We start from the raw sequence: 144,179 nt of genomic DNA on the forward strand, positions 1-144,179 counted from the left end.
CTTATCACCTACACTCTTGCCATCTTAGTCTAAACCACTATCATCTCCCACCTCAATTATTACAATAACCTCCCAGCTAATCTCCCTGATTCTTCCCTTGGTCTCCTGCAGCTTTTTCTCAAGACAGCAATCAGACTGATTGTGTTAAGACTATATTTAAGGATTTCTGTTTTTCGTTGAGGTATAAAATACTCCTCTGTTCAAAAACCCACTAATGGATTCCTATACTAGGATAAAAGCCAAATCCTTACAAGTGCCATGAGACCCTATACCACAAGGTCCACGTGCCCTCTCTCTCAGATCCATCTCCCACTACTCTCCCCTGTCACCCCCACCTCTACTGTAGCCTCATCAGTCTTATTGCCGTTCCTTGAGCCAGGCATGATCCTACTTTGGAGCCTTTTTTTTTCTTCCTCTCATCATTACGTCAGCTGTAGATTTCTATTTGGTTAGGTTAAGGAGGTTTCCTTCATATTCCTAGTTTGCTAAGGTTTTTTTTTGTCGAAAATTTACATACCATAAAATTAACCATCTTAAAGGGAACAATTCAGCGGCATTTAGTCCATTCACAATGTTGGGTAACCATCATCTCTATCTAGTTCCTAAACATTTTCATCACTTTGGAAAGAAAAGAAAACCCTGTACTCATTAAGCAGTCACTCCCCATTCCTCCCTCCCTCTAGCCCCTGGCAACCACCAAGCTGCTTTCTGTCTCTGTGGTTTTGCCTATTCTGGATATTACATATAAATGAAATTATACAATATGTGTCCTTTTATGACGTTTTTTCACTTAGCATCATGTTTTTGAGGTCCATCCACATTGTAGCATGTATCACTACTTCATTCCTTTTTATGGCTAAATAATATTCCTTTGAAAGAATATTCTCCAATCTATTTATCCCTTAATCTGTTGATGACATGTAGGCTGTTTCCATCTTTCGGCTGTTGTGAATAGTGCAGCTATAAAACATGCATGTACAGGTAGCCAAGTCCCTGCTTCCGACTCTTTTGGGTATATACCTATGAGTGGAATTGCTGGGTCATATGGTAATTCTATGTTTGACTTTTCGAGAAACCGCCAAACTGTTTTCCACAGTGGCTGCACCATTTTACATTCCCACTAGCAGTGTAGGAGGGTTCCATTTTCCCCTTCGGGGCTTTTGCATTTGCTATTCTCTCTCTCTGGGATGCTCTTCTGATAGATACCCAAGTGGCTCGCTTCCTCACCTCCTTCGAGTCTTTACTCAGTTGTGATCTTCTCATGGAGGCCTACCCTGACCATCAAATTTTTTTTTAACAATAGCTATGATTTATTAAATGATTACATCAGACATTGTACCACGTACTTTCAAGACATGATGTCTTAATCTCCAACAGCCTTGAAATGTGGCTGGTGTTATTCTCATGTATTTATTTATTTATTTTTTCCTTGTGTGTCCACCTGTAATTTTCTTTTTACAATTTTTTCATCGAGGTAACACTAGCTTATAACATCATATGGATTTTAGATGTACGTCATTATATTTTGATTTCTGTGTAGATTACATCACGTTCACCACCCAAAGACTAATTACCGTCCATCACTGTACACATGTGCCCTGTCACCCCATCCACCCTCCTCCCTCCCCACTTCCCTTCTGGTAACCACCAATCTAATCTCTGTATCTTTGTGTGTGTTTGTTGTTGTTTTTATCTTCTACTTATGAGTGAGATCACATGGTATGGTATTTGATTTTCTCCCTCTGACTTATGTCACTTAGTATAATACCCTCAAGGTCCATCTGTGTTGTCACAAATGGCCCTGACAACCAAATTTGAAATAGCAACCGTCCAACCCCCAACCCATACTCACCATCCTCCTTCCCTACTTTATTTTTCTCCATAGTATTATCACATGACATACTATATAATTTTCTTATTTTCAATTGTCTGTCTTCCACCACTGAAATGTAAGCCCTACGAGGGCAGAGATTTCAGTCTGTTTTTCCAGCACCTAGAATAGTGTCAGGCACATAGTAAGTGCTCAATAAATGTGTGCTAAGCAAATATATGAGGCCCAAAGAGGTGTTTGGCCAAAGTGTGACAAAATGAGCAAGAAACTAAGTCTCTGTAGTTCTTAATTTTTGTTTATTTTTGACAATGATTGGCCCTGACCTAACATCTGTTGCCAAGCCTCCTCTTTTTGCTGGAGGAAGATTGTCTCTGAGCTAACATCTGTGCCAATCACCCTCTATTTTGTACGTGAGATGCCACCACAGCATGGCTTGATAAGCTGTGTGTAGGTCTGCACCCAGGATCCGAACCCACGAACCCCAGGTCACTGAAGCAAAACATGTGAACTTAATCACTATGCCATCAGGCCAGGCTCAGTCTCTGTAGTTTAGAGGTTATTTTTCTAATAATAGTGATGGATTGAAACTGAGCCAATCACACCTTTTATTTAACTTTAACCAAAAAGCACACATGCGTGAGATGGCTATTTCTGAATCAGGTGAAAGAACTATTTAGAATAGCCTGAGGTAAAGGGATCAGACTGTCAAGCTAAAACTCATTAGCATCAAATAAAACTCAACTGTCTATAATAAGTAAGTTTAATACTGACACTGTGAAATGGTTTATTTAAACAAAATTTAAAAAATGATGCTACGGGACTCAGAACTTTAAGAGTATCATACTTTAAGAGAATGAACCTAGGTGGCCAGCCTGGGGTTGGCCAGTTCGGATCCCGGGTGCGGACATGACGCTGCTTGTCAAGCCAGGCTGTGGCAGGCATCCCACATATAAAGTAGAGGAAGATGGGCACGGATGTTAGCTCAGGGCCAGTCTTCCTCAGCAAAAAGAGGAGGATTGGCAGCAGATGTTAGCTCAGGGCTAATCTTCCTCAAAATAAATAGACAACATTGTCTAAAAAAAAAAATAGGGTCAGCCTCGTGGCCGAGTGGTTAAGTTTGCACGCTCTGCTTTGGTGGCCCAGGGTTTCACTGGTTCACATCCTGCACGCAGACATGGCACCGCTCATCAGGCCATGCCGAAGCGGCGTCCCACATGCCACAACTAGGACTCACAACTAAGAATATACAACTACATACCGGGAGGCTTTGGGGAGAAAAAGGAAAAATAAAATCTTTAAAAGCAAAAAAAAAGAAAGTGAACCTAATATATACTGTGAGAAATAGAACCTATGGAAGAACACAAAGCTGGACCCCTACCTAAAATATTGAAATAGCAAGAATGTGGTTTATCATATTTGTGAACTAAGATAGAGGCAAAGAAAATATCTGTATATAAAAGAGAACCTATGTTAAAACCACAAAGAAGCTATTTCTGGGCAAAAGTTTAAAACTTGGTGTAATTAATGCTGCTCAATTGTTCACTTGAAAATGGTTAAAATGGCAACTTTTATGTTATAAATTTTTGCCACATTTTTTGAAAAGTAAAAGAAAAATGGGCAGAAAGATGGTGGATGAAAAAACATCCTTGAGAAGCATATGGAAATAAAGACTAGAATATTGCTATGTCCACTACTAAGAAACAAGCCACTTTGGGAGATTCTGGCAAATCATTTACAGCAGAAATCATTCTGGAAAATTAAAACTAATGGATTCAACTCTTTTGACTATGAATTGCAAGGAGTATATTACATAACAAGTGGTCAATGAAACTGGCTTTCAATATGTTTCTGCTTTAGGCTAAATATTTGTGTCCCCTCCAAAATTCATATATTGAAACCAAATTCCCAAAGTGATAGTATCTGGAGGTGGGGCCTTTGGGAGGTGATTAGGTCATGAAGGTGGAGCCCTCATGAATGGGATTAGGGCCCTTATGAAAGAGACACCAGAGAACTCTCTCACCCCTTTTGCTGTGTTAGGACACAGCAAGAAGATGATCGTCTGTGAACCAGGAAGTGAGTCCTTACCAGACACTGAATCGGCCAGTGCTTTGATCATGGACTTCCTAGCCTTCAGAACTGTGAGAAATAGATTTCTATTTTTTTTTTTGTGAGGAAGATTGGCCCTGAGCTAAAATCTGTTGCCAATCTTCCTCTATTTTCTGTGGGATGCAGCCACAGTGTGGCTTGACGAGTGGTGCTAGGTCCGCACTCGAGATCCGATCCTGCGAACCCTGGACCGCCAAAGCAGAGTGCACAAACTTAACCACTACACCACTGGGCCAGCCCCAGATTTCTATTGTTTATAAGCTACCCAGTCTATGGTATTCTGTAGAGGCCCAGATGGACTAAAAGCAGTTTCAAAGTACAATTCAAGAAGTTCTGATGTTAAGCAGAAAAAAACACTCATTGTTGAGGCAAACAACTTCAGAGCCTGCCCACCTTCATGGTTATTAAGATCACAAAGGGACTCTTGCCAGCCTTTAAATTTCAAGAAATTAGTAAAGCATAAACAGTGAGCTTTTAACTGTGCCGGAGGAAAAACTGCAAGATGCACTCAGCAGATAAAGCTCTCAGTCAGCAGGCTAAGTAATCAGCTTTCATGTAAGAAGTGAAGCAATGCTCCCAGTTATACGATAAAATCTACAGCTTTGATACGAAGTTATTTATTAAAATAATTCCTGAGGCACTTTAACAATACAAATTTTATTAAAAAAATAAGTAATAACATCAAAACTGTTCAGCAAATCTATATTCAATGTAACCAAAATAAACAAACACCAAATTAAAAAAAATATACATCTATATATATATGGGCAAGAAACAAGTGCATTTTTTGGTCCCAATATTTTTTGAATATATTATCTTTATCCAAAGGAATTACATCAATGGCTAAGAAGATATGTATTAGATATACAGAAATGTAACTTTAAAACTTGTTTTAAGGTCTGTAGGAAGTGTTTTTTGCCAATTCTTTATGTCTTTGAACTCACAATCACTAAGATAACGATAGTCCCAAGATAGAGGATGTAATGACATCTAATAGTCTGAACAATTACCAAATTAAGAAGCTTCCAATAGGTAGCTACATGAAATCTGTAGAGAATTCTAAGGAATTTCTCGGAGGTCTTAAAAAAAACAACACAAAACAAAAGTTTTAAAGAGAAGAGATAAAAGTGGCCATAACAAAACAGACATCAATAAATTTGGTGAAGAATAACAGAAAACAAAGATAACAAAATTAAATTAAACTTTAAAAAATTAAAAAAAATTTGAATATTAGTATTGCTGAAAACTCCTAGGGTTAATACTGGATAAAACTTTAAATGACAGTACAAATAATTCTAACTTTGGAACTGTAATTTTAGGAACTTGTTTTCCAAGAACATGAAAGTAACCTTAGTTCCCTACACAACCAGCTTTTATATTTGTTGGACTGCATGCATGTTAGAGGAAGGTTAAACGGCAGCAGCCAAAATGCTTAAACTTCAACTTGAATGTTGAAGCACTGATTTCGATGGGCTTTTCTTGGTCATAATCGACCCATAATCTAAAGATCGAACCAAAGCCCCCAGTGGGAAGTTGTGCTCAATTTGGTGGGCCTTGAGGTCATCTCTGGTCAAATTAGCATCAGCCTTATGGGAGGCCAGTCATGAAGGAAGGGACTCTCCCCAAGATCTGATTTCTTAAGGCCACAACCTACAGGAGGTCTCACAGTCAAATAATTCACATTCGTTGGAAAGAGAGGACAGGCATCAGTTGTGTCCATCGAAGCGGGACACTGACCAGGAGTACCCTGGACATTTTTTGAAATTTCTGTGTTGAAATTCTGCATCTGAAAAATATGAAAAATAGAACAATGACAGACAAGGAATGAGGAGAAAGACAGCTATCTGACCTAAAAATGTAAGACTTATAAGAAATTAACTAAGAAACCAGACAAAACAGACAAAAAAGATGAACAGCCATATTGTTTGGAATGCATTATTCTGAAGGCAAGTACAGCAGAGAAAAACACAAATTATTTTAAGCAAAGCAAGAAGAGACCATAGCAACAAAAGTTATTTTTGGAGAGAGCCAACTGGAGAAAGAAAGCATATGTTAAGATATGTTAACCTGACACAAAGATAAGGTGGAATAAGAGTCTAGTGCCGTCTGGAAGCTGAAAAGAGCTGAATAATGAGAGCTAGTGTCCTGAACTTGGCTGTTTAACCGCCTTCATGTGAGAAAATACTTCAGAACTTTGAACTTAGGAAACTGCCTTTGTGTAAGAAAACACCTCAGAACTTTGAACTTAGGAAATTCCAACTTGTCTTGCACCAGGTTGCACGAGCTCCATAGAGCGGGAATCTATTTCAACAAGCGGCTTTAAAAACAAAAACAAAAACAAAATACTTTAATATTTTTCATTTCTATTAACGATACATTTAAAAAATGCAAGTGCTAAAATCTATCGAAGAAAAATGCACTGAATAAAAATTAACTTACTCAGAAAGGGGTTCAGAAGTTGAGGTACTTTCAGGAACTGAAATTAGAAGAAGAGTTTTACATTTAAAATGGCAAATATGATGAGTGAGATGATCAGTTTAATACATAAGAGCCCATATTGTGGCTGATCAAGAAATACTGGAATAAATATCAGAAATTCAAAGTAACGCAGTTAGAGATACGTACCATTCTCTATTATAACTTGGCAAGTATGAGTTTTACGTTGACTTAAGTGTTTAGCCATACGATCTAAACCAGAAGAATCAGTTAGGAAATCACATTTAAGGCACACCAGAGTAATGCCCCTAGGAAAAAAAGAAGACACAAAGAAAAGGTTTTTATCTTTTATGAAAACCCATATACAAGTTCAAGAATTATTTTTTCATCTAATAACTCTTGATTTGCTTCTTATGTGTCAGGACCATCATTTCCCAATTTTGTTATATAAGCCCAATATATCTGAAATGGTACTTGTTAACATTTAGTGTTTTATGAACTGTTCCCTCTCATACCAGTTACTAAAAGATGAGTCAAGGGACCTACAGCCCAGTCGTGTCTCCACTAGCAGCTTGTATAACTAGTGCAAGGCACGATCTCCCCGGCCTTTGGCCACTTGCAAAGTAAGGCTGTAATACTCATCCATTCAGTAAGCATTTGCTGAGGGCCTTCTTTATACCCTCTGTACTACTAGGTGTTACGGATACAAGAGTGAACAAAAAAGGGTGTGCTCTGTGGAGGCTACAATCTAACGTCTTATTTAAGTGATGATAAAATCAGAAAAGAAATGAGAAGCCTTTAAAAATAAATCATGTAATGTAATTATTGCCATTATCAGCTTATTAACAAAGCATAAATATACTTTTGCAGTTCATTTTAAATTTAAATACTTTACATTTAAGTATTTCACCTGTATAGGAATAGAGACCAGCTGCGTACCTTACACTGACTTCTCCCCTGCAGCTCTAGTCCCAACAGCCTGATGTGTATTTCCATCGAGCTGTCACAGTGGCACACCAAAAAATCTGCATAAAACTGAAGTCATGTGCTTCCCGTCCCACCCCCAAAAATCACTCCTCCAGAACAATGTGAAAAAAAATGATACTTAGTGTATTCTGAGCTAAGTGAGTGTGGTATAATCAAAGTTAATTTACAATGCCTTTAGAAATGTTCATCAACAATTCCTTCTGTAAAATAACAAGTTGTATACTTTTCTTCATTTCAAAAAGAAAAAAACCCTAAGAATTATGAAGGCTATATATTGATCAAAAACAAAGAAATGTTAGTCACTTTACTGGGTGTCGTAAACATCTTTTAAATATTGAAATATTGTTGGAGAGCCTTATTTTTTAAATTTTATAATGTAAATCCATGAAGCTTTCATCTTTTTTTCCTCCCCAAGTCCCCCCCAGTAGGTAGTTGTACACTTTCAGTTGTGGGTCCTTCTAGTTGTGGCATGTGGGATGCCGCCTCAACATGGCCTGACGAGCGGTGCCATGTCCGCGCCCAGGATCCAAACTGGCGAAACCCTGGGCCGCCAAAGTGTAGCATGCGAACTTAACCACTTGGCCATGGGGTCGGCCCCTGAAACTTTCATCTTAATGCCTAACACTACTGAAACAAAGTTTAGCCAGAGAATATAGGCTATCTTCTCTTTGATCTAAGGATATAATGACTAGAACGTCATTATGTCCAGTAGCAATCATTTCATTTTCCAAACTAGGTGCTCCAGCACCACGTTAGAAAAAGTTACTATAAGTTTTCAATAGAGAGAATGGAAAAAGATCAACTGGTTACCTGAGAGTTCCAGAATGCTTCTTAAAAATATAAAACCGTTTACTTGGATGGTTGCTATGAGAGCTGGAGAGACAAGAGACAAATGAGATTTTATTATGTCATATTAATGTTATGACCATATTTCAAGTCCATGCTTAGTTTCTTATTTTTAAATAAAAGATCCTTATCTAAATTATAAATTTCTATTAGTCATCTCTGTTTAATTCAAGATTTTTATCTTACATTTCATTTTACCTGTGCATTGTCTAACAACATATTTCCCTGAGAATATTCTTAAATAATCTGTACCTCGCCCTTATTTTAAAAAATCTCAAAGAGCAAAACTGCAAAGGGAATCAAATTAAATATTTTCAACTATTAAGAGTTGAAAACAATTTAAAAGGTATTTTCTAATAATGAATTTCGCTATAATATAAAGTGTTGTGAATAATAATTATCACTTTCTAATCTTAATATACTTAGCAAGGGGAGAGAATCTGCATGGTCCTTGAAGTAAATGCTACTTGGGCTAAATGGCATTACTTACCATCAGTAAAATGAAATATTTAAAGAATCTTTTGCAATTACTAGGAGAGTTTTAAGGAAAAGGAATTAAAGGCAGCAGAGCTCATGAGTTAAAACAATGCTTCCTCTGCACAGAACAGAAAACTACTAACCAAATTTTGCAACCAGTGGTGACAACTTTTACATCCCCTTCTAAAGTGATAAGGAAAGCTTTCCCACACACGAAAGTCAGGCAGGATTAGCCACGGTTAGCATAGCACAGTATTATTCAAAGTGTGGTCCACGGACCAGCAGCATCTGCATCACCTGGGAACTTAGAAATGTAAAGTCTCAGGTCCCACTCCAGACTTGCTGAATTAATCTCCGGCAGTGGAGGCCAGAAATCTGTTTCAACAAGCCTTTCAGGTGACTCTTACACAATCTAAAGTTTGAGAAGCACTAGCCCTCGCTTGCACCGACAGACGCAAACCAGCCAACACACCAGGTCAACGGTTACCCTTAGACACAAGGTATCTATCACGAGTATACCATGTATGCACAGAAAAAGAAAGATTCTGGCTAACTATAATCCCAAGGGAATACCCTCAGACTAGGTTGCATGGTGAACTGAAAGAACTGCTCTCTCAAGTAGATAAGACAGACACACAATATGAAGCAGAATGGCTGAATGGTACTGAATTCAAAGACAGGAATGATTCCTATGAGTGTCTGTGGTGATCAGGTCCTTCACAGAAGACGGTAAACTGAGAGGGAAGGAGAGGAGCATTCCAAGGAATAACAAAGAATAAGGAAAAGCCACTTTAGATACTGAATATGGGACAAACTATACACTGAGGAAGATTAAGTACTTTGGGGGACCTGACTTCTGGCACAGAGTTCGTATGAGCTGGGAGTAAAGGTACTCAACATCTGAGAAAATGAAGCTTCTGGACATATAGAGCTCAAACTTATGACAAAAGTCTACACTGGGTCAGAGTGAGGGTGTACCATTCAGGGGGAGGTACCTGAGGCAACAATGGAAGCAAGGTCCCACTAAAATAGAGGAAATGCAAAGAGACCCACAAAACCCTTAGAAGAGTAGAATTGGAAGCTTTTCAGTTCTATATGAGGCTAACAGCGAGTAAGCGCTCAGCGTGTGTGATGACGACGTGGAGCAGGGTTGGGGCTCACTGGAAATTAGGAAAACGTTATGAAAGAAGCCTGGGGCCCATTGGCAATATTTTGGGATAGAATGGGACTGGAGATCCTACAAGACAGTTGAAGGGCCTATGGAAAATGGGACAGGGGAGGCCAGAATGACCCATGGGTTTAAGAAATACCAAAGATATTCTCCAGTTTAATCTCCTATAAATTAGGGGCAGAATTAAAGCCCCATGGTGGGGAGCCATGTGTTTGGCACAGAATAAGAGACTAGCATTCTTCCCGGCGTTATACTGAGAGAAAGGTGGGTTGGGGCCTGGTTTAGAGCGACCAAAGTACAGAGGCAGAACCACAGCGGTAGTTAGGAAGCAGAGTGGAAAACTGCAGAAGGCGAACTCTCAGGAAGCCATGATGAATGGCAGCAGATCAAGAGAACTCCACAGGCTTCAGAAACTTAAAGTGTGTTATTTCTCTCTGATGCTCCACGTTTATGCAAATGACACCTTGAGATAGACTGAGCTTAAAGGGTATCAGGGTGATAGTAATTTGGATTCTAGACGGACAATAATGTTTAACTTATTTGTGTTCTTTATAGATGCCAGTGAGTCAAACGGGAAAATATCTATCAAATAGTTTGAGATGAAGAGTTGGATCTCTGGAAAACTCAGCACTGAAATTAGAGGATTTACAGTTAAGAGGTAAAAGATAAAACCCTGAGAGTGGTTAAGGTACCAGGAAAGGGAATGTAAAGAGGCAAGAAAGGTTGAAGAAAGAAAAGGTAATGAAATAGAGGAGTAGCCAAAAAGGAAGAACAAACGGTGATAAGAGTTTAAGAGAAGTTGAGGAGAAGAGTTTCAAAAGTGAGTGATCAAAATTATCAAATACTCTAAAGAAGTCACAGAGGAGTAGGAATGAAAAATAGTGAGTACATTTAGTGATTAGGACAGGACTGATAACCTTTAAAGGGGCAGCTCTAACTGGTAAGTGGGGGTGATACTCAAATTACAAAGGGTAAACAAATGACAAATAAGATAGTAAAGAATACTCCTTTACAAATGTTGACATAAAAGGAAGACAAGAAAATACGCAAAGTAAAGGCAAACCTCCCACATCCTAAGAAAAAATATCTAAAAATATTTGCAGGCAGAAGGAATGTGGTTGAGAGAAGAGATGAAAGGAAGGTGTAAAAGAACTGAATAGGGTTTTGGAGGAAATGGAGCAGAGGGACAGCACAAACTTTGAAAAAGTGGGACACGTCTTTTTCTGAGATTAATGTCTAGATAAAGGTAAAAAATACTTGAAGTAGAAAAAAGTTAACCTTGGAAAAAATGAAAAGGCTGACCTCTGAGTAATTAGTAGGCAAGGTTAACAACTGAGAGACTAGAATGAAATCTTGAGGGTACGGAAGAGGATTTAAACAGATGTTGTAGATAAAAACAAAGAGGTATTTTTTAAAACTCAGGACCAAATTAGAGTTAAAGGTCATGAATTCAGAGTTGATTGAATCAAACACAGTTCGGTAATCTAGAACTAAGCACAGAAAAAGATCAAAAAAGATAAGCGATTCAAGGATAGAAAGGTTAAGCATGACTGAAGATGTCAAGGATTCTAGAACAAGAACAAAGGAACATTCAAAACAGATGAGCTTGAGAGTGAGATTGACTATAAAGTTGGATTGTTGCTGCTGGACCGGAAAGAGAGGTGAAGACTCTGAAAGTCTAGGGTAATGAGAATTCAAAGTGAATGAATATTGTATATGAAGAGGTGGAATGGCATGGTGGTAAGGAAGGGGGTACAACATGTCAGAGGTGGATGTGAATGCTGGCATTAAAGAAGTCAAGGTACCATGAGCTCAGGCTGATCATCAAGGGGAAAAAAAACCTCTGTGAGACAAGTGCTGAAGCCCTCAAAAAAGTGGGCAAATCTTTGAAACTTGTAGTTGATTGTGACCAAAAAGTAACATAGGAGTCTTGTTAGGATCTGCAAGAAAACCACTTTTATTAGTTACACCTTATTTCTGACTGAAAATAAATGGAAATATCTTAATTTGAATAATCAACTTAGCATATTGATGTCTGAACAATTTTTGTCTATTTAAAAAAATCCATCCTGAAGGAAGAAAGTAAGCTCCTATAATGAGGTCCAAATGAAAGTAACGTGGGCTCTGAAGATTTTCTCTAGCATAGAGTACCTGGTAGGTTCAAATAATGTAAACTGAATTGATGTATGAAAAGAAATTCCAACAGTACCATCATGAGTGGAATATCCCTATAGTCTTTCATTTCACATTTCAATGAACAAATGCAAAGATGGATGGCTTGGAAGATGAATGCACAGACAGACAGAAGAGAGAGAGGGAGGATCGAAGGCAAGACAGAGAAAGAGAGAGTGAGAGCGCAGGCACACTTGAGCGCCAATCATGTTCTTAGCATCTTTGACAAACCTGGAGTCTCAAAGTGACTGATTTGAAGAGGATAACACTCATATGGTTGCATGTATTTATCGGATAAATATTTTGAAAACATTTACAATTTTGTTTGAAAATAACCACTTTTGTGTGTGTGTGAGGAAGATTGGCCCTGAGCTAACATCTGTGTCAATCTTTCTCTATTTTATGTGGGATGCCGCAACAGCATGGCTTGATGAGCAGTGCTAGGTCTGAACCCAGGATTGGCACCTGCGAACCCCAGGCCACTCAAGCGGAGCACGTGAACTTAACTGCTATGCCACTGGGCTGGCCCCAAAATGGTAGCCACTTTTTGAAAGACTTAGAAAAACAAATTTCCCTAACAAACCTATTCTAATATCATTAGTCTCACTGTTCTTAAAATTTTTTGTCCCACTAATTTCATGAGTTCTTTTGCTGGAAAATAGTACTGGGTAAGACTCTAGAAGTTCCCTACTGCTAGATCCTTTTAGCTCCTTGATGTGACAAACTGGCTTCTAATAAGACAAATTTGTTTTCAAAAAACCAACATCTTGAATGGCACTTTTGATTGGCAGTGTAACATCTTTAACTCACCTCACCATATGATTTATAAAGGCTTTGTTACAGTTAGTGTTGTATTTGCAAACATTACAGTGAATATATATTGAAAAGTGGCTTGCGAAATCTTTTATTTTGGAGTGACACTCAATGCACTTGTGAACTCCCCGACGACACCTTATGGAGACAGAAAAAATGATAAAAATATATTATAAAACAAAAATAATAAGATAAAGCCTTATTAACGTTTTATTAATTGAAGCCAAGCTGTTTAAAGTAACATCTTTAGAGATTTATAATTTGAAAGTTTGCTTTGAAATAACAAGCTAGAATAAGTGTAAAAAATCGAGCACTAGTTAATGTTTTCCTGGAATAAAAAGGATCATATTAACCAATTCAATTATCACAAGATATAAGCACAAAATGTAAGATCAATGTAAAAGGTGACATTTATACAATAAATCAGTAATTCAAGCTCTGCTCAGCAGTTGTAAAAAGTACCTTTTTATTATCTACTTGATCTTTATGCCTGATAAGTGATTATCATGGAAATGAGCAAGGAAGTTCTGTGATTTGGTAAACTATATTACAGTAAGCCTTCAATATTCAATATTAAATTAGTACTGTATATCAGGAATAAAAGACATTACCTTAAGTTCTTCAAAGCTATGCTGATTTTATTCTTTCTGTTGCGCTGTTTCTTTTGCTTGTAAGTGGTTTTTGCTTTGCGTTTAGATGTACGTCTGCGCTGCTTACGTACAATAGGTTTACTTGCAGTGGATGCAGTTGCATGAGGCTTACTTGTCTTAGATTTACTTGCATTAGATTTTGTGGGATTCTTAGCAGTTGTACTTTTCGACTTTGGAGGTGAGACCTGAAGAGAAGAAGTGCTTGGAGTACTACTGGAAGATGTAGTCGATGGTCTTGAATGAAGAGGTCCAATTGAAGCTCGAATAGTAACCTATAAAAATGAAGACAATATACATTTTTAGAAAATTAATCATCACATTAATATTAAAAAGATCACTGCAAGCCCTCACTGGGTCCATTGGTTTTTGACAAGGGTGCCAAAACAATTCAGTGAGGGAAACAATAGTCTTATCAACAAATGGTGCTGGGACAACTGGTTATCTACATGCAGCAGAATGACTTTGGAACCCTACCTCATACTAGATACAAAAATCAACTCAAAATGTATCAAAAGACCAAACTGTAAGAGCTAAAAGTCTTTGGAAAAAACATAGAAGTAAATCTTAGGTTAGGCAATGATTTCTGTTTTTCTTTTTTTGAGGAAGATTAGCCCTGAGCTCACTGCTGCCAATCCTCCTCTTTTTGCTGAGGAAGACTGGCCCTGAGCTAACATCCATGCCCATCTTCCTCTACTTTATACATGGGACGCCTACCACAGCATGGCCTGCCAAGCGGTGCCCTGTCCGCACCCGGGATCCGGACCTGTGAACCCTGGGCCGCCGAAACAGAACGTGCACACTTAATCGCTGTGCCACTGGGCCGGCCCAGGCACTGATTTCTTAAGTATGACACCAAAACCACAAAAAGCCAAAGAGAAAACAGATGAAGTGGACTTCAGAAAAATTTAAAACTTTTGTGCTTCAAAGGACACCATTAAGAAAGTGAAAAGGCAACCCACAGAATGAGAGAAAATATTTGCAAATCGTATCTCTAATAAGGGACTTGTATACAGAATACATAAAAGACTCTTACAACTCAATAAAAAGACAAATAACCCAATTTAAAAGTGAGCAAATAATCTGAATAGGCATTTCTTCGAAGAAGATACACAAATGGCCAATAAGCACATCAAAGGTGCTCAACATTAATAATCGTCAAGGAAACTGCAAATCAAAACTCCAATGAGATATCACTTCAGACCAACTAGAATGGATATAACAAAAAAGACAGATAATAACAAGTGTTGACAGGATATGGAGAAACTGCAATCCTCAGACATTGCTGGTGGGAATGTACAATGGTGTAGTAGCTTTGGAAAATGGTTTGGCATTTCCTCAAAATGTTAAACATAAGAGGCATCATATAACCCAGCAATTCCACTGCTAGGTGTTCTATGCCTAGCAGTTCCACCCAAGAGAAATGAAAAAGTATGTCCACACAAAAACTTATATGTGGGGGCCGGCCCGGTGGTGCAGTGGTTAAGTTTGTACGTTCTGCTTCGGTGCCCTGGGGTTCACCGGTTCAGATCCTGGTGCAGACATGGCACTGCTTGGCACGCCATGCTGTGATAGGCATCCCACATATGAAGTAGAGGAAGATGGGCATGGATGTTAGCTCAGGGCCAGTCTTCCTCAGCAAAAAGAGGAGGATTGGCAGCAGTTAGCTCAGGGCTGATCTTCCTCAAAAACAAAACAAAACAAAACTTATATGTGAATTTTCACAGAAGCATTGTTTATAATAGCCAAAGGTGGAAACAACCGAAATATCCACCAACTGATGAATGGACAAATAAAATATGGTATACTCATACAATAGAATAAATTATAGCCATAAAAAAGAAGTACTGATACAAGGTACAATATGGATGAATCTCAGAAAAATTATGCTATGTGAAAGAAACAAGTCATAAAAGACCACATATTCTATGATTCTATCTATGTGAAATGTCCAGAATAGGAAAAGTCCTGTTTATAGGGACAGAAAGTAGATTACTCAAGTTTGCTTGGGTCTGGTGGAGGGGAAATAGGGACTGACTGCTAACGGGTATGAGGTTTCTTTTGGTGGTGAATGAAAATGTTCTAAAATGGATTATAACGATATTTGCACAACTCTCTGAATTTACTAAAAATCATTGAACTGTATACTTTAAATGGGTGAATTGTATGGTGCATGACATATCTCAATAAAGCTGTTACAAAAAAAAATCACTGCAATACAAAAAGTTAGACACCATTATTTTGAAAATGGCAAGTATAAACTGCAATCAGTTAAGTCTCCCATTTATTCTAAATGGTCATACCAAACAAATGAATTTACCTGGATATTTATTTACTGTTGTAATATTACAGTTTTGTATTGATAGCATTTATACGTTAACACAGACATTAATGGTTAGAAGTTAGTGCGAATTATATAAAATCAAAAGAGCACATCCCATGGCTGTTCCATGCTCTGACATAACTAAATAGCTGTCACAAATATAGAGGTGAAAATTTAAATCTCAAAGCCCAAAATAATAACTCTGGAAAGGCCTGCATTACTTTTTGGTAACCATAAAACAGGTCTCCAGTAAATGTGACCTGCTTTCCCTGGGGGCTCATGGGGCAGGATTTATGGCTCCAAAGGCTATTGTGGAGATTACATCAATTCATCACACAGCATGGAGAGTTTAACAATATTCAGAATTTCCTTAAAGGGAGCTAACATAAAATTTGTCATCTAGGATTCATACAACGGAAATGTTCAATTATCCCATTGGTTAACAATGGAAAACACAGTCGCCTATTAACATTCTCTTCAATCATTTGACTATACTACTCCTGTGTACTTGAGGAGCAGCCAATAGGGAAGCCCTATGAAATACACGTGGTTTGAATATCATACAAAAACACTGAACCAGGAGTTAAAAGACCCAGGGAAAATCTCAGTACTACCTCTTCCTAGCCACGTGACCTTAAGTAAGTAACTTAACCTCTCTAAGCCTCATCTGTAATATGGGAATAATCCCTGCCTTGTCTACCTCATTGAATTGCTACATGGATTAAATAATAGAGTGTATGAAAAAGCACACCGAAAGCTTAATTCTAGAGTGCTACAAGACATTTAGAATTATTATTATAATATTCTAATATAACATACTAATTATTACTATCATTATTAAGAGAAGATATGTGAAAGGACTGCACTGTTTACAATGGTATTCTGCACGTCTAGTCCCAGCATGGAATGAGTGGATTCCAGGAAAGGGATAATAGGGAAGGACCCTGGACAGCTTCTCTCGCTCTAGACCTTCAGAGCATTGCTTTACGTTATTTGAGTTAATTCAAACAGCAGACATACTCACATTCAAAGATAAGTACTCAAAGCCAAATATAAATGGGAATTATTCCACTTTGGATTATGCATCCCTCCACTGGAGCAAACAGTCAAGAGCTGACTTTACATAAAGAAATCAGAGAAAACGAGATGTACATAAGGCCAACAGGGAAAAGGAAATTTGTAGTCAGATATGTGTTTGCTCACTTAAAGCAGCAACGCCATTCAGGAGTAGAACTTGCTTCTCTGAGAGTAGACTCAGCAATATCAATTTCAACAAACTATGGCATTCAAGGCACTATGATAGATTCCAGGGGCACAAAGATAAATTAAACATGATTCCTGACCTTACAGTCTAGCAGCTGAAGCAGACACATATGCTGCCAACTGGAATAGCTCGAAAACAGCCTATAGAATATTGACACAACCTGTTGACTCAGTCTACGGTTAATCTAGTTGTACTCACTACAAAGGAAAATGCTCCAATATAGCACACGTCAATCAACTTCAGAAACAATGGATATAAGTTTCTCATTCTAAGCATAAGAATGATAAAACCTAAAATTAAAGTCTTAATGACAATCAGAAGTCATTTTTGATACTATACTCAGTAGATAAAACCAGGCAGGAGTCTATTTCTACTATCATACAAAATGTTAAAATACAGCACATTTTAAAACTCACTTTTGTACCAGGAGGCAATCCTTCAAGCTCTTTAGGCTTTATAAATGTCCGATGCTGGGTCTTGTGATCCATTTTCTCCTTGCAGGTCAAAAATTGTAGTCTGCATTTTGTACAACGATGAACTCCTTTTTTCTGTTTACAAAAAATGTTAGAAATAATAATTTCTACCCTCATGAATCCTGAGACTGAAAGTTACTCTTAATTCTAATAGCTAAATAATCTCAAAACTAGTATTTTGCCATATCCCGTCACAAATAATATCAAACTATTTCATTTTTTAAAAGTGCTTCTTGCATTAATATTTGGGTTTCAAAAGTATTTGTTACCATATAAGCAATCAACATAAAAATTACGTCAATTAGGTTCCAATGGGACAAGTCCTATACCATTTGTAGTGTGAAAGCTTTTTTAATTATAAATTTGAAGTATAAACTATTCAAACATATGATACCGTAAAAATGAGCTATACTATATTTTTATCCTTGAAAAGAGCAAATTCTTTTTGATTTTTCTTATTTCCATTTGTTTCACAAGTTGGCAAAATGAACTGAAATTTCTAAAACCAAACAAATTTAACCAGACACTCCCCAAAAAGCTATGTTATAGAAATGGTTGTATAAATCAGTGCTGTCCAACAGAACTTTCCACGGAATGATAATGTTCTATAGCTTACTGTCCAATACGGTATCCACTAGCCAAATTTGGTTATTGGGCACTTGGAATGTGGTAAGTGCAACAGTGGAACTGATTTTTAAATTTTATTTAATTTTAATTAATTTAAATTTAAATTGACACATGTGGCTAGCGGTTGTGATATTGGAGAGCATGGGTATAGAAGCATCAATCAGAACAACTCATCCCAATCTACTGCTTGACTGTGTTCCTTCTCAAACCCAGTCCTGTTATTTTACTAATGGTAAATAGGACCCAAGAGAAATCTAAGTCATTTGCTCATAGCTACTCAGTGTTCTTTCTACTATATAGTATCAATTGCAATATTTATGTATATGCTCTTATTAACTTAAAAAATATATTTTATATTCATATGTAAATTTAGAACACAGAAATACAAAAGAATATTTTCCCTAAAGCTGGATCTCTACAGGCCCATCACTATTTCCATTTAAAAGACAAATAATCAGTCCGGTGGGTGCAGCAAAATGGCGGGGTGAGCTGACCCGGGATTCTCTCCCCTCCAAAATACAACAAAAGATTGGAAGAACTGAATTTCAGAGAATAAACATAATGCCAGCTTGTTAGAGACCTAGAATACCAAGAAGGCGGAGATCATAAACCTAGCTTTATACCTTCCGAAGCGCTGGAACCGTAGGAGAGGACATCGCTCCCTCCCCTAGAGTCTGCGATGGCTGCGGCGCGGGTCGGGAAGGAGCGGGGGAGGGGCCGCGCGACCGGAGGATCATCCGGGACTCCTGCCGCTGATTCGCTGATTCAGTGGAGACCCGCTGATGGGGGGGAAAGCTGACGGGGGGTGGGGGTGGGGGCAAGCTTCCGTCCGCGGGGACCCTATAAATCAAGGGCCTTGGGAGACCAGAGAACAGAACTGATCTGAACCCAGACCGGTGCGCGTGTGAGTAACAGCCCCTCCCCCCTAACAAAGCCAGTGGGCGCAGCCATCTTGCCCCGAAGGCGGAGAGCTAACACGCCGCTCTCGACCCCCATCTAGTGGCGACAGGCTGTAACTGCAACTGAATTCTACCACCATGAGAAAAAACCGCTCCTCTACCATCCAGCAATTTATAAAAGCCCCAGACCAGAAGGAAAACAATAAAAACACAGAATTAAGTCCTGAGGACTTGGAATTAGGTAAACTAAGTGGTAATGAATTCAGAGCAGCTATAATCAAAAAACTCAATGAGGTAGAGAGAAAGATAGAGAAACAAGCCGAGTTCTGGAGTTACTTCACAAAAGAGATTGAAATCATAAAGAAGAATCAAACAGAATTACTTGAGATGAAAAACACAATGGACCAGATAAAACAGAATACGGATTCCCTGAATGCCCGTGTAGACAATACAGAGGAGCAAATCAGCATAATCGAGGACAGACAGGCTGAATGGCGCCAGACAGAGGAAGAAAGAGCCCTAAGAATTAAAAAAAATGAGGAAAATCTCCGAGAGATAATGGATTCAATGAGGAGTAAGAACATAAGGATCACAGGAATTCCCGAGAATATGGAAAAGGAAAATGGAGCAGAAGGTGTGCCTAACGAAATTATTGAAGAGAACTTCCCAAATCTAGGGATCAACGGAGAAATGTGTGTAGAGGAGGGTTTTAGATCTCCTAGATTTGTCAATGTAAAAAGACCCACGGCAAGGCACATAATAGTAAAGTTGGCAAATAGGAATGATAAGGAAAGAATACTCAGGGAAGTAAGAAAAAAAAAGAGAATAACCTATAAAGGAGCCCCTATCAGACTGTCAGCGGGTTTCTCTACAGAAACCCTACAAGCTAGGAGAGAATGGAGTGATATATTCAAAGCTTTAAAGGATAAAAACCTTCAGCCAAGAATACTCTATCCAGCAAGAATTTCCTTCAGATATGAGGGAGAAATTAAATCTTTCCCAGACAAACAAAAGTTAAGGGAATTTGTAACTAAAAGCCCTCCATTACAAGAAATCCTCAAGAAGGCTCTCATACTTGAAAAAAGAAAAAAGGGAGAAAGGGGACACAAGCCACAGACTAGGGAGACCGATGGATAGAACCAGAACAGGATAGCAAATACTCAACTATAGCATTAGGGTAAAAATAAGGAAACTACCAAAACAAGGACGATCTTAGCACTCTAACTACAAATTAATAAGACGAGTTGGAATAAAAAATGAAAATAATTATTTAGGAGGGGAAGAGCAAAGGGTCTAAATCAGTATTGGTCGAGTAAGTAAGAGACCACCAGAGAATAGACTATATTATACACGAGATTCTAAATACAAACTTCAAGGTAGACACTAAAATAAAGTACAGAACAGAGTCACAAATCATAGATAAGGAAAAATCTAAGAAACCCAGCATAAGAAATTGCAGTATTAAATGGATAGTCTAAAGCACACAGGAAAAGAAACACAGGAAAACAAGATAATGAGCGACAGATTGACAGCATTAAGTCCACATGCATCTATAATCACTCTCAATGTGAACGGATTGAACGCTCCAATAAAAAGACACAGAGTGGCAAAATGGATTAAAGAACAAGATCCAACAATTTGTTGCCTCCAGGAAACACACCTCAGCCCCAAGGACAAACACAGACTCAGGGTGAAGGGGTGGAGGACAATACTTCAAGCAAATAGCAAGGAAAAAAAGGCAGGTGTTGCAATTCTCATATCAGACCAAGTGGATTTCAAAATAAGACAGGTAAAGAGAGACACAGAGGGACAATATATAATGATCAAAGGGACACTTCGTCAAGAAGAAATAACGCTTATAAATGTCTATGCACCCAACACAGGAGCACCAAGATTCATAAAGCAACTATTAACAGACCTAAAGGAAGATGTTAAAAACAACACAATAATAGTAGGGGACCCCAACACCCCACTCACATCAATGGACAGATCATCCAGACAGAAAATCAACAAGGAAATAGTGGAGCTGAATGAAAAACTAAAACAATTGGACTTAATAGACATATATAGATCACTCCACCCTGAAGGAGCTGAATACACATTCTTCTCAAGTGCACGTGGAACATTCTCTAGGATAGACCATATGCTGGGAAACAAGGCAAGCCTCTACAAATTTAAAAAAATCGAAATATTAACAAGCACCTTCTCAGATCATAGTGCTATAAGGCTAGAAATTAATTACAAGAAAAAAGTTGAGAAAGGCACAAAGATGTGGAGACTAAACAACACACTACTGAACAAGCAATGGATCACTGAAGAAATTAAAGAAGAAATAAAAAAATACCTGGAAACAAATGAAAATGATAGCATGCCAAACCAACTCATATGGGATACAGCAAAAGCTGCATTAAGAGGAAAATTCATCACAATACAGGCACATCTTAACAAACAAGAAAAATCCCAAATAAGCAACCTTAAAGCACAGCTAACTGAACCAGAGAAAAAAGAACAAATGAAGCCCAAAGTCAGCAGAAGGAGGGAAATAATAAAAATCAGAGCAGAAATAAATACTATTGAAACGAAAAAGGCAGTAGAAAGGATCAATGAGACAAAGAGCTGGTTTTTTGAGAAGATAAATAAAATTGACAAACCACTAGCCAGACTTACAAAGAAAAAAAGGGAGAAAGCTCAAAATAAACAAAATCAGAAATGAGCGAGGAGAAATAACAACAGACTCTGCAGAAATACAACAGATTACAAGAGAATACTACAAAAAGCTATATGCCAACAGAATGGATAACCTAGAGGAAATGGATAAATTCTTGGACTCCTACAATCTCCCAAAGCTCACTCAAGAAGAGGCAGACAATTTGAACAGACCAATCACAAGGAAAGAGATTGAAACAGCAATCAAAAACATCCCAAAGAATAAAACCCCAGGACCAGATGGCTTTCCTGGGGAATTCTACCAAACTTTCAGAGAGGCTTTAATACCCATCCTTTTCAAGCGATTCCAAAAAATTAGGGAAGATGGAACACTTCCTAACACATTCTATGAGGCCAACATCACGCTGATCCCAAAACCTGACAAGGACACCACGAAAAAAGAGAACTACAGGCCAATATCACTGATGAACATGGATGCAAAAATCCTAAACAAAATTTTGGCAACCAGAATTCAGCAATCCATCAAAAGAATCATACATCAGGATCAGGTGGGATTCATACCAGGGACACAGGGATGGTTCAACATCTGCAAATCAATCAACGTGATACACCACATCAACAAACTGAGGAATAAAAACCACATGGTCATCTCAATAGATGCAGAGAAGGCATTTGACAAGATCCAACAGCCATTTATGATAAAAACTCTGAACAAAATGGGCATAGAAGGAAACTACCTCAACATAATAAAGGCCATATACGACAAACCCATAGCCAACATCATACTCAGTGGGCAAAAACTGAACCCCATCCCCCTGAAAACAGGAACGAGACAAGGATGCCCTCTATCACCACTCTTATTTAACATAGTACTGGAGGTCCTGGCCAGAGCAATCAGGCAAGAAAAAGGAATAAAAGGAATCCAAATAGGGAGGGAAGAAGTGAAACTCTCGCTGTTTGCAGACGACATGATCTTATATATAGAAAACCCCAAAGAATCCATTGGAAAACTGTTAGAAGCAATCAACAACTACAGCAAAGTTGCAGGGTATAAAATCAATTTGCATAAATCAGTAGCATTTCTATACTCCAGTAATGAACCAACAGAAAAAGAACTCAAGAATACAATACCATTCACAATCGCAACAAAAAGAATAAAATACCTTGGGGTAAATTTAACTAAGGAAGTGAAGGACCTATATAATGAAAATTACAAGGCCTTTCTGAGAGAATTGGATGACGACATAAGGAGATGGAAAGACATTCCATGTACATGGATTGGAAGAATAAACATAGCTAAAATGTCCACTCCACCTAAAGCAATCTACAGATTGAACGCCATCCCAATCAGAATCCCAATGACATTCTTTACAGAATTAGAACAAAGAACCCTAAAATTCATATGGGGCAACAAAAGACCCCGAATTTCTAAAGCAATCCTGAGAAAAAAGAACAAAACGGGAGGCATCACAATCCCTGACTCCAAAACATACTACAAAGCTACAGTAATCAAAACAGCATGGTACTGGTACAAAAACAGGTGCACAGATCAATGCAACAGAATTGAAAGCCCAGAAATAAAGCCACACATCTATGGACAGCTTATCTTTGACAAAGGAGCTGAGGGCATACAATGGAGAAAAGAATGTCTTTTTCAACAAATGGTGCTGGGAAAACTGGAAAACCACATGTAAAAGAATGAAAATTGACCATTCTTTTTCACCATTCACCAAAATAAACTCAAAATGGATTAAAGACCTAAAGGTGAGACCTGAAACCATAAGGCTTCTGGAAGAAAACGTAGGCAGTACACTCTTTGACATCAGTATTAAAGGGATCTTTTCGGACACCGTGCCTTCTCAGAGAAGGGAAACAATAGAAAGAATAAACAAATGGGACCTCATCAGATTAAAGAGCTTCTTCAAGGCAAATAAAAACAGGATTGAAACAAAAAAACAACCCACTAACTGGGAAAAAATATTTGCAAGTCATATATCTGACAAAGGCTTAATTAATATCCTTAATATATAAAGAACTCTCGCAACTCAACCACAAAACATCAAACAACCCAATCAAAAAATGGGCTGGAGACATGAACAGACATTTCTCCAAAGAAGATATACTGATGGCCAATAGGCACATGAAAAGATGCTCATCATCGCTGATCATCAGGGAAATGCAAATCAAAACTACACTAAGATATCACCTTACACCCGTTAGAATGACAAAAATATCTAAAACTAATAGCAACGAATGTTGGAGAGGTTGCAGAGAAAAAGGAACCCTCATACACTGCTGGTGGGAATGCAAACTGGTGCAGCCACTATGGAAAACAGTATGGAGATTCCTCAAAAAACTAAAAATAGAACTACCATACGATCCAGCCATCCCACTACTGGGTATTTATCCAAAGAGCTTGAAGTCAGCAATCCCAAAAGTCCTGTGCACCCCAATGTTTATTGCAGCACTGTTTACAATAGCCAAGACGTGGAAGCAACCTAAGTGCCCATCAACAGACGAATGGATAAAGAAGATGTGGTACATATATACAATGGAATACTACTCAGCTGCAAAACAGAACAAAATCATTCCATTTGCAATAACATGGATGGACCTTGAGAGAATTATGTTAAGTGAAATAAGCCAGCGAGAGAAAGATAATCTGTGTATGAATCCACTCATACGAGGAATTTAAAACTATGGACCAAGAACAGTTTAGTGGATACCAGGGGAAAGGTAGGGTGGGGGGTGGGCACAAAGGGTGAAGTGGTGCACCTACAACATGACTGACAAACATTAATGTACAATTGAAATTTCACAAGATTGTAACCTATCAATAACTCAATAAAAAAAAAACTGAAAAAAAAAGAATAATAAAAAAAATTACGTCAATTAGGTTCCAATGGGACAAGTCCTATACCATTTGTAGTGTGAAAGCTTTTTTAATTATAAATTTGAAGTATAAACTATTCAAACATATGATACCGTAAAAATGAGCTATACTATATTTTTATCCTTGAAAAGAGCAAATTCTTTTTGATTTTTCTTATTTCCATTTGTTTCACAAGTTGGCAAAATGAACTGAAATTTCTAAAACCAAACAAATTTAACCAGACACTCCCCAAAAAGCTATGTTATAGAAATGGTTGTATAAATCAGTGCTGTCCAACAGAACTTTCCACGGAATGATAATGTTCTATAGCTTACTGTCCAATACGGTATCCACTAGCCAAATTTGGTTATTGGGCACTTGGAATGTGGTAAGTGCAACAGTGGAACTGATTTTTAAATTTTATTTAATTTTAATTAATTTAAATTTAAATTGACACATGTGGCTAGCGGTTGTGATATTGGAGAGCATGGGTATAGAAGCATCAATCAGAACAACTCATCCCAATCTACTGCTTGACTGTGTTCCTTCTCAAACCCAGTCCTGTTATTTTACTAATGGTAAATAGGACCCAAGAGAAATCTAAGTCATTTGCTCATAGCTACTCAGTGTTCTTTCTACTATATAGTATCAATTGCAATATTTATGTATATGCTCTTATTAACTTAAAAAATATATTTTATATTCATATGTAAATTTAGAACACAGAAATACAAAAGAATATTTTCCCTAAAGCTGGATCTCTACAGGCCCATCACTATTTCCATTTAAAAGACAAATAATCAGTCCGGTGGGTGCAGCAAAATGGCGGGGTGAGCTGACCCGGGATTCTCTCCCCTCCAAAATACAACAAAAGATTGGAAGAACTGAATTTCAGAGAATAAACATAATGCCAGCTTGTTAGAGACCTAGAATACCAAGAAGGCGGAGATCATAAACCTAGCTTTATACCTTCCGAAGCGCTGGAACCGTAGGAGAGGACATCGCTCCCTCCCCTAGAGTCTGCGATGGCTGCGGCGCGGGTCGGGAAGGAGCGGGGGAGGGGCCGCGCGACCGGAGGATCATCCGGGACTCCTGCCGCTGATTCGCTGATTCAGTGGAGACCCGCTGATGGGGGGGAAAGCTGACGGGGGGTGGGGGTGGGGGCAAGCTTCCGTCCGCGGGGACCCTATAAATCAAGGGCCTTGGGAGACCAGAGAACAGAACTGATCTGAACCCAGACCGGTGCGCGTGTGAGTAACAGCCCCTCCCCCCTAACAAAGCCAGTGGGCGCAGCCATCTTGCCCCGAAGGCGGAGAGCTAACACGCCGCTCTCGACCCCCATCTAGTGGCGACAGGCTGTAACTGCAACTGAATTCTACCACCATGAGAAAAAACCGCTCCTCTACCATCCAGCAATTTATAAAAGCCCCAGACCAGAAGGAAAACAATAAAAACACAGAATTAAGTCCTGAGGACTTGGAATTAGGTAAACTAAGTGGTAATGAATTCAGAGCAGCTATAATCAAAAAACTCAATGAGGTAGAGAGAAAGATAGAGAAACAAGCCGAGTTCTGGAGTTACTTCACAAAAGAGATTGAAATCATAAAGAAGAATCAAACAGAATTACTTGAGATGAAAAACACAATGGACCAGATAAAACAGAATACGGATTCCCTGAATGCCCGTGTAGACAATACAGAGGAGCAAATCAGCATAATCGAGGACAGACAGGCTGAATGGCGCCAGACAGAGGAAGAAAGAGCCCTAAGAATTAAAAAAAATGAGGAAAATCTCCGAGAGATAATGGATTCAATGAGGAGTAAGAACATAAGGATCACAGGAATTCCCGAGAATATGGAAAAGGAAAATGGAGCAGAAGGTGTGCCTAACGAAATTATTGAAGAGAACTTCCCAAATCTAGGGATCAACGGAGAAATGTGTGTAGAGGAGGGTTTTAGATCTCCTAGATTTGTCAATGTAAAAAGACCCACGGCAAGGCACATAATAGTAAAGTTGGCAAATAGGAATGATAAGGAAAGAATACTCAGGGAAGTAAGAAAAAAAAAGAGAATAACCTATAAAGGAGCCCCTATCAGACTGTCAGCGGGTTTCTCTACAGAAACCCTACAAGCTAGGAGAGAATGGAGTGATATATTCAAAGCTTTAAAGGATAAAAACCTTCAGCCAAGAATACTCTATCCAGCAAGAATTTCCTTCAGATATGAGGGAGAAATTAAATCTTTCCCAGACAAACAAAAGTTAAGGGAATTTGTAACTAAAAGCCCTCCATTACAAGAAATCCTCAAGAAGGCTCTCATACTTGAAAAAAGAAAAAAGGGAGAAAGGGGACACAAGCCACAGACTAGGGAGACCGATGGATAGAACCAGAACAGGATAGCAAATACTCAACTATAGCATTAGGGTAAAAATAAGGAAACTACCAAAACAAGGACGATCTTAGCACTCTAACTACAAATTAATAAGACGAGTTGGAATAAAAAATGAAAATAATTATTTAGGAGGGGAAGAGCAAAGGGTCTAAATCAGTATTGGTCGAGTAAGTAAGAGACCACCAGAGAATAGACTATATTATACACGAGATTCTAAATACAAACTTCAAGGTAGACACTAAAATAAAGTACAGAACAGAGTCACAAATCATAGATAAGGAAAAATCTAAGAAACCCAGCATAAGAAATTGCAGTATTAAATGGATAGTCTAAAGCACACAGGAAAAGAAACACAGGAAAACAAGATAATGAGCGACAGATTGACAGCATTAAGTCCACATGCATCTATAATCACTCTCAATGTGAACGGATTGAACGCTCCAATAAAAAGACACAGAGTGGCAAAATGGATTAAAGAACAAGATCCAACAATTTGTTGCCTCCAGGAAACACACCTCAGCCCCAAGGACAAACACAGACTCAGGGTGAAGGGGTGGAGGACAATACTTCAAGCAAATAGCAAGGAAAAAAAGGCAGGTGTTGCAATTCTCATATCAGACCAAGTGGATTTCAAAATAAGACAGGTAAAGAGAGACACAGAGGGACAATATATAATGATCAAAGGGACACTTCGTCAAGAAGAAATAACGCTTATAAATGTCTATGCACCCAACACAGGAGCACCAAGATTCATAAAGCAACTATTAACAGACCTAAAGGAAGATGTTAAAAACAACACAATAATAGTAGGGGACCCCAACACCCCACTCACATCAATGGACAGATCATCCAGACAGAAAATCAACAAGGAAATAGTGGAGCTGAATGAAAAACTAAAACAATTGGACTTAATAGACATATATAGATCACTCCACCCTGAAGGAGCTGAATACACATTCTTCTCAAGTGCACGTGGAACATTCTCTAGGATAGACCATATGCTGGGAAACAAGGCAAGCCTCTACAAATTTAAAAAAATCGAAATATTAACAAGCACCTTCTCAGATCATAGTGCTATAAGGCTAGAAATTAATTACAAGAAAAAAGTTGAGAAAGGCACAAAGATGTGGAGACTAAACAACACACTACTGAACAAGCAATGGATCACTGAAGAAATTAAAGAAGAAATAAAAAAATACCTGGAAACAAATGAAAATGATAGCATGCCAAACCAACTCATATGGGATACAGCAAAAGCTGCATTAAGAGGAAAATTCATCACAATACAGGCACATCTTAACAAACAAGAAAAATCCCAAATAAGCAACCTTAAAGCACAGCTAACTGAACCAGAGAAAAAAGAACAAATGAAGCCCAAAGTCAGCAGAAGGAGGGAAATAATAAAAATCAGAGCAGAAATAAATACTATTGAAACGAAAAAGGCAGTAGAAAGGATCAATGAGACAAAGAGCTGGTTTTTTGAGAAGATAAATAAAATTGACAAACCACTAGCCAGACTTACAAAGAAAAAAAGGGAGAAAGCTCAAAATAAACAAAATCAGAAATGAGCGAGGAGAAATAACAACAGACTCTGCAGAAATACAACAGATTACAAGAGAATACTACAAAAAGCTATATGCCAACAGAATGGATAACCTAGAGGAAATGGATAAATTCTTGGACTCCTACAATCTCCCAAAGCTCACTCAAGAAGAGGCAGACAATTTGAACAGACCAATCACAAGGAAAGAGATTGAAACAGCAATCAAAAACATCCCAAAGAATAAAACCCCAGGACCAGATGGCTTTCCTGGGGAATTCTACCAAACTTTCAGAGAGGCTTTAATACCCATCCTTTTCAAGCGATTCCAAAAAATTAGGGAAGATGGAACACTTCCTAACACATTCTATGAGGCCAACATCACGCTGATCCCAAAACCTGACAAGGACACCACGAAAAAAGAGAACTACAGGCCAATATCACTGATGAACATGGATGCAAAAATCCTAAACAAAATTTTGGCAACCAGAATTCAGCAATCCATCAAAAGAATCATACATCAGGATCAGGTGGGATTCATACCAGGGACACAGGGATGGTTCAACATCTGCAAATCAATCAACGTGATACACCACATCAACAAACTGAGGAATAAAAACCACATGGTCATCTCAATAGATGCAGAGAAGGCATTTGACAAGATCCAACAGCCATTTATGATAAAAACTCTGAACAAAATGGGCATAGAAGGAAACTACCTCAACATAATAAAGGCCATATACGACAAACCCATAGCCAACATCATACTCAGTGGGCAAAAACTGAACCCCATCCCCCTGAAAACAGGAACGAGACAAGGATGCCCTCTATCACCACTCTTATTTAACATAGTACTGGAGGTCCTGGCCAGAGCAATCAGGCAAGAAAAAGGAATAAAAGGAATCCAAATAGGGAGGGAAGAAGTGAAACTCTCGCTGTTTGCAGACGACATGATCTTATATATAGAAAACCCCAAAGAATCCATTGGAAAACTGTTAGAAGCAATCAACAACTACAGCAAAGTTGCAGGGTATAAAATCAATTTGCATAAATCAGTAGCATTTCTATACTCCAGTAATGAACCAACAGAAAAAGAACTCAAGAATACAATACCATTCACAATCGCAACAAAAAGAATAAAATACCTTGGGGTAAATTTAACTAAGGAAGTGAAGGACCTATATAATGAAAATTACAAGGCCTTTCTGAGAGAATTGGATGACGACATAAGGAGATGGAAAGACATTCCATGTACATGGATTGGAAGAATAAACATAGCTAAAATGTCCACTCCACCTAAAGCAATCTACAGATTGAACGCCATCCCAATCAGAATCCCAATGACATTCTTTACAGAATTAGAACAAAGAACCCTAAAATTCATATGGGGCAACAAAAGACCCCGAATTTCTAAAGCAATCCTGAGAAAAAAGAACAAAACGGGAGGCATCACAATCCCTGACTCCAAAACATACTACAAAGCTACAGTAATCAAAACAGCATGGTACTGGTACAAAAACAGGTGCACAGATCAATGCAACAGAATTGAAAGCCCAGAAATAAAGCCACACATCTATGGACAGCTTATCTTTGACAAAGGAGCTGAGGGCATACAATGGAGAAAAGAATGTCTTTTTCAACAAATGGTGCTGGGAAAACTGGAAAACCACATGTAAAAGAATGAAAATTGACCATTCTTTTTCACCATTCACCAAAATAAACTCAAAATGGATTAAAGACCTAAAGGTGAGACCTGAAACCATAAGGCTTCTGGAAGAAAACGTAGGCAGTACACTCTTTGACATCAGTATTAAAGGGATCTTTTCGGACACCGTGCCTTCTCAGAGAAGGGAAACAATAGAAAGAATAAACAAATGGGACCTCATCAGATTAAAGAGCTTCTTCAAGGCAAATAAAAACAGGATTGAAACAAAAAAACAACCCACTAACTGGGAAAAAATATTTGCAAGTCATATATCTGACAAAGGCTTAATTAATATCCTTAATATATAAAGAACTCTCGCAACTCAACCACAAAACATCAAACAACCCAATCAAAAAATGGGCTGGAGACATGAACAGACATTTCTCCAAAGAAGATATACTGATGGCCAATAGGCACATGAAAAGATGCTCATCATCGCTGATCATCAGGGAAATGCAAATCAAAACTACACTAAGATATCACCTTACACCCGTTAGAATGACAAAAATATCTAAAACTAATAGCAACGAATGTTGGAGAGGTTGCAGAGAAAAAGGAACCCTCATACACTGCTGGTGGGAATGCAAACTGGTGCAGCCACTATGGAAAACAGTATGGAGATTCCTCAAAAAACTAAAAATAGAACTACCATACGATCCAGCCATCCCACTACTGGGTATTTATCCAAAGAGCTTGAAGTCAGCAATCCCAAAAGTCCTGTGCACCCCAATGTTTATTGCAGCACTGTTTACAATAGCCAAGACGTGGAAGCAACCTAAGTGCCCATCAACAGACGAATGGATAAAGAAGATGTGGTACATATATACAATGGAATACTACTCAGCTGCAAAACAGAACAAAATCATTCCATTTGCAATAACATGGATGGACCTTGAGAGAATTATGTTAAGTGAAATAAGCCAGCGAGAGAAAGATAAGCTGTGTATGAATCCACTCATACGAGGAATTTAAAACTATGGACCAAGAACAGTTTAGTGGATACCAGGGGAAAGGTAGGGTGGGGGGTGGGCACAAAGGGTGAAGTGGTGCACCTACAACATGACTGACAAACATTAATGTACAATTGAAATTTCACAAGATTGTAACCTATCAATAACTCAATAAAAAAAAAACTGAAAAAAAAAGAATAATAAAAAAAATTACGTCAATTAGGTTCCAATGGGACAAGTCCTATACCATTTGTAGTGTGAAAGCTTTTTTAATTATAAATTTGAAGTATAAACTATTCAAACATATGATACCGTAAAAATGAGCTATACTATATTTTTATCCTTGAAAAGAGCAAATTCTTTTTGATTTTTCTTATTTCCATTTGTTTCACAAGTTGGCAAAATGAACTGAAATTTCTAAAACCAAACAAATTTAACCAGACACTCCCCAAAAAGCTATGTTATAGAAATGGTTGTATAAATCAGTGCTGTCCAACAGAACTTTCCACGGAATGATAATGTTCTATAGCTTACTGTCCAATACGGTATCCACTAGCCAAATTTGGTTATTGGGCACTTGGAATGTGGTAAGTGCAACAGTGGAACTGATTTTTAAATTTTATTTAATTTTAATTAATTTAAATTTAAATTGACACATGTGGCTAGCGGTTGTGATATTGGAGAGCATGGGTATAGAAGCATCAATCAGAACAACTCATCCCAATCTACTGCTTGACTGTGTTCCTTCTCAAACCCAGTCCTGTTATTTTACTAATGGTAAATAGGACCCAAGAGAAATCTAAGTCATTTGCTCATAGCTACTCAGTGTTCTTTCTACTATATAGTATCAATTGCAATATTTATGTATATGCTCTTATTAACTTAAAAAATATATTTTATATTCATATGTAAATTTAGAACACAGAAATACAAAAGAATATTTTCCCTAAAGCTGGATCTCTACAGGCCCATCACTATTTCCATTTAAAAGACAAATAATCAGTCCGGTGGGTGCAGCAAAATGGCGGGGTGAGCTGACCCGGGATTCTCTCCCCTCCAAAATACAACAAAAGATTGGAAGAACTGAATTTCAGAGAATAAACATAATGCCAGCTTGTTAGAGACCTAGAATACCAAGAAGGCGGAGATCATAAACCTAGCTTTATACCTTCCGAAGCGCTGGAACCGTAGGAGAGGACATCGCTCCCTCCCCTAGAGTCTGCGATGGCTGCGGCGCGGGTCGGGAAGGAGCGGGGGAGGGGCCGCGCGACCGGAGGATCATCCGGGACTCCTGCCGCTGATTCGCTGATTCAGTGGAGACCCGCTGATGGGGGGGAAAGCTGACGGGGGGTGGGGGTGGGGGCAAGCTTCCGTCCGCGGGGACCCTATAAATCAAGGGCCTTGGGAGACCAGAGAACAGAACTGATCTGAACCCAGACCGGTGCGCGTGTGAGTAACAGCCCCTCCCCCCTAACAAAGCCAGTGGGCGCAGCCATCTTGCCCCGAAGGCGGAGAGCTAACACGCCGCTCTCGACCCCCATCTAGTGGCGACAGGCTGTAACTGCAACTGAATTCTACCACCATGAGAAAAAACCGCTCCTCTACCATCCAGCAATTTATAAAAGCCCCAGACCAGAAGGAAAACAATAAAAACACAGAATTAAGTCCTGAGGACTTGGAATTAGGTAAACTAAGTGGTAATGAATTCAGAGCAGCTATAATCAAAAAACTCAATGAGGTAGAGAGAAAGATAGAGAAACAAGCCGAGTTCTGGAGTTACTTCACAAAAGAGATTGAAATCATAAAGAAGAATCAAACAGAATTACTTGAGATGAAAAACACAATGGACCAGATAAAACAGAATACGGATTCCCTGAATGCCCGTGTAGACAATACAGAGGAGCAAATCAGCATAATCGAGGACAGACAGGCTGAATGGCGCCAGACAGAGGAAGAAAGAGCCCTAAGAATTAAAAAAAATGAGGAAAATCTCCGAGAGATAATGGATTCAATGAGGAGTAAGAACATAAGGATCACAGGAATTCCCGAGAATATGGAAAAGGAAAATGGAGCAGAAGGTGTGCCTAACGAAATTATTGAAGAGAACTTCCCAAATCTAGGGATCAACGGAGAAATGTGTGTAGAGGAGGGTTTTAGATCTCCTAGATTTGTCAATGTAAAAAGACCCACGGCAAGGCACATAATAGTAAAGTTGGCAAATAGGAATGATAAGGAAAGAATACTCAGGGAAGTAAGAAAAAAAAAGAGAATAACCTATAAAGGAGCCCCTATCAGACTGTCAGCGGGTTTCTCTACAGAAACCCTACAAGCTAGGAGAGAATGGAGTGATATATTCAAAGCTTTAAAGGATAAAAACCTTCAGCCAAGAATACTCTATCCAGCAAGAATTTCCTTCAGATATGAGGGAGAAATTAAATCTTTCCCAGACAAACAAAAGTTAAGGGAATTTGTAACTAAAAGCCCTCCATTACAAGAAATCCTCAAGAAGGCTCTCATACTTGAAAAAAGAAAAAAGGGAGAAAGGGGACACAAGCCACAGACTAGGGAGACCGATGGATAGAACCAGAACAGGATAGCAAATACTCAACTATAGCATTAGGGTAAAAATAAGGAAACTACCAAAACAAGGACGATCTTAGCACTCTAACTACAAATTAATAAGACGAGTTGGAATAAAAAATGAAAATAATTATTTAGGAGGGGAAGAGCAAAGGGTCTAAATCAGTATTGGTCGAGTAAGTAAGAGACCACCAGAGAATAGACTATATTATACACGAGATTCTAAATACAAACTTCAAGGTAGACACTAAAATAAAGTACAGAACAGAGTCACAAATCATAGATAAGGAAAAATCTAAGAAACCCAGCATAAGAAATTGCAGTATTAAATGGATAGTCTAAAGCACACAGGAAAAGAAACACAGGAAAACAAGATAATGAGCGACAGATTGACAGCATTAAGTCCACATGCATCTATAATCACTCTCAATGTGAACGGATTGAACGCTCCAATAAAAAGACACAGAGTGGCAAAATGGATTAAAGAACAAGATCCAACAATTTGTTGCCTCCAGGAAACACACCTCAGCCCCAAGGACAAACACAGACTCAGGGTGAAGGGGTGGAGGACAATACTTCAAGCAAATAGCAAGGAAAAAAAGGCAGGTGTTGCAATTCTCATATCAGACCAAGTGGATTTCAAAATAAGACAGGTAAAGAGAGACACAGAGGGACAATATATAATGATCAAAGGGACACTTCGTCAAGAAGAAATAACGCTTATAAATGTCTATGCACCCAACACAGGAGCACCAAGATTCATAAAGCAACTATTAACAGACCTAAAGAAAGATGTTAAAAACAACACAATAATAGTAGGGGACCCCAACACCCCACTCACATCAATGGACAGATCATCCAGACAGAAAATCAACAAGGAAATAGTGGAGCTGAATGAAAAACTAAAACAATTGGACTTAATAGACATATATAGATCACTCCACCCTGAAGGAGCTGAATACACATTCTTCTCAAGTGCACGTGGAACATTCTCTAGGATAGACCATATGCTGGGAAACAAGGCAAGCCTCTACAAATTTAAAAAAATCGAAATATTAACAAGCACCTTCTCAGATCATAGTGCTATAAGGCTAGAAATTAATTACAAGAAAAAAGTTGAGAAAGGCACAAAGATGTGGAGACTAAACAACACACTACTGAACAAGCAATGGATCACTGAAGAAATTAAAGAAGAAATAAAAAAATACCTGGAAACAAATGAAAATGATAGCATGCCAAACCAACTCATATGGGATACAGCAAAAGCTGCATTAAGAGGAAAATTCATCACAATACAGGCACATCTTAACAAACAAGAAAAATCCCAAATAAGCAACCTTAAAGCACAGCTAACTGAACCAGAGAAAAAAGAACAAATGAAGCCCAAAGTCAGCAGAAGGAGGGAAATAATAAAAATCAGAGCAGAAATAAATACTATTGAAACGAAAAAGGCAGTAGAAAGGATCAATGAGACAAAGAGCTGGTTTTTTGAGAAGATAAATAAAATTGACAAACCACTAGCCAGACTTACAAAGAAAAAAAGGGAGAAAGCTCAAAATAAACAAAATCAGAAATGAGCGAGGAGAAATAACAACAGACTCTGCAGAAATACAACAGATTACAAGAGAATACTACAAAAAGCTATATGCCAACAGAATGGATAACCTAGAGGAAATGGATAAATTCTTGGACTCCTACAATCTCCCAAAGCTCACTCAAGAAGAGGCAGACAATTTGAACAGACCAATCACAAGGAAAGAGATTGAAACAGCAATCAAAAACATCCCAAAGAATAAAACCCCAGGACCAGATGGCTTTCCTGGGGAATTCTACCAAACTTTCAGAGAGGCTTTAATACCCATCCTTTTCAAGCGATTCCAAAAAATTAGGGAAGATGGAACACTTCCTAACACATTCTATGAGGCCAACATCACGCTGATCCCAAAACCTGACAAGGACACCACGAAAAAAGAGAACTACAGGCCAATATCACTGATGAACATGGATGCAAAAATCCTAAACAAAATTTTGGCAACCAGAATTCAGCAATCCATCAAAAGAATCATACATCAGGATCAGGTGGGATTCATACCAGGGACACAGGGATGGTTCAACATCTGCAAATCAATCAACGTGATACACCACATCAACAAACTGAGGAATAAAAACCACATGGTCATCTCAATAGATGCAGAGAAGGCATTTGACAAGATCCAACAGCCATTTATGATAAAAACTCTGAACAAAATGGGCATAGAAGGAAACTACCTCAACATAATAAAGGCCATATACGACAAACCCATAGCCAACATCATACTCAGTGGGCAAAAACTGAACCCCATCCCCCTGAAAACAGGAACGAGACAAGGATGCCCTCTATCACCACTCTTATTTAACATAGTACTGGAGGTCCTGGCCAGAGCAATCAGGCAAGAAAAAGGAATAAAAGGAATCCAAATAGGGAGGGAAGAAGTGAAACTCTCGCTGTTTGCAGACGACATGATCTTATATATAGAAAACCCCAAAGAATCCATTGGAAAACTGTTAGAAGCAATCAACAACTACAGCAAAGTTGCAGGGTATAAAATCAATTTGCATAAATCAGTAGCATTTCTATACTCCAGTAATGAACCAACAGAAAAAGAACTCAAGAATACAATACCATTCACAATCGCAACAAAAAGAATAAAATACCTTGGGGTAAATTTAACTAAGGAAGTGAAGGACCTATATAATGAAAATTACAAGGCCTTTCTGAGAGAATTGGATGACGACATAAGGAGATGGAAAGACATTCCATGTACATGGATTGGAAGAATAAACATAGCTAAAATGTCCACTCCACCTAAAGCAATCTACAGATTGAACGCCATCCCAATCAGAATCCCAATGACATTCTTTACAGAATTAGAACAAAGAACCCTAAAATTCATATGGGGCAACAAAAGACCCCGAATTTCTAAAGCAATCCTGAGAAAAAAGAACAAAACGGGAGGCATCACAATCCCTGACTCCAAAACATACTACAAAGCTACAGTAATCAAAACAGCATGGTACTGGTACAAAAACAGGTGCACAGATCAATGCAACAGAATTGAAAGCCCAGAAATAAAGCCACACATCTATGGACAGCTTATCTTTGACAAAGGAGCTGAGGGCATACAATGGAGAAAAGAATGTCTTTTTCAACAAATGGTGCTGGGAAAACTGGAAAACCACATGTAAAAGAATGAAAATTGACCATTCTTTTTCACCATTCACCAAAATAAACTCAAAATGGATTAAAGACCTAAAGGTGAGACCTGAAACCATAAGGCTTCTGGAAGAAAACGTAGGCAGTACACTCTTTGACATCAGTATTAAAGGGATCTTTTCGGACACCGTGCCTTCTCAGAGAAGGGAAACAATAGAAAGAATAAACAAATGGGACCTCATCAGATTAAAGAGCTTCTTCAAGGCAAATAAAAACAGGATTGAAACAAAAAAACAACCCACTAACTGGGAAAAAATATTTGCAAGTCATATATCTGACAAAGGCTTAATTAATATCCTTAATATATAAAGAACTCTCGCAACTCAACCACAAAACATCAAACAACCCAATCAAAAAATGGGCTGGAGACATGAACAGACATTTCTCCAAAGAAGATATACTGATGGCCAATAGGCACATGAAAAGATGCTCATCATCGCTGATCATCAGGGAAATGCAAATCAAAACTACACTAAGATATCACCTTACACCCGTTAGAATGACAAAAATATCTAAAACTAATAGCAACGAATGTTGGAGAGGTTGCAGAGAAAAAGGAACCCTCATACACTGCTGGTGGGAATGCAAACTGGTGCAGCCACTATGGAAAACAGTATGGAGATTCCTCAAAAAACTAAAAATAGAACTACCATACGATCCAGCCATCCCACTACTGGGTATTTATCCAAAGAGCTTGAAGTCAGCAATCCCAAAAGTCCTGTGCACCCCAATGTTTATTGCAGCACTGTTTACAATAGCCAAGACGTGGAAGCAACCTAAGTGCCCATCAACAGACGAATGGATAAAGAAGATGTGGTACATATATACAATGGAATACTACTCAGCTGCAAAACAGAACAAAATCATTCCATTTGCAATAACATGGATGGACCTTGAGAGAATTATGTTAAGTGAAATAAGCCAGCGAGAGAAAGATAAGCTGTGTATGAATCCACTCATACGAGGAATTTAAAACTATGGACCAAGAACAGTTTAGTGGATACCAGGGGAAAGGTAGGGTGGGGGGTGGGCACAAAGGGTGAAGTGGTGCACCTACAACATGACTGACAAACATTAATGTACAATTGAAATTTCACAAGATTGTAACCTATCAATAACTCAATAAAAAAAAAACTGAAAAAAAAAGAATAAAAAAAATTACGTCAATTAGGTTCCAATGGGACAAGTCCTATACCATTTGTAGTGTGAAAGCTTTTTTAATTATAAATTTGAAGTATAAACTATTCAAACATATGATACCGTAAAAATGAGCTATACTATATTTTTATCCTTGAAAAGAGCAAATTCTTTTTGATTTTTCTTATTTCCATTTGTTTCACAAGTTGGCAAAATGAACTGAAATTTCTAAAACCAAACAAATTTAACCAGACACTCCCCAAAAAGCTATGTTATAGAAATGGTTGTATAAATCAGTGCTGTCCAACAGAACTTTCCACGGAATGATAATGTTCTATAGCTTACTGTCCAATACGGTATCCACTAGCCAAATTTGGTTATTGGGCACTTGGAATGTGGTAAGTGCAACAGTGGAACTGATTTTTAAATTTTATTTAATTTTAATTAATTTAAATTTAAATTGACACATGTGGCTAGCGGTTGTGATATTGGAGAGCATGGGTATAGAAGCATCAATCAGAACAACTCATCCCAATCTACTGCTTGACTGTGTTCCTTCTCAAACCCAGTCCTGTTATTTTACTAATGGTAAATAGGACCCAAGAGAAATCTAAGTCATTTGCTCATAGCTACTCAGTGTTCTTTCTACTATATAGTATCAATTGCAATATTTATGTATATGCTCTTATTAACTTAAAAAATATATTTTATATTCATATGTAAATTTAGAACACAGAAATACAAAAGAATATTTTCCCTAAAGCTGGATCTCTACAGGCCCATCACTATTTCCATTTAAAAGACAAATAATCAGTCCGGTGGGTGCAGCAAAATGGCGGGGTGAGCTGACCCGGGATTCTCTCCCCTCCAAAATACAACAAAAGATTGGAAGAACTGAATTTCAGAGAATAAACATAATGCCAGCTTGTTAGAGACCTAGAATACCAAGAAGGCGGAGATCATAAACCTAGCTTTATACCTTCCGAAGCGCTGGAACCGTAGGAGAGGACATCGCTCCCTCCCCTAGAGTCTGCGATGGCTGCGGCGCGGGTCGGGAAGGAGCGGGGGAGGGGCCGCGCGACCGGAGGATCATCCGGGACTCCTGCCGCTGATTCGCTGATTCAGTGGAGACCCGCTGATGGGGGGGAAAGCTGACGGGGGGTGGGGGTGGGGGCAAGCTTCCGTCCGCGGGGACCCTATAAATCAAGGGCCTTGGGAGACCAGAGAACAGAACTGATCTGAACCCAGACCGGTGCGCGTGTGAGTAACAGCCCCTCCCCCCTAACAAAGCCAGTGGGCGCAGCCATCTTGCCCCGAAGGCGGAGAGCTAACACGCCGCTCTCGACCCCCATCTAGTGGCGACAGGCTGTAACTGCAACTGAATTCTACCACCATGAGAAAAAACCGCTCCTCTACCATCCAGCAATTTATAAAAGCCCCAGACCAGAAGGAAAACAATAAAAACACAGAATTAAGTCCTGAGGACTTGGAATTAGGTAAACTAAGTGGTAATGAATTCAGAGCAGCTATAATCAAAAAACTCAATGAGGTAGAGAGAAAGATAGAGAAACAAGCCGAGTTCTGGAGTTACTTCACAAAAGAGATTGAAATCATAAAGAAGAATCAAACAGAATTACTTGAGATGAAAAACACAATGGACCAGATAAAACAGAATACGGATTCCCTGAATGCCCGTGTAGACAATACAGAGGAGCAAATCAGCATAATCGAGGACAGACAGGCTGAATGGCGCCAGACAGAGGAAGAAAGAGCCCTAAGAATTAAAAAAAATGAGGAAAATCTCCGAGAGATAATGGATTCAATGAGGAGTAAGAACATAAGGATCACAGGAATTCCCGAGAATATGGAAAAGGAAAATGGAGCAGAAGGTGTGCCTAACGAAATTATTGAAGAGAACTTCCCAAATCTAGGGATCAACGGAGAAATGTGTGTAGAGGAGGGTTTTAGATCTCCTAGATTTGTCAATGTAAAAAGACCCACGGCAAGGCACATAATAGTAAAGTTGGCAAATAGGAATGATAAGGAAAGAATACTCAGGGAAGTAAGAAAAAAAAAGAGAATAACCTATAAAGGAGCCCCTATCAGACTGTCAGCGGGTTTCTCTACAGAAACCCTACAAGCTAGGAGAGAATGGAGTGATATATTCAAAGCTTTAAAGGATAAAAACCTTCAGCCAAGAATACTCTATCCAGCAAGAATTTCCTTCAGATATGAGGGAGAAATTAAATCTTTCCCAGACAAACAAAAGTTAAGGGAATTTGTAACTAAAAGCCCTCCATTACAAGAAATCCTCAAGAAGGCTCTCATACTTGAAAAAAGAAAAAAGGGAGAAAGGGGACACAAGCCACAGACTAGGGAGACCGATGGATAGAACCAGAACAGGATAGCAAATACTCAACTATAGCATTAGGGTAAAAATAAGGAAACTACCAAAACAAGGACGATCTTAGCACTCTAACTACAAATTAATAAGACGAGTTGGAATAAAAAATGAAAATAATTATTTAGGAGGGGAAGAGCAAAGGGTCTAAATCAGTATTGGTCGAGTAAGTAAGAGACCACCAGAGAATAGACTATATTATACACGAGATTCTAAATACAAACTTCAAGGTAGACACTAAAATAAAGTACAGAACAGAGTCACAAATCATAGATAAGGAAAAATCTAAGAAACCCAGCATAAGAAATTGCAGTATTAAATGGATAGTCTAAAGCACACAGGAAAAGAAACACAGGAAAACAAGATAATGAGCGACAGATTGACAGCATTAAGTCCACATGCATCTATAATCACTCTCAATGTGAACGGATTGAACGCTCCAATAAAAAGACACAGAGTGGCAAAATGGATTAAAGAACAAGATCCAACAATTTGTTGCCTCCAGGAAACACACCTCAGCCCCAAGGACAAACACAGACTCAGGGTGAAGGGGTGGAGGACAATACTTCAAGCAAATAGCAAGGAAAAAAAGGCAGGTGTTGCAATTCTCATATCAGACCAAGTGGATTTCAAAATAAGACAGGTAAAGAGAGACACAGAGGGACAATATATAATGATCAAAGGGACACTTCGTCAAGAAGAAATAACGCTTATAAATGTCTATGCACCCAACACAGGAGCACCAAGATTCATAAAGCAACTATTAACAGACCTAAAGAAAGATGTTAAAAACAACACAATAATAGTAGGGGACCCCAACACCCCACTCACATCAATGGACAGATCATCCAGACAGAAAATCAACAAGGAAATAGTGGAGCTGAATGAAAAACTAAAACAATTGGACTTAATAGACATATATAGATCACTCCACCCTGAAGGAGCTGAATACACATTCTTCTCAAGTGCACGTGGAACATTCTCTAGGATAGACCATATGCTGGGAAACAAGGCAAGCCTCTACAAATTTAAAAAAATCGAAATATTAACAAGCACCTTCTCAGATCATAGTGCTATAAGGCTAGAAATTAATTACAAGAAAAAAGTTGAGAAAGGCACAAAGATGTGGAGACTAAACAACACACTACTGAACAAGCAATGGATCACTGAAGAAATTAAAGAAGAAATAAAAAAATACCTGGAAACAAATGAAAATGATAGCATGCCAAACCAACTCATATGGGATACAGCAAAAGCTGCATTAAGAGGAAAATTCATCACAATACAGGCACATCTTAACAAACAAGAAAAATCCCAAATAAGCAACCTTAAAGCACAGCTAACTGAACCAGAGAAAAAAGAACAAATGAAGCCCAAAGTCAGCAGAAGGAGGGAAATAATAAAAATCAGAGCAGAAATAAATACTATTGAAACGAAAAAGGCAGTAGAAAGGATCAATGAGACAAAGAGCTGGTTTTTTGAGAAGATAAATAAAATTGACAAACCACTAGCCAGACTTACAAAGAAAAAAAGGGAGAAAGCTCAAAATAAACAAAATCAGAAATGAGCGAGGAGAAATAACAACAGACTCTGCAGAAATACAACAGATTACAAGAGAATACTACAAAAAGCTATATGCCAACAGAATGGATAACCTAGAGGAAATGGATAAATTCTTGGACTCCTACAATCTCCCAAAGCTCACTCAAGAAGAGGCAGACAATTTGAACAGACCAATCACAAGGAAAGAGATTGAAACAGCAATCAAAAACATCCCAAAGAATAAAACCCCAGGACCAGATGGCTTTCCTGGGGAATTCTACCAAACTTTCAGAGAGGCTTTAATACCCATCCTTTTCAAGCGATTCCAAAAAATTAGGGAAGATGGAACACTTCCTAACACATTCTATGAGGCCAACATCACGCTGATCCCAAAACCTGACAAGGACACCACGAAAAAAGAGAACTACAGGCCAATATCACTGATGAACATGGATGCAAAAATCCTAAACAAAATTTTGGCAACCAGAATTCAGCAATCCATCAAAAGAATCATACATCAGGATCAGGTGGGATTCATACCAGGGACACAGGGATGGTTCAACATCTGCAAATCAATCAACGTGATACACCACATCAACAAACTGAGGAATAAAAACCACATGGTCATCTCAATAGATGCAGAGAAGGCATTTGACAAGATCCAACAGCCATTTATGATAAAAACTCTGAACAAAATGGGCATAGAAGGAAACTACCTCAACATAATAAAGGCCATATACGACAAACCCATAGCCAACATCATACTCAGTGGGCAAAAACTGAACCCCATCCCCCTGAAAACAGGAACGAGACAAGGATGCCCTCTATCACCACTCTTATTTAACATAGTACTGGAGGTCCTGGCCAGAGCAATCAGGCAAGAAAAAGGAATAAAAGGAATCCAAATAGGGAGGGAAGAAGTGAAACTCTCGCTGTTTGCAGACGACATGATCTTATATATAGAAAACCCCAAAGAATCCATTGGAAAACTGTTAGAAGCAATCAACAACTACAGCAAAGTTGCAGGGTATAAAATCAATTTGCATAAATCAGTAGCATTTCTATACTCCAGTAATGAACCAACAGAAAAAGAACTCAAGAATACAATACCATTCACAATCGCAACAAAAAGAATAAAATACCTTGGGGTAAATTTAACTAAGGAAGTGAAGGACCTATATAATGAAAATTACAAGGCCTTTCTGAGAGAATTGGATGACGACATAAGGAGATGGAAAGACATTCCATGTACATGGATTGGAAGAATAAACATAGCTAAAATGTCCACTCCACCTAAAGCAATCTACAGATTGAACGCCATCCCAATCAGAATCCCAATGACATTCTTTACAGAATTAGAACAAAGAACCCTAAAATTCATATGGGGCAACAAAAGACCCCGAATTTCTAAAGCAATCCTGAGAAAAAAGAACAAAACGGGAGGCATCACAATCCCTGACTCCAAAACATACTACAAAGCTACAGTAATCAAAACAGCATGGTACTGGTACAAAAACAGGTGCACAGATCAATGCAACAGAATTGAAAGCCCAGAAATAAAGCCACACATCTATGGACAGCTTATCTTTGACAAAGGAGCTGAGGGCATACAATGGAGAAAAGAATGTCTTTTTCAACAAATGGTGCTGGGAAAACTGGAAAACCACATGTAAAAGAATGAAAATTGACCATTCTTTTTCACCATTCACCAAAATAAACTCAAAATGGATTAAAGACCTAAAGGTGAGACCTGAAACCATAAGGCTTCTGGAAGAAAACGTAGGCAGTACACTCTTTGACATCAGTATTAAAGGGATCTTTTCGGACACCGTGCCTTCTCAGAGAAGGGAAACAATAGAAAGAATAAACAAATGGGACCTCATCAGATTAAAGAGCTTCTTCAAGGCAAATAAAAACAGGATTGAAACAAAAAAACAACCCACTAACTGGGAAAAAATATTTGCAAGTCATATATCTGACAAAGGCTTAATTAATATCCTTAATATATAAAGAACTCTCGCAACTCAACCACAAAACATCAAACAACCCAATCAAAAAATGGGCTGGAGACATGAACAGACATTTCTCCAAAGAAGATATACTGATGGCCAATAGGCACATGAAAAGATGCTCATCATCGCTGATCATCAGGGAAATGCAAATCAAAACTACACTAAGATATCACCTTACACCCGTTAGAATGACAAAAATATCTAAAACTAATAGCAACGAATGTTGGAGAGGTTGCAGAGAAAAAGGAACCCTCATACACTGCTGGTGGGAATGCAAACTGGTGCAGCCACTATGGAAAACAGTATGGAGATTCCTCAAAAAACTAAAAATAGAACTACCATACGATCCAGCCATCCCACTACTGGGTATTTATCCAAAGAGCTTGAAGTCAGCAATCCCAAAAGTCCTGTGCACCCCAATGTTTATTGCAGCACTGTTTACAATAGCCAAGACGTGGAAGCAACCTAAGTGCCCATCAACAGACGAATGGATAAAGAAGATGTGGTACATATATACAATGGAATACTACTCAGCTGCAAAACAGAACAAAATCATTCCATTTGCAATAACATGGATGGACCTTGAGAGAATTATGTTAAGTGAAATAAGCCAGCGAGAGAAAGATAATCTGTGTATGAATCCACTCATACGAGGAATTTAAAACTATGGACCAAGAACAGTTTAGTGGATACCAGGGGAAAGGTAGGGTGGGGGGTGGGCACAAAGGGTGAAGTGGTGCACCTACAACATGACTGACAAACATTAATGTACAATTGAAATTTCACAAGATTGTAACCTATCAATAACTCAATTAAAAATACAATAATAAAAAAAATGCAGAGATTAAGCATGCGGGTATTGAGAAAAAATGTAAAACAATAAATATTAATAATAGTGAAAAAAAAGAAAAGACAAATAATCAGGACCAGCCCCATGGCCAAGTGGTTAAGTTCGTATGCTCCGCTTTGGTAGCCCAGGGTTTCATTGGTTCGGATCCTGGGCATGGCACCGCTCATCAAGCAATGCTGAGGTGGTGTCCCATATAGTACAAGCAGAAGGACCTACAACTAGAATATACAACTATGTACTGGGGGGCTTTGGGAAAAGAAGAAGGAAAAAAGAAGAACATTATGAGAATCTCTTGTTCTAATGGAAAAACCCCACAAATAATCATTTAGGAAAATCAATTGAGGTAACATACAGGAATGCACCTATCAGTTACTGGTGCACAGCATGCATTTGATAAGTAAAATTTCTTTACAAAGTTCAAAGCAATATGCAAATATAATTTGTACTACTATTTTAGTTTCATCTTAAGACTATTCTAGAAGTATGGTGCTTTGGATCGTATCCTAAGTATAGGCAATGTAAACAGGTTCACCTATATGTGCTCATGACAGTGGCAGAGGGAAAAAAATCTCAGTCAAGAAACAGATAGGAAGGCCAGCCCCATGGCCAAGTGGTTAAATTTGTGCACTCTGCTTTGGCGGGCTGGGGTTTCACTGGTTCGGATTCTGGGTGCAGCCATGGCACCGCTCATCAGGCCATGCTGTGGTGGCATCCCACATACCACAACTAGAATATACAACTACGTACTGGGGGCTTTGAGGAAGAAAAGAAGAAGAAGAAGAAGAAGGAAGAAGAATGGCAACAGTTGTTAGCTCAGGTGCCAATCGTAAAATAAATAAATACATAAAAATTTCATTAGAAAATTATATATAAAAAAAAACAGATAGCAAGATAAGAGGACAGATACAAAGTTCCCCAGAGTACAATGCCCAGAAATGTTTTCTCTACCTGTACCTATATGTCATCTAGTGCCCTGATTTTAAATAGCATCCATCCAACTGCCTACTCAACATCACTACTTGCTCTCTAATAGGCATTTCAAATCATCATGGACAAAAATGAACTCTAGATTTCTTCCCATCCACCCTGCAAAAAAAAACTATGTTCCTTCCTTAGTCTTCCCAATATTGCAGCATATGGGAATGCCATTCTTGCAGCTGCTCAGGATAAAAGAACTTGGTCACACTTAACTCTTTCTTTCTCTCATATCCCACATCTAACCCATTAATAAAACTTGTCAGCTCTACCTTCAAAAACATAATCTTTCCACTTTTCATCACCGCCAACCAATGCCACCATACCAGACCAAGCCACTCACCTGGACTCTTGTAATAGCCTCCTACCTTCTCCTTGATTCCGGCCTTTCCTCCCAACAGTCTATTATCTCCATAGCTGCCACAGTCATCTCTCACATGCTTAAACCCTCCAATGGCTTTCCCTAACACTCCACAATCCTGACTCTGGCTTGCAAGGCCCTACACCACCTCCCTGCATTGTATTGCTACAACCTATTTCCTACTACTCTTCCTCCCATTTGTTTACCATGCTCCAGCCACGCTGGCCTCCTTGCTACTCCTTGAACATCTAGATATATGCTCACCTCACTGCCCACTTACTGTTCCCTCTGCTTGGAACATTCTCTCCCAGATATCCACATGGCTTACTCCCTTATTTCCTTCAGGGAGGCTCTCTTTGACCACCCCATGTGAAAAACAGAAACTCCTCCTTCATCTCCTAAGCCCTGGCACTCCCTGTCCTCCTGTGTTTTCTTCCCATGGTACTTGTCACCAGCTGGCATACATACGTATTCAGAAGTAACACACACCCACACCCAATCCTCCATCGTAATGCAAATTCCACAGGACACAAACTTTGTTTTGTTCACTTCTATAAAACAATCTCTGGCATACATTAGGCATTCAATAAATACTTGTTAAATGAATAAATAATGAGGCAGACAGCAAGAGACTGACAGAGTGCACATGAGAAGCAGGAACAATTTAACTATTTCAAAATGTCTGCCATTCCATTTAATGAGCATTTGCCCAGAGCCCTGAGATGGAAGACGTTCATTTACCATTTCCTCAGTTGGATTCAAGTCTTGCATATCTCTCTTACGCAAGTATGCTTGTGATGTGCTAAGGATGATGACAGTACAGTACATTTTTAAATAACATGTTCAACCAAAAAAAAATGGTCATCTGTTCCAAGGATAGAGAAAAAACTGTCTGTGTTAAACTTTTTGACAAGCATTATTTGGGTGACTTGAGAGATTTTCAAGGCTAATTCTGACTATCTGTGATCTCTGCCTTTAGACCTGATAGTGAAGAATATAGCTCTGTGGTAGAAGCTTGGGCTCTCAGTCAATTTTTGGCTCTGCCATTTATTAGACAGTGTGACACTGGGCAAGTTACTCTCTATAAAGCTTTGTTTCCTCATCTATGAAATGGAAGTCATCACATACCTGCCTTGTAGGGTGGTTATGAGGATTAAACAAGATAATGCAAGTAAAAGCACTGGCGACTGTCATAGGGCAAGTGATGAGTATATGTTAAGGGCTTATTATTATTATAAAGATCTAATGAGGATATTTAACACATCTGAAACCCTTCATCCTTTCTTAAAAGTTGTACAAACTATTTTGTTAGCTCTAAAATCACTCAAGACATAATAATACACTCTTTTTAGGAAAAAGTTACAACCAAAGTCTTCAAAAAGAATAGAATGAGCCATAGATTCAGCAATTCTTATTGTCCAAAATCACACTAGTATCATCTCAATTACATGGTTATAATTCTGGCCAGCTATGGTTTTTGAGTCTTTTGTGAACAATTATACAAATTGCAAATACTTTGAACGATGCCTGACGAGCTTTCTTATTAATAGATTCCTTCCTCTGTTGACTGTTGACTGCCTACCTCTCAGGTACTTCCAAACTTGCAAAGAAAATTGGGCACCCATGGTGTGTCAGTCGTCCCCAGACTACTCTCAGATTTGATGATTCAGCAGAATGACTTACAGGACTTAGAAGCTGTTATACTCACAGCTATGATTTATTACAGTGAAAGGATACAGAGCAGGATTAATAAAGGGAAAAAGTGCATTAGGTGGAGTCTGGAGGATACTGGCATCAGTTTCCAAGTGCCCTCTCCCGAGTGAGTTGCAGGAAGCAGGCTTAATCAATCTCCCAGCAACCAACTACAGCAACATGTATGGAGTGGTTTTTTTGACAGGGAAGCTCTCGAGTTTGAGCCCAGGTTTTTTTATGGGGTTCAGTCACCAAATCATCAGAGGCCCAGAAGAAAAGCAGATATTCACCATAATCATTTTCTCTGCAGAAATGATCTAGAAAAGCTGGTACAACATGGCTCAGGGGTCTAGGCATGCAAAACATTGATCAGTTAATAACAAAGGCTCAGTTTCCAGAAGTTTGCCAAAGGCCAGTTATGCAAGTAGACTCTTCTGAAAATGAGCACGATTTGAGCAACTCAGACCTGCTGGGCTAACTCTTTACTATATATGTGGCAGGTTCAGACATACAACTCAGGTTACGAACAGTGACTACAGATCAGGTAAACCACTCAAGAGACACAGTCCACATAGTGGGTCCATTCATCTCTTTCTTACCTCTCTAAGCATATATTACTCCCTCCACATCTATACCTCATTCTAGAGCTTAGCAAAGCACCGGAGAAAGAATTATGTTAAAAGCTTCATAATGAAATAGTCACAGCTACGGCTTTATATCTCATTCTTCCTTTCAAAATCAAAAGTCAAAAGATGAAATATACGGGAGCAGCCTGGTCGTGCAGTGGTTAAGTTTGCACATTCTGCTTCAGCGGTCCAGGGTTCACGGGTTAGGATCCTGGGTGCAGACCTACGCACCGCTTGGCAGGCATCCCACATATAAAGTAGAGGAAGATGGCCACAGATGTTAGCTCAGGGTCAATCTCCCTCAGCAAAAAGAGGAGAATTGGCGGCGGATGTTAGCTTGGGGCTAATCTTCCTCAAAAAAAAAAAAAAAGATGAAATATACAGCACCAAGACCAATTTCCCAAACTCTATTCCTTCAAGAAATGTTAATAGGTATTGTGCAAATAAAGGGTTCAATAGTCAAGTAAGTTTTGGAAACAATATATACAATATCGCTTGCTTGGAGATTTGTGATGATTTTTAGCATATTAAAAGCTCTGAAAAGTCCTGTTTTAAAAAAATAAACAAAAAACTATTAATTTTGTAAATCCAGCCATTTACTGAATTTCTTTTTCCAGGAATAACTTTGGAGTGGAACTTCTATTAACATCTTATAGAACACTGTTGGGGAAACCCTAGAGTAGACAGATTTTGCCAGAGGTGCTTAAAGGTGGGAAAACATACCAGGATAAAAAATAAGCATGTTGGTACCAACCTGGTCATAACAGAGGTTATCTTGAATATATTTGGATATTCTACTTTTATTATTTTTTCCAATTAACAACTACAAGTTGATTTCATGATTATCTAATGACTGGAACTGAAAGCAATGTTAGCACCAGTGCTGAATAAATTGCCCGTGACAACGCAATCAATAACCAGAAAATGTAATGAGCTGATCAGTTAGGAGGCAAAATTTGATTACATAATGAGATTCAGTAAATTTATTGACTTCTGATTTTGGCAAAGGTACCATTGCTCTTTCAAGCACTCAAGAATAGGCTTATTGTTTCATCAAAGTTTTCAGCCCAAGTAAGGGATAGTCTAATTGTGTCAGGAAAAGAACCAGCAAGCACAAAAGGAGAATTCAAGGGAAAGGTGCAAGCACTAATACTGACATTCCAGAAATTACATAGCAGAACTGGCAAAAGTCATCCAGGAAACAATTTATAACCTAAATATAGTTCTCTGGCATAGTTCACATATCTAGAAATGTGTCATTGTTGTTTCCTTTGTCACTGGCTGCTACAAAAGACCATTCTGGGTCACTGATGACACTCATATGTTTTCTCATAATAAAAAGTAGGCTAGAAAGTGGAGATAAACTTCGAAGAGAAAGAGGAAAACAGAAGATTATGAGTCCTCAATCTTCTCTTCCTCAGTTCAAACTTATCCTTTTCTTGCTCTTGATTAATTACCTTCAATATTATTCCCATTCTCACCACTCTTAGACCGCTGGAATATACAGCCTAAATGCTCCACTCATCTTCCCACTTCTCCTTTACTCTAGAGTTCCTATTTCTACCTATCTTCCAGAATTTTCACTATTCATGAGCCTCATCATCACCAGGAAGCAAACAAGGAAAAGAGGTGGAAGCTTCACAAGTAATTCACCATAAAGTATAAATTAATTGTGTCATTTGGAACAACTTTGCTTTTCTTCTAGAATAAATCTAACCAACGTTCTAAGTTTTACGTACATATATATATATATATATACACCTTTTCACTAAGACAAATGAACAAATGAGAACTGCCAAGTCTTACCTGATGCTTCATGTAATGATTCATGTAGGGGGTTGCCATTCTGCTAACCTTGAGGCAAAACGGACATAGCAAGTTTTTAGTGTTTTCATGGGATGCTCTAAAATGATTTTCTACATCAGCAAATGTTGATGACCTGAATTGGCAAACCTAGAAATATAAAGAAGGTTTAGTTTAACTTGAAAATTTATAACTTATGTGCTGTTATATCAAAGTAGCAATGAGGAGTTCTCTGCTTAGAGGAACATTACGTACTATTAATTCAGCTCTGCTGCCTATACAACCAAGAATCCTATGATTATGAGTAATAAAGATAATCTTCGAAACAGAAAAGTTATATTTTAAAGTTTAGGAATATATTCTTAAACATAACTAGATCCCCTTCTTTTCAGATCTACTACCCCCTACCTTGACTTGAATTTTCAAACTCTGACACCCCTTGTCTTATAAAATTTTTCTTGCTATATAAAATGGAATATTCTCTCCTTCGGATTTTAAATAGCATCCAGGCTATGACAGAGGCAATTTTATCTTTCTCTTGCTATCTTATTGGGAACCAGTTCAAATTCTGGAAAAACACTGGCCCCAAAGCATTTAGTTGAGTTCCCCATAACTAATAGCATCTCCTATTTCTCTGTCATGTCCATATTCTTCTCTGCACAGTAGGAAAGTCCATATCTTTGTCTTTCTCCAGCAGGGCATTTTGTTTGTCTAGTACAGGTGTCAGCAAACTACGGCCCACGGGCCAAACCCAACCCCTCCTCCCATACATGAGATAAACCAAGAGAGTTTCTGCTGTTGAAGAGGGTCTTCAATTTCAGTAACTCGTTTTCTTCAAATGGTTAAAAAAAATCAAAAGAACAATACTATTTCATAGCACATGAAAATTAAACAAACACCTAAGTAAGTGATAAAACGTGTGTGTACCTGGCAAATATATGGCATTTCACCGGGTTTATGAGTGTCCTTCATATGTTGTAAAAGAGTATGTTCTGTTTCAAATGATAATTCACAGATTTTACAAATAGCTGAAAGTGGGAGAAAAACACATTACACCATTTTAAGGATGTATATAAATAAAAGATTCACTTTGTACATCCATAGCAAGAGCAACAACAAGTAATAACAGGAATAGTAGAGGTGATGGTAGTTCCAACAATTCTATACTTGTTAACTCTGCAGCGCTACTTTGCTTGTATTAATTAGCTTACTTAATTCTCATACCATCACCGAGAGAGGTACTGCTATTTTTATCCCCATTTTTCAGACAAGGAACCTGACGCACAGAAAGATTAAGTAACTTGCCTGACATCTCGCAGCTGTATTAAGAGTCAGAGCTGGGACTGGAATCCAAGATAACTCCAGACTCTGTGCTTTTAACTATTATTGCAGTTACTTTTCTTGTTAGAGTATAAATCAAGACCATTGATTTCATGCTGCAAACCAGGGAATCTGAGTTTTCTAATTGAGCCCCCTACATACAATGCATGTGTTATGCCAAGAAAGTTTCTATTTACAAAAGGGACTTCAATTTTAGTAAGTAATTTTATCGAAAACTTTGTACAGGTTAAGACTTGTTTTTCAATTCTGCCCTCAAATTACAAAGTTCATTTCTTATTCTCATTTTTCTATCAGAATTCTTAAGATTCCTCATAGGTAAGATGATCGAAATCATTACTGTTCAGGACTTCAATGAAATTGTGACTTACTAGAAAACTCATGGGGGGTGTGCGTACTCTCAATGTGACACTGCAGCTGGAATGGTGTGGGATACTGACGGTAGCAGTGCTGACATGTGGTGTGGCTTTCCCAGCTCTCACTGTTCTGCTTCTCAAGTTCCAAATGGTGTTTCATGTGGTTCATAAACCTGTATATGATTGTCAAGAGATGCAAACACTCAGATTTATAATCAAAGAAAAATCTCGCAAATAAGCATCTGAACCTAAATGTTAAAAATGCAGTTGTAGGAACCGGCCCCATGGCCGAGTGGTTAAGTTCGCGCGCTCCGCTGCAGGCGGCCCAGTGTTTCGTTGGTTCGAATCCTGGGCGCGGACATGGCACTGCTCATCAAACCACGCTGAGGCAGCGTCCCACGTGCCACAACTAGAAGGACCCACAACGAAGAATATACAACTATGTACTGGGGGGCTTTGGGGAGAAAAAGGAAAAAAATAAAATCTTTAAAAAAAAATGCAGTTGTATTACTCAAAATAACCTCTCCAAAGCCATAAAGACTTCTAGAAAAGTGTGCGTATTAAATAATCACTTTCATTAAGTGGCTCAGTAAACATTTTTCTTTGCATCTTTGTTTTAAAATAATTCATTTATATAATTAATAGGAAAATAATTTGTTATAACTTTTCATCATTTCTGATTAAAAAATTCTTTTGTAAAGAAAAACAGCACGCTTCTTTTCCATACATGAAATATTACTTATATTTTAAAATAAAATACTTAAAGGAAGGAAACCCTACCACCGAAAGCAGCCACAATGCCAGGAGAAAAATCTTTTGAAGGCCTTAAGATAGACAATAGGTTTCAGCTGTTTAAAAGACAAATTATTAGCATTTTTATTTGTGTCTGGGTTTCTAAAGACACGTAATGGCAATTTTAATACCTATAATTACAAGAACCTTTGGTTTTATTTAATGATACTGGTTTACTGTTAGCACAAATGGTGCATTTTAACTCGCAGACTGCGCCCTTTGTAGCCCCATCCATTTTTCAGTGCCACATTCTGCTACGCCAGATGGCCTAAAAGGCTTCTTATGAGAAGGAACTGCGACCTTCAATGGCAGAGAATACAATAAAAACAGGCATATCTGTTTCAAAGGGCTTACTGAAACTTTTTACTGAATTTTATAGTAAAGTTATTCAATCAAAAGAATAATTTTCAGACTGGGTCAAATATTAACAGTTACTCACCATAAGTCCCTAAAGGAAATAATCTTGAAGTGATAATGTCATCAAGCCAGACAGCAATCATCACAGAGGTTTTAACGTTTATCTTTTCACATCTCCAAAACACTACTTCTCTTTAGAGCTGATTATGGGACATTTTGAAATATCTTTTTTCCTTCTTTCATTTTAACATCACCTCTATTAAAATCTATTTTTAAAAATCCTAGTCTTGCCTAAATATTTACATATAAAGGTCACGAGCCATTACTTTTTCAACTCATAACTTTAAGTAATAAAATCTATTGATATAAAATAATCCTTTAAGCAACTGGCTATCTCTCAATTATTACGCTGCCCCCATCAGCAGCGCACACTTCTCAAACCAGTAGAAGGAGATGTGGGTAAGAGCAAACCCCTCACAAGGCTATTCTCAGAAGAAAATAGCCCTAACTGGTTTTGGTGGCACGGTGTAGGAAAAAAATATCCTACAATATGTTGACATGGCAGAGAGCAGCAATCTTTAGCTATTAGCTTCTACCATCCACTAAAAACCAGCAATTTGCCATCCTAGTTTTTACCATGAAGGTAAATTTTTTTATTGTGCTAACAGTGGTTTATAACATTATATAAATTTCAGGTGTACATTGTTATATTTTGATTTCTGCATAGATTACATCATGTTCACCACCCAAAGACTAGTTACAATCCATCCCCACACACATCTGCATAATCACCCCTTTCACCCTCCTCCCTTCCCGCTTCCCCACTGGTAACCACCAATCCAATCTCTGTTTCTATGTGTTTCTTTGTCATTGATTTTATCTTCCTACTTATGAGGGAGATCATATGGTATTTGACTTTCTCCCTCCGACTTATTTCCCTTAGCATAATATCCTGAAGGTCCATCCATGTTGTCACAAATGGCTGGATTTCATGGTTTTTTTGTTTTGTTTTGAGGAAGATTAGCCCTGAGCTAACTGCTGCCAATCCTCCTCTTTTTGCTGAGGAAGACTGGCCCTGAGCCAACATCCGTGTCCATCTTCCTCTACTTTATATGTGGGACGCCTACCACAGCATGGTGTGCCAAGCGGTGCCATGTCCGCACCCGGGATCTGAACTGGCGAACCCCGGGCTGCCGAAGCAGAACGTGCAAACTTAACCACTGCGCCACGGGGACGGCCCGATTTCATGGTTTCTTATGGCTGAGTAGTATTCCGTTGTGTATAAACACCACATCTTCTTTATCTATTTGTCCCCTGATGGGCACCTAGGTTGCTTGCAAGTCTTGGCTATTGTGAATAACGCTGCGATGAACATAGGGGTGCATGTATCTTTATGCATTCGTGTTTTCATGTTCTTTGGATAAATCCCCAGCAGTGGAATAGCTAGATGATATGGTAGATCTATTCTTAATTTTTTGAGGATCTCCATACCGTTTTCCATAGTGGCCAGACCAGTTTGCACTCCCACCTGCAGTGTAAGAGGGTTCCCTTCTCCCTACATCCTCTCCAACACTTGTTTCCTGTCTTGTTAATTATAGCCATTCTGATGGAAGTCAGGTGATATCTCATTGTAGTTTTGATTTGCATTTCCTTGATAGTTAATGATGTTGAACATCGTTTCATGTGTCTGTTGGCTATCTGTATATCTTCTTTGGACAAATGTCTGTTCAGATCTTTTGACCATTTTTTAATTGGGTTGTCAGTTTTTTGTTGTTGAGATGTATGAGTTTTTTGTATATTTTGGATGTTAACCCCTTGTCAGACATATGGTTTGCAAACATCTTCTCCCAATTGTTAGGTTGGCTTTTTGTTCTGTTGATGGTTTCCTTTGCTGTGCAGAAGCTTTTCCGTTTGATGTAGTCCCATTTGTTTATTTTTTTCTATTGTTTCCCTTGCCTAGCCAGATATGGTACTTGAAAATATGTTGCTAAGACTGATGTCGAAGACCATACTGCCTATGTTTTCTTCTAGAAGTTTAATGCTTCCAGGTCTTTAATCTATTTTGAGTTAATTTTTGTGTAGGGTGTAAGATAACGGTCTGCTTTCATTCTTCTGCATGTGGCTGTCCAGTTTTCCCAACATCATTTATTGAAGAAACTTTCCATTCTCCGTTGAATGTTCTTGTCTCCCATGTTGAAAATTAGCTGAAAAAACCATAGATGTATGGGTTCATTTCTGGGCTCTCGATTCTGTTCCATTGATCTATGTGTCTGTTTTTGTGCCAGTACCATGCTGTTTTGGTTACTATGGCTTTGTAGCATATTTTGAAATCAGGGAGTGTGATACCTCCAGCTTTGTTCTGTTTTCTCAGGAGTCCTTTGGCTATTGAAGGTCAGATCTTGTTGTTTCATATAAATTTTAGGATTCTTTGTTCTATTTCTGTGAAAAATGTTGTTGGAACTTTGATAGGGATTGCATTGAATCTATAGACTGCTTTAGGAAGTATTGACATTTTAACGATGTTAATTCTTCCAATCCAAGAGCACGGAATATCTCTCCATTTCTTTGCGTCTTCTTCAATTTCTTTCAATGTTTTATAGTTTTCAAAGTACAGATCTTTCACTTCTTGGGTTAAGTTTATTCCTAGGTACTTTACTCTTTTTGTTGCAATTGCAAATGGGATTGTATTACTAATTCTTCTTTCTGCTACTTCGTTGTTAGTGTATAGAAACACAACTGATTTTTGTATGTTGATTTTGTATCCTGAAACTTGACTGTATTCACTTATTATTTCTAAAAGTTTTTTGGTGGATTCTTTAGGATTTTCTATATATAAATCATGTTATTTGCAAATAGTGACAATTTTACTTCTTCCTTTCCAATTTGGATCACTTTTATCTCTTTTTCTTGCCCGATTGCTCTGGCTAGGACTTCCAAAACTATTTTAAATAAGAGTGGAAGTGGGCGTCCTTGTCTGGTTCCTGTTCTTAGAGGGATAGCTTTCAGTTTTTCTCCACTGAGAATGATATTTGCTGTGGGTTTGTCATATACGGCCTTTATTATGTTGAGGTATTTTCCTTCTATACCCATTTTACTTAGAGTTTTTATCATAAATGGATGCAGTATCTTGTCAAATGCTTTCTCTGCATCTATCGAGATGATCAAGTGATTTTTATTCATTTTGTTAATGTGGTGTAACACGTTGATTGATTTGCACATGAACCATCCCTGCATCCCTGGAATAAATCCCACTTGATCATGGTGTATGATCTTTTTAATGTGTTGTTGTATTTGACTTGCTAGGATTTTGTTGAGGATTTTTGCATTGATGTTCATCAGTGATACTGGCCTGTAATTTTCTTTTTTTGTGTTGTGCTTGTCTGCTTTTGGTATCAGGGTAATGTTGGCTTTGCAGAATGAGTTAGGAAGCCTCCCCTCCTCTTTAATTTTTTGGAAGAGTTTGAGGAGAATAGGTATTAAGTCTTCTTTGAATGTTTGGTAGAATTCACCAGGGAAGCCTCTGGTCCTGGACTTTTATTTTTTGGGAAGTTTTTGATTGCTGTTTCGATCTCCTTACTGGTGATTGGTCTATTCAACTTCTCTATTTCTTCTTCATTCAGTTTTGGAGGGTTACATGATTCTAAGAATTTATCCATTTCTTCTAGATTATCCAATTTGTTGGCATATAGCTTTTCATTGTATTCTCTTATAATCTTTTGTATTTCTGAGGTGTCCATTGTAATTTCTCCTGTTTCATTTCTGATTTTACTTACTTGAGCCTTCTTTCTCTTTTTCTTGGTGAGTCTAGCTAAAAGTTTGTCAATTTTGTTTATCTTTTCAAAGAACCAGCTCTTCGGTTCATTGGTTTTTTCCTATTCTTTTTTTAGTCTCTATTTCATTTATTTCTGCTCTGATTTTTGTTATTTCCTTCCTTTTACTGATTTTTGGCTTCATTTGTTCTTCTTTTCCCAGTTCCTTTAGGCATACTGTTAGAATGTTTATTTGGGATTTTTCTTGTTTGTTGAGGTAGGCCTGTATTGCTATAAACTTTGCTCTTAGAAGCACTTTTGCTGTATCCCATAGATTTTGCCAGTTGTATTATCATTTTCATTTGTCTCCAGGTATTTTTTTGGAGGACTATTAGCCCTGAGCTAACACTGACCATCAATCCTCCTCTTTTTGATGAGGAAGACAGGCCCTGAGCTAACATCTGTGCCCATCTTCCTTTATTTTATATATGGGCCACCTGCCACAGCATGGCTTGATAATCAGTGTATAGGTCTGCACTCGGCATATGAACTGGCAAACCCCAGCCACTGAAGTGGAGTGAGTGAACTTAACTGCTACACCACCGGGCTGGTCCCTGTCTCTAGGTATTTTTTGATTTCTCCTTTGATTTCTTCATTGACTCAATCATTGTTCCATAGTGTTTTGTTTAATCTCCACATATTCGTAGCTTTTCCGATTTTCTTCCTGAAGTTGATTTCTAGTTTCATACCTTTTTGGTCAGAAAAGATGGTTGGTATTATTTCAATCTTCTTAAATTTACTGAGACTTGTTTTGTGGTCTAATGTGACCAATCCTGGAGAATGTTCCATTTGCATTTGAAACGAATGTGTATTCTGTGGTTTTTGGATGTAATGTTCTATATACATCTACTAAGTCTATCTGGTCTAATATGTTGTTTAAGGCCAATGTTTCCTTATTGATCTTCTGTTTGGATGATCTATCCATTGGTGTAAGTAGACTGTTAAAGTTACTCACCTCCTCCCACATTTTAAGTTTTTGATATCATATCAAACCTCTTATTTTGTTTATATCCATTACTCTCTTATCATTGAAATAGGTAATTCTAGTACTTTTGACCTTCATATTATCTTCATATGTGGTTGATGTGCTACCTTTACTGTATTTTTGCCTTTACCAGTGATTTTATTGCCCTTTTGGGGATAATTTTCTTATTCCTCTTTGTGGTCTTCTCTTTCCCACTAAAATAAGTCCCTTTAACATTTCTTGTAAAACTGATTTTATTATTCATAAACTCATTTAGTTTTTGCTTGTCTGGGAAACTCTTGATCTCTCCTTCCATTCTGAATGATAACCTTGCTGGGTAGAGTATTCTTGTTTGTAGGGTTTTTCCTTTCAGGACTTTAAATACATCATGCCACTCCCTTCTATCCTGTAAGGTTTCTGCTGGGAAGTCAGCTAATAGTCTTAAGGAGTTTCCTTTGTATGTCACATTTCCTTTCTCTTGTGGTTCTTAAGACTCCCTCTTTATCTTTAATTTTCCACATTTTAATCATTATGTGTCTTGGTGTGGGCGTCTTTGGGTTTATCTTGTTTGGTGCTCTCTGTGCTTCCAGTACTTGGATGTCTGTTTCCTTCTTTAGGATAGGAAAATTTTCAGCTATTATTTTCTCAAATAGATTCTCTGCCCCTTTGTCTCTCTCTTCTCCTTCTGGGATACCTATAATACAAATGTTAGTGTGCTTGATGTTGTCCCACAGTTCCCTTAGAATGTTTTCATTCTTTTTAAGTCTTTTTTTGTTTATCTTTTCAGCTTGGGTGATTTCCTCTAGTCTTTTGTCCAGCTTGCTGATCTGTATCATCTACTCTGCTATTGAGCCCCTCTAGTGAATTTTTCATTTCCAGTATTGTATTCTTCTTTTCTGATTGGCTCTTTTTTATATTTTCCAATTCTTTGTTGACATTCTCACTGAGTTCATCCATTCTTCTCCCAAGATCAGGGAGCATCCTTATGACCTTTTGTTTGAACTCTTTGTTAGACAGAGTGTTTATTTCTGTTTCATTTAGTTCTTTTCTGGGGTTTTGTCCTGTTCCTTTGCTTGTTTTGTCTCTTTGTGCTTATATTTATGTATTAGGTGGGTCAGCTACATCTCCTGATCTTGGAGAGGTGGCCTTATGTAAGAGATATCTTATGAGGCCCAGCAGTGTGCTTCCCTTTCGTCACCAGTTCCAAATGTTTCAGGAGTGACCCCTGTGTGGGCTATGTGTGTCCTTCTGTTGTGGCAGGGCTGCTCTTACGCAGGTGCCCTGGGAGGCTAGGTTGTCCCTCTGGCTGGCTGGCTGTAATGCTCGGCTGCGTGTGGCTGCTGGGGTCCCTTCAGTCACTTTATTGGGTTAGGGAGCCCCAGGACAGATGGTTGCAACATCTAATAGCACATTCCTGTTGCAGTTTTTCTGTTAAGTGAGTAGGCCCTCAGTGTAGCCGGTTGCTAGGCTCAGGGGCTTACAATTGCTGTATGCCTCCAGCCTGCAAGGCTGTTGTCAGCTCTCTCAGGATTGCAGCAGAGTTAGGCTGGCCCCAGTACAGGAGCACCTAATTGTTTCAGGCTTTGGAAGGTGGGGCTGATCCCCTATGTGGCTGTTTGAGAGGCACAGGTCTTCTGCCACTGACAAGCCCCATGGCCCACAGGTCCACACACACCATCAACACAGTCCTGGCTTGTGCACATGTCCTGTTCCCCTGGAGCAGACCCAGTCATCCCACTGCAGAGGCATCCACACACCCCATCAATGCCCCACACACTCCACTCGCTCCTCATGCACATGAGGATGTGATGTTTAACACATAAAACATCTTTGGTTATTCAGTGTTTAATGCTCAGGTTTCATTTACTAAATAATAAGTCAAAAAATGCCACAAAATTTCTAGATAGTCTGATAATCTAGAAATCTGTAACCAGTCTTTTGAAATAAAAAGAAAAAATTTCATGTTTAACACCAAGTGGGCTAATCTTGAAGAAACACCCACAGAGTTATTGCTGAAAGAACTTCTACTATCATATGCATATTTAAGTATAACGGGAAACTTAACAAGTGAACCACTTTTCTATGCATTTTTCCAGGCTTACTAACATTGTCTGATGTATTTTACTGTAAAAACATGGAAGGAAGTCACAGAGTTCTATCATAACATTGTTTCAGTGTTACACCTCTTAAGGCACAATTTCTCTTCTGTTAAGCTACTGGGATCATTGGCAACTGATGGCTGTGAGGGGTGATAAAAGGAGGTAAAGAAGTATGAAAACTCACATGAATAATACATGTGGAAGATCTTTGAAAACCATAAAGCACTAACCATAAACAGAGCATTCATAATTGTTTTAGGTTTATATTACAGTATATTTCAACGTTTTTGTAATGTATTTCATTTTGGACCCAAGAATTCTCCAGAAAATAAATGCTGGGCTTAGAAATGACCTATATGATGCTTAAGAATGCTAGTCACAAGTGATGGTTATCAAGGGTAAATATTTTTAAAAGTTTGTATATGTGTGTGTGTGTGTGTCACGATATAGGTACATATATACCTATACATACATATATCTCACCTAAGTACACTGATGTCTGCAATTTACTCTGAAAAGTATCAAAAAAATCAGCTGGGTCTATGGATAAATAGTTATGTGGTAACACAAGTACAGTAAAATATTAACAGTAGAACTGAGGTAGTTAATATACAGATGTTCACTGTAGAAATTTTTCAACTTTGCTGAATATCTGAAAATCTTTATAACAAAATATTGGAAAAACAATGCCAAGCTATAAAACCAATGAAAAATACTAGTCAATATGTCTTGTTACTATCTCACTTAAGATGATATATATGTAATATACCACATAACTCAAAGACTGCAAAGTATAAGTTCCTAAAAATTAAAGCATACATGTGTAAATCTTCAGAATTCCATTGAGAATTAAATCTCTACTTTTAAAATGTGTTAAGTTATAAAATCAAACAGGCATGTTTCATGAAACTTTAAAGATCACCAAAAAAGATCACTTTTTCTGCAAGGTAAATGTGCTAAAAATTATAAATGTGAATTAAAAATTTAGAGCATTAAATGTAGATGGTATGGAAAAGGTCAAACTGGATAAAGTGGTTCTTCTTGTGATAGGAAAAGTAAGATTCAAAAACAGCTAAAAAATAACAATGTCACATGAAAACTCCTAGTTCTATGATAAATATAGAGAAAAGAAGTAATTTTCCCCTAGGTTAAAACAAACTTTGTCATTTCTTAAGCTATTTGAAAGAAACACAACTACGTGGATCCAAGTGTCAAACTCCTAAGATACAAGCAAGGACAAAAGCTTTTCAGCTTGATAATCTGTCTCTGTTCTTAGTAGAAAGTGGTAAAATTGCTTATCTAGGATAGCACTGAAAAGGAAACATACAAGGTTTACATCTGCAGCATTCCAGTATTCAAACAGAAATAGAAATAAGTATTTACATACCTAATATTATTTTTAAGAACTTTCAAGCAACTGAAGCATTTAAAGGTTGTGTAAGTCTTCTGTTCATCGTCAACAGCTCCTTCATGTCTTCCGTAGTAAAAGTCACTAACTAACATGATCAATTTTCCTTTCTCTGCACCAGTCTTATTTTTATTTTCAGTACTTGAAAGTTCTACTTTAACCATTTCCAAAAATTTATTTACCATGTCTGGACAACAACGCTGAAAGAGAAAAAAATACATAAGCCTTACTTATATCTTTTTAAAAAATTACATTTCAAAAAATGTTTCTGTGTTTATAAACTAGGGTCAGCTCACACAGAACTACGTTTGGCAATATATCTGGAAAGATGGTCGCCAAAATGTTGGCTTCTTCCTTCATGTAGTCTAAAAGATTCAAACAAATACCTATTATCTTCATAAGGAAATGACTTCAAAAACAAATGGAAAACTTTAAGATCACGGATGGCTATACAGTCATCCCTTGGTATCCAGGAGGAATTGTTTCCAGGCCCCCCCACAATACCACATCCGCGGATGCTCAAGCTCCTTACATAAGATGGCAGAGTACTGGCATATAACCTACGCACATCCTCCCCATACTTTAAATCATCTCTAGATTACTTATAATACCTAGTGCGATGTAAATGCTATGTAAATAGTTGTTATACTGTATTATTTAGGGACTAATGATAAGAAAAACAGGTCCGTACACATTCAGTTACAGATGCAACCATTGTAGGCCTTTGGATCTGTGGCTGGCTGAATACACAGATGCAGAACATGCCGATATGGAGAGCTGCCTGTATATCTAAACCTTTTTCCTCACAATTCAACTTTTCAGATGTAAATATTTAACAATAATTTGTTCCTTTGCCAAAAATCATACGTTTCATATCTGTGTGCCGATACAGCTTAAAAGGAAAGACAGTTTTATTTGCCATTAACTATCAAATAAGATAGTTAGTATTGCTTAACTATCAAATAAGACAGTAGCATTTCAGTAAAGCCTGGCTGGAACTGGACTTTGAGCACAAGTAACCTGCCATTCTCCCGACTCAAGGTGCTAGAAAATGCATGGGACACAAAGAAAGAAGCATTAGTTACAACCTGAAAACCTCAATACATTCTGTCTAGAATGATGAAATACCTGAAGGGGAAATTTACCTCATGAATAAAGTCAAGACCTCATATAAACTGAGCCTAATTTCATACATTAGCTTTTTATTTTCAATGAGATAAAATGAATTCATTTATTGTACACACTTTTCAGTTGTAGAATTTCTCTAGAAGAATTCTTTAAGAATATCTAGAGAGCAAAAATATAAACTTTCCTAAAAACCCAAACTACATACACACAATGTAACTACAAGGTGAAAGACTTAAAAAATAAAGAAAGCATAACACAAAATTGTGACAGAATCAAGACCAATTAAATCTATCCTATCAATGAATGCAAAAGAGTTTAACTTAAGTACTAAAAAAAGAAATTCCACGTAGGATCACAAAAGAAAACACAACTCTTGTGTTAGCAAGACACGTAACAAAAACAAAGTTATTTGGAAGGGTTGAAAATAAAAAGATAAAGAATATACAGGCCAATGGAAATAATAAGAAATCAAGGATTGTGAGTCTGATATCAAACAAAATTGAATCCAGGGCAAAAAGGAAACACTGTATTCAAATGCTAAAGGGCACATTCAGAATGAAGTTCGAAGAGAGAGATCCATCTATATCCTAAATAGTAACAACCATAAAACAGAATTGGAAGATATCAAAGAAAGCAGTGGTAATGTGAGACTCTAAGACTTTTCTCGAACCATGACAGAGAAAGCAGACAAATATAAGTAAAGATATAGGAACCCAAATGACATATTAGTACATTAGATCTGACTGATAACTAACAAATTTCATACCCTAAAAACAAATAACACCCCTTCTTTTCAAGTTTCCATGTAACATTCAAGAAAATAGCCCCTACAATTTTCAAAATGGGGAGGAAAGCGTGAAAATCTGGGCTTTGCCATCAAAGACATTGAGATTTGAGGGGCCGGCCCGGTGGCGCAGCGGTTAAGTTCGCACATTCCGCTTCTCAGCAGCCCAGGGTTCGCTGGTTTGGATCCTGGGTGCGGACGTGGCACCGCTTGGCAAGCCATGCTGTGGTAGGCATTCCACATATAAAACAGAGGAAGATGGGCATAGATGTTAGCTTAGGGCCAGTCTTCCTCAGCAAAAAGAGATGGATTGACAGTAGTTAGCTCAGGGTTAATCTTTCTCAAAAAAAAAAAAAGAGTGAGATTTGAATCTCAGCTATGCCAATCAACTGGCTATTAAAACAAAGAAAAAGATCTATCCTAAAGAATTTTCTAAGGATTAAATGAAATAATATTTTCAAGTTTAGTACTGTGTCTTAGATCAGTAGGATATTTGGCTTACACTCTAAATATTCTTCTTTTGGAAGAAAACATTATCTCTGGGGTATTATAATCTACTTATCTATAATAAAAGCAAAAGATCAGTCACAAATAGTCGAAAACACATTTTTTTCAAAATGGACATCCTTACTGTAATATTATAAAAATTAACTGATAAATAAAGATGTACAAGATAAAATGTAAATGTCTCTCTTAAGTTTTACACTTAGCAAAAAGGCCAAGAAGCAAAACGTCTCTCATAGTTTTAATCAAAAAGAATGCCACAACAAATAAACCTACATTTTAGAGAAAGCCATTTTCTCCAGGTGCAGAAGTATATATAATATGCTATGATTTCTGTATAAAATAGATGGAAAATGAGGAACTGGAATGACTTAGAACTAGGCTATACAACTGTGTGCTGGGGCTTTGGGGAGAAAAAGAAAAAGGAAGATTGGCAACAGATGTTAGCTCAGGGCCAATCTCACCAAAAAAGTTGCAATAAAAAAAAATTCCTTTGTGAGTCGTATTGGGAACCAGGCTAATCGAGGGACGGGGTGAGATTTTTCACTGCATGCCTTCTTACACTCTTTGAATCACGTGACTATATTACCCCCCCCATTAAATACACTAAAGATAACTAAAAAACGCAGCCTTATCTTTTCCCTATCTACAATGTAAAATGTAAAAACATCAACTATCTCTACAGAATATTACATAAATAGGAAAAGTGAAAGCGCTTGTAGAAGTTACTTCTTAACTGAAACCAAAACAGCTAACAGGAGTCACACCCAGGGACGTGGAAACAGTGATAGATCAAATATACTTTTGCCAAACAATAAAGAGATGGTATTTGGAATTTCATAATGCTCCTTTCCTTTCTATATTTTTTTGTAAAAGGTTGAATTTCAATGAAAAATTTGCCAATCTTTGAAATAGCGAGCAATAACTTTTCCTAAGTGGCTTCTTTGCCTTGCACTCTTCTCAGGCCTTCTACCTTGCATATATCTACATTGCCTTTTTTCTTGCCTCCGTTCCTCCTTCCTGCTGTGTATACGGGGCATGCAAGAACAATACAGACTACCTTTCCACGGACACACAGAACACTGTGAGAGCTACTAAAATATTTTCAGTGGAGTGATACCTAAACCGCATACTTCATTAGTACTTTGAAAATTACCTAAAACCTAATTTCAAGAGCTTCCTACGCCAATATAAAGCTAGAATTAATCTATAACTACACAAACTATATTATGGATTGAGTTAAAGCCGTCATTTCATAGTAAACGCTCCACCATTACTTTCCATCCGAGTGTTTAAAATTAAAATGCAAGACTAAGATTTTCATTGAGTAATGTGACATGAATATGTCACCATGGACAAAAAATAAGGTAAAAAACAATTTTTAAGTTACATTAAAGACTAAGCACCTAATAAAGTGCTTTCTTTATAAGAATTTTGAAGAATGGCATGACCGAGTCAACAAAATATTCTGATTAAAACATTATTTTCATTAAAAATGAAAATACAGTATGCATGGACTATAGTATATATAAACTTAATTTTTAAATTTTGATTGAGAAGGATTTTAAAATCTTGTGTAAAGATAATCATTATGAATTTCAATTTTCGTTAAGTTATATGAAAACACCAATGAGAAGATTCCTTATCTAAATATGTGGACAAACTAGCATTTATTAGATAGCAATCCTTAATGTTACAGAGATTTGTGAATATTTAAAAAAATCTAATTTTGAAAAAGTTTTACCTTCATGTGATATTTCAAAGGATCCAAAAGATTGAACTGAACATTGCACTTCGGACAAGATCTTAGAAACGGTGTTCCAGTTTTATGGTGAGTTGATGAGGTATTTGTACCTAAAATAAATTAAGGACTTTTATGACTCAAATTCTTCTTTCTTAAACCTTCAACAAGCAGTAATAATGGTTTTAAAATTCACCACAATTTCTAAAATTTATGTATAAATAATACAATTTTTTAATACGCCAGCTTCATATTTACCTTTTGATATCATAACGTGGGAGGGTGTCACTGAAGGAGAGTTCGCTAAAGACAATGAAGTGCAAGGATTTTTTTCAGGAATACCTTCACTGGTCTTGCGCTTTTTTGGATTAACACTGTTTACTTTAGCAGTAGAAGGACGTTTTAATATAGGCAGAGTTTCATCCAAAGCTGCAACGATCGAAATGGTGGGAAAGATATTTGTAAATGCTTCAGTTTAGAACGTTACTTACAAATACTACTAAAATGGCCTTACATTTAAAATTAGGGAAAAATACTTTGGAGCTAAATTACCGATAATATAATGAAATTACAATATTATACAAAGGACAACAAATAATGATCCAAATTTTTATGATCAATAGGTAGAAAGAAATTGCACAACAGCTATTATGGACTACGAATATTCGAACAATTCATGAAATAAACTTCTTATGCAAGAAAATCCTACAGATGCTTTCAATTGAAGAAATACATAAATAGGCATCACGAAAGAAGTCAGACCAAAAAAATTCCAAACAAGAAAAAGAGAAAAAAAAATTGAAGTACAGAGAACACTTTAAGTTCAGTTCCAAAAGATGAACTTATCTTTAGATGCTTAAATACATTTGAGCTTATAAACAAAAACAATTTCTATTCTAAAAATATAGACAAATCCTTTAAAATACTTTAAAAAAACTTCAGATGTCTATTGGAAATCTCAAGCTGGCTCTTTCTCCACTTAACCTGATAGGTGGTTTAAATTATGTATCTATTCCCTATGTACAAAGTAGAAATAACTATTCTTTTTTTGTGTGTGTGTGATTTTATGTTTTTCCTTTTCCTCCCCAAAGCCCCCGGGTACATAGTTGTATATTCTTCGTTGTGGGTCCTTCTAGTTGTGGCATGTGAGATGCTGCCTCAGCGTGGTTTGATGAGCAGTGCCATGTCCACGCCCAGGATTCGAACCAACGAAACACTGGGCCGCCTGCAGCGGAGCGCGTGAACTTAACCACTCGGCCATGGGGCCAGCCCCAGAAATAACTATTCTTGAATGATACTACCTCACTCATTCATATGAAACGGCTTGGAGTTAGTATAATGGCTTTCAAATTATGTTCCCCTGAGCCTAATGATTCTGTCTTAGGAAACAGAGTGGGCATATCAGATAGACAAACTCTCCTTTTACCTTTTTTTTCAGACTTTTACATAAAATTTTGTTTGAATAGAAATTTCATTGATAAAAATAGTTTTGAGTTTGAAAACCATCACCTTAAAAGCTAAAGGATTATGTAATCTAGGGCATTTGCAAGAGAACTGGGGCTATTCGGGCTATAACCAGACCCAGCAAAAGCCCTTTTAAAAATAACACACAATTGTACTTTGTGATAAAGATTGTAACACTGCACATGATATTTTAATGCTCCCAACTGTACAGCAATAGGAGAAGCGGTAGAACAGACATATGCCAGGAAATAAGAGTTTTACGTCAGTGGGCTCCTCTGTCAAATCTGTGTCTCATTCTTCGAGATAACATGGAAATGACTTTTTCCATCTTCAAGCACATGATTACGGAGAGCTATACCGCAGGCACTTGGAACTGATTTCTGTGCAATTGCGCTAACATTCTTCTCAGATGCTTAGGTTACTTGAACAAGCAATGAGTGCTGGTGTTTTGGACTAGGAGACTGATGATCTAGCAGATTGTATAGTGAAAATAGAGTGTTTTATATCTAATTTTTTTAAAGCACAAGTAAATCTCTGAACTCATTAATTACTCAATTAAAATTGCTGTGAGCTCACTAGTTCTAAATTCTCTTTAACTTATTTATCTCTGTTGCTTTTGGCTTGTGCTATTCACTATCCTCAACGGAGGCCAACAGAAATCCTATTCTCCTTCTTCAAAATCAAGTTCAAACCCAACCTTCTCCAAGAGGCTTTTATGATCATCCTAGACAGGTGTCCATTAACAACGCTTCCGAACACATGGCACATACTATTCATAATTATCATTCTAACGAATGTTTATCGTTAAGTCCTTTAAAGCTTTAATGCATTTTTCACTTCTCACTTATCCCATTTGAGCCTCAAAAAAGCCCTGAGATGAGTAGAGCAAGAATTAAAATGATCTCTCCAAATGGCCGATGGAGGTCTAGAGAATGAAGACATTAAATGAGAAAAGTAAAAGCAGCTACTTTAATAATATGAGAAAATTGAGGTGTCAAGATGTTAGGTGATGTGGTGAAGGCCACAAAAGTCTTCAGAACAGAGGCTCAACCCTCTATCTTCCTAGTCAACTATAACCCTATTTATCTCTTCCATCAGGGCAAAGCTCCACTCCCTGCAGTATAAACAACTTAAAGAGAGAGACTGGGAGCCACTCTCTCTACCCCATAGAAGCTTCAAGAATTCAGACTCTTTCTATGAATAAATACCATGTGCTTATAAAATCAGGTCTCAGACAACTCTTGTATCTCTTTGTTTATTTTGGTTCTTGGTTATCTTACTAACTAGATAAGTGACACCTAGGTAGGTGAATATCCAATCAAGTATCAGCAAAAATGGAAAAATATTTTTGGCACATATATTACTATAAACGTCTTTCTATTTTGGTTTGGTAAACACATACTTATTTGTTAGTAAACAATTTAAACATGCAAAAAAAATTTTGTACCTCTCACCATTTAGTGAAATATATCAAATTTGCTAATACAGAAACAGTAATTGCTTTGATTATAGGGAATTTTTCAACTAGATAAAATTACTTCATGGCATACTAATTTAATTCAGGCTAATGAATGAATGAATGTTATGGTATACAATCAAAGAACTGTAATTCTTCTCCACTTGGAGATTTTCATTTCTCCTTCAATGGATATCTACTGAGTACTTACTATGTGCAAATCACTATTTCTTTAGTACTGCCACTTTATAATACTACTCTATAATCATATTTAACTATCACATCTACATCATTATTTGGATAGAAAGACACTAGCCTGTTAAGAAATCATTGATAACTATACACTTTTTCTCATACTAATGGCCCTCCTAATAATTAATACTTTTTTAAAACCATAGTATTAGGGCATCAGGGGACTTCTCGGACTCTCAGAAATTAGATTAAGATTTTTCAGCTTATGTCTGGTTCCAAGTGAGAATGAACTCAAAGAATACATATTAGCCAATTTAATAGAAGGAAATAAAATATTCTATTATTAAATACAGTTTTACATAAAATCATCCAAGAAAAGCATTCAAGAACTATTAGTTTCTATCTTATAATATATGAAAACTTAACATGAAGGTATGGACTTCAAAACAGAAATTCATTCCATATATGTATATTCATCAAGTCTCTTGTTACTACATTTATACAAAGTGCTAAACCAAACCTTCTATATAAATTGTTGATCCCTCTTGAGATAGTGGTATTGTATCCTGGGTCAAGTCAAACAGTAAATCTGGAGAATCATCCGATTCAACTTGTGATGAATTCTTTGTAAAATCCTGTAAAAAGTTATAATTATTTTGTTTCATAAACTTTTATAAAGGTAAATTTAACTGTATGCCAATACTATAAAGATAACCTTAATGAATCAATTACTAATAAGTTATAAAACACCAAGGTAATTATTACTCTCTGTCAAAATTAGCATCTACTGGGTAATGGGTATATGGGATCTCTCTGGATTATTTTTGTAATTTTTCTGGAAATCTAAAATTAGTTTGAAATAAAAAATAAAGTTAAAAAATAACGCTAGAGGCTGGCCCCATAGCCTAGTGTTTGTCTGGCACACTCCACTTCAGTGGTTCAGGTTTGTGGGTTCGGATCCGGGCATGGACCTACAGCACTCATCAGCCGTGCTGAAGCGGAGACCCACATATAAAGCAGAGGAAGATGGCACAGACGTTAGCTAAGGACTAATATTCCTCAAGCAAAAAAAAGAGGAAGATTGACAACAGATGTTAGCTCAGGGCTAGTCTTCCTCAGAAAAAAAATAAGATAATATTATTGGCAAAGTAGAGGCTATATTTTGGCACAACATTCCTGCAAGAAAATTTTGGCAGTATCTATCAATGGCTTTAAAGTGTTCATACCCTTTGATCCAATTATTCCAAATATTCCACTTCTAAGAATTTATGCTAAGGAAATCAAAACATTTAATGGAGAATTATTTCTAATAGCAAAAATTAAAAACCTATATGTCCAACAATGGAGGAATGGTTAAATAAATTAAATAGATTATCGTGCAACATCGTTTTTTGAGAACTATCCAAGATAAAGAAAAATGTTCCCAATATAAAGTTTAGCGAAAAAAGAGGAACTGATATCTGTGCATAAAATATAGTCGTGATTGATACACGCTACATACCACACTAACCATCTGCAGAAAATAAAACCAAAATATAGTATGTATTCTCCTCTGTTTCTTTTCTATCCGCCCAATACGTATGACCTTTACAATAGGAGTATAAGGATCTTACTTGCGTGTTTTTGCTTACAAGCTGAGAGACAATCAGGTTTTAAGAATTTTATTTCTCTACTAAGTTTTCTGTTGACATGGGTTTGTTGAGAAGTTATGGAGACAAATATTGAAGTGACCCAAACCATCTCATTCCTAGAATTTGAAGCATACGAAGTAGATTTCTGCATTTGAGCCTTGTATCTGCACTTAAAAATGGAAGATATTCACTAGCAATTTCCAAAATCGATCTTTAACAGAAGTTCCTCCAAATGAAGTTAATGCTGTAAACCTTTTTGAGGTGATAACTCTGCTTAATTAAGTACCACCATTTCAGGGAGCAGACACATTATTCAACAAATAACTTGATAAAATAATTCTTCAACTGGGAACTTTTTATATCTCATAAAATAGTTCAGCAAGATACCAAATACAATGGTAAAGTACAACAGGCAATAGACTTGGCTTCAGATGTCCATTTATTTAACTATGCAACTTGGGCAAGTCATTTCTGAGATTCAAGTTATTCATCTTTCCAACTGAAACAATAGCCACCAATTGTTGTCTATTTAAAATGTACTTGCCTCTTTCACAGTACATGTAGTCCATCAAGCAGTTGTCACAACAGTACTAAAGGCCTGATATTATCTCATTGCCTAAATAAGTAAACTAAGGTTAAGTATGGTGAAGTAAGTTTCCCAGTACAACCCAGCTTGTTATCGATGATGAAGCTCGAATCAGAACCCAGGTTGGCCTGATTGTACAGCTTGTGCCCTTAAGCTGTATCACACTGACTTTAAAAGGGGTAATAATAATTATTTCCCTGGCTGCCTGCCTGAGATGTTGAAGTAAAAAGAATAAAAAAGTTCAAAAATTTCAGAGAAAATTCCCTTACACAGCATTCTCAATTCATTTGAGAATATATATCTGTCATTCTAGACCCTGGCTGCACATGAGATCACCTGGAGAGTTTTTAAAAAAATCTATCATGCCCAGGCCTCGCCCCAGACCAACTGACAAAAATCTCTACTTTTAAAAAGCTCCCTAGGTGGGGCCAGCCTGGTGAAGTTTTCGTACTCCTCTTCGGCAGTCCAGGGTTTGCCAGTTTGGATCCTGGATTGGGCCTACATACTGCTCATCAAGCCATGCTGTGGTAGCATCCTATATACAAAGTAGAGGAAGATTGGCACAGATGTTAGCTCAGCAACAATCTTCTTCAAGCAAAAAGAGGTAGATTGGCAACAGATGTTAGCTCAGGACCAATCTTCCTCACACAGAAAACAAACAAATAAAAAGAAGAATCTCCCTAGGGGCCAGCCCTGTGGCGTAGTGGTTAAGTTCAGTGTGCTCTGCTTTGGCAGCCCGGGTTTGTGGGTTGGGATTCCACGTGCAGACCTACTCCACTCATCAGCCATGCTGCAGCTGCAACCCACACACAAAATAGAGAAAGATTGGCACAGATGTTGGCTCAGGGCTACTCTGCCTCAGCAAATACAAAGAAAAAAAGCTCCCTAGGATTGGGAATTTGATTGAGGAGCTTTGATTAAACAAGCATACCCACAGAAACAAAAAATTCTGAGTTTCAATGAGCTCTAGTTTCTAACTTTTCTAATACGAAAGATATCACCACCGTCCACCCCTGACTCTTTGTTATTTGTTCTCCTCGGACCCAGTTAGGGACGATTTTTCATCTATTTGCATTTAAATAACGTTTTCTTTTTTGTTTTTCTTAAATATCAAACAGCTTATGATAGCATGAGAAAACCACTGAGTTAATCCGATTCTAGCTAAAACTCAAATAATTTTTAAATTTCTGGTGGCCTGTGTGAACAAACTTTTGGGACTCCTCTCCCTGGTGTAATAGGTGAATCTAACAAGTGAGCTACATAGGCTTAAAATCCATACTGTGCTATGAAGCAGCCACTTGGGCTATCCTAAGCTTGGGTTAGAATGACCTTGCAACCCCACATCTCATGACTGAAGGTGCCAGCTGGACAGATCCACAACAGGAAAAGATAAAAGGTACCTGCTGTACATTTCCCCAGCTGTGCTTCTTGGAGATTAAGGGAAAATTCACCAACCCTGGCCTTGCCTCCCTCCACACATAGATAACACCAACATTCCAAGCCTTGTTTAACATATAACCAAAAAATTCTTGTTTATGTTATCTTTGAAGTATGTGGCTATTAGATGAATAAGCCCTTTCCTGCACGTACACTGCTTTGTTTAAAAGTATATAATTTACACTCAGATCTGTGGACCTTGGAGCAGTTCCTCAGAACACTCTGTTGGACTATATCCCAGGACTCGAGTTCCTCACTTTGATTATGGAATAAACTCCTTCATTTAACCTTTACCTAGACTCTTTATTTCAATTGACACATGCCATCTTCAGATAGACCTATTCAGTTTTTTTTTTAAGATTTTATTTTTTCCTTTTTCTCCCCAAAGTCCCCCAGTACATAGTTGTATATTCTTCGTTGTGGGTCCTTCTAGTTGTGGCATGTGAGATGCTGCCTCAGCGTGGTTTGATGAGCAGTGCCATGTCCGCGCCCAGGATTCAAACCAACGAAACACTGGGCCTCCTACAGCAGAGCACATGAACTTAACCACTTGGCCACGGGGCCAGCCCCTCACTTATTAAGTTTTTAAAAACATTAAAGCGGCCTGTGGATGCTTACGGGATCCAAGTTTGAGAACCAGTGGTCTGGGTAAACATTTTCATTTTAGAAATGAAGAAAGTGGAGCCCAGAGAGGTTATGACTATGCTCTAGTTATGAACAAAAACAGAATCAACACTCAAGTCTCTCATTTTCATTCCAGTTTCTTAGACTAGTCCAGGGTACAAGGGGCAATTGTTTCAGAATGCAGATGTAAGTTATCCAAACTTCAAATCTTTGCTTGAAAGTTCAAATTTTATCATTGGCAAGAATACTATCAGTAGTTTTTCCACGATAGGCACACTTTGTACATTTTTGAGGACTGTAAAACCGTGTGTCAGACACACTCTAAATGTGGCCCCCACAATTCCCTCATGATACTTACACCCTTGTGTAATCTCCCCTGGAGTGTGGACAGAATCTATGATTGCTTTTGACCAACAGACTATGGCAAAAGTGATGAAAAGTACATGATTATGTTACATAGCCCATCTTGCTGAGGACTCTCTTTCCCTTGTTGGCTTTGAGGAAGCAGCCATGTTAGGAAGGCCTACAGAGCAAGGAAAGGAGGGTGGTCTCTGACTGACAGCAGAAAGAAACCGACACCCCAAGTCTGACAACTCACAAAGAACTGGATGCTGCCAACAACCACGTGAGCTTGGAAGCAGTATTAAATGACACTTCAGTTCTGGCTGACACCTTACTACAGCCTTGTGACACCTCAAAGCAGAGTACCCAGTTAAGCCATGCCTTGACTCTTGACTCATAGAAATCATGAGATAATAAGTGTACATTGCTTTAAACTAAGTTTGTGGTACTGTTGTTATACAGTGAGATCTCGTCAAGACGGCAGCATAGGTAGACTCTGAACTCCCCTCCTTCCACAAACACAACCAGGTTACAACTATTCTTGGAAAAATTACCCTGGAGAGAAAACTGAAAACTGGATAAAAAGAACCCCCACAACAAGGGACTGTCCTGACTGAGGCGGAAGAGGCAGAAATTCCTTCTGGAGAGGAAAAAAAGCCACCTTCATGAGCCCCAGAGCTCCACAGCTGGCAGGGCAGGAGCCAACCTAAGGTATGCAGCCCTTCTTGGAGGAGTGGGGACCTTAGCGGGGGCCCATTACTGCTATAAGCACCCTTCAGATTCAGCATAACTGAGACGAGTGTCTTATTACCTGGCTTCGCTGGCTATTAACTGAAGCGGGGAATACTCCCAGAAAAGCTATCCAATGAAGCCGATAAGACCCGAGTCTTAAAGGGCCCACACACAAATTCACTGTCTCAGAGAGCAACCTAAAATCTCCAAAAAGAAAGCTTCACAGTCCTTTGGTGAAGAGAGACTCACCTGGTAGGCTCTGGATGCATCTCGATGAGAGGTGAGACCTCCCCAGAGACTGAGACATTGGTGGCAGCCATTGTTGTGACCTAGTACAGGTGTGCTGACACAGACCTGGCAGACACCATTGAAATGCTTCCCCTGGCCTGATAGCCCAGGGGTCTGCCACACCCACTAGAGCACAGATTTAATACACTTCAGCCAGGGCAGGCAGCCTGCCCTAGAGACCGGCCCCACCCAATAGCAAGCCCTCAGGCTACTTGTCAGCCTGCCTAGACTGGGTGCCTTGTTCCTCTACAGGCAGACAAGTGTGTCTGCCTCTGTGGGGCAGGGCCTGTGTGAGGACCAGGGGAACTGTTGGGGGCACTGGTGGAGAGGTGGGGGCCTCTGCAGTGCAGTGTCGGGGTACTCTCCAGGGTGTTGAGGAGTCTGCATGGACAAGGACTGTGTTGATGATGTATGTGGACCTTTGGGGGTGGGGCTTATCAGTGGCAGAAGACCTATGCTTCACAAACAGCCACAAAGAGGATTGGCCCCACCTTCCAAAGCCTGAAACAATTGGGTCCCCCCAGGCCTGGGGCCAGCCCCACTCAGCTACAATCCTAAGAGAGCTGACAACAGCCTTGCAGGCCTGAAGACTACAGCAACTGTAAGCCCCTGAGGCTAGCAACCAGCTACACTGGGTACCCACCCAATTATCAGGAAAACTGCTACAAGAATGTGTTATTAGACCTTGTAGTCAATGGTGCTGGGGCTCCCCAAACCCAATTTACAAACAGCCTGCCAGGGGAGTAAAGACTAGACTCTCTGGGTACCTGCAGTAAAAGCAACCCTGCCACAGCAAAAGGACACAAGTAGCCTACACAGGGGTCACTCCTGGATCATTTGGACTGGTGACAAGAGGGAAGCACACTGTTGGGCCTCAAAAGGTATCTCTTACATAGGGCCACTTCTCCAAGATCAAGAGACATAGCTGACTCACCTAATACATAGATATAAGCACAGAGAAAGAGGCAAAGGAATACATTCCAAGCAAGGAATAGGACAAAACCCCAGAAAAAGAACTAAATGAAACAGAAATAAGCAATCTACCTGACAAAGAGTTCAAACAAAAACTCACAAGGATGCTCACTGATATTGGGAGAAGACTGGATGAACACAGTGGGCTCATCAGCAAAGAACGGGAAAATATAAAAAAGAAGGAATCAGAAATGAAGAATACAATACCGGAAATGAAAAATTCACTAGAGGGACTCAATAGCAGAGTAGACGATACAGAGGAACAGATCAGCGAGCTGGAAGAAAGACTAGAGGAAATCACCCAAGCTGAACAGATGAAAGAAAAAAGAATTAGACAGAATGAGAACAGTCTAAGGGAATTCTGGGACAATATGAAGTGCACTAACATCCATATTATAGGGGTCTCAGAAGGAGAAGAGAGAGACAAAGGGGCAGAGAATTTATTTGAAGAAATAATAGCTGAAACCTTTCCTAACCTAAGGAAGGAAACAGACGTCTAGGTACAGGAAGCACAGAGAGCACCAAACAGATGAACACCAACAGGCCTACAACAAGACACATTATAAGTAAAATGTCCCAAATTAAAGACAAAGAGAGAATCCTATTGTTATACAGCAATAAATGATCAATACATGGTGCTTTGTCAGTCATCCTTTCAAGTAAAAATGGCATTCCATTTTTTTTAAAAAGCAGCTAGTTCAGCTTGCAATTCAGTCACACAAGTGCTTCTCCTCAAGTAAACCTTCATACTGGAGATAAAGAAATGCTTTATGCATACCACCCATTTCATCACACAGAATATTTAAAAAGAAATGCATTCAAGGGTTGAGGTTAATAAAATTAGTGACAGTTATTACTTCTTCAAGGATATTCTTAAGTGAAAGTGAAATTTTTCTACTGTGAGTGCTTGGTGGTCACCAATACAAAAATTACTTGTACAGTTCAGTGCCACCGCCTTGGTTCAGATTAAGGCACCAGCAGATGTCCCCTCCACTGCTTTTGCATCAGCAGTGCAAATATGGACAGCGTAAAAAGGGCAAGCGTCTTAGTGTTATCATGACAATAGTTTTCACCTCACTGACCCCTGAAAGAGTCTCAGGAACCCCAATGGTCTGTGGACTATACTATTGCTCTAAGGTTATGCTTCTATTTCAAAAAGTATATACTTAAATGTGTGGGTGGATGTGTGTATGTGCATATTTTAAAAACTGTGGGCTAACCTAGATTGAAATCCCAGATCCATCGTTTACCAGCTGTGTGGCCTAGAGTGAATTATTTAGCCTCTCTGAGCCTCAGTTTCCTAAACTATAAAATGGGGATGACCGTGCCTCCTTCATAGGGGAGTCACAGGAATTAAATGAGATTAATTTATATATAGCATTTAGAACAAAGACTTTACCCAGATTATCAGTCGAACAAATGTTAAATATCACTATTATCTATTATTTCTGTTAAACGTTTGAAAAACTCAACTATGAAGCTATGTTTTCAGAATAAACAGCAACAATGACCTCGGAACAAACTTCCCAACTAAGAATACCTTGTTCAGGTTACTATCTTAAGAATTTTGCCTTACATAATATTCATTACTGATTATAGTTTTTTACCCACCTTTAGATAGCATAGTTTTCAATACTATACCTATTGAATTTAAGCATATGACCTGATTTATTAATTTCCAGTTATTACTTTGGATATTGGTTGAGCTGTCATAAAGATGGTGACACTTTCTGAAAGTGATTATGCTTCTACTGGAATGGTGACTAGGCTAGTCTCCAATTCTAACTGGGTACTATAATAGCCAATGTGTCCCTGAGCTAATTGTGTAGTTTCAGGAACACTTACAGGTTTAGACGCTGTCCGAATAACAGATGTCTGTGAAGATTTAGATTCAGGACGAAATCTAGGCGAGGCAGACACTGGATTTGAGGTTGGGTCTTTGTAGTGTTGACTTGTAGGCTTGAATGCATCAGTAACACCTGTATTTCAAAATTATATAATATATTGAATATTTTTCTATACAACCAATTTTGTCAAAATATTTCACTTTGCAATTAAAATAGTACAATACTGTACCTTGATTGAGTGTCTCATTCTTTACTCCCTTTGAAGATGAGCTGGAGTTACCTCTGTTCAAAATATCTATAAAATTTATATTTATTTTAAAATTTGTTATTTGAATGAAATACATATTAAGATAGACGAAACTTTCCAAAAATATATCCATATGCAACCAATAATTGAAGTATATTTCTTTCTCTTCCATATGCAACCAATAATTGAAGTATATTTCTTTCTCTTAACGGTGACAGGATTGTATATAGACTTGGGTTCCTGTGACTTGAAATCAAGCCCTTCTCCAATCTCCATGCCACATTCATACCCTTAAAATTCTGGAAGTGTCCTTATGGGCAAGCTGATTGCATTATCTCTACCAATTCTCTTGAGTTCTGAAAGGGACACTATCAGAGACTGCAGACTAAGTTGAACTCACAGTACCAGAGTATCTCAAAGCTACTACTAGAGGAAAAGTCAATTTGAGCCTGACATGACCCTTTGGACCAGTTTGACTGCTCATTCTTGTGCCCATGTGAACCCATAATTTCTGGGTTATTGAGGAATCAAATGAAAATTTGGAAGAGTAGTGATTTGCCTAAAACTGCTAATCTGGAAAAGATATAAAGCATTAAAAAAATCCCATAAAACCTCAACAAATTTCCTTTTTCCCCCTCCTAGTACAAAAGAACCAGATCTCATAAAATAAGTCTTTAAAGGGTCACACAAAATTAGGATTGTTCTATGATAATGGAAATGCAGTGCTCTACGGCTTAGCACTACAGAAGTCTTCCAGGAGAAAAACCTGCTCCTTCAAACCACTTGATATTCTTTTCATTCAGAAATTCAAGATAAGTATTTACTCAAGCCATTAAAGAGCTATTCCTATGGTACTTTTTGATGACTGTAGTTTATTAAACACAAGTTTTTGCGCCCTCTCCTGGTGGTGCTATATAAATATTTAGCCCATGTTCCATATGCTAAAAATATTTTATGGCTCACACATAAAACATCAGTAAAACCATTTAAATTCTGAGTTAATTTAGAAAAGAAATTTCACTGGGGTCAATTTTCATTTTGACAGAATCACTTAAAACTAATATACATTGTTCTAGTTGAGTACTGTTAACAGTCACCCACAATTGATATAAATCCCACTTGAACTGTCATGCTTTCAATAAGATGATTTGAATAATAATTTTGAAATATATTTCAGTATAAAAATAATCACAGTGACTAGGAAACAATAATTAAGAGAATATAGTATTCTGTTCCACTATCAGCAGCAAACATGCCAAATGTCTGGTTCATTTTATAATTGAAGTGGCATTCCACTTAGCACCTCTCAATTTGCCACAGGAAATGATATTGAGAGTTAAATTAAATTATATTCTTCTACCTCTGATAAAACTAAATAGAAGTGCTCTTCCAAGATTAGCTCCAAGAGAAGCAAGAACTAGGCTTTCAGAAAATTAAAAATGCATCTCATAACCACACTATTATGCCCTGCCATGGTAAGTAAGAAAACATTGGTATGCTGGCTACATTCTTTGGTAAATTCTCCTGGCTTAAAAAAAGGCAAATATAATGGAAAAGAACCTGTTTCTTCTTTCTCTCAACATAGTGAAACTCAGTATGTTCTTCCTTTGCACTTTACATATTTTTGATTGGACATTTTAACAGGTATCATCAATATCTTCACTTTAACGTTATAACACCATCAAGTCTAACTACTCTAACAGAAATCTAACAATCCACAAAGGTACTGGACACATCTGCTAGAAAGCCACGAGGATTAAGTGTGCTGATTGCCTGCGTCATCCAAGTACAGTGGCTAAAGACCAGGCTCTCTGTCCTTCATGAATATAGTCAGGAGTTGATGGAAGATGGGTGTGGCCAGAACTACAGCCTGTGTTAGGACACAGACAACAGATTGTACAGTCACGCAGCACCTGTACATTTTGTAGCCATGAATCAAGATGACACTGTGATGAGGTGGTTGCCTGGATGTGAGAATCCCCATCAGAGGTTAACACAAACTTATTTAGTATTCTGATATTTTAAGCAAAGCATTCCAAATGCTTCCTTTTCTAGGTACATTTGGCTTAAGAGAGAAAAAGAAAAATTAACAAATAAAAAGGTAAATAGGGTACTTGGCTCCACTAAAAAAATACGATTTAGAATCTCAGAAGGCCTATAACGTCGTTGGTTAATCTCAACCTTTAGTTAACTTAGTTACCATTTTCCTTTTCTCTCATAACATATTTTAACATCTCACCTCCTTACTCAAGTCCCCAACCACCTCCTCCCTTGGATTCTCACAAATTCTTACTGACCTCTATGCTCCCTCTCACCTCCAACTCCTTACAGAGTAAGGACATATAAGACAGCCCACAGGTTTTTCCATTAGACATAATGTCTTCTAAAACTTTAATGAAAGTAAGTGATTACTTGAAATGGCTGGTTTTGATCTTGATATCTCTCCAACAAAGATCAGCTCATCATCATCTTCATCTTGAATTTCTTCCACTTTCTTCTGCCATGGTTCTAGCTCTTCTTCTTCACATTCCATAAAGAGTTCTGCCATTTTTGAATTAGCTAATTTTCAAAATGAGAGAAGAAAATCTTATTTCTTCAAAATACATTTTTTCAATACATAGTATGATTTAAGATGTACTTTAATAATGCTAATAGCGATTACTGAATTGATATTTATACTCAATACACGACAGCAAAAGTAAGAAACTCAGAACTCAATCTCTAAGATCTAAATTAGCAAAATTAAGCTAGCTAGCTAGATAATGGATAACAGTAGTTATTTACAGTAGCCAATATGTTATAGGAACAATCAAATCCAATCAAAGTGAGTTTCAGTGCCATGACTAGAATATATCTATGAAAAGGATCGTACCTAACTATTATCTGAAAACCCCCCACAAACTTCTATATTAACAAAAAGGTGATAAACTAAGAATAAGAGACAATAGGTGGGAGATATACTGGAAAAACTGAACCCGATTCAGGGATGTCAGGCACAGAGCACAGCAGGGATGAGGTGCCAGAGTGAACAGAGGGGAATTGAGACTTATTCCATCCCAGGGCAGATTAGACATTTCTCACCTGAAGAAACGGAGCAAAGAACATACTGTGAATACCACCAGCCTGTAAGTGCTGACCAAGCACACAGAGCTCCTAGGAAGCATTTTAGTGCCTTGTTCTTAAACATGGATGGACAAGCAATGAGCACCAGAAAGATTAAAACCTCCAACGTGAAAGACTAAAGCAATAAAACAGATTAAAAAATCTTAAAGAAAATAGAGACAATACAGGGGGCAGGAGAAAATAGTAGAAAGAATGTAGTTAGCATTTTTAATGAGATAAGACAAGAATGTTATAAAAAGTAACATTCAGAAAACAAAAAGATTAAAAATAAGCCAAAATTCAAAAAACCCCAAATGCCAAAGTTGAATAAATGTCCCATAAGTGGAACTAAAAGACAAATATATATATATACTAAATAGAGAAAACAAAATTGTTAGAAAATCAATTTCAAAGGTATGTCACTTAATAAAATTTCCAGAAAAAGAATAGAGAAAAAGGAGAGATGAAATCAAAGAAAAAATACAAGAAAAATTCCCAGTTCTAAAGAACATAAATCTCCAGATTGAAAGGGCCCACCAGCACCCAGCACAATGATCAAGGGAAAAATCTAGAGTAGAGGGACATATCATGAAATTTTAGAACACAAGAGATAAAATCTGAGAGAGTGAGAGAGACAGAAGAGAGACGGGGTGGGGGGGAAGAAAGGTAGAAAAATGCTTTCAAAAGTCTTAGTAAAAAAATAATTTTCGACTTAGAATTCTATACCCAGACAAGATTTTTGTCAAGCATGAGGCACATATTCTTTCATCAAGAATAAAAGACCAGCAACATCACACAAAAGTTACCTCCCATTCACCCTTTCTTTCTCAGGAAGAACCCACCAAAAAATGAGACTTAAGAAGGAGGAAGACTCAAGATGCAGAAAACATGACATTCAACACAATACGAAGACACAGGCAAATCCCAGGACAGTAGCTGTTCAACAGGTCTAGAGAGCACCAAGCCAGAATAGAGCAGAACATTACACTTAGGAGGAATGTCTCCAGGAGACCACGCACAAACACACAGAAGATTAAAAATTAAGTTGTTAGACTACCTGGCAAGTTTCATTGTGTAGAAAATTGAGTTAAGAGGGCTACAGAAGCGTGTGAGAAATCTTGGCTATAGATTTTAATAAAATTTAGCAAGTTTTTAAGGATGAAAAATTTAAATTGTTGGATATATAAAAAAAAGAGAAAACAGAAGCTGTATCCACAACATATTAATTCCATAGTACTGTGCTCATCAGTGAACAATATTTATTATGGTCATCACAATAAACATCATTAAAAAATATGATGTAACCAAAAATTGAGATATAACTACATTGGGAGATGCTTGGAGGGAGGGGTAAGGGTAAGGAAACTAAAACCCTCATATTCCTTGATAGAAAAATCATTAGATAATGGCAAAAATTGATGATTCAAGAGATAGCAGTATGTGTATGTGTCTTAAAAATTTGGAAATATGGAAATTATTATTACAAAAATAGCTAAACTAAAGAAAGTGGATATCTTGAAAAAATAGGGAGTACATAGCCCCAAAACACATGCACACCCATGTGCATACACAGCTCTCTCACCCTTCAAGAAACTGTGGTTGTGCAACTTATAACTTTCAAACTATTCGTCTTTTTAAAACTATGTATGGATGGTTCTGGTTAAAAAAATGTGTTAAGGGAGCATCTAAATTAACAGCAGTGGGGATGCGCACAAGCGGTGCTGGATATAGGGAGTGAGACGTGGATGGAGGAACTAAAAAAATAATCAAAACAAAATCATAACTCCAGGGTTCTGGCTTAGACAATGGTTTCTTTTTATTTGTAGACAATGATATCTTTATCTTTTAAATGCAGTGATTTCTAAAGGTAATTTTACTAGATTAAAATAATGTCATTTCTACTTTTTACTCAAAATTAAAAAGTACTATGTTAAAACAATGATTTGGGGATGGCATACAAAAGAAACAACTTAACAAATTGGTGCTATTCATTTAAAAACTTTTAATTTATTTTCCCCTTTTATACAGGTACGCCAAAACCATTTCTTGGCATAACGTTGTTTAATGTTTTGTAGTCCACTTACCATAAAACAAATCAAAACAAAACAAAAAACCTTCCCACCTTCCCAAATGTAACTAATTTTATGAACTGACCCCTTTCTTTTCTGTCCACATTATTTGAGCGTAGGAGAAAGAGTATGGACTGGACATGAAATTGAATAGTTCAAATCTTCGTTGCACCATTTCTAATCAAGTAACGAGAAATTACTTGAATGTTTCCTCACCTCTAATATGGCTACAATATCTACCTAATCATAGTGGTAATGCAGATTCAGGAAAATCCCATCTAAAGTACCTAACTTCAAGCAGATATTCAAGAAAATATGAATTCCCTGCCTCTTCCCAACTCTTGGTTCAATTATAACTTTGAGTAAACCATGAAATCTTGTTTTTCTTCTCTCTTACTACAGTGACAGTCTATGCCAAGCAATTCAAGACTTACTTATATGATCTCAAACTGCTCACTATTTCTTAATGTGTCTTAACTGTACATGTCTAATAACTTCAAAGTAAGCTCGAGAGTGAAGAATGTATTTTCTTCTTTCTTTGTGTTTTCTCCTGCACATAGTAGTCTACTGAATATGCAGTAGGCACTTAACATGTGAAAATCTATGGGCTAAGAAACTAGGCAAAGTCAAGCAATGTCAAACTTTTAAAAAATGAGGAAATGCCACATATACTGATAATTAAAAAATCATTTAAATCTATATTGATACCGTGGTTTTGATACCATGCTGACACACAGATCTTCCTTATTCGTTTTAACTGGGTACTGCCACTGTCAATATATTCAAGATAAACTGTTGAGTAAAAATTTTTTAAAGGCACATAATAGTATTTACAGTATGCTCTTATCTGGAAATAATTTAGTTTTTGTCTATGCATATAAAAAAGTTTGTGACTACGTATGCCAAACAGATAATGCTACTTATCTCTAGAGATGAGGAGGAAACACTTCATTTCTACTTTACTGACATTTTTACTGTATATCGTTCTTTTTTTACTATGAGTATGCATTACTTTAACAAATTTAAGTGTTTTTATTTTTTTAAAAAAATGTGCCCACCTCCATCGCTATCACCTTTTCTCACGAAGCAAGATTATCAGTACAGAAGCCACGCATACTAGTATCACTTGCAGGAGCAATACTTACTTTTTGGCTGAAAAGGGTTGTCGTCGTCCATCAAGTTGCAGAGTCACCTAAGCACCGACACATGACATCAATCAATTTTATGAGTCACTTTAAGTAACAGCAAATATTGAAACATGAAACTTGGGATTCAGAATCTTTGGGTCTAATTTCAATCTCCAGCAAACTCACCATGTGACTCCAGAAAAGGTAGCAAGTTAAGTCTTAGTTTTCTTCCCTATAAAAGAAGGATATCTACTATCAGGGTGGATTTGTTAAATTAAATGTACACACATTTAATCTTTTTCTCCTACAGAAACCTTACCTTTTGAATTTGATATATTTGATATACACATGCTATTCACTTTCCATAACTGATTCATTCCTGAATGAATTCAAATTTATTAAATAAAATGCTGAATGTATTAAGCATTTATTACTTGAAGAAATCTAATGAATTATTAAATTACAATTTTTTTTGAGGAAGATTAGCCCTGAGCTAACATGTGCCACCAATCCTCCTCTTTTTGCTGAGGAAGACTGGCCCTGAGCTAACATCCGTGCCCATCTTTCTCTACTTTATATGCAGGATGCCTGCCACAGCATGGCTTGACAAGTGGTGTGTAGGTTCACCCGGGATCTGAACCGGTGAACTCCGGGCTGCAGAAGCGGAATGTGAGAACTTAACTGCTGCGCCACCTGGATGACCCCCAAATCGCAAACAATTTTTGAAACGCATCTTTTTGTAAAAATGAATAATCACCCTGTAATATATGTTTTAGTAAATCTGAATTTTGAAATGCTAAGTGACATTAATCTTTAACTGTTACTTATTCTTCACATTTCAAAAATAGATAAAATTATTAAAAGAAAACATGTTCAAAACAATTTTTTGTTTGTACTTTTTTTGTTTTTGTTTTTGTTTTTTTTTTTGGAGGAAGATTAGCCCTCAGCTAACTACTGCCAGTCCTCCTCTTTTTGCTGAGGAAGCCTGGCTCTGAGCTAACATCCGTGCCCATCTTCCTCTAGTTTATACGTGGGATGCCTACCACAGCATGGCTGCCAAGCAGTGCCATGTCCGCACCCGGGATCCGAACCAGCGAACCCCAGGCCGCCGAGAAGCGGAACGTGCGAACTTAACCGCTGCGCCACCGGGCCGGCCCCACTTTTTTGGTTTCTTAATGCTAACCGAAAGGAACAGAAAATTAGTTGGACAAATTTCATCATAGATTAATTCATTAAAAAATAATTACTCATTGCCCCTATGCTCAAGGTAATTAATGTGCTCAGTTCTAGGGAAAAAATTAGGATGAACAAATTATAGACTTTGCTTTCAGAAGTTTATAATCTAATATGCCTATGGTTCCTTGGACTTTCAAAAAAGCTGTTATATTAAACATTATCAAAAAATCCTTTGAATTGCTTTCTTTAAGACAGGATTTGTATTCTGAATTCTCATGCATAGACCAATTTTTTACATACAAATAATTGTGCCTTAAAAAAAGCTATTTCAATTATTCAAAAAAAAGTAAAAAAATCAGACATCAGAAACCTGAAGTATAAGGATAAACAGAACTAACTGAGTCTTCACGTTTGCCTTTATCCTCAGACTGGCAAAAGCAAGCTTTCCTGCTTTTCCCAATTCCAAATTATTTAGATTGACTTAGACCAATGGAAAAAAACTACTTTAACTCCAGAAGTTAATGGTATAAATGTTTGAATTACTATTACAAGAATCTCTAGTGAATTCTGTACTTAAGTAAATTTCCCTAGTTCTGAGGTTTAACTATTCGAATCTGTTTAACTCAATTATTTGAATAGTTATTGCTTGTCCCTAAACTAGAAATAAGGGAGTGCAGTCTCTATGTTCTGCAACTCAGAGTTGGCACCAAAAAGTCAAGCAAATAAATACACGTCAATTCTTGCTCAGCCTTAAGGACCTACTGCTACCAAGAATACAGAAAAGTGGGGAGGGCACAAAGGGGGAAGTGGTGTACCCACAACATGACTAACAATAATGTAGAACTGAAATCTCACAAGGTTGTAATCTATCATAACATTAATAAAAAAAAAAAGAATACAGAAAAGTTTTCAAGGCTCACAACTGCACAGCCTATGAGACTCATATAGGGCACATTTATTAAAAGATCATATAAAATATTTATTGGCACAAATATCCTAAAATTAGTACTAAAAGTACAAGTAGTCTATATAAACAAGTCAAATCCACTGCCTATGACTACAGAGATGACTTCTGAGGCCCATAGCAGGCCTCAGATGGTACATTCATAAACTCTAAAAAAGTCAGAAATCCTCAGATGCCATTAGAACCATAAGGTCGGTCTAAAGCTGTGCTATTCAATAAGGTAGTCAAGTCCTTCTAAACTATCACCACAAAAAACTCTCAAGTCATCACTTCAGAGTTTTGGTGGCAAAGCAAGGCATTCTATGCTAGACTGAGTCATCTGTCAGAGAAAGGAACTAGCCAGCAAAACATGCAGTGAGGACCTTAGAGCTCCTATAATAGCAACTCCAGAGTGTCTCTAGGTTCTGCAACTCAGAGTTGGCACCAAAATAGGCAGAAGAGAAAAGAACTCTCTACTTCAGCTATTGCCTTAGGTAGAGATACTATGCCCATGTTGAATACACTGTTCCTATGGGGGAAAATGAATTCCAAGTAACTGACTAATAAAAGACTTCTTGGAACACAACTCTTTCAATTTTTGGAGACTGCCTGTATAAATAATTACAATTACTATTTAGATATTTTTTGGTTTCAGACTATCTTTTAAGAACACATTCTATAAAATTTTTTAAAAACATTAACGGATTAAAATTGTTAAAATGGTAAATTGTATATTACATGTATTTTACCACAAGAGGAAATATTTTAAAAACTAGTGGATACCATTTCACTTCCAGTAGGATGATTGTAATAAAAAAGACAATAACAAGTGTTGGCAAGGATATGGAGAAATTGGAACCCTCATACACTGCTGGTGGGAATATGAAATGGTGCAGACACTGTGGCAAACACTTTGGCAGCTCCTCACAAAGTTAAACACAGTTACCACATGACCCAGCAATTCCACTCCTAGTCAGAGAGAATTGAAAACATACGTCCAACAAAAACTCGTGCATGAATATTCATAGCAGCATTATTGATAATAGCCAAAAAGTGGAAACAACTCTATTCCCCAATGATGAATGGATAAACAAAATGTGACATACCTATACAATAGAATAATATGCAGTCAAATAAAGGAATGAAGAACTGATACATACTACAACATAGATGGAACTTGAGAACATTATACTATGTGAAAGAAGCCAGTCATGAAGACCACGTACTGCATAATTTTATTTATATGAAATGTCCAGAAATGCCAAATCCATAAAGACAGAAAGTAGAGTAGTGGTTGCTTAGGGCTAGGAGGGTTGGGAGAAACAGGTCCTAATGGATATGGAGTTTCTTTTTAGCAGTGATGAAAATGTTCTAAAACTGACTCTGGTGATGGTTGCACAACACTATGAATATATTAAAATCCTTGAACTGTACACTGAAATGGATAAACTGTATGTTATGTGAATTACATCTCGATAAAACTGGTAAGAAAATAATAAGCTGGTAAGATATAAGCCTGGAAGTGATGGAGTTACTATGTGGAGAAAGACTGCCTAAAAAAAAGTCAACAAAGAGAATAGCAAAGCCATGAGATTCTAGGGTAGATAAAAAGAGGGTAGGGTGTGGAGATGGTCAAGTTCTGATACCATTTAAACACCTGAAGCTAGTTATGCTTGAAGCAAATTAACTACTAAGACTTTTCAGTTAAGAGAGAGGTAATTGTTCATTTCTGGTTTAATCTACTTTGAGCTACGTTTCTGGTACTTGCATTCAAGAGTAATAGTACACTTACCAATGGATTATCCCAACATTTTTCAAACTAACAGACCTCTGGGGAAAATAGATATATTCCAGACAGTGCAAGAGAGCTCTAAAACAATATAGTGTTTTGCTGTCTATCTAAAAAGTTAATATAAGCATACTCTGGGGATCTTCTGGATGACCACCTTATAACAAAGCTCGGTCACCTAATTTCAGTACTCATGTTTTTTTAAATTGAGAAATAATTGACATATAACATTATGTTAGTTTCACATGTACAATATAACGATTCTATATATCAAATGATCACCACAATAAGTCTAGTTAACATCCCTCACCACACATAGTTACAATCTTTTTTTCTTGTGAGGAGAACTTTTAAGATCTACTCTCTTAACAACTTTCCAATTATAGTCATCATGCTGTACATTACATCCCCAGGACTTTATTTTATAACTGGAAGTTTGTACCTTTGGACCACCTGCACCCAATCCTCCCACCCCTTACCTCTGGCAACCACCAATCTATTCTCTGTATCTGGGTTCAGTTTTGTTTTTTATTTTAGATTCCACATATAAGTGAGGTCATACGGTATTTATCTTTTAGCACAATGCCCTCAAGGTCCATCCATATTGTCGCAAATGGCAGGATTTCCTTCTTTTTTTATAGCTGAACATTCCATTATATACATACACCACATTTTCTTTATTCATTCACCCAACGATGGACATTTAGATTGTTTCCATGTCTTGGCTATTGTAAAAAATGCTGCAATGAATATGGGGTGCAGATATCTTTTCGGGTGAGTGTTTCTATTTCCTTCGGATAAATATCCAGAAGTGGAATTACTGGATCATATCAGGACTCATACTTTTGTCTGTATTTACTACTACGTTGTCATCAAGTACTATCACTTTTATGGCTGCTGGCTAATAATAAAAGAACAGAAGGAGAGAATACCTAAGTGGTGCATTTGCCTAAATGAAGGACAAATGATGATACAGTTAGCTACAGAAATGAAGGTATTGAAAAGGTTCAAATAGAAAAATCTTGCTATGATAGGTCTTGCTGTGAAAAGTCTTGTTTAGATAGGTATGAAAAACTCAAAAAAAGTAGGCAGTGACTTTGTTTCATCAAAATATATTATTCATTCACTGTATTAAAGTTGATTCAAATAGTGTTGATTTTGTAGTTTTATTTGATTATTTTGTTTTATGGTTGTGTAAGAGCTCTAAGCATATTTTATACATTTTAAGTAGAAGAAAGTCTGTGAAAATGTTTTTATTATAACAAGAATTAACTTGTACAGTACTCAAATCCAAGAAACACTGGATTATGCTTTGGTTCCTTAGACAATTTCACTGGCACCTAAACAATTCAAACTCTCAAACCAGATTTTGGGAACAAATCACATAATTTAGAAGAAAAACATAGGTTCACCATCTTTTCTTTGTCCAAGAAATTTTTATATTGTGGAAATTATTATGTTTTTGAAAGCTTGAACACATTAAGTCCAGGTACATTTTGAGAAGACATTTCTTTGCTGATTTTACTATTCTCCCCTTATTTTTTTTCAGGTTTTCAACTTTTGTCTCTGTTGATTTTCGTACTTCATCTATTTGTGGAAAATAGCTACGTGACACTGAGATTTAAAATTTATTAACATAACACTTTGCAAAGATTGCCTATATTTTAAAACATTTTCTTTTATGTTAGCTTTTGGGATGGGACACTATAATGAAATTTACTTTCTACAAAGTATTTTTAATATTATATTCAGGGAAAAGATTTTATCTTTACAAATTTGCTTTTGTTGTAATTCATATGTAAAACACATAACCTGGAGACAAGACTAATGTATAATTGACCATCCAAAGCCAAACTATATAATAAATATTTTATTTAAGTTTTATAAGATATTCTATAATCACTAATTTCTAAAGTAACGTAGGACATATTATTAATTAACTCACATTTTATAGGAGTAAAACTTATCCACCAGGGAAATATCATGTAAAGAAGTGGAGCACAATGATGGGAACACTGGACATAGGGGCTGAATAACTGAGTGGGAATTTGCATTATTTTGCTCAACTTTTCCTTCTTTACTGGAATTCATACTATAAGTTGATGAATATAAGTACTAAAATTCTAATTCATGTAAAGAATTGTTAAAATGTTGCCACAAATAAAGTACACCAGATCAGTAGTTCTCAAATATTTTGGTCTCAGGATCTCTTTTTATTCTTAAAACTTATTGAGAATCCCAACGAGATTTCATTCACGTGGATTATATCTATTGACACTTACCATGTTAGATATTGAAACTGAGAAAAAATTAAATATGCATTAATTTATTTAAAGTAATATTATTAATAAGCCCATTGCATGTTCATATGTTTTTAATGAAAACATTTTCTAAAACAAAAAATTTCATGAGAAAAATGGCACTGATATACATTTTTGCAAATGTCTTTAATATCTATCTTAATAAAAGACAGATGGATTCTTCTACTGGCATCCAAAATTTTTGTTTATTTGTTTTTCTAAGTATATACTTGAACATCGCTGATTTGGGTATCCATAGGGGTCCTGGAACCAATCCCCCCAGATATTGAGGGACTGTACAAAGAAGCACACCATGTCTAAGTTCTTATCAAATATCTAATTAAGTTGGTTCCACTATTTCTTTATTCTTGTGTAAATTATTTAAAAAATGAGTTAAAATAAATAAAAATGGTCCATTGGACCCAGAAGGTCCATAGTGATGACTATTTTTCTTGACATACTGAAAGTTAATAAAAACACTCCTTAAAAGAAAACTGCTTTGCAGAGAATGAATCAAAAAAGTCTAGATATCCATTTTTGATACAAATTACTGAATAAACCAAGTCTTCCTGAGTTGTTATTTGAAGCAACCTGACTGAAAACCAAACATTTTTAAGTCCCTCTCTGAAGCAGGAAGACAGAAAAAAATATTCAGGACTATATATTGAATCAGTGAATATGTCAAATATTTCTGAGCCCTAAGAAGTTACTTTTAGAATAACAAAATGTTTTTGATATAAATTTTCAATATCCTGTCACTGAAATTATGGATTACTTTCTATTTACAAATATTGAGCTTCATTTGGTATTTTCCCTGTCCAATTAGTATAACAACAGCAATAAAAAATTTTGGTATGGTTCTAAACGTCCTTTTGAATCAAGAAAGGAGGTACAGAATTATATAACCCTTTCCCCTTACTCTTCACTTCTACTAAAAAAGCTCACACTGAGTAGTAAAATACTAGGCTGAAGAAAAAAGATTGGACTAGAAAACTGGGGAAAATGGGTCGAATAGGAGAAGCTGAAATTTGTTGCTCTTCAACATCAGAACTTTTTTCAATGGGCTATTCTTCAACTTTTCAATGTGCTTGTAAATAAAAACAGTATTATTTACATACTAAAAAGTTGGAAAGATATGGAGTCTTAAAAATAAAAATATAAAGGAAAGGGGAACTGAAAAATTATTTCTTATATTTTTTCGATGATCCTCCTTGCTTATTCTCCTTCACTACCTCACTCCCATAAAACGTGGGGCATAATATAGTGAATTGAGCATTGAGTGAGGCATCAGAAGACCTAGGTTTAAGAACTGGTTCTATCGCTTCCTACTCACGTGACCTCGGTAAAGTCTTCTTGAGGCTGTTTCCTCACCCTCTAAAATGTTCTATAAACATCTCAGAGCCCACTTCAAAAGGAGTGATATCAATGAAATATACAAGTGCAAGTTACAATTATAGTGGAATTTGTACTGATGTTAAAACATCAAGAGCACATAAACCTAACTTAATTTTATAAGCAAATCAATGCCTCCATAGGCTCAGTAAAGTTTCTGCTTAAGGAGACAGAGTTTTCATAGTAACTCCCAAAGCAGAACATCTCACAAATGCTAAGAGGAGACTTTTGTAGTTTAAAACTCATTTCTTGGTTTCAATTTTATGTTTGAGGCACTAAAAGACACCAAAACTCACAGTCCAAACCTGAAAACAATAAAGGCAAAATTTAAGTTCACAGATTTTTTTAAAAAAATCTAAAAAATCTTTGCAAACAAAGAGAATCCCCTGAATGAAGATCTCCTGTGCTTGCAGAAGCTGGCTCACTTGACATTTTCTTATCTGATTTCTCCTTTTAAAAAGCATTAAAACTTGAGATAAGTTAAAAGGAATTCCCTCTGTGTCTAGAGAAGGATAACAGCTCAGAATGAGATAATTTTCTCATCAAGTAAAACCTGCAAAGCTCATTGTTAGAAAATTATCTTAACTCCACGTTTCTCCTCAGGGCTCTTCTCCTCTAGACAATAACGGAATGGAACACGATTTCTCTGACGGAGGAGCGAAGCCCCTTTGGCAAGAACAAGGGTTTTAGCATTAAATGACCAGTAACCTGGGTGGGGGAATTTGGGCAGAAAGGAGAGGCCCAAGGGGCCCTAAAACCAGAAAGTTCGGAACCTTCTCTGGTCTCTTTTCCTATGACTGAAGAGAATTAGGGGTGGGCGGGTCTCGCCAAACATCGGGCATCAAATATACAAAAGACCAAAGGGAGTTGCCTCCAGAAAGAAAAGCCAAAACCAGCCTGGGGACAGACAGACCCGCAGGCCCCGTGAAGTGAGGTGGAGGCTGTGGCGGCCCGCGCGGCCACGGCCTGAGCGGGCCGCCAAACCCTGCCGCCAAGCTGCTACCTTTCTGAGATCCCTCCCCCGCCGGGGCTGGCGCAAGATGGTGGCCCACCCGCCACCGCTCTGCCAAGCCCGTCCCCTCCCCCTCGCTCTGGGCGATCCGGGCGCCACACGCCGGCATCCAGACCCTCAACCTGCCATCCTCAGAGCAAGGCCGGCACGGCAGCGCGGGAGAGCCTCTGGCTGCCTCAGTGCGGCGCAAGCGGGGGCGGGGGACACTTACCCAGAGCAGAGAAGGTCGGCCTGACTGGGACTCAGAGAAGGAGGAGAAAGAGGAGGAGGAAAGGGAGGAGCGCGAAAACACTAGGCGGCGGCCACAGCAACAGCAGCGGCCTCAGCGACTCCCAGCGAGGAATGAGCGCCTCAGACGAGGACAGAAGTATGTAACTACGCGCACTGCCTCATGGGTAGACACCAGCTCCTCCCCCCCCCCCGCCCTCCTCCCCCCCCCCCCCCCCCGCCCTCCTCCCCGCACATCCGGGTTTCTTTTCTAACCGACGAGGAAGGGCGGGCACGGACATGTGCATGGCCCTTACACATTCTCGAAGGCAGTGCCGCTCTGGTGTGTGTCGTGGATTGTGAGCCACGGGCCGCGGGCCCAAATGAGGGCCGGACGCTGAGACCAATCTCAGCGAGCCTGCTGTCCAACCTGGCTTGTAATACCCAAACTGAGGCTGCTCGCTGAAATTTAAAACTTGGAAATCTACAGCCCATTAAGGGGAATTCTCCCCCAGATCCACCCCTTAGAGACTAGAAAGTCCCAATGCACTCTCTCTCAAGCCTTCCCAGACCTATTTGGTCCCCTGCTCTTCCAGGGGTCCCTTGAGTAATGAAATTTTTCTCAAATTCCTTCGTGTTTAGGGTGTCATGAGTCTCCACACCAGAGCTAAAGTTAGGAGGGGGAGGGCCAATCTGCCTCAGCATGATGACCAGAAAACAGTTATAAACTAAGCCAAAATCCCAATCCAATTTATCCTTTTTTTCATGAAAAATGTAATGGCCAAGAAGATCAGAAGACTGTGATCAGCAAATTTTCTCTGAAAAGGAAATATACAGGAGAAGCCAGATTATACTAAAAAGAAATCCTGGTGAGAATAGAATCATCACATGGAAAATTGTTTGGGTGATTGATAGCTTTATCCTTAAAACTCCTCCTCCCCTACAGAAATTCCAACTACATTTTTCACAGAAATAGAAAAAAGAATCCTAAAATTTATATGCAACAACAAAAGACCCTGAATAGTAAAAGGAATCCTGAGAAAAAAAGAACAGAGCTGGGGGCATCACACTCCCTGATTCCAAAGTATATTACAAATTTATAGTATTCAAAACAGCAAGGTACTGGCACAAAAACACACAGATCAGTGAAACAGAATTTAGAGCCCAAAAACAAACTCACACATTTATGGACAGCTAATTTTTTAAAAAGAAACCAAGAACATGCAATGGAGAAAGGAAAGTCTCGTCAATAAATAGTGCTGGGGAAACTGGACAGCCACGTGAAAAGGATTAAAAGTAGACCACTATCTTACACTATATACAAAAATTAGAGGCCGGCTCCGTGGCCAAGTGGTTAAGTTCGCGTGCTCTGCTGCGGCGGCCCAGGGTTCGGATCCTGGGCGTGGACATGGCACCGCTCGTCAGGCCACGTTGAGGTGGCGTCCCACATCCCACAACTAGAAGGATCGGCAACTAAGATATACAACTGTGTACGGGGGGGGGGTTTGGGGAGATAAAGCAGAAAAAAAAAAGATTGGTAACAGTTGTTAGCCCAGGTGCCAATCTTTAAAAAAAAAAAATTAACTCAAAATGGATTAAAGACATGAAAGTAAAACCTGAAACCATAAAACTCCTAGAAGAAAACAGAGGCAGTACACTTTTTGACATCAGTCTTGGCAGTATCTTTTAAGATATATCTTCTCAGGCAAGGGAAACAAAAGAAAAAATAAAGAAAAAGAAAAAATAAACAAGTGAGACTACGTCAAACTAAAAGGCTTCTGCATGGCAAAAGAAACTCTCAATAAAACAAAAAAGCAACTTACCAATTGGGAGAAAATAACTGCAAATCATATTTCTGATAAGGGGTTAATATCCAAAATATATAAGGAACGCATACAACTCAACAATATAAACCAAACAACCCAATTAAAAAATGGGTGGAGGACCTGACCAGGCATTTTTCCAAAGAAGATATACAGATGACCAACAGGCACATGGAAAAATAGTCACATCATTAATTATGAGGGAAATGCAAATCAAAACCACAATGAGATGTCACCTCAAGTCTGTCAGAATGGCTGTTATTAAAAAGACAAGAAGTAACAAGTAACATGTGGAGAGGTTGTGGCGAAAAGGGAACCCTTTCTCCACTGCCAAAGTGTGCAGCCACTATGGAAAACAGTGTGGAGATTCTTCAAAAAATTAAAAATAGAACTAGCATATGATCCACCTATTCTACTTCTGGGTATTTATCCAAAGAACATGAAGACACTAATTTGAAAAGATGTATGCACCCCTATGTTCATTGCAGCATTATTCACAATAGCCAAGACTTGGAAACAACCTAAGTGCCCATCAACAGATGAATGGATAAAGAAGATGTGTTATATATATACAATGGAATACTACTCAGCCATAAAAAATACGAACTCTTGCCATTTGTGACAACATGGATGGACCTTGAGGGTATTCTACTAAGAGAAATAAGTCAGATAGAGAAAGCCAAATAATGTAGGATTTCACTCATATGCGGAAAATAGAAAAACAACACAACAACAATAAGAAAACACATAAATACAGAGAAGAGATTGGTGGTTACCAGAGGGGAATGGGATGGGGGGAGGGAGAAAGAGGTAAAGGGACACATTTGAATGGTGACGGATGGCAACTAGACTTTTGGTGGTGAATATGATGTAGTCTATACTGAAGTTGAGATATAATGGTGTACACCTGAAATTTATATAATGTTGTAAACCAATGTTGCTTCAACAGCAACAATAACAACACAAATAAAGAGGGAAAAAAACCCCTCAAGTTTCTAGATAACCACTCTCTTGGTTCTCTTGACTAACTGGCCACATGTTCTTTTTTTTTCAGGACTGCCATTAAATAAGGATTTACTCCTGTATAGCCTTTTGGGCAATTTTTTTGAGATAAATTCACATAAAAAATTCACCATTTTAAAGTGTACGATACAGTGGTTCCTAATATATTCACAATATTGTGTAACCATCTCCACTATTTAATTCCAGAATATTCTCATCCTCCCAAAAAAGAAGCTCTATACTTTTAATAACCATTCCCAATTCCCTCCCACCTACATCCCCTGGCAACATTTAATCAACTTGGTGTCATACAGATTTGCTTATTATGGGCATTGCACATAAATGGAATCATACAATATGTAGCTTCTTGTCTCTGGCTTCTTTCACTCAGCAAAATGTTTTTGAGGTAGGTTCATCCACGTGGTAGCATGTATCAATTCTTTATTCCTTTTTTATGGCTGCACATTATTCCTATGTAGAGATAAACCACTTTTGTTTATCCATTCTTCAGTTGATGGATATTTGGGTTGTTTCCACTTTTTGGCTATTACAAATGATGCAGCTATGAACATTGGTGTACAAGATTTTTAAAAAATAGCTTTATTGAGACATAGTTCATATACCACACAATTCACTCATTTAAAGTATACAATTCAATGGTTTTTAGTGTAATCACGATACGCATGACCATCAGCACAGCCAATTTTAGAATATTTCTGGTACCTCAAAAAGAAATCTTACACGCATGAACTACCATGCCCCTTCCCACCCCCACCCCCCAGCTACCCATGAGCCCTGACCTACCACTAGTCTACTTTCAGTCTCCATAGATTTACCTGTGCTGGACATTTCATATGAATGGAATCATATTATATGTCATCTTTTGTGACTGGCTTCTTTCCCTTAGCATAATGTTTTCCAGGATCATCCATGTTGTAGCATGTATTTCATTCCTTTTTATGGCCAAATAATATTCCATTGCATGGATGTACCACATTCTGTTTATCTGTTTGTCAGTAGATGGGCATTTGGATTGTCTCCATATTTTGGCTATTATGAATAATGCTGCTATTAACATTCATACACACATTTCTTTGTGAAAATGTGTCTTCCATTTTCTTGGTATATACTTAAGAGTGTAAATGCCGGGTCAGATGGTAACTCTGTAATTAACTTTTTGATGAACTGTCAAAATTTTCCACAGTGGCTGCATCATTTTTCATTTCCACTAGGATTTATTTTGATTCCAGTTTCTCCACAACCTTGCCAACACTTGCTTTCTTCCATTTTTTTGTTCATTTGTTTGTTTTTGGGGGGGTGTTTTGGTTATAGCCATCCTAGTGGGCGTAAAGCCACCCTAGTGGGTATAAAGTGGCATCTCATTTTGGTTTTGATTTGCAATCCCCCTAATGCATGTTGAGCATCTTCTCATGTGCTTATTGCTCATTTGTGTATCCTCTCTGCATGAATGTCTGTTTAAATCCTTTGCTCATCTTTTTACTTGGGCTGTTTATCTTTTTATTGTTGAGTTGTAAGAGTTCTTTACACATTCTGGATACTAGGTGGTTACAGATATATGGTTTGCAAATATTTTTTCCCATTCTGTGGATTGTCTTTTCACTTACTTGATAGTGTCCTCTGATGCATAAAAGTTTAATTTTGATGAAATCCAATTTACCTTTTGCTTGTTGTTGTTCATGCTTTAGGTATCATATCTAAGAAATCATTGCCTAATCTACAGTCACAAATATTCACCTATGGTTTTCTTCTAAGAGTTTTATCGTTTTAGCTTTTACATTTAAGTTTTTGATCCATTTTGAGTTGATTTTTGTATATACTGTGACAGAGGGGACCAACTTCATTCTTTTGCATGTGGATATCCAGTTGCACCAGCACTATTCTCTGAAAAGACTATTCTTTCCCCCATTGAATGGTCTTGGCATTCTTGTAAAAAATCGATTGACTGTGAATACAAAGATTTATTTCTGGGATCCTAATTCTTTTTAATTGATCTATATGTTTGTCCTTATGCCAGAAGCACACCATCCTGATAACTGTAGCTTTGTACGAAGTTTTGAAATCAAGAAGTGTGAATTCTCCAACTGTTCTTCTTTGTCAATATTGTTTTGGCTCTTTAAAATCTCTTGTATTTCCATATAAATTTTAGGGTCAACTCATTAAGTTCTGAAAAAGTGAAACCGGAGTTTTGATAAAATTGCACTTAATTTGCAGATCAATTTAAGTAGTATTGCCATCTTAACAATATTAAGTCTTCTAATCCATAAAACCAAAATGCCTTTCCATATTTAGGTCATATTGAGGATTTTTGAGTCTGTATTCATAGAGATATTAGTCTGTGGTTTCCTTTTCTTTTTCTTGTTTTTTTCTTTTCTTGGGATATCTTTCTCTAGTCTTGGTATTAGGGTAATACTGGCCTCATAGAATGAACTAGGAAGCATCCTATCGTCTTCTATTTTCTGGAAGCATCTGTGAAGGATTAATATTAATTCTTCCTTAAACGATTGGTAGAATTCAACTGTTAGTCCATTTGGTCCTGGGATTTTCTGTGTGGGAAATTTTGGATTACTAAATCATTTTCTTTGCTTGTTATAGATCTATTCAGATTTGTTATTTCTTCTTGCATTGGTTTCCCATAGTCTTTCTGGGAATTTGTCTATTTCATCCAGGTTATCTAACTTGTCAGCATACAATTGTTCATAGTACCCCCTTACACTTCCAGATATGGTGGTAACTGAAATTTGAACCATGTTGTTTCGGACTGGTGCTCTTTAAACCAAACCCTGGTAAGTGCAATGTGTGTATATCAAAATCATGCAAAGAAAGAATGGATCCATTGCTCAGAGCTGGAGAGAAAAATCTAAATGTGCCTATGTCCTCTCCCTTTCATATCTCCTTCTACTCCCCACTTTTTAGTAATTTTATTTCTACTAATGTTGCCTCCAGAGAGTGACAAGGGGAATATGCAATGCAACCTAAATCCATCAGTTTTACTACTGATGGTTTTCCTTAAATGTATTAGCAAAAGTGGGGGGAGGATTTACGATTATTATTGGTCATATATTTTTCATCTTGTTCTTATATTTTATAATCATGACGTACTGAATTAGCAATGCTTTAATAATGTTCTTCCATAAAGTACTTTTTTGTTTTTATCTTTACTTTTTTGAGGAAAATAGGCATGAGCTAACACCTGCCTCCAATCCCACTATTTTTTGCTGAGGAAGACTGGCCCTAAGCTAACATCTGTGCCCATCTTCCTCTACTTTATATGTGAGATGCCTGCCACTGCATGCCTTGCCAAGCGGTGCGTAGGTCTGCACCAGGATCTGAACCGGCGAACCCAGGTCGCTGAAGTGGAATGTGCGAACTTAACTGCTGTGACACCAGGCTAGCCCACATAAATTATTTTTATTACAGTAAATATTCTGTTATCCAACATTCTATTAACCATAATTATCTGTTGATTCATTCACTCAGTAAATATGGATCTGAGAGCAGGTGCTTGGAATATACTGCATCAGTGAACAAAACTGGCAATGATCTTTTGCTTCTGCGGTTCTTATATTTTATGTGTCAGTCGAGAGGATAGTGAGGGAGTGCATAAGTCAATAATAATGAATCCCACTACAACATTTAAGATAGTGTTGCCAAGCTGTAAGGAGAAAGTTACAGATATTTAAGTGTACACTTAAAAAAATAGTGGGGCCGGCCCTGTGGCCAAGTTGTTAAATTCAAATGCTCACTTCCACGGCTCAGGGTTTCACCAGTTCGGATCCTGGGCGTGGACATGGCACCACTCATCAGGTTGTGTTGAGGCTGTGTCCCACATAGCACAACCAGAGGGACCTACAACTAGAATATACAACTATGTACCGGGAGGCTTTGGGGAGAAGAAGAAAAAAACTGGAAATCTTGACCAGATAATTAAAATTAATATCATCAATGAGGCACAGATGGACATTTTGTACCTCCTAGTGTGATGCCCTGACAAGGACACAAAAACTCAACAGCACTTATATGTTCTCGCCAGATCTGTATAACTCGAATCTAATCAGGAGAAACATGAGACAAACTCAAAATGGTGAATGCTCTATATAAAAAAAAGATTGCATTATTAAAAAATGTCATTGTCATGAAAGATAAGGAAAGGCTATAGGAGTGTTCCAGATTAAAGGAGACTAAGTTAAATGTAATACCTGATCCTAGACCAGATCATGTACTGAAGGGTAAATATTTTTAAAAGATATTATTGAATTAATTGACAGATGGGACTAGAGATGGTAGAGTATTCTGTTATAATAATATCAAATTTACTGCAGTTGGTAACTGTATGGTGGCTATGTAGGAGGATATTCTTAGTCTTAGGCTATATACTGAAGTATTCATGGGTAAAGGAAGTATATACTGAAGTATTTATGGGTAAAGCATCATGATACACTCAACTTATTCTCAAATGTTTCAGAAAAAATATTACATGCATATGTATATATGTGTGTGTGTGTGTGTATACCTGTGTGTTGACAGGTAAATAGATAGTGTCTTAGTCAGTTTGGGCTGCTATAAAAAATGCCATAGACTGGGCGGTTTAAACAAAAAGCATTTGTTTCTCACAGTTCTGGAGCCTAGAAAGTTGAGAACAAGGTGCTGGCAGATTCGGCTTTAGGGCGGGCCCGCTTCCTGGTTCATAAACAGCAGTCTTCTCTTCGTGTTCTCAAATGGCGAAAGGAAGCTGAGCGCTCTCTGGAGTCTCTCTTATAACGGTAGTGACATCATTCATGAGGCTCCACCCTCATGAACTCCTCGCCTCCCAAGGGCTACATCTCCTAATACCATGACTCTTGGGGCTTAGGATTCAACATATGAGTACTAGGGGGACGCAAACATTCAGTCCATGATAGATGGGTAGACAGATGATAGATAGATCAAATGACAAAGGAAAAGGGATAAATTACTAATAATATGTGAATTTGGGTAAAGATTATAGAGGTATTCTTTGTACTATTCTTGCAACTTACATGTAAGTTTGCAAGTATCTCCAAATAAAAAATAGAAAAAATGTGTAAGGTTCTATACCTAAAAGTTCTATACCTAAAAGTTATTCTGAAATAATAATAGCAAATTGATATTTGGTATTAAAATAAATTGATTACTGTGCCATTTTAGTATCTGATATAGCTTTATGTATTTATTTTTTTCTATTTTTATGCCTGTGCCTTGGTAGTTTCAAAGTATTATATTTTTCAATAAAATTGAGTAAGTATATGAATTTCCTAATACTAACAGTTGAATTATTCATAACCAACTGAGTTCTATGTTTTGTAAGTTTACAAGCAATTTCTTTTAGAAAAGTTCAAAACCTTTAGTCAATTTCATTTCAATTTGGTCAATAAATATTCACCTTTAGTCTATATCTATATCTATCAAATCAATACACAATATATATACACATACGTACATAAAATGCTTTTTGTTGATTGATGTTACACATATCAAGAAGCTATTGTTTTGGAGTTTTAAATTGATTCCTTAATATATTTTTTCTGATTATTAAAGAAATACAAATCCCATAAAGAAAATTTTGAGTGTATAGGAAAGTTTAAAGAAAGACAAAAATGCATAATGCCACCACCCAGAGGCAACCATTGGTTAAATTTTATTTCCTTCAACTCTTTTTTCTCTCTATTTTTACATAATTAAGATTAGATTGCATACACAGATTTGCATTTTGCCTTTTCTAGTTAATATTATCAGCATTTAAATGCTCATTTTTTATCACAACTTTTCAGGCTCTTTATTGCCAAGAATTCTTAGTTTTCCCAAAGAACAATTATTCACATTTTTGTATCTGCAGCAAATATCTTAGCCTGGGCTAAGAAAACAGAACTCTAGAATAACAGCTCTAGAAAACAGAGCCTGAGCAAACTTGAGAACCAGCACTATTTTGGGAGGTGCAATATCAGGGCATTGAAAGTGTGGGACTAGAGAAATGAAGCAAATAAGGTAATGCTTACATGTTCATGCTTTATTTAATTTATTACTGCAATCAATGATTTTATTGAGTGCCTACTCCCTCAGTGTCAGAAGCCTACTGGGAGTTTATACCCAAAGCACCTAATTGGACAGCCTCACGGAGATCTTTACACCTTGTATTATCTACAGAGAAATCCTTTCAAACTCAATTACCCGCTTTCCTCTATTAAGAAGAGCCAAGTGAACAGTTTTATTTCTGTATAGGAGGGGCTTAACTGACACCATTAGCTGGAAGAAGGTTTCAGAGCTTGTACTCTACGTAAGAATGAGAAATGGTCAGTTGTCCGTACTAGTGGAGGGGGGTGCTGAGCAGGCAGACTGGAGATTATGGAAAAGGTAAATATCACTGCACCCTAAGCTGTCTTTTGGGCACTGAAATTGTGAGGGAAGCCCATACATCACACTGAGAAAGAATGGCCCGTTGATAACATGGACTGGGGTTGTAGTAAGAAGTTGAATAGAAAAGCAGAATAAGAAAACTAGTTTCTCAACTTCTCCTGAGTCGTATTGTATTTACTTTGAAGAGAGCTCCTACAGATGTATATTCAAATGAAAGCAAAAAATAATTCCAAACTCGAGTATTGCCAAAACACACAAGTACCCTAGAAACTTATGATGCCCCTTGTGTACCTATGACACCCATTCAAGGTTGCCTTTTCCAGAGAGTAGCTCATTCTACGTCTTTTTATTCTTACCCCTCGACCTAATTTTTCTCTGAAATCTTATCTACTCCTAGCATAAGCCTCAGGGACTTGCACTTTGCTAGGTAGCTATTGTAACAACTTGATCTGGGCTAATGGACTAGTTTTGCTCTTAAAAAGTGATTGCGCAAAGGAAAGTATAGCAATCCTTTTATTTTTCCTTAAAGATTGACACCTGAGCTAACAACTGTTGCCGATCTTTTTTTTTCTTCTCCCCAAAGCCCCCCGGAATATAGTTGTATATTCTAGTTGTGAGTGCCTCTGGTTGTGCTATGTGGGACGCCGCCTCAGTATGGCCTGACGAGCAGTGCCATGTCCGCACCCAGATCCGAACCAGTGAAACTCCAGGCCGCGGAGGAGGAGTGCATGAACTTAACCACTTGGCCATGGGGCTGGCCCCAGTATAGCAATTCTTGTCCCTTGGATAAGTTTGAAAGAACTATTTTTTAAATTCATCTGCCAGAAATCTACAATATAGCCATCAAGCATTGCTGTCCATGCTCAGCCCTCTGCCCAAGCATTTGCTAATGTGGACTCAGTGACCCAGTGACACTGCTGGTGTGTCCTTTCTTGGATTTTTAATTAGTCCTTGTATTAATGGTGTTCATAGAATAAGCTTAAACTAGGAATGGGAACATGGGAATGGTAAATTCTAAAGTTGAATTTCAGTTCCACAAATAATTTATGAATAATCCTAGAAACGAAGATGAGTCCTCCACTAGAGTGATTTGAGAAAGTTAATTAAGATTTATGTATTATTTGGAAATACGTTGTGCCAGTTATCAATGTATTGGCTCTCAGCTCCAAATTCACCCATCAGTGAAGGGTGATCTGTGATAACAGACTAGATTCTTTAAATATTTCTTCTTACAGTGAGCACAATGTTAAACTTTGTCAATAGAAAGTACTGGAGAAACACTCCAGGAAGAAGAGGACTTTTCTTCCCACGTTGTGTTTTGCTTTTTGCTTTTGCCACTGTTGCACAGTCCATCAGTGGTGCGTGTGCATAGGAGGGACATCTGATGATGTTCTGCCAGCCACAAACCCAGAGTGCACAGTCCTTAAGCAACCTCACAGTCCCAGCCCAGACTCGCTGACCGCCTCACCATGGTCCTCCCAACGCGAACACCACACATACTTACAGCAGGCTTCAAATTCCTCTTCACACGTGCTCACCTATCTTAGCTCACTTGCGTCTAGGTGAGTCATATTACCAGTTAGGATGTTCTCGCACTAGACCAGACAAAACATAATGGTGGTGTATAGTAGGGTTATTGATCTGGAGGTGATGAGAAATAGTTGAATTGAAGATGTAATTTGGAGTTAGAGTTGATAAAACCTAGTAATGAATTGGATGTGGAGTGTGAATTAAAGTGTAGGTATACTAACCTAGAGCTCAGGAGAGAAACAGGTTGAATATCCATTGCTCTGGATAAGATTATTCAGAGACAGTTATATAAACAAGAGGAGAGGGTAAAAGAGTAGAGGAGAGGACTGGGTACAGAGCTTTGAGATAATCTATTTAAAGTGGGGAAGAGGAGGAAGCTCTGACAAAGGACACTAAGAGAGAGCTGCAAGTGAGGTATGAAGAAATTGGCTTCAAAGTGATGCCTTAGGTACCTAGATTAAAAAAGTGTTTCAAGATGCCCTGCCTCTCCCTAGAGGTCAATTGTGATAAATGTTGCTGAAGTTGAGTAAGTTTAAGAGAAAGAATTAAACATTGGCTTTGTTATGTCATTGGCCGTCTTTGTAAGAAAGCTTTCAGGGCACCAGTATAAAAAAACCCCAGTTTTTGAAGTGTATTACATTTGTTTTATTGTAATTCACTGTACATGTAGTATGCTACGGGATGGATAATGAAAATTTACATAGATTAGAACAGGAGCTAGTTATGTTCTGTGATCAATCTCTCCTACATTGAATACTTTTGCTTTGAATTTAAAACAGTCTTCTACACTCACAAAGTGAGTGATGAAAAATCACTTGATTTAACTGATATTTAAAATGAAATCTTGCTCACCTGATTTCCTCATCTCTTCAAGGAGGTGTTTCTCTTCCTGTTCAAGGCAAATCTCTTGCTTTGGAATCCACCTCCTCTCACCTCCTTGGGAATTTGCTCCATGAATGAGTCTGCCTCCACACAGTTTCTTCTACTTCTTTCCATTGTCTCTTTTTCCCCCCAGCATATAAATGTGTTCAACATAAAACTCTCCCTCAAGCGTACTCACCATTGTCTCTTCAGGACCTCCCATTGTGCTTGGTATGTGGTAGGCACTCAAAGATATTTGTGTAACAAATAAATGGTCTTTAGGTCCTCATTGCTAGAGGCAGTTAGGAAACTGCCTGCAGCAGCAAGAGATTGTCCTTGGAAGTCATGAGGAGCACAAGTTCTAGTTAAAGCCTAGGTTCAAATCCTACTTCCATCACTTGTTAGCTATGAACTTGGGTAAACTACTTGATTTTTCTGTACCTCGGTTCTCATCTGAAAAGAAAAATACAGCTCTTAACATGGTGAGTTATTGTGAAGATACTTAAACCAGAATAGTGACTGGCTTATAGTAACAGTTCAATAAGTTTTAGCTATTGCTATTTGCTATATGTGTAAGGGCTTTCCAAATGCAACAGCGATGTTCAAGCCTAACGAACTACAGTAAATGTCTCCCACTCTCAGACAAACTCAAGAACTTTGCGTCTTAACAACAAAAAAACCAATATGAAATATGATGTACATCCGAAAAAAATAAAAATTAAAAAAAAATCACTCGTGTCATAAATTTTTGGTGGGAAAAATACCTTTAATCATCTAGGTCTCCAAGATTCCTGTTAAAGGCTTTTCTATGCTCCTCACATTTTTGATTAAACTACTTAGCAGTAGACGGCTTTTGAACAAGTCTCAAGGATGATGAGCCCACTTATATAATTTCTAGGAAAAGAGAGTTTTCATGTTCCTCTGGTAGCTATATCTAGAGATTGACTTAGCTCTTCACAGTTGGTTTAAATTTTTGTTATCAGTACTTTGCATTATGCTATATATTGGGGGGTACAAAGAAGTATACAACATAGACCCTTCTCTTAGGGTATTAACGTCTAATTGGCAAGCGAGGCTCAACACCCTGGAAATGGTGAGTGAGCATATATCAGGTACTAACTTTTATGGTTCAGACTGTCAAGTGCAGTGAGAATTCAGAGAAATGAGAAATTAGTGCAGATGGAATTAGACATGAAAGTCCTGGTCTTAAGCTGAGTTTAGACTAAGCAGGGTCTTGAAGGATGACTACAACTTGGTAAGGCAAAGAAGAGGCATTTTAGGTAAAAGGAGAGACATAAAGGAAAGTAAGGAGACATAAATGAAAATAATGTTTCTATGAGACCATAAAGGGACAATTTTGGTTGTAGCAGACGTTGTATATTAGGGGTAGGGGACGTTGAGCTTGGATATTCATTCATTTAGTCCTTCATTCACGTAGCAAATGCTTATTGAGCACAGTGTCAGGTGTTGGGAACACTGAGACAAATGGGACCCAGTCTTTGCCTTCAAGTTGCTTGTATTCAAGTAGTGGAAACAGATTCATTAACATGTAAGTGCTATAATAGAGATAAGATTCAAATGGGCTCCTGACTCAGCCTGGGTGTGTCAGCGAAGGCTTCATGGAAGAAGTGATAGCTGAGCTTAAATTACTGGTAGGGATCAACCAATCAAAAGTTGGGATGGACAGTGGCAGTGGTAGATAGAATAGTGTGGGCAAATACTATAGGAGTAGGAGCATGTAGCAGCCATGGCAATATCCCACTCAGATCTCCCCATGAGACATCTCACTGCAGAGATCATTGATGACTGATTCCAGCTACAACACCTTTGAATCCATTGCAGTGTTCCTACCAGGCTGTGCGTCCCCCTGGGGAATTCTCAGGCAATGACTGGGCATGGCAGGGTTACTACCAGTACCAGGCCATTCTTGAATGTTGTGCGATTCTTCTAATGGGCAGCTTTTGCTTGGGTACTCCCCCTTCGCCTTGTCCAAGTTCTTCTTAGAACCACATTGCAGTATGAGGCTCTTCCTACTCAATCCTTCTTTCTTCTCTTCTTTCACAAGTGTCAGAGCTGCATCATGGTTTCAAGGCTCCTCCTGCCTCTCCTTGCTCCTTTCCTCTTTGTCTTCTACAGGTGGTTCTTCCAATAAATGTTTACGCGTCTAATTCTGTCTTGATGTCTACTTCTCCAAGAAACTGAACTGACACAAAGCAGTAAAGTATGTGCAAGAGAACAAGAAATCAGGCAGTATTATTTGTGGGTAAGGACCAGTGGAGGAAAATTAGATAGAGAGGTAGATGGGGGGTGGGGCAGACGACTGAGGACATTGAATACCTTGCCCAGGAACTTGGACTTTAAGCCTATGGACATAGGGAGCCATTGAAGAATTAAATGGAAGAATGAAGTGCAGATTTGTGATTTAGTTTGATCTTTCTGGACTCAAAGTGGAGGAGAGACTTGATGGAATTTAGGCTAGATGCAGCAAGACCAATTCGGATACTTCTATGGTAGTTTAGAAGGAAATAACAAGGACAGGGACAATAGGAAGGGAGAGGAAAAGATGGATTTAATTAATATTTAGACAGAAAAACTAGGAGGACTTGGTGATTGCCTAGCCATGGGGATTAAGTATGAAGGTGGAAGCTAGGTTGAGGCCAAGTTCTCTAGCATAGGTTTCTTGGTAGAGAATATGAGAGGAATAACCAGTTTCAAGTTCCATTTAGGACATGTTTGGGTTGTTTGCTCTATGGGTCATCTATGAGACATCAAGATATCCAGCAGGTTGTCATATATGGAAGTCTAGAACTCAAGGGATAATTCTGAGTTGGAGATAAAGATTTGGGATAGGTTAGTGTATGTGTGAATTCTCCTGGGGGAATGTGCCAAGTGAGAAGAGGAATGAGCTGAAGGTGAATGTAGAAGTGGCACCATTGTGTATACAAATATATGTTACAAAATACTCCTTGAAATATATCCAATGGAATCTGAATTCAACAGTGGTTTGATATTCACCTCCATCCATTTAAAAAACATCAGGAGACCCGGTCATTCCACTTCTAGACTTCTAAGAGCAATGAGTGTATATATATCCACCACAAGATATGTACAATGATACTCATAATATTTTATTTGTAATGACCAAAACCTAGAGAAAAACCAATTTTCCATCAGCAGTAGAATGGATAAGTAAATAATGGTACATACATACACTGGAATATTATAGAGCAGTGGTTGTCAGAACCTCTTTTCACTCTTATAATTTATTGATGACACTAAAGAGTTTTTATTTATACAAGTTATTTATAACAATATTTGTCATATTAAATATTAATACTGAGAATTTTCAAAATATTTATAGATCTATTTCAACAATAATAAATCTATTAGATTGTAACATATGTAACATAATGCATATATAGCAATGATCATAATTATGGCTAAGAGTTGTCACCACAGATCCCACAGACATTAAAGGATAATAATAAAACATTATGAATGACGTTATATCAACAAATTCAACAACATAGATGAAAATACATTTGACCAAAATAGGCACAAGAAGTAGAAAATCTGAATATTCCTGTATCTATTAAACAAATTGAATTTGTTATAAAAAAATCTCCAAAAGAAAACTGCAGGGCCAGCTGGCTTCACTACTGAATAACACTAATCTTATAAAGATTTTTTCAGAAAGCAGAGGAGGAGGGAATACTTTCCAGCTCACTTTACAAGGCTAGCATAGCCTTAATACCAAAACATGAGACAGATATAAAAAAGAAAATTACAGATCAATTTCCTTCATATAGAGGCAAAAATCCTTAACAAAATATTAGCAAATAAAATGAACAGTATATAAAAAGAATAATACTTCAAGACTAACTAGGCTTTATCCCAGAATGCAAAGTTAATTTAACATCCAAAATCAATCAGTGTAATTCACCATATTAACAAGATAAAGGAGACGATCCATATGATCATTTTAATAGATGTGGAAAGAACACACGACAAAATCCAATATCCATTACTGATAAAAATTTTCAGAAAATTAGAAATAGTAAGGAACTTCCTCAAATGAATAAAGGGCATCTATAAAACACTTACAGCTAGCATCATAATTAAGGGTGAAAGATTGAATTGCTCTTTCCTAAGATAGGAACAAGGCAAGGATGCCACTATCACTTCTATTCAACATGTTGCTGGAGGTCCCAACCATTAGGAAAAGGAAAGAAAAGAAATGGAAAGCATTAAGATAAAGAAAGAAGTAAAACTATCCCTAATTGTAGATAATATGATTATTAATGTAGAAAATCCCAGAGAACCTAGAAAACAAATATTAGAACCAATAAATGAATTTAGCAAGGTCACAGGATACAGGGTTAATGTTCAAAATCAATTGTATCCTTATATACTAACAGCAAACAATTGGAAAATGATACTCAAAAAAAACCAATTCTATTTACAGCAGCACTAAAGTATAAAATATTTATAAATATAGTCATGTGCCGCATAAGGACGTTTTAGTCAATGACTGAACACATGTATGATGGTTTTCCCATAAGATTAGTGCCATATAGCCTAGATGTGTAGTAGGATACACCATCTAGGTTTGTGAAAGTACTTTAGTGGAGGAAGAAATTTTCCTCCACCCTTCTAGGTTCTCCTGGCTGGTCTAAGAATGAAATTGACATGAGACAGATTAACAGGAGAAAAACAGACAAAAGTTTAATAACATGCATACATGGGAGAAACCCAGGAAAACCGAGTAACTGGCCAAAATGGCTGAAGCCCTCACCTAAAATACTATCCTTAACTAAAGACAAAAGATGTTGGGGGTAGGGAGAGCCAGGGACTACAAAGGGAAGGAAGGCAATTCACAGGTAGGTGAAAAGGAGCAAACGTTTGGTAAATAAGTGTCTGTTTAGCCACACAGAAACAGAAAACACAGAGGAGAGCCCAACAAATAATCTTTTCTAGCTTCCTTCTTGTCTACCACCTAGTTCATGTTATGCTAAGGTGATAGCTGGCTTCCAGAGACGAGTTTTTTTATCTTAGTTCTTTTAGGCAGTTGAGGGACAGGGAACAAGAAAAACTTTCTGAGTCTTTTGTTTCTTAAAAATAATCAGCCTAAAATAATCTTCATGTGAAAGAGCCACATTTTGGTGTGGCAGACTTTGTTCTCCTTCAGTATACTCTATGATGTTCCCACAAAAACGAAATCACCTAACGACACATTTCTCAGAACATAATTCTGTCGTTAAGTGATGCATGACTGTAAATCTAATTAAATTCCTCTATGTGGAAACTACAAAACAAATCTGAGAGAAATTAGAGAATATCTAAATAGAGAAATATACCATGTTCATGACTCAATACTGTTAATGTGATGATTCTCCCCAAATGATCTATAGATATAACACAAACACAATAAAAGCTCCAGCAAATTTTTTTTAATCTTTAAAATGCACCATTCTCTCACAAGCAATGAAAACATATGCCCATATTAAGACTTGTAAAAAATGTTCATAGTAGTTCTATTTGTAATAGCCCAAACTGGGAACAACCCAAATGTCTATCAATAGATGAATGAATAAGCAAATTGTGGTATACAATGCAAAGTGGGGTATATCCATACAATGGAATACAGCAATAAAAAGGAACAAATTATTATTATTTTAAATTATTTTATTGAGGTCATATTGGTTTATAACATTGTGTAATTTCGGGTGTACATTATTAAATATCAGTTTCTGTATAAACTGCATCATGTTCACCATCAATAGTCTAATTTTTATCCATCACCATACATATGTGCCCCTCTACCCCTTTTGCCCACTACCCCACCCCCTTTCCTTCTGGTAACCACTAATATGTTCTCAAAAAGGAACAAATTATTAATACATGGAACAATATAGATGCATCTTAAAATCACCGTGCTGAGTGAAAGAAGCCAGAAAAAAAAAGAGTACATAGTGTGCGATTCCATTTATATAAAATCCTAGAAATGCAAACTACTCTGTAGTGACAGAATGAACAGAATCAGTGATTGCTTGGACTTAGGGATGGAGGGAGAGAGGCACGAGGCTGAGGCATAAGAAAGCTTTTGAGAGTGATGGAAATGTTTTATATCTTTCTTTTTTGCCCTTGAACTTATATTTCCATTCCACTTCTCTACAGACGTTTATCCTAATCAAATGTATTTCTATATTTGAAAGTCATTAATTAAACATCCTCAAATACTCATATGTAATAAAATCATAGGCATATTTTCAAGCAGATAAATTTTAGGGAAGAATTCATAATGAAGCAGAGAATCTGGAAGTTCTAGTTTGAAGATGATGGACTATAACATTCATGTGGCATTTACTACCTTAAATTGCTAAATAACTTATTACTTATGCAAGTCTTATTTGACTAGATGATTAATTCCTTGAGGGCAGAGATGCATGGCAGATCCTCTAAGCACAGTAGCTGGCACACAGTAGATGGCTCATTTATTCATTTTCTCATTCACCCATACGACAAAGATTTCTTTGAGTATTTATACGTAAGGTACTTACTAGGCCTTGGGCTTATAATGACTGGCATATTATATGCAGGGCTCAGTAATTTCCTCTTGATAATTATCAGGTACATTTCAGAGAGAGTGTAATTCTCTTTTCTCCTTTAAGTGCAGGTGCACTACAGATCCTATTAAGCCTATTGTAAAAGCAGGGGCACCAAGACACAGAGATTAAGGGACTCGCTTGGGATCATGCACTTTGTTTTGAGTGGAGCGAAGATTCAGATCCTTACAGGTTCTTTCCTGAATGAAGGTACTAGGGGAATTTATTCAGGTTGACTGTGGTTTATAGTTCGTTTAAATGCTCTCATTTTACTTCTGCTATATGCACCTTCTCAGACTCATATTTCTAAATTGGTTTACTTCTACTTTAGACACTGTCTGGATAAATTAGACACCAAGTGTCCATGATATCATCTGAAGCAGAACTACTATAAGTAGAAAATATAAAAAAGCAGTTTCGTATTTCCATATAATAGAGCATGTTTGGGGGATTTTTTTTACTAAGAGCAAAAGTGGGAATGATGAACTTGGGTGAATTTTGAAATGCAATAAAAGAAAATAAAATTCAATGTTACTATATATCCTCTGGCAAGTGTAGCCATAAGAGAGCAGGTAACAGAAAATATTTTATGTCCGGACCATGCACCTACAAACCATTCTACTGAATAATCTGATAGATTCCTGACTGTGAGCAGAGAAAGGGAAACAACTCCAATGATACATAAACTTGAATCAGATCCAGGCTTCATTTTGCTGTAATCATCCATCCATGGCCTAGCCCACTCGGCTGACAATGCATGTTGTCAATAAACCACAAGTACATTGCCTAACACTGTGTTAGTCTTGTTGGAAACTGTAATTGTCTGAAACAATAGCCTCAGTGAAAAATGTGATATATTATGAATTGTATAAATATTAAAATAATTTAGACTAATAATAGTAGTTGTTTGTGAAGGATTAAAACATGGGTTATACTGTATGAGTCAATAACTCAGCATTGCTGTTAAGTTTTGTTTCCTTTCTGGTCCCTGTGAGAGAGCCATAAATTTCAAGCCAAGCCTTGTGAGAAAAACAAAGTGCCCCCACCAGAATGTAAGCTCCAAGAAGACAGGGAACCTTGATTCACTCACCAATGTCTACCTTGGAACAGAATTTAGAACTTGATGAATGAATAAATGCATCAATGGGAGTATATGAAAGAGGAACAAATTTCAGGTTCAAGCCAAATCCTTCTCAGATTTCCTCCAGGATGAGACACAGAAAATTAGAACAGAACCCAATTTCCAGGTGATCATGGCTGGTGGGGGGCAGAGGGGACTTGGAAGCAGACCCCAGCCAAGTGGCTGAGGATACCACATGGCACTCCTATTTCCCGGAGTGGGACAGAGAATCCTCGGGTGGAGAATCCTGACAGGAAACTGTAGAGCATGTTCTTGGTCCTTGCCTTCCTGACCCAACTCCTGCCCCACCTCATAGAGTTTGAAAGTGTTCTTGCATCTTTAAATTTGGATTCTCCTGGGACAAAGAAAAGAGCTTCAGATCTCCTCTGATTCTCACTAATGGAGTACCAGATTGAACAGCTTGCAGGTGTGCTTCAGGGATCACTCTGAGGGGCTAGGACAAGAACAAGGTCAAGGATCTATCTGGTAGACAGATAGAGGGCCAGGTTTTGAAATGGAGGAGCCATTAGCTCTCCGATTGAGATAGTACAAAATCTGAGTGAAGATAGAACAATTTAGAGGCGATGAAGAGGGGTTGATACATAAACATTTTGCAGTAGAAAGCAGCATGTACAAACATTTTGAAGTAGAGGAGAGGGAAGGCAAAGGAAATTGTTGTGGCCTAAGCCACAGCCACCTTTCCCTATTTCTGACAAAATTTGATGTTGTTTGGAGACTACTCTGCCATGTGCTGTGGGAAGGCGATTTTCCTCCTTAGCATGAGGGGTAGATTATGATTAGTCTCATTTCCTTTACCAAGAATTAGTTTAGTATGGGTGTGTGACACAATTTGCCCAATGGGACCCAAGGGAAATTCTGCTAGAGGCCTCCTGAAAGGGTTTACCTTCCTTTGTTAAGCGAAAGAGAGAGAGAGACAGAGAGAGGGAGAGAGACAGAGAGAAAATGAATCACAGGTATGGGAGGCAACAACCCTCTTCTTTGCTGTATGCTCCCGTTTGAATCTGATGCCAAGGAATGCTGAAGCCATGATGCAGCCTTGACAGCAGATGACAGGAGATACAGGTATACCTTGGAGATATTGCAGGTACAGTTCCAGACCACTGCAAAAAAACAAATATCTCAATAAAGCAAGTCACATAAATTTTTTGGTTTCCAGTGCATATGAAAGTTATGTTTACACTATATTGTAGTCTATTAAGTGCGTAATAGCATCATGTCTAAAAAAATAATGTATATGGGGCTAGCCCTGTGGCCTAAGTTCTTAAGTTTGGCATGCTCTGATTCAGTGGCCTGGGTTTGTGGGTTCTGATCTCCGGCATTGACCTACACCACTTGTCAGCCATGTTGTGGTGGTGACCCACATATAAAATGGAGGAAGATTGGCAGAGATGTTAGCTCAGGGATAATCTTCCTCAGCAAAAAACAAAACAAAGCAAAAGACCACCAAACAATCTACGTACTTCAATTAAAAATACTTTATTGCTAAAAAATGCTAACCATTATCTGAGCCTTCAGTGAATCATAATCTTTTTGCTGCTGGAGGGTCTTGCCTCGATGTTGATGGCTGCTGACTGATCAGGGTGGTGGTTGCTGAAGGTTGCGGAAACTGTGGGAATTCTTAAAATAAGACAACAATGGAGTTTGCTGCATCGATTGACTCTTCCTTTCATGAATGATTTATCTGTAGCATGTGACACTGTTTGATAGCATTTTACCCACAGTAGAACTTCTTACAAACTTGGAGTCAGTCCTCTCAAATCCTGCTGCTGCTTTATGAACTATGTATTATTAGAATATGTAATATTCTAAATCCTTTGTTGTCATTCCAACAATCTTCCCAGCATCTTCGCCAAGTAGATTTCATCTCAAGAAACCACTTTCTTTGCTCATCCATAAAAGCAACTCCTCATCCGTTCAAGTTTCATCATGAGCTTGCAGCAATTCAGTCACATCTTCAGGCTCCACATCTAATTCTAGTTCTCTTGCTATTTCTACCACATCTGCTGTTACTTTGTCCGCCAAAGTCTTGAACCCCTCAAAGTCATCCAGGAGGGTTGGAATAAACTTCATCCAAACTCCTGTTAATGTTGATATTTTGGTCATTTCCCATGAATCAGAAATGTTCTTAATGGCATCTAAAATGGTGAATCCTTTCCAGAAGGTTTTCAATTTACTTTGCTCAGATCCATTAGAGGAATCACTATCTATGGCAGCTATAACTTTACAAAATGTATTTCTTAAATAAAAAGACTTGAAAGTTGAAATGACTCCTGATCCATGGGCTGCAGCATGGATGTTGTGTTAGCAGGCATGAAAACAACATTAATCTCATTATACATCTCCATCAGAGCTCCTGGGTGACCAGGTGCATTGTCAACGAGCAGTGATATATTGAAAGGAATCTTTTTTCTTGGGCAGTAGGTCTCAACAAGGGGCTTAAAATATTCAGTAAAACATGTTGTGAACAGATGTGCTGCCATGCAGGCTTTGTGGTTCCATTTATAGAGCACAGGAAGAGTAGATTTAGCATAATTCTTAAGGACCCTAGGATGTTCAGAATGGTAAGTGAGCATTGACTTCAACATAAAGTCACCAGCTGCATTAGCCCCTCACAAGAGAGTCAGCCTGTCCTTTGAAGCTTTGAAGCTGGGCATTGACTTCTCCTCTCTAGCTGTGAAAGTCCTAGATGGCGTCTTTTTCCAATAGAAGTCTGTTTTGGCTACATTGAAAATCTGTTGTTTAGTGTAGTCACTTTCATTAATTATCTTAGCTAGATCTTCTGGATAACTTGCTGTGGCTTCTACATGAGTACTTGCTGCTTCAGCTTGCACATTTATGTTGTGGAGACGGCTTCTTTCCTTAAATCCCATGAACCAACCTCTGCTAGCTTCAAACTTTTCTTCTGCAGCTTTCTCACCTCTCTCAGCCTTCACAGAATTGAGGAGATTTAGGGCCTTGCTCTGGATTAAGCTTTGGCTTAAGGGGATGTTGTGGCTGGTTTGATTTTCTATCTAGACCACTAAAACTTTCCTCATATCAGCAATGAGGCTGTTTCATTTCTTATCATTCATGTGTCCACTGGGGTAGCACTTTAATTTCTTTCAAGAACTTTTCCTTTGTATTCACAACTTGGCTAACTGTTTGGAGCAAGAGGCCTAGCTTTTGGCTTACCTTAGCTTTTGACCTACCCACTAAGCTTAATCCTTTCTAGCTTTTGATTTAAAGTGAGAGATGTGCGACTCTTCCTTTCACTTGAACACTTAGAGGCCATTGTAGAGCTATTAATTGCCCTGATTTCAATATTGTGTGTCTCAGGGAAAAGGGAGGCCAGAGGAGAGGGAGAGAGATGGGGGAACGGCCAGTCAGTGGAGCAGTCAGAACACACACAACGTATATTAAATTCTCCATCTTTTATGGGTGCAATTCATGGTGCCCCAAAACAATTACAGTAGTAATATCAAAGATCACTAACCACAGATCACCATAACAAATATAATAATAATGAAAATGTTTGAAATATCGCAAGAATTACCAAAATGTGGCACAGAGACACAAAGTGAGCAAATGCTGGTGGAAAAATGGCACCAATAGACTTGCTCACCATGGGATTGCCACAAACCTTCAATTTGTAAAAAACACAATATCTGTGAAATGAAACAAAGCAAAGCACAATAAAACCAGGTAAGCCTGTATTACCATCATGCTGAGGATGGCAGAGCAGAAAGAAGAAATCCACTTGCTTCTTTGTTGGCATACTGGAGCTACTCAAACAATCTTGTAACCATTTTCCCCCAAACTTATTTTATGAGACGATAAATTTCTCATTTTTAAGAAGTCACCTCTATCAAATATTCTGTTGCTTGCACTTGTGTTGATGCCTTGATCCTTTCTAGTAAAGTAAGAAGTGAGAGCATGTGTGGTAAATATGAAGTGCAGGATTTGAAATTTTGAAAGAGATATTTCAACTTTTACCTATAGCCCCCTCCCTCTGCTTCCCCTTCACTCCAACCCCATCCCACCTCCCACTGGACTCAGACAAGGGCCAAGAGACACAGGACTGAACTCAGAGGATCTCGCTCTTCCAAAGACCTAGTCTTTGTTTTTGGCTCAAGTTAATTGTGTTTGGCTCCTTCTTTCTTGAGAACATGTTCTCTCTCAGGAGGCTCCTCAGTCACTGGAGTAATCAGACATGTCTGAACACCAAGCCAACGTTTAGGCTCAAGTGGAGGGGCCCAAACTTCAGCATCATTTTGTGCCTGTATCTAGAATGCTCTGCTGCCTTTGAGTATGAATAGAGGGAGAGAGAAAATGGCCCTGACTCAGGGTTGGGAACTGGCACAAGCATGGGAGAAAGAGTATGCAGGAGTTAACATGGCTCCGCTAGATCGAAACTCCTATAAAGGCCATATAGCTCACAGTCCAGAATGCTGCATATACAGAGTCAATACTAACCAGATGTGCATTGAATTTAATTGAAATGATTAGTTTCTAAACTGAAGGTCAAATGGCTTCCTTTTATTGAATCTTCCATTCAGAGAGCACCTTTCACCTGACACTCCCTTCCCTCCCAAAGCAAAACCTTCAATATTTTTGCCTCAATTATCTAAGTTTATTTTTATGACATACTTGTGAGATAGGAAATGGTAAGAATAGTTTAATTTAATTTACCAGGAAGGAGCAAAGACACAAAGAGTTGCTCTAACTTGGCCAAGGTCCCAGAGGGTGTCTATGGCAGAGCTGAGATGGCCAACCAAGTCCTCAGGCTGTCGAGCCATTGTCCTCAGGGCCCTGCATATACATGTTTTGATAGCACTTTGTTCATTCTCTTTTACTAGCCTGCTAATTACCCATGCCAATCACATTCAGGAACACCATGAGCCTACAGGCCAGCCAGTTTCAGGGGGATGTAATGCGAGTGAGAAAACAAGGCATGATATAATATTTTCCTGCTTCAAATGTGCACATCAATTGTGGCCTCATAAATCTGAAAATGTGCACAGGAGGGAGTCGTGCTGTTTTTCCCTTCATATATATATAAAAAAAAAGACATATCAAGTGCTCTCAATGGACCACAGCTGAAAACCAAGTGAGAAATTCAGCATTTTAAGATTCTTTTAATAGAGACCACCCAAGAATGTTGAAAGATTTCTCCACTGAATCTCTAAAGAATCAGGAGAGGAGGCCAGCCATGTGGACTAGTGATTAAATTCAGTGTGATCTGCTTCTGCAAGCCAGGTTCAGTTTCTGGGGCAGATGTACACCCCTCATCAGTGGCCATGCTGTGGCAGTGACCCACATACAAAATAGAGGAAGATTAGCTCAGATGCTGGCTCAGGGAGAATCTTCCTCCAGCAAAAAGAGGAAGATTGGCAACAGATGTTAGCTCAGGGCCAGCCTTCCTCAGCAAAGAAGAAAAAAAAGAATCAGGAGAGACACGCTCTTTCTTCATCCTCATCAAGAAGTCTCTGTGGCATCGCTCTACATGCAGTCTGTTAAGAAACCCTGGATGGAAAGCTGGACAGTTTACTGTAAATCTTGACAAAAATGCTAATTACCAGCTGTGCCCTGGGGCTGAGTGGCTAAAGTTCCACGTGCTCCACTTTGGTGACCCAGGTTTGAGGGTTAGGATCCTGGATGCAGACCTACTCCACTTGCTAGCCATGCTGTGGTGGTGTCCCACCTACAAAATAGAAGAAGATTGGCACAGATGTTAACTCACAGCGAATCTTCCTCAGGAAAAAAAAGAAAAGCTAATTACTATTCTAACAAACACTCTGACTTTTTCCTCATTCATTTTCACTTTAGAGAGAAATATTAACGTGTTCAGAAGATGGAGTCCAGACTTCCTGGTGAAGCTTCAAAGGAGAAACGTGGCAGAAAGAAGAGTGCCTTGGGAAGGGCAACTTTCAAGGGGGTTCAGGCTGCTCATATGAGGTGATTCTGAATTAGCCCTAGGCTAATCTCCAGCCACTCATCCCTGCAGACAAGGGCACTGGGGCCCCAGAGATGTGGACCTCCTGCTGTGTGGAACACGAGAAAGGACAAATAGTCCCTCCTTCGGGGATGCTTGACCCCCAGAGGCTGGGGCAGAGATAGATGAGTGAACTGGACCATAACTCCTCTCCTGTGGCCACAGGGGAATATTGAACTCCCCTGAGAAAAGCATGCAGTCCTCTACTGTTAACTATGATGCTCTATCACTGTTAAGTGTAATGTTAGCTGTAGGTTTTTGTAGACGTTCTTTATCAAGTTGAGGAAATTCTCATCTATCCTAGTTTACTGACAGTTTTTATCACGAACAGGGGTTGGATTTTGCCAAATGTTTTTCAGAGTCAGTTGATATGATCATAGGATTTTTCCTCTCTAGCCTGTTAATATGGTTAGTTACATTGAATGAATTTTAAATGTTGAACCAGCCTTTTGTACATGAAATAAATCCCACATGGTCGTGGTGTATAATTCTTTTTACATATTGTTATATTCGATTTGCTAGTATTTTGTTGCAGATTTTTGTGTTTAAGTTTGTGGAAGGTATTGGCCTGGAGTTCTTTTTTTGCACTGTCTTTGTGTGGTTTTGGTATCAGGGTACTACTGGTCTTATAAATTAAATTGGGAAATATTACCTCCTATTCTATTTTCTGGAGAAGGTTGGATAGAATTGGCATTATTTCCATTTAAATATTTGGTATAATTATTCAATGAAACCATCTGAGCCTGGAGATTTCTTTTTGAGAAGGTTTGAAATTAAGAATTAACATTCTTTAATAGTTATACGAGTATTCAGAGTATCTATTTTGTCTTTAGTGAGTTTTGTTAGTTTGTGATTTTCAAGCAATTGGCCCACATCTAAATTCTAAAATATATGTGTGCAGAATTGTTTGTAATACTCTCTTTCTATCTTTTCGATGTCTGCAGGATCTATAGTGATATTCCCTGTTTCATTCCTGATATTAGTAATTGTGGCTTTTTTTTCTTTGTCAGACTTGCTAGAGGTTTGTCAGTTTTATTGAGCTTTTCAAAGATCCAGGTCTTTGTTTCACTGATTTTTTAAAATTGTTTTCCTGTTTTCAATTTTGTTGATTTCTGCTCTTAGACGTAGGGCTTTTAGGAACTCACTATATAGCAGAAAAAACTTGTGTAATAAATAATTATGATTGCATGATCCCATTTATTTGAAATGGCCAGAAAAAGCAGATCTATAGACACAGAAAGTAAATTAGTGGTTGCCCAGGCCTGAGGGTGGATACGGGGATTAACTAACTGTAAATGGGCCTGAAGGATCTTATTGGGGTGATGAAATGTTCTAAAACTGGATTATGGTGACGATTACACAACTCAGTAAGTTTACTTTTGAAATGGGTGAATTTTATTATGTGCAGTTTGTACCTCAATAAGGTTGTAAAAAACAAATAATTATGAAATAATGTGAATAAATGCAATAGTAGGGTCATATCTTGCCGCCCTTTAACAGCCAAGGAAACAGAGACAAAGTGATTTGCCAAATATCACTTAACTAGTTAGTGATAGTGTTAGCATATGAATCTAGTCCTATTAAACCAAGACCAGTCATCACCAGAGGTAATAATAAAAGAATGAACATAGAGGTCTATGTCAGGAAATATATATCCTTCCCAAAAGTGGAGGTTGCCCCTCTCTCAGAATGGTCCTCACCCAGTGAAGCAAAAATGCCCTGAGTGATGACCTAGATGGCATCTCACACATATACTGCCAGCTGATGTGGCTGTGCAAGCCAGCCAGCCTCTGGCAGACCCTTTGGCTTGATCAGACTTCTTAGTTTTAGGCAACAAATATCAGTTCTGAATGATTGAAATAGGAAAGGAATTGGGCAGCTCGAAAAATCACTATGAAGGTTAAGAACCAAGCTCAGAGCTTGCAGCTAGGAACAGTGCCTAAAATCGTGCTGTAGATTCAGCCCAGTGAGACCACTGTGACTGATGCTTCTGCGCATGCTGGACCCCGCTCTTCCTCCGCCACCGCCACTGCCCTGGGAGCTCAACTTGGCCCCAACTGCGGCTGTTGCAAGGGAGAGAACTCACTGTTATCATAGTTTTGATTTGTACTATTTCTTGACTCAAATTCCTTTGCAGATGCTTCTGATTGGCCCAGTGTAGATCACAGAACTAAATTCAGGCTGCAAGGCAAGCTAGTAAAATGAGTATTTGACACCTTCTATCAGCTTCCATAATGGGAACCAGGCTCTACTTTCCTTCAAGAATCGTACATTGGTGAATTCCCTATGCGCAGAAAGTGAGTTCAGATGGTGGGCAGCTAACACACACACACACACACACACACACACACTCAAGTTTCCACTACAGCCTTGCTTAAAATGTGGGCCTCAAACCAGCCTTATTGGCATCAACTGTTAGAAATACAGAAAATTGGTCCTGCTCCAGATCCTCACAATCAGAATCTGCTTTTTAACAAGCACTCCAGATAATTCATATGTACATTAAAGTTTAGAAGTGCCTCTCCACATTATAGAATAGGTAGTCCTTTTTAGTTTTCAAAGACTAGTCACCTCTACTCTCTACTCATTTATGGGGTTGTCAGGTTTAGCAAAGAAAAATAGAAGACTCTCCGTTAAATTTGAATTTCGAGTTAAACAATAATTTTTTAGTATAAGTATGTCTTGTATTTTATCTTGCAACCTTATTCATCCACATACCCTTCTCCCCACAATTAACAAAAGGAACAGAAAGAAAGATTAGCATAATAGCCTACAAGAATGCATGCACATCCACTTTCTATTTTGGCATGGTAGATTATAAACAGCATGACAGCAGAACATGCAACTCTACACAGCTTCAAGAACACTGTGTTCTGCATGAGCTTTCTATGCCTGAGGTCTGTATGATTTGAAGGGTGAGTGGTTACCTATTAACTGTTCCATAGAAGAAAGGTTTTTTTCAAATATACCTATGAATTGCAACTACTTTTACTTAATGAGTTTTGACCAACAGCACTTTTATCCATAGAACCTCACTTACATTCTTTTGAAAATATAGATGAAATGAGTCAAAGTAAATATAGAAAATACAGGGTAAATAAAGAAAATATGAAAATATGTGCTGGCTTCCCTCTGGAGAATGCTTCATTTTCTTCCTAAAGAAAAGAGTTGTTGCCCCTGTCCAGGAGTCTTATAAAAATAGCTTTCAAACATTCTGTTTGAGAAAGATGCAGATTGTATGATGTATCAGAATTAGAAGCAGCATGTTCAAAAATCAGAGAAAACTTCTAGTATTCCAAAATATATAGATTGCCTTGGTATATATACTAAGTATAAGACGGCTTAACTTACTCTAACATTTCAGCCCAAACAAATATAGCCAAGCAACCAAATAGGGAAAGTTGGGTGGTTGGGATAGAGTGACTTTCTGTTTATAATTCGTAGGAGTAAGGGAGCAGTTTTCTAGATAGAAACTTCTTGCATAGGCGAACAAGAAGTGAGCCACCTCCAATGAAGCTTAAAAACGAAAACCATGGGGCCGGCCTGGTGGCGCAGCAGTTAAGTTCGCACGTTCCGCTTCTCGGCACCTTGGGGTTCGCCAGTTTGGATCCCGGGTGCCGACATGGCACCGCTTGGCAAAAAGCATGCTATGGTAGGTGTCCCACATATAAAGCAGAGGAAGGTGGGCATGGATGTTAGCTCAGGGCCAGTCTTCCTCAACAAAAAGAGGATTGGTAGCAGTTAACTGAGGGCTGATCTTCCTCAAAACAAAACAAAAAAAAAAAACAAAGGAAAAAACCCCAAAAGCCTTTCAGTTATCATATCCCAACCAAGTCTTATGCTCTTGCCCAGGGACTGTCAGAGGGATTATAGATTCAGGAAGCAGAAGATCCTTAGGGGCTAATGAGTATTAGGGACTAAATATACATACTTTTTCCTCCACAGATTTTATTCGTGTTTGCTGCCACTTTTTTTTTACTTATTTTTTTGCTACCACTTCTTAATTTATCATTTGCAAGCCCCCCTCTAGAGGCAGATGTCTCTGACAGGTGAATGATTCACACTAGCTTATGGGTCAGGCCACAAACAGGTCAATTGACTAGGCTTTTGTTACATATGAAACAATAGAGAAAACATTTATGAGCACACCATCAGTCACTTGTATATACTATTTCTATAAAATAGCCATTATTTAATCTATAATACAGAATAGTGAGAAACTATCTGAAACTCTTTCCCTCCAAATAGTGGATGGTTAAATAAATAATAGTACATCCATAAGATGCAGCCATTAAAAATCATATTTTTCAGGTCTCCTTGGAGATATAGCTGATTCCAGGATTGGAGCAGGAAATTACAAGATGCTCCTGCAGCATCTTGTCATATGAGAAGTTAAGTATCAAAGACCACTAGGTCATGCCAGATGGGACTCAGGAGCCAAGCTGAAGATCCTCCTGCTGCTCAAAGGGGGGACAATTTGAGTATCAATGAGAATAATAAGTGCAATGGATTGAAACATAGCAAATCTATTTCAATGCATTAGGTCAGATTGATATTCTAAAACAATGCTAGGGAACCAACTCATTATTTTAAAAACTGCAAAATAAAAGTGAATGAAGAAGGTATTTCTCACCTTTCATTTGCATATTGTACCTCAGGGTAAACACAGAGCTAGTAAGGGGACATTTCTCTTTACCACAGTAGTCCAGCTAATAAATGGAGAAAAAACGATGTCATCATTTTATTATCCTTAATGACACATTATAGCTAGGAAAGGATCTTCAGTGTCTGTTAATTTCACAGAAACAGAGACAAGTAGATGTTATTTGCCTCCTGATTGCATGTATACAACACCATATATGAAATATTCTTGTGAAATACCAAAGTCTGATTAAGCCGCTAAATCTAAATAATAATTTACAGAAAGTACAGAGGGTAAATAACACCGTAAATGACATAATCAGAAAACCTGGACTATGGAAGATTCTATAGGACAGACAACTCGGTATTGTTTCAACAAATAAATTAAAACAGAAAGACGGAGACGTTTTAGATTAAAAGACACTTAAGACATGTCAAACAATTGTAGTGTGTGGAACTTATTTGAACCCCAGTTTGAACAAACAAACTGTAACAAAAACATTCATGATACAATTGGGAGAAATCTGAACACTGACTGAAAAGTTGATGCCATTAAAAACTGCTATAAAAATTGTAAGTATAATACTGGTATTATTGTTACATTTTTAAGAAGTATCCTTATCTTTTAGATCTGCATGCTGAAATATTTATAGATAAAATGAATTGATGTCTGGGATTTGCTTCAAATGAATCAGCAAGTAAGGATGAAGTAAAACTGGCCATGAGTTGAATATTTGCTGAACCAGAAAGTAGATTCATGGGGGTTAATTATGCTGTTCTATACATATTATAAGGGTATGAGTTTTTCATAAAATATAATCAGGTTATAAACTTGTATTTAGAATAAGATTTCACTTTTAATTTTGAAATATATATTACATATATATATATGCACACATAGATTAGAAGGGAAAGAAAGTATACCAAAAAGTCCTTATTGGCAGTCTGGTGGGATTAGAAGTGTAATATAGGGGCTGGCCCTGTGGCCCAGTGGTTAAGCTCAAGTGCTCCCTTTCAGCGGCCCAGGATTTTACCGGTTTGGATCCTGGGCTCAGACCTAGCACCGCTCATCAAGCCATGCTGAGGTGGCGTCCCACATAGCAGAACTGGAAGGAACTACAACTAGAATATACAACTATGTACTGGGGGGCTTTGGGGAGAAGAAGGAAAAAAAAAGATTGGCAACTGATGTTAGCTCAGGGCCAATCTTCAAAAAAAACAAAGAAGTGAAATATACTTTTTTACTTGCTTCTGTATTGTTAATTTATAGTAAACATGTTTTTAATTAAGTTGTAGTTCACATACCATAAAATTAACCCTTTTGAAGGTGTACAATTCAGTGGTTTTTAGTATATTCAAAATATTGTGCAACTGTCACCAATCTAATGCCAGAATATTTTCAGCATTCTGAGAAGCAAACCCATACCCGTTAAACAGTCACTCACTAACCTCTTTTTCTCCCTGAGCCGTAAGCAACCTCCATTCTATTTGATGTCTCTATAGATTTGCATATTCTGGACATTTCATGTAAATGGAATCTTACAATGTGTAGTCTTTTGTGTCTGGTTTCTTTCATACAGCATAATATTTTCAAGGTTCATCCATGTGGTATCATGTAGTAATAATCCATTCCTTTTTATGGCCATATAATATTCCACTGTATAGGTATACCTCCTTTTGTTTATCCATTCTTTGTTTGCTGGACATTTGCATTGTTTCCACTTTTGCTATAATGAATAATGGTGCTATGAGCACTGGTGTACAAGTTTTTGTGTGAATATGTGTTTTCCTTTTCCCAGGGTGTGTATCTAGGAGTGGAATTGCTGGGTCATGGAAGTGTTTCCCACAGTGACTGTACCATTTTACATTCCTGCCATCAATGCACGAAGGTTCCAATTTCTCCACGTCCTTGCCAACACTTATTTTCTTTAAAAAAAAATTATGGCCATCCAAGTGAGTATGAAGTGGTATTGCATTGTGAATGTGATGTGCATTTCCTAGTGACTAATGACGTCGAACAACTTTTCATGTGTTATTGGCCATTTGTATGTCTTCTTTACCAAAGTTGATTATAGCACATTTTCATCACTTCAAAAGAAACTCCCTACACTTTAACTATCATTACCCTCACCCCCAGATCCCCCAGCCCTAATCAAACACAAAAATACCTGCTGTCTCTATAGATTTGTCTATTCTGGATATTTCATATAAATGGCATCATACAATATGCAGCCTTTTGTGTCTGGCTTCTTTCCCTTAGCAAAATGTATCCAGGGTTCCTCCATGTGGTAGCATGTGGCAGTACTTCATTCCCTTTTATGGCTTTCTACTATTTTATTGCATGGGTTGATCTCATTGTTTATCCATTCATCAGTTGATGGATATCTGGGTTGTTTCTACTTTTTCTACATTAAGAATATGCTGCTATGAACATTCATGGACAAGTTGTTTTGTGAACATATGTTTTCAGTTCATTAGGTATATAGCTAGGAGTGGAAACTGCTTACCTAATCTACTATCACAAGGATTTACACTTATGTTTCCTTACAAGAATTTTAGATTTTTAAGTCCTGTACTTAGGTCTTTGATCCCTTCTGAGTTAATTTTTGCTTATGGTATGAGGTAGGGGACAAGATCCTTCTTTTGCACGTGGCTATCCATTTCTCCTAGAACCATTGGTTGAAAAGATTATTTTTTCTAATTGAAAGGTTGTGGCACCCTCATTGAAAATCAACTGACCATAGACGTGTGGGTTGATTTCTGTACTCTCATTCTATTTCACTCCTCTATGTTTCTATCCTTATGGCAGGGACACACTGTTTTGATTACTTCAGCTTTGTAGTAAGTTTTGAAACTGAGAAGACTGTGTTCTGCTTCATTGCTTTTTTTCAAGACGATGTTTCCTCTTCAGAGTATGTTTCAATTCCATATGAATTTTAAGATTAGTTTGTCCATTTCTGCAAAAAAGGCAGGTTTTGATAGGCCTTTCATTCCATCTTTAAATCACTTGAGGAATTTGCCATCTTAACAATATTATGTTCTTTAATCCATGAAACTGGAAAGGTCTTCTCCTTATTTATATCTTCGTTAATTTCTTTCAACAATATTTCGTAGTTTTCAGTGTACAAGTTTTGTACTTCCTTGGCTGATATTATTCCTAAGTATTTTTACCAGCTTTGATTCTATTTTAAACGCAATTCTTTTCTCAATTTTTCTTTTGATTATTCTACGCAAGTATATAATTGTTTCTTTAAAAAAGACTTTATTGACATATAATTCACAAACATACAATTCACTCGTTTAAACTGTACAATTCAATAATTTTTAGTATAAGCTCATAGATATGTGCACCATCACCACAGCCAATTATAACATATTTTTGTCACCTCAGTAAGAAATCCCATAGCCTTTAGCAATCATTTTTCTATCTCACATAACTTTTATCCATAATAAAACATTAATCTTCCTGATCTCTCTTTAGATTTGCCTATCCTGGACATTTTGTATAAATGGAGTCATACAATAAGTTGCCTTTGTGCCTGGCTTCTTTCACTTAGCATAGCGTTTTCAACGTTTGTCCATATGGTAGCATATGTCAGTTCTTCATTCCTTTTTTTGGCTATGTAATATTCCATTGTATGGATATATCTAATTTTGTTTACCCACTCATCAGTTGAGGGACACTTGGGTTTTTCCACTTTTGGGCTATTATTAATAATGCTGCTATGAACATTCGTGGACAAGTTATTGTGTAAACATATATTTTCAATTCTTTTGGGTATACACCTAGAAGTAGGCTGTTTGGTCATATGGTAACTCTAGATTTAACTTGGTGAGGAGCTGCTAAACTGTTTTCCACAGGGACTGTTCCATTTTATATTCTCACCCACAATATATGATGGTTCCAATTTCTTCACAATTTTGCCAACACTTGTTTTTTAACTTTTTAAAAATTGTAGCTATCTAATGACTGTGAAGTGACATTGCATTGTGATTTTCATGTGCATTTCCCTAATGACTAATGATTTGAGAATGTTTTCATGTGTTTATTGATTTTATATATTTTATTTGGAGAAATGTTTGTTCAAGTCCTTTGCCTACATTTTAACTGGGCTCTTTATCTTTTTGTTGTAGGTAAAAGAGTTCTTTACGTATTCTTGATACTACCTTTATGAGATACATAATTTACAAATATTTTCTCCCATTCTGTAGGTTGCCTCATCCCTTTCTTCACAGTGTCCTTTGAGGTGCAAATGTTGTTAATTTTGATGAAGTCGAATTCATTTACTTTTCCTTTTCATGCTGGTACTTTTGGGATCATAACTAAGAAACTATTGCCTAATCCTAGGTCAAAAGATTTAACCTGTGTTTCCTTCTAAATTTTTATAATTTTAAGTTACTTTTCACTCTTTGATCCATTTTGAGTCAAGTTTTGTATATGGTGTGAGGTAGAGGCCAAATTCACTCTTTTGCATATGAATATCTAGTCACAGATCCATTTGCTGAAAACACTACCCATTGAGTCAGTGTGTCACCCTCACTGAAAATTAATTGACCATAGAGATATGGCTTACCTCTGGGTTCTCATTTTATTCCACTGCTATATATTTTCTTTCCTTACAGCAGAAAAGACACTGTTTTGATTGCTTCAGCTTTATAGTAAGTTGTGTTATCGAGTAGTGTGCCTCCGCCACCATTGTTCTTTGTCAAAATTGTTTTCACTATTTGAGGTCTTCTGGAATTCCATATGAATTTTAGGATAAGCTCATCTATTTCTGTAAAAAAAAAGTTATTTTGATGGTTCTTGTATCAAACTACAGATTGATTTGGGGAGAATTGCCATCTTAACAATATTACCTCTCTAGTCTATCAAACTGGGTTGGCTTTCTGCTTATTTAGGTCTTCTTTAATTTCTTCCAAGAATAGTTTGTATTTTCCAGTGTACAAGTCTTGCATTTCCTTGATTAAATATATTCCCAAGTATTTTTGTCCTTCTTGATACTTTTTTTGGGTGATAATGAATTTTTTAAACAGCTTTGTTGAGATATAATTCACACACAATGAATTTGCTCATTTGAAGAGTACAATGCAATAGTTGGTATATTACATTATTTTTTTAAATTGTGGCAAAATGTGTATAACATAAAAATTTCCATTTTAACCTTTTTTTTCATTTTAACCATTTTTAAGTTTACAATTCAGTGACATTAAATGCACTCACACTGTTGTGTAACCATCACCACTATCTATTTCATAACTTTTTCATCACCCCAAACAGAAGAAAAGTCTGTAACCATTAAGCAATAACTCCCCATTCCTCTTGTCTCCCAGTGCCTGGCAACCTCTCTTTTACTTTCTTTCTCTATAAATTTGTGTATAGTAGATACCTCATATAAGTGGAATCATATAATATGTGTCCTTTTGTGTTTATTTTATTTAGCAGAATGTTTTCAAGTTTCATTCACATTGTAGCATGTGTCAGAATTTCACTCCTTTTTAAAGCTGAATAATAGTCCCTTGTGCATATATACCACATTTTGTTTATCCCTTTATCAGTCACGGACACTTAGGTTACTCCTACCTTTTGGCTATTGTGAGTAATGCTATTGTGAGCATGGGTGTTCAAATACCTGTTTGAGTCCTTGCTATCAATTTTCTTTTGGTATATACCCAGAAGTGGAATTGATGGATCATGTGGTATTGTTTGTGTCCCCCCAAATTTCTATGTTGAAGCCCTACCCCTCCATGTGATGGTATTAGGAGATGGAGTTTTGGGAGCTAGTTAGGTTTAGATGAGGTCATGAGGGTGTAGTCACCACGATGGGATTAGTGCCCTTATAAGAAGAGACAGGAGAGAGATTGCTCTCTCTCTCTCCCCACCATCTGAAGATACAACAAGAAGGCAGCCATCTGTAAGCCAGGAAGAGAGCTCTCACCATGAACAAAATTGGCTGGCACCTTGATCTTGGGCTTCCCAGCCTCCAGAACTGTGATAAATAAATGTCTGTTGTTTAAGCCACAGAAGCCGACTGAGACAATAATTATGTGTTTAACTTTTGAGGAACTGTCAAGCTGTTTGCCACAGTGGATGCATCATTTTACTTTCTCACCAGCAATGCACAAGGGTTCCACTTTTTCTACATCCTCACAAACACTTGTTATTTTCTTTTTTTCTGAATACTCATGATAGTGTGTGTGAAGTGGTATCTCGTTGTAGTTTTGATTTGCATTAGAATGATGTTGCACATCTTTTCAGTGTTTATTAGCCATTTTTGGAGAAATATCTGTTCAAGTCCTCTGCCCAATTTTTAACTTGATTTTTTATCTTTTTGTGGTTGAGGAAAGTTATTTCTGTATTATGAATACTAGACACATATGAGATATATGATCTGCAAATATTTTCTCCAGTTCTGTGGGTTGTCTCCTCACTTTCTTATTAGTTTCCTTTGAGGCACAAACATTTTTAATTTTGATGAAGTGCATTTCATCAATTTTTCCCTTCTTTGGCTGTGTTTTTGGTGTCATATTTAAGAAACTTGAATAATCAGTCAAGATTTATACATATATTTTATTCTAAGAATATTATAGTTTTAGGTCTCAAAATTAGGTCTTTCACCAATTTTGAGTTAATTTGTGTATATAGTATGAAAGAAGGGACAAAATCATTCTTTTGTATGTGGATATCCACTTGTCCCAGAATCATTCATTGGAAAGACTAGTTTTCACTGTTGAATGGTTGTGGCATCCTTGTCAAAAAACAATTGACCATAATTGTATGGGCTTCCTTCTGAGTTCTCATTCTATTCTATTTGTCTATATTTCTAGCCTTATGGTAGGACCATACTATTTTGATTACTGTAGCTTTGTGGTATGTTTTGAAATAGAGAAACTGGTGTCTTCCTACATTGTTCTTTGTTTTCAAATTTGTTTTGGCTATTCCGGGTCCTTTGCAATTCCATATGAATTTTATGATAAGCTCATCCATTTCTGGAAAAAAAGCAGCAAGTGGTGTTTTGATAACTGGTCTTACATTCAATCTGTAGGTCGAATTGGGGAGTACTGCCATCTTATCACTAAGATCTCTCAGTGTTAATCAACCACTAATCTACTTGCTATCTCTCTCTATTTGTTTATGCTTGACATTTCATATAAATTTAACTATACAACATGTGGCCTTTGTGTCTGGCTTATTTCACTTAGCATAATGTTTTCAAGGTTCATCTATGTGGTAGTATGTGTCAGTACTTTATTCTCTTTTATGGCTATATAATATGTCATTGTGTGGACATACTGCCTTTTTAAAAATCTATTTATCAGTTGAAGGATCTTTGAGTGTTTTCATTTTTGGCTATTATCAGTAATGCTGTTATGAACATTGGTGTATAAGTTTTTGTGGGAACATATGTTTTTAATTCTCTTGGGTATACACCTAGGAATGGAATTGCTAGATCATATATTAAGTCTATGTTTAACTTTGTGAGATATGGTCAATATGTTTTCCACATTGGCTGCCCCATTTTACATTCTTACCAGCATTGTATAAGGGTTTGGCAATGGTTTGTTAGAGTCACATCAAAAACACGAACAACGAAAGAATAAACAAATTGGACTTCATGAAAATTAAAAACTTTTGTGCCTCTAAGTTCATTATCAGGAATATGAAAAGAAAACATAGAATTTTAGAAAATATTTGCAAATCACATTTCTCATAAGGGTTTAATATCCAGAATATATAAATAACTCTTACAACTCAAATTAAACAACCCAATTAAAAATTGGCAAAGGACTTGGATAAACATTTCTCCAAAGTCATACAAAAGGCCAAGAAACACACGAAAAGATGTCCTTAAGGAAATGCAAATCAAAATCACAATGTGGTACTACTTCATACACACTAGGGTGGGTTTAATAAGATAAATAAAGGATAATTAAAGTCTTGGTGAGGATGTATAGATATAGGAACCCTCACACATTCCTGTGGGAATGTAAATTGTTCCAGGTGCTGTGGAAAATAGTTTGGCAGTTCCTCAAATAGTTAAACATAGAAGTGTCATATGATCCAGCAGTTCTATTCCTAGTATATTCCCATGAGAAATGAAAACATATCCACACAAAACTTGTACATGAATGTTCGTAGTAGCAATATTCATAAGAGCCAAAAGGTGGAAACAACTCAAATGTCCATCAATGGATGCAAGGATAGACAAAATGTGGTGTAATCATAAGATGGAATATTATTCAGCCCTAAAAAGGAATGAAGTACTGATGTATGCCACAACCTTGACGAACCTTGAAAACATAACGCTAAGTGAAAGAAACCAGACACAAAACGTCACATATTTTATGATTTTTAAAATGTGAAATATCCAGAACAGTCAAATGCATAGAGATAGATAGTAGATTAGTGGTTGCCAGAGCATGGGCAGAGGGGGGAATGAGGAATGATTACTTACTGGGTATGGAGTGTTTTTCTGGGATGATGAAAGGACTTGAAATTGGAAGGAGATGGTGGTTTCACAGCATTGTTAATATACTGGACGCCACTGAATTGAACACTTTAAAATGGTTAATTGTATGTGATGCGAATTTTACCTTAAAAATAAACAAAACTACTAGCAACGTTTAGAGAAATCTTTGTACCTACCAACGTTCAGAGAGGAAATGTAAATAAATATTCTACTAGAGAATCCAAGCAGTGGGAATTCTTGCTGGCTGGTAGAGAAGAATAGCAGGAGTGGACTGTTGGTAGATGCTGAAACCTGGCTTATGGTAGAGCAGAAGACCTAAATCTTGGATTTTAGTTTGATGATGATTGGTATGCTGTGAACGGAATGGTTTGATTGTTATTAAACTAATTTTTATATTATATTGTTCCCTCTAGTCCCGAGTGGACAGAGCTATTATAGGAAACTCACTGGTGGGAATAATGTGTCATTCAAAATCATTAAAAATGACACATGCAAAGACTGCATTACAGCATAGAATTTTTTTCTGTTATAATGTCAGATAGCTGATATATTTCATTCCAGCCCTCATTTTTTGAGCGTCTCCTTTGTTGGTTGTGTGCTGTAGAAAGGTGGCTGGCATCCCAACCCTCATGGAATTTGCAGTCCAGTGAGCAAAAGAAAGTATAAAACAAAACATTAGGGGACATAATAGATATGAAAAATTCCACCAGTCAGTCCCCTACAGGATCTGCCATGACTGAGGGTTTGGGCAGATGACTATTTCTTTCACTGAATGAGTTGTTATGTGAAGGGTGAAAGTTGGTTCTCCATTACTTTTGAAAACAGACATGAATCCCTCAGATCAGAGTACATGCATCCTCTCTCCCCAGGATTTCCCTCTAGCTCTATCACTGAGGTGAAGTAGAATCTTGCCACTGAGATGGGGACTTAAACGTTATCTAATCCATTTGCCCATCTGATGCTTGGGTCTTTCCTTACTAAAAACGACCATCGGGCCAGTAACAGTTGGAAACACTAGATTACAAGTAACAGAAAACTCAAATCTCACTGACCTAATCAATGAAGGTAGACATGGACGCAAAAGCAGTTTGACTCGGAGGCTCAAAACTGGCATGAAAGTCAGGTTTCTTTCTGCCTATGCGTTCTTGATGTCTGCAGCATTTTAACTTGGATCTTCCTTATGGTTGATATATAGCTGTTCACAGTATCAGGGTCTCCTTGTTTCTTTGAGCACATGCAGAAGAGGAGGTTGCCTCTGAAATTCCTCCAGAATATGAAAGAAAATCTTTTCTCAAAGCCCCTGGGAAATTGCTACTCTCATTGGCCCCAACTGCTTCACGGCCATAGCCAACCAATGGCAAGGAATGGGACTATGCTGATTAATTCAGATTTGCTAAGATTGGAATTACATGTTCCAGGAAGGAGTCAGGGCAGGGATGTGACATTGAAAAACAGGAGGTGGCCACCAAGATAATGAGGAGTGGGTATTGGGAAAGTTACCACCTGGACTGTCTGGCACAGGGTCTTGGTTTAGCCATTGACAACATCATGGAAATCCCCACCTCCAAGCTACAATTGCCTTTCCTGCTGGACATCTCCCGTCATAAGGAAGAATATCCGTATATTTTTCATTGAATCTACTTCCCTGTTTCCATCCAATCAGAGTATCAACTGCTTCTTCTTGCCACGCCATTGCCCTCAGGCACTGGCTGTTTCCTTGAATTTATTACTCTGGTTGTGTGTTCTTTCTCCACAGTGTCTCTTCTGCCTGGGCCTTACTGGTCTTTACTACATTCACTGACCCAAAAAGTGACTGGCAGTCGCTGGAGAAATTTTTACATCCATCTCTGAATTGAACGGAATGGAGGTTTACTTTTCTTTTTACTCCTTTTGAAGCGTCTTCCTCAAGCCGAGTTCAGAACTTGTGCCAGATAGTGGCTGTGTGAAAGAACCTGTCTGGATCTCCTCTGTAAGATGAAAAGCACTATCCTGATCCATTTCCAAGGACTGACCCAGTGTGCAATTCTATGGCCCCGAAGGATTCAGGTGGGAGGAAGTGATTGCAGACGTCGGGGGTTGGGTGAGTGTTTGGAAATCTGAAGCCCACACTGCTTTGTAGACTTTGGGGGAGGTTTTGCCGCTTATTCTGCATTGGGCTCTTTACAGAATCTGACCAACTGAAACCTGCTCCAAGAGTGGGCCGAGGTGGCCTGGTCTGCCCTCTCTGACGCGCGCATATTCAGCGCAGAGCGCAGCACAGCCTCCCAGGGCCTGAGCCGCTGGCTCGGGGACGGCAGCCATCCGCATCGGCAGCGGATCCAGATGCGTCCACAGCTGCATCTCCTTCTAGTTCCGCTTTGGGGCAGAAGGATCGAGAAGAGCAGGAGGGAGGAGGCGCCGCCGTGCCGCCACCCCGCGCTCCCCAGGGGGCCTGCATTCCTCTTCCGCCTGCCTCCTCCCATTGAGGGCTTTGTCCTCCAGCGGCGCAGCTTTCCCTTCAAGTTCCCGCCCACTCTCCCGCGGCCCCCAGCCGTGGGCCCCTACTTCCTCCGCGCAGGTGGCACCAGCGAGCCTGGGACTAAGGGGTTAACTAGGGGCTTTTCCAGGCATAGAGGGCGTCAGAACTGGAGCTGGAGCTAGAGCTGAGCCCCATGCTGAGACCACCCCAGCGGAAAAAAATGTCCGCCTGAGACCCATCAGTTCTATTCCGGGGGACGGTCTCCTCGTCCCAGGAGAAAGGGGCGGCCAGGTCCAAGAGCGCCTACTCGGCTTGGATCCAGAGCCCCTGCGGGGCAAAGGGAACCGAGACGCTCTCCCAGCCAAAGGGATCCTTAATCCCGGTGGCTGGATGCGGCCACCGAACGGCAGGCAATTTTGGGCTGGCAGGAGGGAGAGGAGCTCCTCTGGCCCGCGCTCGCCTGTGGCCGCCGAACCCGGAGTTCGCTCTACCTTGAGGAGCGTAGTTCGGGCGCGAGTCCCGGATCACCAGCCCGCAGGCGCTGCGCTCGGCTGGAGCCGGCGCCCGGGCTCCGGAACACGTGGGAGAGCGGGCGGCTTTGGCACGGAGTGAGCCCAGTGGTCTGGGCAGGGCGGCAAAAGTGGGAGGAGGCCAAGCCGCAGGAGGATGCCTGGCGAAAGCGAGACTAGCTGTCGGTGTTTCTGTTTTCTTTTTAACTACGCGCCTTGGACCTGCAGAGGGCAGCTTTCCGACCCCTGGACCTCGCTGGGGACATCCAGCGGCCGCTCAGACTCGGCGCTGCCAGAGGCACATTCCCTGCAACTTGTCAGTTCTCTCCTTGCAGGGCGAGCTGGTCACTTCACGTCTCTCCTCGCCGCCGCCTCCGCCTGGCCGGCGGGACGCCGAATGGACCCCTCACAGGGCCCGGGCTCTCCCGACTCCTGCCTGCACCGCTTTGGGAACGAGGAGGGGACTTTGGAAGTCAGCCTGGCACCCTCAACCCTCTTCCTCTTTCCAGACGCCCTTGCCCCATCTCCCCACTCCCCATTTTGGGCTTCAGTGGTCTCTTCCTGAGCCCCTTTCCTCGCCTTAGGACCTGCCAGAAGTGGGCAAAGATGAATCCCAGCAGCAGCGCATGGCCGCTGTAGGGACCAACAGGAGCTGAGCGACCTGCTCGACTGTAGTGCGGCATGAGAACTTTCCGCGACATCTTGGAGTTCTGCCCAGGCTTACAAAAAAAAGGAAGGAAAGGAAAAGAAAAAAAAGGCAATGTGGAGATTAGCAGCGTGAAGTCCGTCTGATTTGAGCAGTAGTTCTTGGGGCTGTAGTCCAGCTTCCCTGAGTTGGACATCTGAAGTTTGATGCAATGCTTAGACTTGCAGATTTAAAACTTGAATGCCAGAGGAGTCATTTGATTTAACCAGTTAAAAGGAGGACAGTATAATCGTGAGTCACCCGCTCACCCTGTTGTTTATTAGGAATTTAAGGATTTGGGGGTCATATGAAAAAGGAACATTAATTTTTCTTTAACATCCCTTTCCATTCCCCTCCCCAAGATCAGATTAATGTAGTTTGTGATAACTGAACTAGGTCAGTTATAAGAAAACCAGTACAGGGCTAACATGTCCAGCCATTTGAGCTGGGCATTTTTATTTTGTGACTGCTTTGGAATTTTTTTTTTTTTGACATGGGAAATAATTTAACACCTTAAACAAATATCAGCTGAAACCAAAGGACCACTGCCTTTACTTCGAATGGGTCGAATTTCTTTGTTACCTGCTGGGTAGGAGGCAGGACCAACACCTGCTCTGTAGAACTGTGTTATAATGAATCTTGACTGTATGTGGTAGTGTCATTGGACACGATTTTGACATATGTCAATGTCATATAAATGTAAAGTAAATATAATGAAATTCACTTCTTTCCAAAGAGAAGATCGTAGGCAAAAATTTACAGTTTAAACTTAGTAATCTTAAAATCTCTCGTGTAAGTGGCTGTTTCTCCAGAACAGAACATAACCAGTATTTCCAAGTAGTGTTAGGCAATAGTATCACTCAATGTATTTGCCCTATGTTTGTGGACTCTTATTTTAAATGTGAATGAAATAAATGATACAGATAGATATCTAGATTTAAAGTTAAATTAGATTCTTATCCTACAGTAGTGCTGTCTTTAGGTTTATTTTCTATATATTTATGACTAATCTCCATTATTAAACAGCTGTCCCATTTATGTATTTTGTTTTTCTAACTTCTAAAACTCATACTTTGTTATAAACATTCCGGAAGCAAGGTCAATTTTATCTCATAAGGAGCATGTGAGAATTACATAGAGGAAGCTTTATAAAGTGTTTGGCACGGTATCTGGAATTTATTCAGCACTCTATAAGCATTCATTCCTCTTTTTACTTCTGTTCCCATGAAAGGTTACAAATTGATTTTGATATGAAGCCATGTTCAGAACTCTTACAAGTCTTGGCTGCTCCTTAGAGAGGCAGCTGTTTTGAATTCTTAGCGTTTCAGCTAAACAAGATAATGGACCTGTTATCATTTTTAAATACTCAACAAGAGGTCCTGTGAGTCAGGAAAATTAAACTCTGTTTATAAAATTTGGGTCATAGTAGAAGTTCACTACACTAAAAAAACTTTGATTTTGGAAATTTTGGGGAAAAAACCTGGGGCACCCCAGATTCTTATGACAGAATGCAGATTCCTAGAAGAGAGGATGCTTTAGTTCCTTAAATGTTTTTAAAAGGAACAGGGAGATGTTGACCTCACAGCGCTGTGAGATGCAAACGAGCTTATGTATGTCAAGAGCTTGTCATGATCAATAAATATTAGTTCCTTTTGTGACATACTTTTGTTTTTGTATGCTCTATTTTTATTTTGAGAATAACAAGCTTGAAATTATTTCCCTCAACATATTGAAGTGATACTTATGATATATATCCAGTGCTATCCGATTCAAATAATTATTTTAATGTGGTTATTATGTCATAATGTGCTATTTTTCTTTTGCATGGAGCATAGCCTTTTCTTGCAGTTTAGTATAGCTAATTATCTAGAGATTATGCAATAGTGTACCAGCTGTCCTAGACCAAATTATCTTCTCTGCATTGATGATACCACTATATCTCATTGGGTCTACTTTCCTGATTCTTTGCTGTGTGAATACTGTTCTTAATTTCCCACCAATCCTATCTCCCTCCCTTAGATCACTTTTCCTCACTTTCTTTCTTCCCAACTTGGAGTCTTGTACTCTTTTCTTGGCTGTCTGTGCTCTTGTTCTTGGGCTGTTCACATGGAAATGCCCCCCTCTTTCCTGCCTGAAACATTTATTGAGATTCCACGATGTTCTAGTTACTGGAACTAACTGGGTGAAACAAAAACGATCAGTCTACCGGCGGGTCAGTGGCGCAGCAGTTAAGTGCGCACGTTCCGCTTCCGCGGCCCAGGGTTTGCTGGTTCGGATCCCGGATGCAGACATTGCACTGCTTGGCATGCCATGCTGTGGCAGGCGTCCCACATATAAAGTAGAGGAAGATGGGCACGGATGTGAGCTCAGGGCCAGTCTTCCTCAGCAAAAAGAGGAGGATTGGCAGCAGTTAGCTCAGGCCTAATCTTCCTCAAACAAACAAACAAACAAAAAAAAACGATCGGTCTACATTCCCTGGGCAGAAGGAGTGCTCAGTCTCATGGGGAAGACAGGCTATTGTACTATTGTATTATGTGACGATAAGTGCTATAATAGGGACAGCCCATGTAGTGGTGGAAGCACAGAAATAGAAGCAATATTTCCTTATGAAACCTTCAAGGCATATTCCATACCAAATGAAAATGATCATCTGTTATGAAATACAAGCAGCAGAGGATTTATGCCTGGAGAAATCTCCCATTAGACAAGTGGTCTTGGTCAAGTGAGTTACTCTCTCTGGCCATCAGATTCCTCACGTGTACAGTAAAAGTTTTGAACAAGATCATGGTTTCCAAAGTGTGTTTCATAGAATATTACTAATATGCAAATAAGGAGTCCATGGTCAAATACGTTTGTGTATTAATTGGTTAAATAAAATTAAATAGATTTGTTTATTGTTGGATTTCTCAGTTTTTAATTGGTTATTGTAAATTATAAATCTTTAGGAAAGCAATACAACTCTTTTTTTTATACTATGGAATCCCTCTGTATTAGTTAGAAATGAAGATTAAGTGCTATATAATGATTTCAAGAAATATTTTAACATTTTCCTTTAGGTCTATGATTCATTACGAGTTTATTTTTATATATGACATGAAATAAGAGTGAAGTGAATTTTTTGCATAAGGCTATCCAATTTTGACAGCATCATTTGTTGAAAATATTATCCTTGTCACTTCGGCTGAAAATCAGTTGACCATACATGTATCGGTCAACTTCTGGACCCTCTATTCTGTTCCACTGATCTATCTGTCTATCTTTCTGGCAATACTACTCTGTCTTGATTACTGTACCTTTATAATCAATCTTGAAATCAGGTAGTGTAAGTCTTTTAACTTTGACATTTTTTGTAAAAAATTGGATGTCTATTCTATATTCTTATCAGTTGTGAATTTCAGAATCAGCTTGTCAATTTTTACAAGAAAGTCTCCTAAGATTTCTCTTGGTATTGTGTTGAATCTATTCATCAATTTGAGGAGAATAGACATCTTATTAATATTGAGTCTTCTAATCCATGAGTATAGTGTATCTTTCTATTGAAGTCTTCTTTAATTTCTCTTAGTAATCTTATATAGTTTTCAATGTACAGGTCTTGCACATTTTTTGTCAAATTTATCCCTAAATATTTCATATTTTTGATGCAGTTTTAAATGTTTTTTAAAATTTAAACGTCCAGTTATTCATGACTAATATATAAAAACACAATTGATTCTTGTATATTGACTCTATATCTTGCAACCCTGCTAGACTCACTTATTAGTTGTAGCTTTTTGTACATTCTGGAAGATTTTCTGTTTGGGCAACTTATCATACATGAATAATGAGAGTTTAATGTTTTCCTTTCCAATCTAGATGCATTTTTTTCTTGCCTTATTGCATTGACTAGAATTTCCAGGATAATGTTGAATAGAAGTGGTCAAAGTGAATAGCCTTGCCTTATTCCTGATGTTAGGGTGAAAGCATTCAGTCTCTCACCATTAAATGTGATATTACCGGTAGGTCTTTCATTGTTACCTTTTTTCAGATTGAGGGAGATCCCTTCTACTCCTAGTTTGCTAAAAGATTTTATCTAAGAGACTTTACACTAAGAGGTTGTATTTTGTCAAATGATTTCTCTGTGTCTAATGAGATGATTATTCGGTTTTTTCTTTACTCTTTTGTTAATATGGTGAATTACAGCGATTGATTTTTTTCTTAAAGATTTTTATTTTTTTCTTTTTGTCCCCAAAGTCCCCCAGTACATAGCTGTATATTCTTTGTCGTGGGTCCTTCTAGTTGTGGCATGTGGGACGCTGCCTCAGTGTGGTTTGATGAGCAGTGCCATGTCCGCACCCAGGATTTGAACCAATGATACACTGGGCCACCTGCAGCGGAGCGCTCAAACTTAACCACTCGGCCACGAGGCCAGCCCCTACAGCGATTGATTTTCGATTGTTAAACTTACTTTGTATTTCTCAGATACATCCCACGTAGTCATGATGAAGTATCCTTTTTACATGTTGTTAGATTTAATTTGCTAAAGTTTTGCTAAGAAGTTTTGCATCTAAGTTTTTGAGGGGCATTGGTCTTTGTTTTCTTTTTTCCTTTTTTTTGCAGGGAAAGATTCCCCTGAGCTAACATGTGTTGCCACTCTTCCTCTTTTTTTTTTCCCCTCCCCAAAGCCCCAGTGCATAGTGTATATCCTAGTTGTAAGTCCTTCTAGTTCTTCTATGTGAGCCGCCACCACAACGTGGCAACTGACAGATGGGTGGTGTCGTTCTGTGATTGGGAAGCAGACCTGGGCCGCTGAAGTGGTGAGAGTGCTGAACTTTAACCACTAAGCAATCAGACCTGGCTCTGTTCTCTTTCTTATGATGTCTTTGATTTTGGTATCAGGGTAATGCTAGTCTCATAGAATGAGTAGGGAAGTGTTCTATTATCTTCTATTTTCTGGAAGAGTTTGTATAGAATCGTAATTATTTCTTACTTAAATGCTTGGGAAAATTCACCAGTGAAGACATCTGGGCCCGAAGTTTTCTTTATGAGAAAGTTTTTTAACTACAAATTAATTTTTGTAATAGTTATAGGTCTATGCAGGTTATTGATTTCTTCTTGAACGAGCTTTGATAGTTTGTGTATTTTAAGAAATTTGTCCATTTGTTCTTTTCATCAAAGTTATTTGCATAAAATAGTTGACAATATTTCTTTATCATTTTAACATTTATACTAGTTAATCTATTTCTGCATAACAAATTACCACAAATTTAGCAGCTTAAAACAACACACATTTGTTATCTCACAGATTCTGCAAATCCTTAATCTGGGCACAGCTTAGCTGGGTCCTCTATTCAGCGTCTCTCACAGTGCTGTAATCAAGGTGTCATCCTGGACCAGGTTCTCATCTAAAGACTTGACTGGGGGAGGATCTGCTTTTGAGCTCACATTGTTGTTGGCAGGATTCAGTTCCTTGTGGACTGTTGGACTGAGGGTCTCAATTTCCTGTTGGCTGTTGGCAAGAGGTTGCTCTCAGTTCCTTGCCATGTTGCCTCTCCAGCATGGCAACTTGCCTCATTAAAGCTGGCAATAGAGATAGTGTAGCAAGATGGTAGTCATAGCCTAGTCACGGAAGTGACATGCCACTATCTTTGTCATATTTTGTTCGTTAGAAGCAAGTCATTAGGTCAGTCCACACTCAAGGGGAGAGGATTACAGAGGCATGAACACCAGAAGGCAGGCATCAATGGGGACCATTTTGAAGTTTACCTGCCATAATATTTTTGGAATCTATAATTTATGTTCCCCTTCTCAATCCTGATATTGGTTAATTGTGTCCTTTTTTCCTGGTCAGTCTGGCTAGAAGTTTATCTGTTTTGTTGACATTCTCAAAGAACCAGCTTTTCTTTGTTTTTTTTTTTTTTGTTTTCAATGTGTTTGATTTCTGTTGTCTTTACTTTGGGTTTAACTTTGCTTACTTTAGGTTTAATTTGCTGTTTGTCTTCTAGTTTCTTAAGGTGAAAGTTGAATCATTGTTTCAAGATCTTAATGTTTTCTAATATAGGCTTTTAGTGCTGTAGAAGAAAATTTACAGCACTAATGGCTTTAGCTGCATCCCACAAATTTTGCTATGTTTTCATTTTCATTCAGTTCAAAATGTTTTATAATTTCCCTTTTGATTTTTTCCTTGACCCGTATGTTATTTAGAAGTGTGTTATTCAGGTTACAAATATTTGGGGATTTTCCAGAAAGCTTTCTTTTATTGATTTAATCTAATCTAATAAAATCTAATTTAATTTTATTGTGTTCAGAGAACATACTTTGTATAATTTTAATACTTTTAAATGCATTGTGAATTGTCTTATGGCCCAGAATACGGTCTATTTTGGTAAATGTTTCCTGGCCATGTGAAAAGAATGCATATTCTGTTGTTAATTGGAGCGTTTTACAAATGTCAGTTAGGACAGGTTGACAGATAGTGTTCAATCATCTATATCCTTACTGATTTTCTGTCTACTTTTACTATCAGTTACTGAGAAGAGTGTTGAGATCTCTAAGTGTGTATTTGTTTATTTTTCATTTCAATTATATCAGCTTTTGTTTCATGTATTTTGAAGCTCTGTTATTAGGTGTATAAATGTTTAGAATTGTATATCCTCTTTTAAAATTTACTCCCATTTTATAATCACATAATGTCTCTCTCTGTCTCTGGTTATACTCGCTTTTTAATTGGATTGTTTATCTTTTTGTTGAATTATAAGAATTCTTTATATATTCTAGATACTAAACTATTATCAGAGATATGAGTTGCAAATATTTTCTTCCATTCCATGGGTTTTTTTTTTTAAAGATTTTTTAAAAAATTTTTTTCCTTTTTTCTCCCCAAAGGCCCCCGGTACATAGTTGTATGTTCTTCATTGTGGGTCCTTCTAGTTTTGGCATGTGGGACGCTGCCTCAGCGTGGCTTGATGAGCGGTGCTATGTCCGCGCCCAGGATTCAAACCAATGAAACACTGGGCCGCCTGCAGCAGAGCGCGCGAACTTAACCATTCGGCCATGGGGCCAGCCCCTCCATCGGTTGTTTTTTCACTTTCTTGGTAGTGTCCTTTAAGGCACAAAAATTTTTAAATTTTAATGACGTGCAATTTATCTAAATTTTTTTTTTGAGGAAGATTAGCCCTGAGCTAACATCTGCTGCCAATCCTCCTCTTTTTGCTGAGGAAGACTGGCCCTGAGCTCACATCTGTGCCCATCTTCCTCTACTTTATATGTGGGACGCCTGCCACAGCATGGCTTGACAAGCGGTGCATAGGTCCATGCCCAGGGTCCAAACCACTGAGCCCCGGGCCACCGAAGCAGAACATGTGGACTTAACTGCTTTGCCACTGGGCTGGCTCCCAATTTATCCAAAATTTTTTTTCTTTCTGATTTTTCTCCCCAAATCCCCCCAGTACATAGTTGTATATTTTAGTTGTGGGTCCTTCTAGTTGTGGCACGTGGGATGCGGCCTCAACGTGGCCTGATGAGCAGTGCCATGTCCACGCCCAGGATCCGAACCAGCGAAACCCTGGGCCGCTACAGCGGAGTGCACAAATTTAACCACTCGGCCACAGGGCCAGCCCCTAAATTTTATTTATCATTTGTTGTTCATAATATTCCCTTATTATCATTTTGCTCTCTCCAGGTTCTGTGGTGATATCCCATCTCTCATTTCTGATGGCAGTAGTTTGTTTCTTCTCTATTTTTTTCCTGATCAATCTGGATACAGGTTTACAAATTTCATTGATCTTTTCAAAGAATTAGCTTTTGGTTTCATTGATTTTTCTCTATGTTTTCTTGTTTTCTGTTTCATTGATTTCTGCCCTTACCTTTATTATTTCCTGTCTTCTGCTTGCTTTGAGTTTAATTTGTTCTTATTTTTCTAGTTCCAGAAGATCAAAGCCTGATTTGAGGGCTTTCTTCTTTTCGTATATAGAGATTTAGTGCTATAAATTCCCTTCTAAGTACTGATTAAGTTGCAACCCACAGCTTTTGTTATGTCATGTTTTCATTTAGTTCAAAATACTTTCTAATTTCCTTTTCAATTTTTGTAGCAGTGAACTCCAGGGAAACGTGTGGAATATCTATGCCCAGTAAAGCTTGTTTTGGGTCTCAGAGTCTGAGGCCCAGATGGGAGAACTGGTTACATATGCATATCTTGTTAACAACTGGCCATCACCAAGAAACTCAGGACCCCAAAATGTTGTTGACCCCAACAATGAAACCAGGTTCACATCATCAATCTTGATGTCTGTGCAAAGCAAACCTAATAAGATGGTATGGCATGGTCTATTACTGCAGGAGTGCACAACGAAATCATCAATCCATGGGTAATATAAAGAGCTCTGACAGACATTCTCAGGGGTTTGCTAAGGGACAATCATCGTTCTCTTGGACACATGCAAGGAGTAAGCCACTAAATCTGCTGTATTAACTCTTTCCTCATAACACCCAAACACGAGATTTCCCGATTGCTAACCCCTGCCAATTTGAGGTGCAGGTCTCAGTGATGGGGGAGTGAAGGATGGTTAGGGATTGGGCACTATTTGGTCTATAATCACATATAACCAGGAGTCATTTGTTTTGATGGAAATCACTCTCTTTTTCATTTAAAAATATGAAGAATGGACAACTCTCCTTTTTTGTTGTTGTTGTTGACTTTTTTTTAAAAAAGATTGGCACCTGAGCTAACTGTTGCCAACCTTCTCTTTTTTTCCCTTCTCCCCAAAGACCCCCAGTACATAGTTGTACATTCTATTTGTGAGTGCCTCTGGTTGTGCTATGTGGGATGCCGCCTCAGCATGCCTCATGAGTGGTGCCATATCCGTGCCCAGGATCTGAACTGGTGAAACCCTGGGCTTCCAAAGTGGAGCATGCAAACTTCACCCCTCGGCCATGGGGCCAGCCCGGACAACTCTGCTTTTTGTAGGCATGCTTTCTTCTGACTATGTCAACCTTCCCAGGCTCTTAGAATAAAATCCAAAGTCTTTACCAGCATCTACACAGCCCTACGTGATCTCCCCCAACGCATTACCTCTCTGACCTCATCCGCTCCCGCTCTCCCCCTTCATCCCACTGCTCCAGCCACCCCCTCGACCTTGATGTTCCTCAAACACACCAGCTGCACTCCTGCTTTGGGGCCTTTGCTGTTACTGTCCTCTTTGCCTGGAATGTTCTCAGAAGTGCTCACAGCTCACTCCCTCACCTCCTTCACGCCTCTCCTCAAATAGCACCCCATCAGAGAGGCCTTCCTGACCATTTTCTCTAGAATAGCAGTCCGGGCCGTTCTTTCTGCCCTCTCCCTGCTTCATTTTTCTTCATACCTGACAATGTGTCCTTAACCTGAACACTTCCTTCCTTTTTGCCTGCCTGTCCCCCAACTAGACTGCCTGCTCCATGGGGACAGGGACCGCTTCCCGTCCACTGCCAGGTCCCGGGCC

The 144,179-nt window shown here is 38.0% G+C and overlaps 1 protein-coding gene and 1 pseudogene across 1 annotated transcript; both read right to left on the minus strand.

Annotated features, from left to right (window-relative positions):
• Window positions 1-4,575: 4,575 nt before the first annotated feature.
• Window positions 4,576-92,876, minus strand: ZNF280C (zinc finger protein 280C). Its single transcript, XM_001491635.5, has 20 exons — window positions 92,648-92,876; window positions 84,011-84,056; window positions 83,843-83,889; window positions 79,939-80,085; window positions 77,509-77,574; window positions 77,278-77,411; window positions 69,341-69,455; window positions 65,967-66,137; window positions 65,712-65,821; window positions 61,531-61,751; window positions 52,138-52,295; window positions 51,356-51,456; window positions 50,432-50,578; window positions 17,490-17,621; window positions 13,451-13,761; window positions 12,837-12,977; window positions 8,171-8,233; window positions 6,563-6,681; window positions 6,377-6,413; window positions 4,576-6,254 (listed from the first exon to the last, which is right to left on the minus strand). Exons 3-20 carry the CDS (start codon window positions 83,871-83,873, stop codon window positions 6,239-6,241), a joined length of 2,220 nt encoding a protein of 739 aa, XP_001491685.2. The 5' UTR covers window positions 83,874-83,889; window positions 84,011-84,056; window positions 92,648-92,876; the 3' UTR covers window positions 4,576-6,238.
• A 20,611-nt stretch (window positions 92,877-113,487) lies between these two features.
• LOC138921794 (tigger transposable element-derived protein 1-like) lies at window positions 113,488-115,266 on the minus strand (annotated as a pseudogene).
• Between the last annotated feature and the right edge of the window lie 28,913 nt (window positions 115,267-144,179).

Source organism: Equus caballus, chromosome X, assembly GCF_041296265.1.
Source record: "Equus caballus isolate H_3958 breed thoroughbred chromosome X, TB-T2T, whole genome shotgun sequence".
NCBI classification, from domain to species: domain Eukaryota; kingdom Metazoa; phylum Chordata; class Mammalia; order Perissodactyla; family Equidae; genus Equus; species Equus caballus.

Excerpts from the sequence above, each read along its gene's own strand:
- ZNF280C (XM_001491635.5), bottom strand. The coding sequence starts at position 83,873 with ATGGACGACGACAACCCTTTTCAGCCAAAAA. Across the intron at positions 80,086-83,842 it reads CAACCCTTTTCAGCCAAAAA|CTAATTCAAAAATGGCAGAA; the intron begins GTAAGTATTGCT and ends TTTGAAAATTAG. Across the intron at positions 6,414-6,562 it reads CCAAGTTATAATAGAGAATG|TTCCTGAAAGTACCTCAACT; the intron begins GTACGTATCTCT and ends TTCTAATTTCAG.